Source organism: Podarcis vaucheri (assembly GCF_965113315.1).
Source record: "Podarcis vaucheri genome assembly, chromosome: 3".
In the NCBI taxonomy this organism is placed as follows: domain Eukaryota; kingdom Metazoa; phylum Chordata; class Lepidosauria; order Squamata; family Lacertidae; genus Podarcis; species Podarcis vaucheri.
In genome coordinates this window covers 110,448,065-110,584,324 of record NC_138761.1, presented here as the reverse complement: position 1 = coordinate 110,584,324, position 136,260 = coordinate 110,448,065, and the positions used below count along the sequence as shown (strand labels likewise).

Sequence of the window (136,260 nt, the reverse complement as noted above, 5' to 3'; positions counted from 1 at the left end):
TCTGTTGCTCTGCAATAACATCCACATGTCCAATGGCAGGGATGGAGAGCCTGTGGCCCTCCAGATGTTGTTGAACTGATGGGAGTTTCTGTCCATCATTATCTGGAGAGGCCCAGATTCCCCATCCCTGCTATTTGGAAATACCAACATATCTGTGTCATGATCTCTCAGCCACATGGGTACCTTCAAAACATTTTTGCAGTTTTTCATAGCAGTTTTAGGGACAGCTCCTTTAACTTACAACTTCACAATTCAAGAAGGATATTGAGAAGCTGGAACGTGTGCAGAGGAAGGCAACCAAGATGATTAAGGGTCTGGAAACCAGGCCTTATGAGGAATGGTTGAAGGAACTGGGTATGCTTAGCCTGGAAAAGAGGCGACTGAGAGGAGATATGATAGCTATCTTCAAATATCTCAATGGTTGTCACATGGGAGATGGAGCAAGCTTGTTTCCTTCTGCTCTGGTTTCCCCAGTCACATTTGGCTCTAAGACCAAAACTGTTAACATAAACGTTGGTCCTGCCAGCAACTTGATCTCAAACAGTGGATCCTTTGCTAGAGATTCTTGTTGCGCTTCTTGTCCAACGTTTTGGCACAGGTATGTGACATTGCTCAATAAATACCATTCCGATGCTGTGGTGACCATTCTAGAAATGTCCACACAAGCACCAGCCTATCTGTCTCCTTTTCAGTGCAATGCAACCATTGCAAGCGACCAGCGCCACAATGGCTGAAGGTAGGATGGGAAGTGCTTGAGGGCAGGAGGAGGGAGGTTTAATATTTCTTCCCACTAGGAAATAGTGGCAGGGGTGGTGGTTTCTTTTATCAGATATATTATGCTGTTTAGTGTTTTATGAGCCATCCTTCTGCAAACGGCTTCTACAAATGTGCTCCAAGGGGAACTAGAGCCTTGGATGAGCGCCATCTCATGTGGCTTGCCGAAGATTAAAATCTAAATGGACAAAATAAATACAGTCTTCCAGCTCTCCTTATTGCGTATGAATGAACAGCCTCATTCAGGGTTTTTTTTTTAATGCAATGCCCCCCCCCCCCAAAAAAAAAATCCATGCCAGAGAAGTTAAATGGAGAGAACGACTGCTTCCATTCTTATTTTGCTAAATGCACTGCGTATTTAGAGTGGAAGTCTGATGTCTGTGCAAAACCTTTAGGGTGAAATAATTGCTTTAAGATGAGGACAGATCTTATTGACAAGCATCTTTATAAGAGCACTTAATTGAGGGAAGGCACAGCACTTTGGCAGAGTGAATGTACGGGGAGATGGCGTTTTCAAAGCACCTTAGGGGAACAGGCTCCTGCTTTGTAAGACCAATAAGGGATAAACAAAGAGAGTAAGATCTATGGGTGTAGAGCAGGTGTAGGGAAGCTTTGGCTCTCTGCTTGTTGCTGAACTGCAGCTCCCATCATCCCAGACCCATTGGCCCAATGGGTCATCACAGACCCATTGGCTATAATCTCAGGGACTCTACAGTCATTCTGTAGACTGAGCATGGATGAGCAGCCAGTGGCTTTCCAGATGATGTTGGACTCCAACATAGCCAGTGGCCCAATATTATGAGAGTTGTAGTCCAACATCTGGAAGACTGCAGGCTCCCCGTTTCTGCTCTAGGGTAACTGACATGAACAGCCAGGCATCTGTTAAATCAGCAGCATGAGACGGGACATCTGAATGCTGAGAGGAGTCAGGCTCAGCGGATTAACAAGCGTAGAGGAAAGAGCCCAGTAAGGAGATGACCAGCAGCTAGATTCTGGGAACAGAAGATGGTGAAATGGTTGTGATGGGACAATCAAACCTAGAATCAAGGATCTGGTTACAAAGTAATACATAAGTGATAACGTTTGGGCTTCATTTCCTTCACTGTATTGGAAGTCCATTTTTTTGCATTTCGGGCAATATATAGCTACTTCTGAAGTATACCTGTTATGGACAACTGAAAGGCTTTCTGTAAGCAGGACATGTTGGTTTGACTCATAAGTAGTCCATCACACAAGCAAAGCATAAGTGATTTTCTACTACCATAATTGTCCACAGAAAACCAGCATATGGTTTATTACACACAGCACTTCTGTCCAGTATGGCAATGGGGGATGACAAATATTTGAAAACTCCAGATGTGGAACTAGGGTGGCCGCTTTTGCATTGCCAAGAAAGAGGAAAAGCATCAATGAAAAAGAGGGCATGGATTTGTATAAATTTTGGGCATGCTAATTCACGAAGAGTCAGACACGACTAAATGACTAAACAACAAAGTTAATACGTGCATATTTAGAAATAGAGAGTGGGGTTTAAATGGAAACAGGTACCTAGTGGGCAAGACTATCAGCAAGAGACCTGTGTGTCTCCTCAGCCTGCTCTCTGGGTACTCATTGTTGATGGGCAACATCTAGGCCTCCCCACTCTTATGTTTGCTTATCTTTAAACCAAACTTCAGTTGGGCAAGTACGGAGGACATATGAAAAGCATGTAAAGCAAGACATGTGGCCAACCTGTGTGGAACAAAGTTATCCTCCATACAACCCTCACCCCATTTCCGTGAGCTAATAGAGATCCACTTCTTACATCCCCAGTCTTCCAGCTGTTACCCATTTGGAACTGTTTACATTTTTACAGCACTGAACTTGTACTAAGAGGCTGGCTTCTGGCCATCATGAACGGTTGCCAAATGATCTAAACTGTTTCTTTAAAGTCAGTAAACAGAGGTATTAGCATGCTATATAAAAGAGCAGGCACACACTGGAATGCATCAGACTTCAAAATGGTTTTGGTGAACAGATTGAAGATGGGAGAATTCGCATGGCCTTCTTTTGTCCAATCAGCTGACGCCCCGCCCCACCCCGGCTGCCACTTTACAGTGGAGCAAACGTGCATCCTGATCTCCAGGCACAGGATGGATAAGCATGCCTTGTACAAAACCCAAATGCCACCTTCAAAATGCTGCAAAAGGTTTCAGGGCAGCAGAAGCAGCCGCCACCTGCATTGATTCATCTTACTTGTGTATATAAAGAGCATCAAAGTGTGATTTAATCAGTAAAAGCACATGGAGCCACAGATCAGGATTCTTTAATCCAGCCAGAAGGATCTGCCAAGTATGTACACTGTCCTTCCCCAGTCAGAAATTATTAAGAACTTTAGGTGATGGCAGTCATCTGCCCTCTGCAGGCGACTGCCATCACCTCAAGAACTATATTTCATTAACTGTTCTTTGATCCTGCAAGCCATTGGCCATGTGGCATAATGAGCAGAGACACATGGTGCTCAAATCCAAGCTCTGCCACAATTCCACTGTCTTCTTTTCTCCATCTGGCCACAGTTATCCATGCTCTGGTAACATCCTGTCTGGCTTAATGCAACGTGTTATACATAGAGCCACCTTTGAAAGGCGTTCAGAGGCATTAGATAGCCCACAATGCAGCAGCCAAAGTCTCTGCTCTCTCTCCTTGTGTATCTCACCTGTTTTGACAGAACTTCACTGGCCGTCTACTTGCTTCTGGGTCCAATTCAAAGTGCTGGTACTTACCTTTAAAGCACCAGATTGCTTGAAGGATTGACTCCTCCCATATCAGTCTGTCTGCACACTAAAATCATTGACTGATGCCCTTCTCCAAACATGGTCTCTTTTGGAAAGGTGACGCTTGTATCTCCAGGGAACAGGGCTGTTTTGGTAGTGGCACCTCAGCTACTGAATACCTCTCCCAGTAAGGTATGCCTTGGCACCAGCTGTTCTCTAGGTGCCAGGCAAAACAATGAAAAATGACAATTCAGTCAAGCATTTAAAGAACATTTTAAATACCTTAAATATGTTAAACTCTTAAAGCCCGCTTGCTACATTTGATTTGTTTCTTGCTATTTGACCTGCTTTTAATTTAATGTTTGTAGTGAAACCATTGTCTAAAATCGGATTTTGATAAATAAATGAAAATAGGCAACATGGAAGTATCAGAGACCTGCAAAACAAGGTTGTTGGAAGATGGTCCCAGCACTGACCAAGACCATATGGCAGATTATTTGGAAAGAAAAAACTTTGCCACGAAGGAGTGAGTGATGGACCCAACTGCTGTGCCTCTTTGGCTAACGGGAAGAGTGGCAGCCACAGAGTTCATAACACAGCACACATACCATTCAAATAAGACATGACTAACAAAGAGCTGAGTGGGGCCTGTGATGGACACCTCTGAGGTCAAGGCCTTCTCCTATACCTGTCCAGTTTTTTAAGATATTCATCTGAGGTCTTTCTCTGGGTGCCTCAGCCTTCCAAATATCAGGCATGTGGCAAGCAGAGAAAAGGCCCTTTCTGTGTTGCTGCCACATCTGGAACGCACCCCCCAGGATGGAACCTACATTTGTGTCATTTAAATGCCAACTTAAGGCTTTTGTGGTCTCCAGAACTATGGATGGGTTGCTATGACCTGATTTTTTAATTATTTTTTACCATTTCAGTGTTGACTGTACCATTAATCTCTGCTACTGTGCCTAACAGGAACAGCCGCTTCATTTAGGTTCTGTTTTTGTTTATTTTGTTTGTTTATAATATTTTGCTCTTAGGGTTATTTTATCATGTTGTGTTTTCAGTGGATCTTTATTATTTTATTTGTGATGAGCAGTTTTGTAATCAGAAAAATCACACATGTGCTTCACAACCAACCAACCAACAATAAACAAGTCCCATTTCCTTGACATTCATTCTTGTGGACTTGGCCTAGTCATTGGCCTCATTTGGACAAGCAAATCTCAGTTTAATAAGCAGATATATAGATTACCACAGCTCAAGGGTAGAGCATCTGCTTTGCCTGCCGAGTGCCAGGTTAAATCCTGGCATCTCCAGGAAGATTAAAATGTCCCATGTCTGAAACCCTGGAGAGCTGCTGCCAGCCAGTGTCGACAGTGCTGAGAAGGGTGGACTAATGGTCTGACTCTGAAAAAGGCAGTTTCCTGTGTTGCTCCCATATGCAGCCACTTGGTCCCACAAGCAGGAAAACAAGTCAGAAAGCGACAGCTAACCATATTTCCATTATGTTGAACTGGGAAGCTATGGTTAATGGCTTTCATACAAGCCGGTGTATAAAGACATGGTTTAAAATCTGGCTTCTGTATCATGTTTGGAAGCCATTAGCCATAGTTCCTGATTTGGATATAGCAAGATGTGATGGCTAATTGTGGCTTCCCATCTCGCATTTACCCACTCGTGTGAAGGAACAAAGTAGGCATGTGTGGATATGTGAAGCTAATTTGTATCAGTTTGTTAAGATGAGATTAGATCATCGTGAAAGGCCAGCAAAAAGGATAGATATTTCTTATTTTTAATGCCAGATAAAGGTGTATGTGGTCTTCTACCTCAGGTGCGCAGGGATGCCTGAGTGTGACATTTGCTTCTCTGTCTCAGGTATTGTAATGTCTTAGGCTGTAAATATTAACAAAGTTCTGGCTTCAGTTGTCCTTTCCTATTCCAGCAAACTCCCTGGGCACTGGCAACTCAATGCCATGTGAAGCAATTTACCCAGAATAGAGTTTGGTCACATTTTCCCACATCCAGACCAAAAATAGACCCGTCCCAACCGGGAAAGTCACAAAACTTGTTTATTTTGCCTCGCGACCAGAATGTAAAACCGTATCGTCAATTCCATTTCCCACACCTCCACTTTTTCTTTTTTCTGTGTTAGGCTTGATCAACGTTCCCGCACCCCAGAGCACAGAAGTGGGCAATGGGCATTGCCAAATCAAATTTCTATTTCAGACCATTTAGAAGGGTGGTCAATTAATTAAATGTTTGAATCATTGTGTTAAAAAAAAAGAGTCAGATTACAATAATGAATAGCTCTACTTTAATGAATGGTAGATAATACAGAAAAGAGAACATAATAAATTGAAATAAATGACAACAACCAAGTGTGTTGTTTGTTCAGAATGTAACACTGCTCTCTTTGCCTGGAATTTGCTTGGATGGGCCACATGTAGAAGCCTCATCTTTCCAATGTTTATTTTCACTACCAAATATCATCACCACTCCTCTCTCTAAAATAAAGGCCCCTTGTAGCAAGAAGTGGCTCACACTTGGAAATGGGACTTCTATTCCTGAAGGGCTAGTGCCTTGCAGAGGTGCAATGTTTATTTTCCATAGGGAGAAAGCTTTCGCCCACCCCCACAGACAAGGCCCTGTGTAAGCAAAAGGAGCAAGAAAGCAATTGCACCCTTGGCAAAAGTTACATGTCAGAACCTGGTGACTCAAAAGCTTTGGCCTGATGCAGCTTTGAAATGGTTTCTTGAACAGATCTGCTTAACATTCTGGTCGTCTGTGAGGTATTATGAAGACATGGTACAGAAGGAAGTTCTACAGAATTCAGTGGGGCTTACTCCCATGTAAGTGGGTATAGGCTTGCTGCCTAACACCATGCTGTGGTGATCACACAGGGTCCCCGGACGTTTGACGGTCTATTGATCCCTGTGCCACCACTGTGATTGCTTCCCCAGTGCCACCAACCCGTTTCTCGGGTACACACAGAGTCCACACAGTTGTTAACATTAAACCAAATAAACAAGTTTATTTTATAAGCATCAACAAGTTTATGGTTTCAGATTTTTCTTGTCCATTTCTTAATCTTAGTTTCTTCACCGGCCAATACCTTCCTAATAACTTCTAACTGATTATCCCAACTGTCTATCTGACTCCTCTTAACAGATTCTCTCACTCTCTCACATCAAACTATCCCAACCCACAGACTTATTTATCCTCCCTCTCTCTTCTCTAACACCCAACTGACTCCTTAACAACACTAAATCTAACTCTAACTCCTCCCCTTGGGGTCCCACTTGCCAATCACTTCACACTCATTTAACCCTTTCCTTATGACCCAGCATGATGTCACATGATGTCACACCCAGGATGCCACACATGCACTCATGCATTCACTTGCAGTCCCAGAGATCTTCCAAATCCCTATCCTTACTTCCTGCCCTACATCTTTGAGAGTTGGAAATCAAGGATTGATACAACGGTGGCTGTGCACTAGTGAAATGCGCAGGCACATATGTGCGCAGGCACATATCCTCCAACATTTCTCCAATGAAAATAGGGGCATCCTAGGCACCAAATTGTCCCCGGTCCTGTCTACCTACTGCAAGTCCTCTATGCCTTCTTATCCAGAGGGCAGACCTCCATGCATCAAGGACCATCTACACTGAGCTGGCAGGGAAATGATGTGTTATAAACATGAATTAAAGGGACCATTAAATTTCCTCTTCAATAGGAGTTCATTTTAAGCTTGTCTTTGCTTATGAATTATTTACAAAGAATGCTGTTTAAACTTTTGTTCTGTATGCTTTACTCATAACCTAAGGCAGATTGCCTCATGCAATTTCTATCCTGTTCCTCTTTTTTTAAAAGCTGACCTTAAGATGGCTACTAATTATTATTGTGGAAGGAAGCAAGAGGGACATCAAATTTCCAGGACAGGCACATATCCCTAATCTGATTTTTACCTATAATCAAATAACCTATGATCAATTCTGAAATATATGTTATGCTTATATTATTATTATTGTTATTGTTGTTGTTGTTGTTGTTGTTGTTGTTGTTGTTGTTGTTATTATTATTATTATTATTATTATTATTATTATTATTATTATTATTATTCCATTTATTACATGCCCTTTCCCAAATGTAATAGGGTGAATTACAACAATTAAAACTCAACATTGAATTGTTTCTGCCCTGTTTCCTTTCTACAGACACCCATTAAAGTCCTCAGGGTGCATCGCTGTATTGACACTTAGAATCATAGAATCATAGAATCATAGAGTTGGAAGAGACCACAAGGGCCATCGAGTCCAACCCCCTGCCAAGCAGGAAACACCATCAGAGCACTCCTGACATATGGTTGTCAAGCCTCTGCTTAAAGACCTCCAAAGTAGGAGACTCCACCACACTCCTTGGCAGCAAATTCCACTGTCAAACAGCTCTTACTGTCAGGAAGTTCTTCCTAATGCTTAGGTGGAATCTTCTTTCTTGTAGTTTGGATCCATTGCTCCGTGTCCGCTTCTCTGGAGCAGCAGAAAACAACCTTTCTCCCTCCTCTATGTGACATCCTTTTATATATTTGAACATGGCTATCATATCACCCCTTAACCTCCTCTTCTCCAGGCTAAACATGCCCAGCTCCCTTAGCCGTTCCTCATAAGGCATCGTTTCCAGGCCTTTGACCATTTTGGTTGCCCTCCTCTGGACACGTTCCAGTTTGTCAGTGTCCTTCTTGAACTGTGGTGCCCAGAACTGGACACAGTACTCCAGGTGAGGTCTGACCAGAGCAGAATACAGTGGCACTATTACTTCCCTTGATCTAGATGCTATACTCCTATTAATTTCATCTGTCCTTTTGGAAGACCATGACAGTCAGTTCATTCACCTAGCATCACTATTGATATCTGAAAGTGATAATAAGAAGTTACCATAGAAAGATAACTTAATACAAACCCAGCACCTGCAGGCACCATGCACCCATGAAGACTGAGCTCTCATTTAGAAAAAGTAAGTCTCTAGCCCTCCTAGGATGTTATGGGGTAAAGTGTGGAGGTACCTTTTAAGTGATTCATGTAAAATGAGTGTGGTGTGGTTCCTGGTACGTTACTGAGGAATGCTCCATGATGGTCATAGACACCAGTAGGATTAGTCATAGAGTGTATGTGAAAGAGACCTTCATAATGAGGACCATCTGGACACAGCTGATTTCCAAACTGTAAGCAAACGGTCACTTGGGGTGGTAGTCTCTCTCATTTTGGGTTCTGTCCTGCTTCCCATGGCAGCCATTTTGTGTTATGCCGCACTCTGCAGCAGCCATCTTGTGTTATGTGTGCCCCTAAGACTATCAAAATTCAAAACATGACCATTATCCAAGAAGGTTGGTGATCCCTGGGTTAACCTTTAGGATTGCTGCAAAACAATTAATTTGCAGGTCAACTTGAAAGAAGCATATGGGGTTGACCTTGACTTCAGAGAACAGTAGTATTGTTTCATCGCCTTTAAAAGCAAAGGAAGACAGACTGTTGGCACCACCAGACAAGCAAGGAATGGCTTATTGAGTTAATAAGGCATAGCATGCTTGGGACTGTGTGATTATGCACTGGGTTGTACTCAGTGTCGGAATCGGGGGGTCAAAAGGCCAGCTGGCTCAGCCCCAGCTGGTCTCCCTTCAGCCTTGCCGCTGAGGAGATCCATAGACCTCTGTTCTGACGTGCATCAGTGCCTCAAGCTTGCAGACTTGAGCACACTTTACTCAGCAGTGTAAGCTGCGCTACAGAAGAGGCTTGAGGCTGTAGACACATACTAAACTATGCATTTGTTATACCTAAATCAGGACAAAGAAAACATGGCATCTCTCCTTGCCGTCTTCTCAGAGAGACTGAAAAGCAAATGCAATACAGAGCGGAAGTTCCGCTCACGCCAGCAATCTGTGCTGGAATGTAAACAGGCACGTGGCATGTAACAAAGGGCGGAATGGAATTCCCAACATTCAGTGCTGTTTTTCTTGAAAAAGAGGTGACAGAACTCACCATGAATGCCTCCTTTCTCAATATCACCCACCTGAGAGGTGCCGGAACTGAGTTCCAGTGAGTTCTGGCTGAAAAAAGCCTTGGTTGTACTGTATGTGTTTTCTTTGGTTGGTGGTTGTAATTGAAAAAATGAATAAAGAAATGCTAAAAAAGGGAGAGGTCAGCATTATTTGACCTATAGGAGATATTAAATGTTGCACTCTCCATACTTCCTCCACCAAAATAGTTTTTGTATCATGGCAGGAACTATTAATGTTTTAGATGTTAGAATACAGAAGATTCACTCAGCATTTCCAGAAGTATGAAAAAGTAGCTGGTTTTTAAGCAGCAATTCAATCCAAATTAAAGCTAAGAGCCATATCATCTATATAAAATACAAATGTGCCGAAGGAGCAGAAGTTTGCACCAGAAGAATGTTATCAAAGTTTCATTAAAACTTACTTCGCTGAATTGGCAAGAAGAATAACTGATGACATCTAATGAGAATATGTAGAATATGGGCGTTACTGGAGGGAGTCCTATTCCAAGAAATCAGGGCTACAATCCTACTGAACTGTAGCTTGGGCAAAGTCTAGGAAAGGGTGTAGGGCACAGGGAAGACACGCAGCCAGGTATGCCTTGGAAGTTTACACTAGTTAATTTATGCCTAGGTATCTCTGTGGAGGGGACGCGGGTGGCGCTGTGGGTAAAACCACAGTGCCTAGGACTTGCTGATCGTATGGTCGGTGGTTCGAATCCCCGCGGCGGGGTGAGCTCCCATCTTTCGGTCCCAGCTCCTGCCCACCTAGCAGTTCGAAAGCACCCTTAAGTGCAAGTAGATAAATAGGTACCGCTTTATAGCGGGAAGGTAAACGGCGTTTCCGTGCGCTGCGCTGGTGCTGGCTCGCCAGAGCAGCTTCGTCACACTGGCCACGTGACCCGGAAGTGTCTGCGGATGGCGCCGGCTCCCAGCCTCTAGAGATGAGCGCACAACCCTAGAATCTGACAAGACTGGCCCGTACAGGCAGGGGTACCTTTACCTTTATCTCTGTGGAAATAGTGCATCTCTAAAATTTATATTATGCTGATACAAAATGCATCGCAGCCCAAACATGCTTTGGAGAGTTTGCTTATACAGTACTCATGTCTCAATATAATGTAAGGTATTTCTCTCAGCAGTGCTTTGGGCTACCATTCTACAAAAAGAAATGACTTGTGTAAATGTGGCATATTAAGTATTTCCTAGGGTGGCAGTTTCAGGCAACTATGCTATGCACAGGTTGAGGAACCAAACTAGAAAACAGCTCCAAGAAAGACAACCTCGCTCACCTCTCACACTGCTTTCGATGCCAAAACTGGGTGTTTAAGGATGTGGCTCCATTATACAGCTTTAAACACGAACAAGCTTTCTGCTTGCATTGCCATTAGTCATACCCTACATGGAAATATATACATTTTTCAACACATATGAAAACTTTATGGATTTCCTCAGTATGACTTTTCAGGACTAGTGAAAAGGCTAATGGCCAACTGGGAGCCAGTCATTATTGCTCTTGGCACTTGGCTGGCAGAACAAAGCAAAGATGAGATTGCAATGGATGTAGGTTTATGAGACAAGAACTCAATTCACCGTCCAGATTAATATTTTGAGTATTGTAATACTGGTGACAATTATTTCAACATGTATGCAGCTGATCAGGCATGATGAGTTTTGAAAGCTTTTAAGTCAAGGATTGTTCTGAACTCCGTGTCATGGTCAGGAATTGCCAACTTGCAGTCATCCATGTTTCTAGACAAAATGTTATTTAAATACAATAAAATCTGTAATTAATGATGCAGAGGTACTAGAAAGCAGGAGATCAAAATGGCAATCAGAGGGATACTCTCTTCTTCTTCAAGGCTCAACAAGATGTTTTAAAAGGGGCAGGGAGATAGATAACAATTAAACACCCATTACCCAAAGATGAGTCTCACTGAACTCAGTGGGATTTAGCTCAGAGAACACACATATAGCAAGTATTGCAGGGTAAATGCTTGACCTGTTGCAGCTGGCTATGACTAGTGATCGAGCAAAAGACAGACACATCTGCAATAGTGGGCCTATTTGCATCCTCAACAATCCCCTTCCTTAGCAAAGCCTTCCTTCTTTCTGGACAGCAGCAACAAAATGCAAACTAATGGCTGGAACAGAGATACTTTGACAGCACTCTATGTATCTATATTATTTCAGGGAGGGTGAATAGGGAGAGGAAGCTTTGTAGAGCTTATTTTTAAACTTCTGAGTTATAAGTTCACTCTAAAATTCAGTTAACTTCCTTGAGAGTCACAGACGTCTGCCTCTATGCAGCTCATTGTCGTTAAATGCAGTTTGAGCAATAACGGTTTTGCCAAGCTTAATGCTTTCCAGGAAAGAATTAGGTAAAAAGTCGGTGTTTCAATTTGGCTAAATTTTGCAAGCCACTTTAAGATCTCAACACACTGCAGAAGTTGGAAACTTGTAATTGTTTTACTGAATTCTGTTAAAACCAAACTGAGTGTGTGTTTTAGAGAGCAAGAGAAAACGGGGGAACACTGGGTTTTACCCATTGCTAGTAACACCTCAAAGTAGACCCATTAAAATTAATAGACACAACTTACTTAGGTAAATGAATTTCAATGGGATTGACTGAGAACTTAGCTGGATGCATCCCAGTGCATCTCAAATACATCTGAATCCAATAACTCATCCAGTGATTACTTAAGAAATCTAGGTCTGCATCTTTGCAACTTGCAAGACCGCTCTCAGAAAGAGGACATGATGTGCTTCAGGGGAAAGCTCAATCAAGCATAGTCAACCTTGTTTTAAAATATTAGCTTCCCCCTCCCGTTAATTTTTCTTTTGGATGTAACAAGAGCAGAACCATCTGGAACGTAGTTAGCGCTCTGTGATTTGTTTCTTACTTAGTTGTGAGCAAAAATGTTTCAAAATAACTCACACGAAAAAGGAGTTCGGACTGACATGACCAATATGCTGCAAGGAATCAAAATTTGATTTCCCATCACCAGTGGGCTAAGCCTATCAACACTGAACTGGTCTCAGGTTATGTCCTCTTTAATGGAAAGAAAGAAAAAAGACACAGTGTTTATAGTTTTTATTCATTAACAAAATCAAGAATTTTCCCTCTTGTTTTTAAATCACCCGATTGTATATTTGTGAGCTGGCCTCCCAAGTGTGCATGAAAGCGTTATTATAAAGTGATGACTGCAAAATGACATAGTGTTTTAGACTACACTAAGCAATTTCAAAACATAACATCTAAACATCATAAAACCAACGACAATTTGAGAGGTAAATGCATATTGGTGGAATCCCTAGCTGCTGTAGATGTCAGTATTATATTGTTCTGTAGTTTATCCAAGGCCTTGTGAAATACTGCTGTCAATTACCGCCCTGAGAAAATACTCTGCTTTTTCAAGGCATAGTAAATGGCTAGCCTTCATTTAAACTGGCTTTCTTTACTATGCAGCTGGTTTCCCTCCCATTGTGGTAATTTCCCCCACAGTCATTACACACTGGTCACAGTGAACCACCCTCAGCTTGGCTTTCTAGTGTACTGCAAACACCGACATTACAATCCTTCAGTGTGGCTCTTTGCCAGTTTTATATTTAATCCTTCCTCCTCTTGTAGGCTTTAGAGCCTGTCCTTTTTTCATGCTGAACTCCCGTGTGGCAAGAGTCAAAGGAGAGTAAATTGTGGCGTAGGAGTAGAAGCCAGGCCTAAGGGCCTTTAACTACACTGTTGTGAAAGTGAAAAGACTGCTGCTTTTTTAATTTAAAAAAAAATCAGAAAAAAGTCTGTGTGTGTGGCTGGGGCAGTGGAGATAAAGAAAGAATAGATTTGTCCCAGGATTCCAGACTGTCAATGCAGTCATAACAGCATTGGCCCAGTATACCTGAAGGAGCATCTCCACCCCCATTGTTCTGCCTGGACCTGAGGTCCAGCTCCGAGGGCCTTCTGGTGGTTCCCTCATTGCGAGAAGCCAAGCTACAGGGAACCAGGCAGAGGGCCTTCTTGGTGGTGACGCCCGCCCTGTGGAATGCCCTCCCATCAGATGTCAAAGAGATAAACAACTACCTGACATTTAGAAGACATCTGAAGGTAGCCCTGTTCAGGGAAGTTTTTAATGTGTGACATTTTAATGTATTTTTAATCTTTGTTGGAAGCGCCCAGAGTGGCTGGAGAAACCCAGCCAGATGGCCGGGGTACAAATAATAAATTACTGTATTATTATTATTATTTCATTAACAGCCATTAATATTAACACAGATCGTCTAGTGCAGTGGTTCCCAACCTTTCTTTTGCCCATGCCCTACCTAAGCATCTCTAAAATTCTGATGCACCCCCCATGACATATAATAATTATTATTATAATTCTTATAAATATCATTTTCAAATTGCCCGCCTTAAAAATCAAATTGCCGCCCTATGGGGAATGTGCCCCACGTTTGGAACCATGGGTCTAGAACTACTCCTCACTCTAGACAGAGCTCATGAGAAATGCAAGCTCATCAAACTGCAGGTGATCAAGTTGCAAGTTGATGGTGTATTCCAAAATGACGAACCCCATAAGGCATTATAATTTTAAAGCTAATGTTCCTTGCAGCACAGCATCAAGGAGCAACTCACCAGCTAGGAATACTCTGGGCAATTGTAGTCTTTCTTCTTCCAGTCAAAAGGTGTTGCATATAGCTGAAACAAGCAGGCTAGAAGAGCTGTAAAGAATACTCCCAGACCACTTGGAAGTAACTGCATTCTCTTAAAAGGTTCTCCCAAATGAATACAGTAATCTTAAAATGGGCTGAAAATAATATCAGGTCCCCTCAGACACACACCTGCATTTTCCCACAAGTAGCATACACTTATTATGCAAACCTCGAGTAAGCTCTTAACAGTAGTCTCCCTATCATTCACATGAAAGATTAATATCCATCTTAAAATTCTCTTAGCATTCTAAATTACTTCCCTTTTATAACACGCTACATTATTATTGTAGATGCAATAGCAGACAGAGCATGGCCAGGCCTTGTTAAGAAAAACCAGTTGGAAATTACGGCTCCAACCTGTCTAGTGCGTGACTAGTCTAATTGCGTGTTTGATTAACATAAATCAACAGTTTACAAGCAATTTGTATTTACATGCACTTCATCTATTGCCCTTCCTTTATAATTTCAACCAACAAGTGTGTAATTTCTCCTTGGACAATATCAGTTACCGCCGAGAGCCAAAATTACATGGTGCCAGGGACTCCAGAATTCATTTATGTTGGAATTCATTTATCTTTGATAATCCTTTCTTGTTCCTAAAATTAAAAGGCACACTCTGGGCCGATTTCTCAAGGGAAACGAAGCCAATAGCAATTTACCCAAGATGCTAGTAGGAGCAGTTTAGGTGAGGAACCCTGGCCCATTCATTAGGCTTTAGTTCACACCACACCCTCATTTGACATTCTAACAGTGGCAGTGAAATCAGCACTTGCAAGGCTTTGTCAGCAAGAATTTAGTGTTCAAATCTCATCGTGCTAATAATTCATTTTTATTTCTCAGAATGCTACACAGACCAAGCCTTTCAATCTGGATCACTTACTGCCTTTGTTGTTGTTGTTTAGTCGTTTAGTTGTGTCCAACTCTTTGTGACCCCATGGACCAGAGCATGCCAGACACTCCTGTCTTCCACTGCCTCCCGCAGTTTGGTCAAACTCATGTTGGTAGCATTGAGACCACTGTCCAACCATTTCATCCTCTGTTGTCCCCTTCTCCCTGTGCCCACAATCTTTCCAAACATCAGGGTCTTACATAAAACTAAAACATACATAAAACTAAAATCCCAGGAAAAAGTAAAAAGAGAGAAGGGGTCCCTGGAAGCCATAGCATAAACAATAACAAGACTCAGCACATTTAAAAAAAGGTAATCAAGGTAAATGACACCTGGATGGTTAAGTCCAGTCAAAGGCGACTATGGGGTGCGGTGCTCATCTCGCTTTCAGGCTGAGGAAGCTGGCGTTTATCCACATACAGTTTTGTGGGTCATGTGGCCAGCATAACTAAACCGCTTCTGGTGCAATGGGACACCGTGACAGAAACCAGAGCACACAGAAACACTGTTTACCTTTAAAAATAAGCATATATTTCCCTCTGTTATATTGTACATATAATGAAAGAAAACCAAACAATATTAATCAAATATCTACCTTGAGTTATTCCTTGATTAATATTGTTAGTTTGGCCTCTCTGTATCTTTATCAGTGTACAATATATGGAGTACAATATAGTACCTTATATTCTGGATCTTTGTAACTGTTCATGCTTTACATATACAGTCATACCTTGGGTTGCAGACGTTTCAGGTTGCGTTTTTTCGGGTTGCGGACCACCGAAACCCAGAAGTACCAGAATGGGTTAGTTCCAGGTTTTGGCGGGCGCGCATGCGCTGAGGCGCCAAATCACAACCCGTGCATGCGCAGACGCACCACTGCGGGTTGTGAACACTGCGGGTTGCGAACGTGCATCCCGAGCGTCCTTCTATAAAATGCACAATGACAAAACCTTGCTAACACTAGGTGAACTTGGTGCTATCTTCATCCATCCTCTATGTATTGAATGCAATACTTAACATGGTACCAGGGATTTTTTTCAGCTGGAACTCACCAGAACTCAGTTCTGGCACCTCTCAGGTGGGCATCATTGCCATTCTAAGAAAACGAGGGGAGCGTTCATGGTGTGTTCCGGCACCTCTTTTTCTGTAACTACATGGTACTTACTAGAAACCCATCAGATCACCTGCCACCAAATGTGCTTTGTAGACACTCAGATCATGAGATGGTAGTGCTCAGACAGAAAGTGGGTAGATTGATCAGCGGTTGCTCAGTGGAATTCAAGCCACTGGTCCTTTAAACGTGGCATTATACAAAGCTATACCATCAGTTCTCTTCAAACCTATCTTGAGACAATCCCGCATGCAAGATTATTTTGTAAATAAATGTGGAGCGTGGTGGAGATTTCTGGGAGAAATGCTCTAATTGGTCCTAAAGTGTAAAGGGGGAAATTGCACCTAATTGCACTTGGATGTAATTCAAGCACCACGCCACAGGAACAGCTTTGGCTGGCTGGCTACCCCAGGTGTGGGTAGTCAAACCCTTGGTGAGTTAGGGATTTACCCTGCATGTAAAGACAGGCTCTGTCAGACTGAGTGAACAAGACTGGCCCTGTGCGGGTTGGTAGCTGGCTGAAGAACAGAGAGCAAAGGGTAAACTGACAATTCTTACAATGGAGGGAAGCAAGCAGTAGTTTCCTATCTCCCAACCGTATGGATCTCTATTAGAAAACAGTCTCGTGAGGTTATCGCAAGAATGAACAAAAAACGGTGCTTTGTGTATTAGAAAGTTTAACAATGGAACCAATTCCCTTTTTTCAAAGGTTTGAAGAGCGATCTCTGCTGCCGGGCATCTGACTACTATGAATAAATAGTATCTGGGATCATGAGTGAGAAACAGATTGTGCTTCCTTTGTCTAGAAGCAGGAATGCTGGGGGTAAAAATTGTGAACCTGCAAACAAGATTGTGGGTTCCCCCTACCCCCTCCCGCAGGGTGAGCTTCCCAAACATTTGCTTTTCATTGTCTATGCAATCTGGTTCCAGGCTGAAACCTGACTATCATTCCCTCTCCTTGCACCTTAGGCAGGCTGCTCACTTTGAATTTCATTTTTTTTATAGTGCATTATTTTTAAATTGCGTTCCACTTCTCCTTTCATCAGGCGCCAGTGACCAACACAAAAGCCACCAATTAGCACTGTAACACAGCCCTGATTTGAGGAAGGGAAGTTAGTTGTGTGATTGACAGAAGGTTTAGCAAATCAGTGCTGTGAAAAACTGGCATCTTTTCAGACCAGACAAAAATGGTTCTCCCTATGCCTGTTTCTGGATGAGAAGATAAATGTGTGGCATTGCTGCATCGAGCCCATTTCCAGATAGGTTTAGTGCTAAAGTTTTATGCATCTAGACACACCCAAATGCAGCTATTGTGGCACAACTTGTAGTCTCCCGTGATGAAGTTTAGCAAACCAGAAGATCATGTTCAAATACGTAACTGAAATAAAAGATCAAGAGATATTTCTTACCACTGAGATTTCATGCTTTACATATCAAATAGAATGAACCTGATTAAAATCAGTTTTTAATAATGTTTCCTTTCATTTGTGAAGTTAAACAGTGATGGCACATCAATTTGCCAAGGAAAGTTGGTTGTGGGGTTAAGAATATGTTGGATGATACCAAGCAATTATTTCTAAAGGCTGCATATAACATCTTTCAACACAATATAAAAAATCTCCAATAAAATTCCCTTAGTCTATTCTGACAGCTCATCAAGTACTCAGTAAGATTGTTCTAAGCCATTATATCCCTGTAAACATGCAAACAATTAAACAGCTGAAGATCCTGAAACAATAAGAAAAATAAACTCATATCTAAGAATCAAGTATATAAAATGATGCAATATCATGAATTTTGGCTGTATAAATTCTTCAAAAGGCCACTTGTAACTCTATATTCATAACATGTAAATATAATTGCAGACATTTATATACCTTTACTACAAATTTGGAATTTAAAGAACTGACGAAGAAAGGTAGAATTAGGGTCCTCTTCATCATCAATTTAATACACTTTACATTACTTATCCAGTAATATCATGTTTATTTCTACACCATTCTCTTAAAAATATATTTAAACCAAAGAATAATATTGACTCTTCCAATAGACTTTGTTCTTATTTACATTCCAATATTCCATTATACACAAAGTAACGACTTCATGACTGTACGTTATCTTTACAGAGCCTTTCATAACATATAACAGCTTGAAGTATGCAATACTTAAGCCAAAAAAGTACCATCCACTGAATAGGGAAGAACAAAAAGTCAGGCCATAGTCACCTCCAAATTGTTTCACTGAAACCAATCACTGTTTATATATATTATATGCGAAAAGAACATGTTTAAGATACCACTGGACCCACTGAAACTATTAAATAATGTAAAGAGCATTTGGTCACTTCTGTATTCCAAGTAGCTCAGAAGCCTCTAGCTTCACAATGTGAAACAACAACATTTGCTACTACTGCACAATTTTTAACCATTTCCCCTTGGAATTTTAGGGCATTATTTTCTTATAGGCTAACCGATTAACACATAAAAATGTTTCGTAACATTAAATTATCCGTACATTATTTTCATTTGCACAACTGGGAACAGAGTTTCTATTCCACTGGGAGACAAATTCTCATATACATTCAAACAAAGAATATAAAGCTACAGCAGCACTTGTTTCAAGTTAGGGTGCACGTGGTTGCAATAAGGAGTATAAAATGAGAGTAAAATCCTCAACATCTGTTAAAACACCAAGGAGCTTAATATACATAATGGATTTGTGCTCTGCTTGCTGACCAGACAAGGAGCGGTTCAGCTTGCTGAGCTCTCCAGCCGACAGACTCCTCCTTCAATTGCCACCGACTGCCCCGCCACAGCTCCAGGGGGAAGTCTTGAAATGTGGGTCTGCAGAGAAATTGGTGAGAAATCAGGAAGCAAGAGAGAAATTGGTGAGACTTCAGGTAGATTTTAAAAAAACCACTAGACAAAAGACAAAACAATAATAGATAACAAAATTATCATTCATTAACATGAAGCCTCAGATACAGTAGTACCTTGGGTTACAAATACCGTATTTTTCGCCCTATAAGATGCACCAGACCACAAGACGCACCTAGTTTTTGGAGGAGGTAAACAAGAAAAAAAAATATTCTGAATCTCAGAAGCCAGAACAGCAAGAGGGATCACTGCGCAGTCAAAGCAGCAATCCCTCTTGCTGTTCTGGCTTCTGGGATAGCTGCACAGCCTGCATTCGCCCCATAAGATGCACACACATTTCCCCTTACTTCCCCTTACTTTCCCCTTACTGTTTAGGAGGGGGAAAAGTGAGTGAGCAAAAAATACTGTACTTTGGGTTATAAACGCTTCGGGTTACGAACTCCACTAACCCAGAAGTAATTGCTCCGGGTTGCAAACTTTGCCCCAGGATGAGAACGGAAATCAAGTGGTGGCAGCAGGAGGCCCCATTAGCAAACGCGTGCCTCAGGTTAAGAACAGTTTTGGGTTAAGAACGGACCTCCGGAATGAATTAAGTTTGTAACCTGAGGTACCACTGTAACCGAAAAATAACATGTCCAAGATACTTGATTATTAAATAAGGTACATAAACTGATTTATGCTTTAGTAAATGCTTAATTTGTACTAGAAAAATATTGTCCTATTTTAACACTCATCATTACGATGGCACAATGTGTGTGGTTGTGTTGTGTGCATACACAGATGTGCACATGCACCATGGGAATAAGTTTATTAAATATAATATGCTAACTGTGCTTTGCTATTTTAGCACAACAGTCAGTCACCCTTTACACTTTTCTTTCATGTTATGATACACTTATGTGAAGTACTAAACAACTTGATCCCTCTTCTCGCACACAGACTAGGATGCTTTTGGTTAAAAATCAGCAAACATGAAAGTTCAGGAGGTGGGATATCAGCAATAGCTCATTACTAATATATACTTTTGCACAAAGGGAATATTACTTTAAATGGATGATTCAGCGCTAATGTTTCAAAGGATGTCTTCCTATGAATGCACTCATGAATGAATCAAGATGGTTTTTTGAGAAGGCTTGTTGTGAGTTCTAAGAGTTGCTGGCATATATCAAACTGTCCACCTAACACTGTACACAAGTGGCAGCCAGTGTGATGTCAACACCCATTATCCCTAACCATTGGCCATGCTGAATGGGGTTGATGGGATGCAACATCTAGAGGAGACCATCTTGGTTACCCCTGGCACAGACCAACTTTTACAACCAGACATTCCACTTAATGTTGGAAAGGAATCTAATAATGTCTCAACACAATGAACATTTGGAAAATATATTACTCAGTTCCTGGAAAACTACAGTTTTTTTCAGTAGCATTTTTCTGGCTTCCACTTTGCTGAAAACAAGGGACTTGGAGAGAGGTGAAAATATGGGCATAAAATACACCAATGGGCTTTAGATTTATGGTCTGCTAATGGGTGAGTAAGAAGGAAAGTCACTCCAGATAATCAGAGATACAAATTATATACCACGGAAGAGATCACAGAAATAGGTCTGGATTGATTACTATGTTACACAGGTTTGGCTCTGCCTTCAAGAAAAGTCTGCTGAACTGAAGACAGGTCTGTGCTCAGCAGATATTCTCCTCAACAGATCCCTAGCTAGTCAAGCAGCCTGCTTCTGGCCAAATTCACACTATTACATCTGCACTCTTAACGTGGTTATGAGTTGCTGCCACGGACATCGTGTGTATGTGTCTTTTAAGGGACTGAATCGAGTGAAAGATTATGAGTCATGGAGGTGGGGAAAGTGCCTGTATGAATTTGACAGTGCTTAGTTTATTTTTTGGTTGCTATTTTGTTAACGCTGTTTTATAGATTACAAATGTACTTTCTGAATCCTATACTATGACTTTTATTGTAATTTTTCTGTTTTTTAAAAAAGTTTTTAAAAATATTGTTTTATAGATTGCTAACTGTTTTACTGATTATTTGTTAACTATTCGGTATGATTTGTGTTGCATTTGTGATTTTCTATTATGTTATTTATTGCTTGTAAGCAATAAATAATTTGTGATTTTCTATTATGTTATTGTTATTTATTGCTTGTAAGCCGCTTTGTGATTCATGTGAATGAAAAGTGGCATAGAAATATAATCAATCAATCAATCAAAATCAATCAAGTCTAGGACCCAAGTTCAAATTTCCACTCATCCATGAAGCTCAAGGGATGGACATGGGCCAGTCATACACACAGAAAATTGTTGTGAGAATTGGGGGAAGCAGTGGGGAGAAAAGAACCGTGTATGAGCTCCTTGGAAGAAAGTAATATATTATACAAATGTTTTCATTTTATAAAACAAGTTGATAGAATTGCGAGGAACAGTGTTGAAATGAAAATCCATTTTGCTTGCTTTAAAGCTACAATAAAACTTGTCACCGGTATGTCTCAAGGCAGTCACGATCATTTTAACAGTATAACTGGGTCACAGGGTGTATCCCAAATCTTGAAATCAAAGGAACACGTGTCTCTCCCCACCCCCCACAAAAGGACATAGGAACCTTTTAATTTTTAGACAATGAAGTTCTTCATAAATGAGTATTAGCTAATTTATGGACACCATAAATAGTTTGAAACAATATGTTCATACAGAAAGCAAGCTGTAAGAAAGGAATACTGCATGAACACATTACACAGTGGTACACGCATATTTCAGCAGTTCTCCTGCCATATGGCAGAAATGCAGACCCCCATTATGAACATTCACTTACGTTTGTTTACTACACACAGGCACTGGGCTTCAGTTATATATTTATAGCACAAGAACAAAACATTCTTGTATAAACTAATGCCAGTATGTTGCTGAGAGCTGGCACAGAGGTCTCAGAATAGAGAAAAGATTATAGTTTCTTATATTGTAGAGATCAGAAATGAATCACATTGACATATTTCACAAAACACATAAAAATACAAAAAAAAAAGGACGGAAATGTTTTTTTAAAAAAAAGCATCTTAAGAAGTCCACTGAGGAAAATGCACATATATGAACTTTTAAGGCTTGCATTTGAAGAAGCTTAAGCTATCACAGCGAAAAGAATGGCATTACTAACAGTTGTGAAAAGTATGGTTTTGCCAGTTAGCATTCTCAAACCTAAGCAGGAATAACGATTGTATCCCATTTGCACACAGACACCAGCTTGCGCAACACACTCACAGTCTCCTCTCCTCCTTGCACAGCCAGAGAAAGGGGTATTAAATGCAGTACCAGTATTAAATGATACCCCAGCCTTCACCCTTTTAACCACCATGTGTACACAGTGGCTTCAGCCCTTAATACACTTGATGGCAGCCATCAAGGGAAGGGAACCAGGAGGCGATGCAAGGCTTCATTCTGAAAATTGGAAATTACTATCTGCTGAGAGGTGGCAACAAAACACTACTGGGGCCCTGACAGATGTGGGAATTCTGCCCACATCTGGCTTCTGAATGCATACTACAGCTGCTCATTGAATTGGTCAATGATATCAGGGTGCAATGATATGAGGGTGCAAAATCCTTTTGGAGGGTGGGCGGGGGTCATCACACCAACATTCATTGAAAACACTGCAGCATACAGATTTTTGTTTGTGAGTTTGGCTTTTATTTTCCTTTGGACCAAAATTTAAATCTACCATTATTAGAAAATGGGGGGGGGGGAGAGATTTACATTTGGCAGTAAAATATAGAAGCCAGGCCTAAGGGGTGATTCAGGCTTCAAGGCACAAATTCAAAGTGTAAGGAATAGGTTTAAAATTGGCAGCTGGATTTGGAGTGTCTTCAACTGACAGAATTCAAAATTTAGACTTCATACTAGACTGACTAAAAACATAAATCACCTGAGTCTCGATTATATTCCAAATCTGAATGTATCAAAATTTCAGAGTCCTAACATCTCTGATCTCTGGAGAACATGCATTTGCAAAAGTGTTACTTGGATACCAGCCAATTAGCTACAGGTGGCAGGTGTTACTATGTCAAGAAGCTGCTGTATTCCACAGCATGATAAAATTACAGTTTCTTTTCAGAACACTTGCTCTGCATATTAAAGAAAGAAATACCTCAAACCCATAGCTTCTGACGTTTTTAGATTTTCAACAAGCACCAAGGTATTTTTTGAGGCGGGAGAAGGAAAAGGGCACTGGTACCAGTTCGACTCTTCTCATACTCATACTTTAGGGTTGCTATAAGCCCAAACCACACCACTGCTAGGTTGGCAAAGTCGTGGTAACCGCAAAATGCTTTAAAAAATCCTAAAGGGGCCAATTCATTTTCCCTCCCGAACTCTCCCACCATACAGCCCTATAATAACTTAGTAGCCTGGAATACTGAGTGAGAGATTTTAAAAACTGATAACTGGGTGGGAAGGAGAGCGAGAGTAGAGTGCTGGAAGAGGAAGATGGATATATTTAATATCTACATTGATGTCAATGGAGAGCTCTCTCCCCTCTCTGGGGAATAAAAAATAAAATAAAAGTCTTGTTGATGACAACCAGGAAATGATAGCTATATGTCATCTATATAAAAATGGAAGAGAAAGAACCACCTCAGTCTGCTTCACACAGAATATATATATTCAAGAGCAGGTTGCGCTGTGGTCTAAACCACTGAGCCTCTTGGGCTTGCCGATCAGTAGGTCAGTGGTTCAAATCTGCGCAACGGGGTAAGCTCCCAGCTTCTGCCAACCTAGCAGCTCAAAAGTACACCAGTGCAAGTAGATAAATAGGTATTGCTGCGGTGGGAAGGTAAGCAGCGTTTCCATGCACTCTGGCTTCTGTCACAGTGTCCCGTTGCGCCAGAAGTGGTTCAGTCATGCTGGCCACATGACCTGGAAAGCTGTCTGTGAAAAAACGCCGGCTCCCTCAGCCTGAAGCGTGATGAGTGCCGCACCCCACAGTCACCTTTGAAGAGGGATGCCCCTTACAAGAAAACCAGCCCAATGAGAAGTAAGCCTATTTAGTGTTCTCACAATGCTGACTATTGGGGAGATGGAGAGAAAAGTAGCGTTGGAAATATGTGGAACGGAGTGGATGGAAACCTGAACAGTAGCAGCCTACACTGCAAAAACCTTGAGGAAGCGCCCCAACTGTACTTCCTTAAAATTGTGTTTTAGAAATCTCTGATATTTCCAAACAAACAAGAGGGCTACAGTTTAAACACACATATATGCTACAGTCCTACGTAAACAAGCTTGGAAAGAAGCACTAAGGCAACAAGTGGAGCTTACTGCTCAGCAGATCAGATTGAAGGTGTTAAAGCATGGATAGGCAAACTAAGGCCCGGGGGCCGGATCCGGCCCAATCGCCTTCTAAATCTGGCCTGCGGAGGGTCCGGGAACCAGCGTGTTTTTACATGAGTAGAATGTGTGCTTTTCTTTAAAATGCATCTCTGGGTTATTTGTGGGGCATAGGAATTTGTTCATCCCCCCCCAAAAAAAATAGTCCGGCCCCCCACAAGGTCTGAGGGACAGTAGACCGGCCTCCTGCTGAAAAGGTTTGCTGACCCCTGTGTTTAAGCTTAGGTGAAGCTGAGTGAGGTCCACCATCAAGCACACAAAAAAGTACAGCGAGGGATTGCATTTCTGCTATTGGCAACTGCGTAGAGCATTTAACAAAAGGAACAAGAGCCCACCCCACAATAATAAGCACTTGCCTTCCTACCACCCATACATGAACCCACAGTGAAACTGCACCACGAACGCTTCCCTCAGGCACTCACTTATGCCTCTCTATAATCTCCAAGAAGATCTGAATCAGACTTCTCCAAATGCCTATTTCAATGCTGTTTTGAAAGAAACACAGCGCTAATTTTAGGAAGCGTTGCCCCGAAGGACAGAAATGGCACGAAAGCGAGCTGTACTGAACTGTAGCCCAAAATAACATTTCCACAGGCAAATGGGTTGCTTCCTCCCAACCAACCATTTCCCATCTTCCTCCTCAAAAGTGTATTTTAAGACAGACTAAATACAGTTGCTGGAAAAGAGTGTGGTTACAAGCTCAGAGAGCTACTATTTTTTAATCGAAACCTTGATCATTAGCCATTTACAGCCAGGCTGCTCTTGCAGTCTACTTCTATTAAGCCAACCCAAAAAGTAACCGCAGCCAATGGACAAACTGCTGGGTCTGGTGCTTCTATTGTTAGGTGGTTGGTCAAAAGAGAGAGAGAGAGCAGGCCCATGGAAAAACACCTCATGATGGCAAGTGCTACTCTTGAAGGCAAACCTCCAAATAAAAGGGAAATCCATCAACAAGATCTTGTAGCACAATCTGTTGCCTATTTTCTTAAAAACAGAAGTTCCTAGAGCTTCTTTCAGATGCACTACATCTAATGCCAAAGGCATTGCATACTAAGCAGGCAACATATAGAAAAGAACATTCTTTTAGCAAACACCAAATATTATTTTACGGTACCAGCTCTTCTTTTTTTCTCGTGTTTCGCATCTATTTTCTGCTGGCACACTCAGCACTTTTATCAATATATGAGTACCAGCACCTTGTTTTATACAAAAAAGCACTCTCTTAGTTCTACATGCCATCTTTAAGTTTGTCTCAACTCCCAAGAACACAGAAATCCATCTTTTACAAGAGCAGTTGGTTTCTTAAGCATTAGCAGTTAAGTGGTCATGACATTTGCGGTTTACTTTCTGGAAAACATTTGCAGCCATAGGCTCAAAAGAAAGAGAAGGATTAACTCTCCTAAAGGAAGGTCACAAGCATAATTTAAAAGTGAACCAAGAAGAGCAGCTGTGTCTGTCAGCCCAATCAAAATTGCCAGCTGGAGAATTTGCCAGCAGTATGATAACAATGCACACCAGATGTCCAATGGAGGTTCTGCAAGTAGGAAAAGATCTCTGGGCAAACTGAGCTATTAGCCTTGTTAGCATCAATGCCTCATAGGCTGCCTTCAAGCCACATACTACCCTAGTACTACATAAAGTTTAGGATTATAGTACTTCTAATCTAACACTGAACTTGCCTAGCAATAAAGCAGTAGTAGCACTAGCACTCCTCTCTCCCAAAATACTGACTCTCTGGGAATTAGGGAGATAAGCCATTTTTCTTGGCATAAAGACATTTGGATGCAGGAAACTGGAAACTGTGAGGTGTCATAAGGGACAAGGGCGCAGAGTGCAAGCTGAAGGATTGACATGTCTTCTTTTTCTGAATCTATATCAAGTGTCAGAAGAGCAAGTCCAGAAGAGCAAGGCATCAAAGGGGCAAATTCCTTTTGATAAGGAATATTTTTATTGTATTTTTTGTACAATGCCATAAAATATTCACATATGGCTAAATCAGCAACTGAACTGTACTAGTTTGGCTTGCAATATGACTTGTTAAAATAAAAGCTTGAAAGGAAAACCTGTCTCTTTAACTTTACTTCCTCACTGAAAACACCTGATTAAAAAGCAACCCAGACATAGTTGTGTTGCTTGTATCTAGACCATTCAATGGGCAGGCTTATTGTTCCTTAGCTTTTTCAGAGGCAGGCTTAACTTTCCACCCACCACTTCCATCTTCTTACAAGCCATTGAAACTTATTTACATTAGTTTCACTTCATCAGTGCATCTACTTTTGCTTTATTCCATAACTCTGACCCAAAAAGTATTTAGAGGTCAAAGATCTGAATGCAACTTTCAACTTGACAAAGCAGAAGGAGCAAAAGGAAATGCTCTTGCCATTTTTTTAAAAAGTGGATTTGCTGAAGAACACTATTCATTCTCTATTGCTTATAGTCACTATTTCAGGTATGCTAAGCCGGAAAGAAGCCCACTCAAGAAATCATGGCCAAGCATAATTTGGTAATTGGGAGCACCCTGTGGCCTATGGTATGAGCAACTTAGGAAAAGGGGATGGTGCATAAGCACAAATAAGCACCTGTGATCATTGAACAAATAGCATGGCCATGATATCTGAACTGGGCCAAGGCTTGGTATGGACATGGGAAGATTGAATCCAAATTCAACCAGGAAATTTACAACACTTCAGCATCCTTTATTTTTGTTTTGGTACAAGAAAATGATAGGGAGAAAACACACCCTAAGATAACCACAATTTTTTACACACTAAGTCAGGGGTCAGCAAACTTTTTCAGCAGGGGGCCAGTTCACTGTCCCTCAGACCTTGTGGAGGGCTGGACTATATTTTGGGGAAAAAAATATGAACGAATTCCTATGCCCCACAAATAACCCAGAGATGCATTTTAAAGAAAAGCACACATTCTACTCATGTAAAAACACCAGGCAGACCCCACAAATAACCCAGAGATGCATTTTAAATAAAAGGACACATTCTACTCCTGTAAAAACACGCTGAAGTTTGCCTACCCATGCGCTAAGTATTATTTGTGACTTACCTTAGCTTTGCCATCCTGTGCTGACATATACCCGACACACATGCTCTCTGTTGTATGACTCCACAGGAACTCTACTATGGGTTTAAACACAACAGTAATGCTTTACTTATTAAGTGTAAAAGATGAAGAAGACCTGCAGAAGGGACATGGAAAAGACTTAAGAGCCTCGGATAGAAGGTCACCAGGTTAATGGACTAGATGGAAGGGATAGAAAGGACTGACAAAACCCGAGACCAGGAAGAAGAGACGATGGATGAAGATTGGAAGAAAGTTTAAAAATTCATTTAGAGAATTAGTGTGAAATTAACGAGTGTTAGAAAAATGCTGGAATGAAACTATTTGGCTTTAATAGAAATACTATACGGAATTATGTATAAATAAGTTTTAAGTTTTAAGCTCTAGGGCTTTTTATGGTAAGATAAGGTTAAAATAAATTAAGGTAATTTAATGATAGAATATAGTGAAAGATGGAAATGATTTGCTGAGATAATTAATAATTAGAATACAAAAAAGGGAGGTGTGAGGAGGTCGATGAAACAAGTTAACGAAAGATAAAGGTTTGGGAATATTGGATTGTAATTTGTTGACATCCATTCATTTTTCCCCAGCTCTCACAAGCTGTAGTTAATGTAATAGATCTAAATTAAAGAACTTAAAAATAAGATATTCAGTAGGGCTTTCTTTGCACACTTACCTAGTAGAGACTGCTTATCCTGTGGAGAGTTCGACTCTGCAGAACACCGACAAGATCGAAGAACTATCACACCTCCGAGAACACCATCCTCATTGGCTAGAAAAGGTGAACCTGGGAAGAAATTTGGGGGGGAGAGAACCATGAAAACAGATTTTTTAAAAGCGCACTATATAGTACGAATTACATTAATGTCCTCAGTTCCAGAACTTCAGAACTTTTCTGGCATTTGCCTCCATATGCTTTAAAACAAGTAGCATTTTTCTGCGTATGTGAGGAATCACTTGAGTATGGGGGAAAAAAAATCTCCCTTGTCTGCTGGTGGTCCCATTTCTCTGTCCTTCACATCAAATTAGGCCCATTACATTTCTCATTAGAGGAAATGATAAAAGATACAATTCATGTTCAACCAGGAGCGTTTACTGCAAGGCGCATGCTAATGCATGTGGTCATTACCTTCCCCAAGAGGCCAACATGTGTCTCCCATATGTAGAATCAACCACCTCACTCCTGTCCAAGATTGTGCAGTGCAGGTTACTCAGTACACGTGCCAAGTTAAGAGCTTGTTTGTGTTCAGGTGTACCCTGCACCATATAGGAAAGGGAGGAAGGATCCAATTAAGCCCTATAGCAGAGGTGGGGAATCTTTTCCAGCTCAAGGGTTACATTTCCTCCTGGGCAAACTTCTGGAGGCTGCAGGCAAGTGGTGGGCGAAGCCAGAGACAAAAAGTGGGTGGAGATTCTTAACCTCTGTACACCAAGGAGTACTATATAGCACGTTCGAGCCATAGAGAAGTCAGAGGTTTCTGCACACACATCTCTCCACCCAGGCAAGCAACAGGCAGTAACACAGTTCAAATACACATTCCAGCCATCTGAGTGGGTTGCCCTAGGGCCATGGAGCAGGGCCATTGGTGGGTATGGCCTCAGACAGAGGAGTGGCCTAGACGACAAAATTAGGCCCAGGGGCTCCCTACAGAATCCCATCCCGTACTGGCAGAGGCATGGATCACTCACTCAGATTGAAGCATTTCCAGCCACTCTTCAAAGCATTTTGAAACATTCTGTTCTTGTGTTTTCAAAGAAGAATAAGCACGCTACCACTGAAGTGACAATAAACAGCAGTTCCTAAAATACTGGGACTTCTACGAGTTGCAGTACCCACTACTAAAGAAAGCTGGCCAAAGTCAGTGCTGTTTGCATCCTGTGCTTTCCGTGCTGAGAAGCCCGTCAGAAACGTTGGCAAGAGAGCAGAAAACAACTGTCTGACAAATGTTTCCTTTCAAATTCAAAACATGCTTTTTTGAAAAAAAAAGGTGCTATACCAGAAGCTGTAATTATTTTTAAATTAGCCAAATAAAACTTATGCATTCCCCTTTTGTGTGACTTGAAATTAATGTCATACGCTTTCAGAACGTGGAAAGTATTTTATGGTTTAAATATGACCTAAACATCTTAAGCCACAAGATTAAATGCAAATGTAACAAGTTAGTTAAGGCCAAAAAGTCTTTGATCACACATTTGCTAAATGTTTATTGCCCTAAATATCGAGCAACAACAGTGAAAGACAACCATTTCATTTATTTTTACTTGAGAAAAACGTACGTTTTTGACAATTTTTTTTAACCTCAGACAAAGATGTGTTCTTTTATCATAAGGTCTTTGAGTGCTTTGCACAAAGATGGTACAAAACACTGAATGTGGATCCTGTGCAAAAGCTACTGGAGGCCAAGAGGCCTTGAGCAGCAGCACTGCCTGAAACAGAGTTCAGTCTCTACACCCATCCCAAAGGAAGTGCTCAAGGATTGTGGAATCCATTCCACAGACTGTCACACTCTAGCAGAAAAGTTCCTGAGATTCCACAAATCAATTAGCAATTAGTCAAGTAACATCCTGAGCAATCTAAATATTAACACTATAATTTTTTGTGGGGTGGGGTGGGGTGAGGCTAGAAACATCAATCTAGGTGGCAGCCCAATCAAGTTGTTTAACTAGCTTGTCCCACTGGGACTTTAAGTGCAACTAACTTTACTTGCTTTATGGACCACTATCAACAGATGTCCTTCCGCTCATGGAAAGATTGCTTTACACCACACCAAAAAAGTGAAAACTTAGGGCCACACTACAAGTGAGTGTCATATGGTTAGCCTGGGAGTGCAAGCACTTGGAGGTGGGCATTAAACTTTTGCTCCCTGCTGCAACTCTAATCTGGAGCAACCCCCCCCCCCCAACCTCTGCTATTTGCATGGGCAACAGTGCTTGTACTGGAGCCAATCTCTTCACCATGCGGGAGGAATGAGAGATTTTAAACTTCAAGCCTCTAGCTAGAACAACCAAAATGTGACAAAGCACTGTTTGTTTCATGATTGCTGCAAGATATGTCTGCTAAAGCCTCAGCGCCTAGGGCTTGCCGATCGAAAGGTCGGCGGTTCGAATCCCCGCGGCGGGGTGCGCTCCCGCTGCTCGGTCCCAGCGCCTGCCAACCTAGCAGTTCGAAAGCACCCCAGGGGGCAAGTAGATAAATAGGTACCGCTTACCAGCGGGAAGGTAAACGGCGTTCCGTGTGCTGCGCTGGCTCGCCAGATGCAGCTTTGTCACGCTGGCCACGTGACCCGGAAGTGTCTCCGGACAGCGCTGGCCCCCGGCCTATAGATGTGAGATGGGCGCACAAACCCCAGAGTCTGTCAAGACTGGCCCGTTCGGGCAGGGGTACCTTTACCTTTACCTTTATGTCTGCAGTACATAGCTGGGTAGCTAAGGATATGAAGGTAACAAAACATTAATCTTAGGGATATAGTTCAATCTATTTCAGAAAGCCATGAGCTAATTACTACTCCAAGTAACATCTACAATTAGTTTCTCCAATACTGGTGCTTAACTTTTGAAGAGCACAGTAATCGAAGTCAGTTGAAGGCAAAATGTTTAAGTGATAAACTACCTTTCACAGATAAAAACTCAGCCGCTGAACAGAACCTAGGAACCAATGTGAGCCTGGCTCACAAACAGGAACTTTGAGGCCGGGCCTGACAAATAAGGAGTACTCTAGGCTCCAGGACCTTAAAAATGGGTGGGAAATATGACCTATCAAATGAACACAAAGACCCCAGGAACCCCCTAAACTTCCCAAAGAGTATCTGAGAGACCTAGGAGATTCACAGTAATAGAATCATAGAACTGTAGAGTTGGAAGTGATCCTGAGGATCATCTATGTATCCATCCCATACGGGGATTGAACCTGCAACCTTGGTGTTATCAGAACCACACTCTAACCAACTGAACTACCCAGGCATGTCTGACTTTTTCAAGGGACAATTTTTTTATGGCCAGCTTTATGACTCAATATGCCTGCCCACACCTCCTCAAAAGCCAAAGAGGGAACTTACTCTGGTTACAACAATTTCGAGAAAGGCTGCAGCAACCTGCTCATGGGCTTTCCCTTCATTCTGGATTTCTGAAGATTTAAATTTATCTAAACAGATTGCAGGTTCCGCCCAGCTTCAAAAACGTATTTTTGAATAATGCCCATCTGCCCCAGCATGACCATTGGTCAGAATGGATGGATATTGTAGTCCAACAAAGTCTAGAGGGCATCAGGTTGGGGAAAGCTTTAAATACTAAAAACAATTAGACTTCAAATACAATTTTTAATGTTAATTAACAATTCCGACATATAAATGGATAACATAACCAAGCTATCATGCTCTTTGCCATCTATCATGTTACTAGTCCTTTGTTTATGCTCCAGGCTGCAATGAATTTTCAACATGTTCTTCCCAATTCTTTTTTAAAAGCAACATTTCCCCTCCGTAACTATTTAATAACTAACATAGCGGAGTAACGTTAATTACTACGTGAATTTTATTAGGTTCATATTCAATAAAGAAATTCCTGGGTCCTAACCTCATTCTTACTTTTTCTAGTGCAATAAAGGAAACTTTGCAACATGTCATTTCCATACCAAAGCATCTTTACTGTGTAAGGGGAAAACATGTACCACGTGATGTGCGCCTACACGCATGTGAAATTACTTGAGACGCACCATCTCTTTCCTGGGAAGGAAAGGGGGGGTCAATAAAGGAAAATCCATTTGTGAAACATCTTGACACTTTCTGAATTTGGGTATTTGCTAATATAAATTGTGACTAGGAAGGTCTTGTAGCCAGGACCATCAAGTAAAAGAAATAGCAGTAGTACTATGCGGAAAGTGAACAGCAGTTCAAGAATACTTGTCACTCCATTTTTCGAATTCACTGAAGTTTTTACTAGCAGTATTTTGAGACTTTGAAGTTTGAAATATAAATATTTCTACTACATTTCAAGCTGCATAGTAACATCTAAGCCTGTTCATAAATATTTACTCAAAAATACACACACATAGTAAACAGCAACCATGATTTGCATCAACAGGGTGGTCAGAGGGGAAATGTTACCCAGATTTGTGTTGGGGGGGGCACGACGACACCCAACTCTAAACTTTTATTGAGAAGATTACATTATTTTCTGGAGGAAGGGAGGCAGTAGAGCTAGGCTCCGATCCAAAAAGGAACCTGATAAACATGGAAGGGCAAGAGTTTTTACTTTCTGTACACTTTTCATAATAGCAGCTAATGCTGCTGAAGAGATAGGCCAGTGTTCAGTTTAAATGGCAGCCACCCTCCTCAGTAGCGAGTACCACTGTTGCTTTTTGTAACTGCGAATCATCTGTGTATGCTTTCAGTCTGGGGACAGGAGAAATGACCTGGAAGAGGGAGAAGAGAAGCAAGAGATACTGATACCCACAGCATTCTCAAAATTTCTGATGTGCCCAAAGGTTCAAAAAGATGCAACATCTCTTGGGGACTCACTTGAGCCAAAAAGCAGGGTAGAAAATTGACGGCAAAAAAGCAAAACAAACCAGTAGTCCTAATGGCATCTCCAAGTCCTAAAGGAGCTCTAAAGGATAGCAGCCAAAATAATCCCCCCACCCCAATGGATCAGCACAGCTGTCGAAACAAGATCAGAATTTTGTTTCACCTGATTAGTTTCCACTTCGTATTAACAGAAAATGAGTTCTTAGGTTTGATGCTGGTCTACATGTATCAATCAGTGAACACATAAAACCAGTTAATTTATTGTACTATTTGACTCCTTGGTATCTACCATCAAGAACAGACTGCATGCCATCCCATTTAGTTTTATTATTCTCACACACAGATAAATACAGGCGTCTCCTCACTTACGCACATTTTGACTCATGTGCGACCGCCTATATGCACAGTGCTGGGAAATAAAGCAAACAAGTTAAACTGTAAAAAGGCACAAAAACGGCAAAAATGGTCCGAAAAGAGCAGGGAAACTGCAAAAATGACCCACAGCCAAGCACCAGGAAGTCTACCTCTGAATCAGAGCCAGGCCTTTCAGGGTACCAGTCTATCCCACCCTCCTTGCCGTTGTTTCCACATTGTCCTCTCCAGCGATGAGGACGATTGAGAGCCTCCATTCACACCAGTCTGGTAAGTGCTGCTGCTTTTTAAAGGGGTTTTTTCATGAGGTTCCAGGCTTTTAGAGGGTGTTTACAGGCTTTTTAGATGGTGCTCCCCACTATTTAACATATACACGCAGTACCTGGGAACGTAACCCCATGCATAAGTGGGGAGACACCTGTATTCACATACAAATTGAGTTTTCTGTCATACCTTTATGAAACATGAATGTGGATCGACATACTGCAATATTAAATTGGGTAAGTAAGAAAAAGTGTTTTTCTTCTCTGCAGTGTCTGTCGTCAGTCTTAAAGGCTATACGTTATATTGTATGTGCACAGGTGCAAATATAACATCCGCAAAGCAGTATTTGTGCTAGAAACTGTTCGAAAATGTTTTCAACAGCCTCTACAGTGTCTGTAATGCAACAAATGCCAAAAGTAAGTCTAATAAATTTATACGGATCACCAGTTTAGTTTTCATCCTACAGAACTGTGTACACAAATACTTTCTTTTAAAGAAAAATGGTTGGCTAAATGTTATCAATTATCACACAAAAATATTGCCTTTATGCAACAGCAATATTTAGTTGGGACAACGCACTGTTTAGATGGCATATGCTCAAGAGAGAAAGAGGATCATGCCAATAATTCTTTGGTACCAATCAGATTCCAAGGTTTTGTTTTGTTTGTTTTTTAGAACAGCTTTAAAACCAAGTTAGATGGAAACAATCCAAAAATTCAATAGACCTTTGGCTCCGCTTGCATGGCAACAAGCAATGGGGTACAGCAAGGAAGCTTTCAGTGGGTTTTGAGACCTACTTAACAGTACGCTTTGGCGAGGTGGGGGCTGGAACAGCCAGGTCTCCACTCAAAGGTTTTTCCTTTCCATGTTAATGATGTGAATGCATGTGTTACTGTTTCTAGGTCAGAACTGAAAACAAAGTGTACTTTTTTAACTAGACTTTATAGGGTTCTAAAGTTCCATAATCAAAAGGCTTCAAGCTAGCTAATGAGTTTCATGGAGAAAAATGATGAAGGAATTTCCATTTTCCTTTTAAAAAACAATTCGCTTGCGTGCCCATGATAATGTTGGAAAGGATGCTTGGTTCTGCATGCATGTTTCAGTACGCCTGAAGTTCCATACTTACAATTTAAAAATCATTTTGTACTTTCAGAGTATATTGAAGAAATGAAAGCATTTTCTTCAACAAAAACAAACTCACTTGTTAGCTACTGTTAATTAGGCGTCCTGCACAGAAACAAATAATAATAACTTTCCCTGCCACTGGTTAACATTTCCCCCTTTTTTATATCATCAAGGAGGTGGTACAACAAAGGAAACAGGGTGAGCACTTCAGGACAGCAGAGAAAGCCAGTAAGAAGGTTTTGATTGACAGACCTAGACTAACACCCACACCATATAGTTAAAGCAATCTTTTACCACTTTAACATTTGTAGCTTCACCCAAAGAACTGTAGGAACTTTAGCTTAAAAGTGCTGGGAACGGTAGTTCTGTGAGAGGGTGTCCTGGCTAGACGTCATCAACCAAAAGGAAAGGCTGCTACCCAAAAACTATATGGACCTTTGATAGGTCTGTTGCTCTCCTCAACGCTTCTCTAGGGCAATTTGGATTCTCCCCACACAGAATTACAGGGTGGGGCATCAACAATCAGCTAGCTGATAGGACCTCCTTCCTTCTCTTGGTTAAAAAAAAGTATATCTGAAGGACTATTTAGAACGCTTCCATCTGTCTATGCCTGATGAATGATGATACCATGGGGACAGCAAGACAGCTGTTTCATTCTGGGGTTGGGGCAGCCTTTTTTTGGCCACAGAAGCAGCCACCACAAAATGATGAAACTGCAAGGAGAAGATTCAAATAAATACTCCCTTTGCAAAACAATGCAAGCATTAAAAAAACACACACGAAAAAACACCACTATCAGGTTTCCAAAGGTTTAAAAGTACTTTACATGCAATTCTACACATATTTCCATTGTTAGCTTCCCAATCTGCCTGCCTGCAAAACAGGATAAACATTCCACAAGCTGCATTCCACAAACTTGGCTGAATTTGAAAGGACTAGACGAGTTATAAAATCCACTGTTCTTTATGAAATATGCTTATGTATACAGAATACCATTTCCACTCTGCATCAGACCATTGTGTACATCATCCTACATCTTCATTAAACTATCTGTATAATAAACAAACCAGGTATTCTACTGTTAATCATCATTTGTGTCCTCTGCAGTGCTTGCTATAAATATCAGATGACAAAAGACCATCTGCCACTAATTCTGCCCATCACCTTAAAAAAAAAAAATCCAGATGTTTAAGTCAGGTATTCCTAAGTGGGAAGAAATATTCCCAAGCCTCTGTGGATATCTGAATTATGAAAAAAAACGTTGGGGGGAGAAGGAGCATCAGAAGTGTGGTGGAAAAAAGCTGTATTCAGCTGCCCTTGAGGCCAATATTTTCAGTTCTGACTATCCTTTTCAGTTATTTCTTGCCGAGCTATTATTTCTCTAAAGATCTGTACTGTTATAGTAGACGTTTTAATGTTACCATAAAGCATGCTACTTTTAAAAAAAAAATAAAATTTGAGAACAAGTCATACTGTCATAAGAAGGCTATTAGCCTATTTTATTCACAGTTATTTCATAGGAGAGGGAAAACCTGCATCATACATTACACCTCAAGCAAACTTTTGTATCATTTAAAATCAACAGCAGGAAAGTTTTTAAGAAAAGAGCTATTCAGCATATGCCCAGTATTTTTGCATAACCTCTTAGGTGTACTTTTGCAAAAAGTTAGCTGTGCCGATTCCGAGAAACGGCAGCGTTCAGCAAACCATATGCTGGGGTTTCAGGATTCTTTGGACCCAACACTGAAATATTCTGTCTCTAAAAAGTTCCCTTTCAACATTTCAGCTAAAACACAGTAGGGCTCCCCCCACCTTCACACAAGGTTATCAGCACAGAAAGGCATGTGTTGTACTTTAAAAGGCTCTAAACATCCCTTTCATAAACATTCTTATAAAAATACAGTAGTGTTTTGTGAAGTAGTTACTGGGGAGGGAAACTATTCAGGATGTTGTTAAAATTGCATCAAGGTCTTAATCAAGTTAAAGAGCCATTCACTTTTCCATTGTTTGTTTTGGTGACTAATGTGACAGAAGATAAACTAGAGGTTAGGACTATCTTAGATTTTGCAAAGAAGGCAGTTTTCTTTTTTAGGAGCCCTCATATAAAACAAGAGCATTAATGTCCTTTTAATCATAAATAAAACACTTATTTCCAGGAATAATGAGAGCCAAGCCAAAACAAGATCATTCTAATTCAAACACTGCTACTATGACAAGAAATCTACTCACTAATCCTCATTCGGTCAATTCTTGAAAGGGCTTTTCTTGCCTAAAAACTAATGGCAAACTTTCAACAGCAAAAGTTGCCCATATTTAGCAAGCTATCCCAAATTGAAAATAGAAGTACTGGTAGTCATAATAGTTCAAATCAACGAGAAGTTGGTTGAAATGGTTTCATAGAAACATTCTTCATCTATATTTTCAACACATGCACACATCCCTTCAACATAATCCGTTACAGCTTTTGGGTAAAATTCCGTTTCTATTAAGGGCTTAGGATTTTGTTGCGAACCTCTTACACATTCAACCACCTACACATTTTCATTTTCAAACATCTGCACAACAAAGCAGGTGAGATCAAAGAATCAGAAGGATAGCACAGAAGAAAAGGTATCGAAGTAAAAAAAGTAGGAAACACAAAAGCCACCAAGATGTTCCTCAATGTTGCCTATTTATATCTCTCTTTTATACTCTGAATTATTTCATGTATGCGTTATACACACTATAACTATCAGCTTGTGTCACAAGACCCCCCTAACATACCAAAACCATTTCTGCTGCAACAGGCTTACGACAAAAACAACAGTGTCTTCTGGAACTCTGGAGTTCAACCTTCCCCCGCCCCCAATAGACTAGACTGCACTGCATTGAACAGGTATTAGTCCCCAAAAGCTAAAGCTCTAATCAATGTGTTACTCTTCCTGGTGTCACAAGCCTCATTGTTTTTTGCTGCCACAACAGAACAACATGGCTACACCTCTGGCAAGACTCACCTCACTTGATCCATAAAACATTTACTAAAAACTGCCTGTGCACAGTGAAAGGTTTAAGTGAAACTGCTTGCTCTGCAGATGTGAAGCAACACCTGTCTCCATCTAACACAGAAGGTGAGCTCCATTAATGCCAATAACCAGCACTATGAAATACTGGCTTCTTGGTGTTTAAGGGAGCATGGGGACATTCTAAGAATACCCACTTGAAGCAACGCTAGGAAGTTTGTGAAGTGGAACACTGGTACAAGTGTCACTTTGGGGAGGATCAGAAGAAAAGTAGACAGACAGCAGTTCTTAGCCTCTTCAGAGATCTGCTAACAAATCTTGTACTTACTAATAAACTTGTTTTGCATAGTTTCTAGTAGAGCCTGATGAGCATCTTCATTTTGCAAAGCACACGAACATTCTCTGGCCAATAAGGTCCGCACAAGGTGCTCCCCACAACCTACACAAAACATTAACAAGCATGGTTAACCTATATCTGTACGATTGGGGAAAGCACTAAACACAAATTTTGGGGGCAAATCATTGCAATCTTGTCTCTGCGCAAATCCCAAGAAAGATTTCGGAAAGTTAAGACATATGAACAAAGCAGGAAAATAATGCAAAGGAAAAGAAAACATTTAAAAAGTGAAGGCATCAGTTTTATTCTATATTAACTCATATTTCACAATGACTTAGGATTCTACAGCACAGTGAAGGCTGTTGTGTCAAGTACAACCCAAGAGGCTTGCTTTCAAGAAAACGCCTACTTATTTAGGCCTCAAGTGTCAACGTACAAAGTGTTTGATAATCCTTCTCTCATCCATGCCTCCCCTAACCTCAAGTTAAGACCTTTTTTTATCGATTAACTGTCAAGTCCAATTTATACAGACACTCAAGGAAGCACATAGTTGTGCATCAGTTAAAGATATACCAGTTTTAGAAATACAGAAATCCTTTTGATGTCAGAATTTTCACAGATTGGTTAGGGGGATTGGTTAAGAGCCAGTACAACTAAGTTTAAGACAACATTTCTTTTCTCACTCACCTCAACCAGATGCCAGGAAAGCCATTAACTGGAAAACCCTCCTATTCCCATTTTAAAGGGTTAAAAAGCTACACCCTAGGTCTGTACAGTGGAAACTCGGGTTTCGGATGTAATCCGTGATGGAGGCATGTCTGCAACCCGCAGTGTTCATAACCTGCAGCGCCGCGCCTGCGCGTGACGCGATTTAACACTTATGCGCATGCACGAGTGCGAAACCCGGAAGTAACCCTTTCCGGTACTTCCGGGTTTCCTGCAGTCCACAACCTGAAAAGGCATAACCCGAAGCGTTTGTAACCCGAGGTACCACTGTACTTTTAATGAAAGTAGGGCAGAACATTTTCCAGAATGGTGTCTGACTCAAGCACACCAGCAAGCACCTTTGCTTTGTCATTTCAATATATTTAGTTATGATTTCTGTGATTTTTAAGACCACAGATGCTCCTAATCAACTTTATTCCCAACCCCATTCTTAGGACAGAGGCTTCATTCTAGGTGGCAGATATTTTTCAGCATGAATGCTGGTAACAACAATGATAGCTGACTAACATAGTGCTTGTGGGGGATAACTGTGCAACAACGGGCTCAGACAGAGTAAAGGTGAACCTGTTTCTCAAACTGAATGGAACAGACAGGATCCCAGAAATTTAGTCAGCCGCAAACCTTGGATTCAGCAGTAAGAGTTTGCCAGCTGTAATACACCCAGTCCTTTTCATCTCCAAGTTTGTTGGCAGACTTCAAGGAATTCCAGAACACAGCCGGGCAGCAAAGACACACCCTCTGACTTTACCAGCCGATGGCAGATGAGCAGAAAGATATTTTATGCTGATCATTTTTGCGCATTCTATCCATAAATGTACGGCTGGTAAAAAAAACAAACCTCTGTATGCCACAGAAAACGTGTGTTATGGCTTCCTCCCTTGTAAATGCTCTACCTGAGCTATGACTAATTTATATGTTTTAAAAACAAAATAAACCTTGCATGACGACTTATTTCTACCACATATGCAACACAGGAGTGTCTCTAAATACTGGCCTCGCTCTCAGATTGCACCAAACCTGTGTCTGAACTATACCACTTCAGACTCCAAGTGCTCACGTAACAGAACTCTCTCTCCACACATAAAACTAGGGTCTAGACTTCCCGGACATCATTTTTGAATGGAGAATAATTCAGTTGTGTGAGCCGCCACCAGTACCCCAGTCTCTGCAGAACTGGATTGTCTACTTTCAATACAGTACTGCACTAATATGTTAGGAAAATATTTTTATTTGGCAAGGGACAAAAGAGAGAGAAAAGAAACACGCCTTTAAGTTAATTTGGCTCATAATATACTGGGCTAAAAGGAGAACACACACCAAGATTGTTTAATCCCCATAAATTCAGCCAAAAATTCACTGTTCCAACTGACTTCTAGCCATTAAAATGGATTCAATGTGAAGGACTTGCACAACCCCAGAGAAAGACTCTGGAAGTCCTTCCAGATATGACCATAAGGTATACATAAAGGATAAGAAACCACCAGGAGAAGTTACCCAGATTTGAAAGTGATGCTTTTGGAATGGTACCTGAATGAGATGTATTCAGGTCGCTCAAAACAGTTTATTTTTATCTGGCTTTCTTTCCTCTCCTCCCCTCTAGATTTCAAGTGCTCTGGGTTGGTTTACACCATATATTTCCTCTCACTTCAATCCTTTCAGTAAAACCTGTGAATTCAGAATTTGGCCTGCCAACTTGCCAGTGTTAGGACTGTTTGGCAAAGGCTGCAATCCTAGACACACATACCATAATGGGATTTTCTTTTAAAAAATGGTTAGGATTGTGCTGAAAGTTGCATTACCTTCAAAGAGGATGGCCATATGAAAAAGAGGACAGGCCTGCTGCATCTTTAATGGTTGTGTAGAAAAGGGAATTTCAGCAGGTGAATCATGTCATGCAGTTGCCATGTCTGTTTTCATCTGAACATCCTACCTCCAAGTAATATGGAAGGTTTTGCTTGGATTTTATTTCTCTGAATAAATGCAAATGAATAATTTTGCTGTGAGGTGTTTCTGTGCACTATGTGCAATGTCTATACCTGAAGGATTGTCTCACATAAATCCAGTTGGTCACTGCACACTGGACGCAAGGGAGGATCTTCTACAGATACCATATTGTCAGGAGATCCATTTCACACCATGTAAGGATCAGGCATTTAATATCATTGCAACTACCCTTTGGAAATTCTTCCCTTTTCAATTTTAGACAGGCACCGTTTGTTGTCTTTTCAGCACCTACTGAAGACCTTCCTCTTCTAGCAAGCCATTTAAGGCAAGACCTTTCTCAGTCTGGATCTGTACTGGAATTTTAATGATTTTACAGTCGTGCCTCGGCTCTCAAACGCCTTGGGAGTCGAACATTCCAGCTCCCGAACAGCACAAACCCAGAAGTGAGTGTTCTGGTTTTTGAACGTTCTTTTGGAAGCTGAACGTCCGGCGGGGCTTCCGATTGGCTGCAGGAGCCTCCTGCAGCCAATCAGAAGCCGCACTTTGGAAGTCGAACGTTTCGGAAGTCAAACGGACTTCCGGAACGGATTCTGTTCAACTTCCAATATACGACTGTATTTGCTTGTTATTCACTGCCCTGGGCTCCTTTGATAGGGATATAAAATTAAATTATTATTTCAGTACATAATCTATGCCGCACCAACCCAGCAAAGTATCATTGGAAAGCCCATGACACACAGCCTTAGATCAGGGCAATGCCACCTCTTCTACTATCTGCCTCTGAACTTTATTTACTTGAGGCGTCCCACGAATGCAGAACATTTTATGCTACAATTGTGTTTTTTTAATCTGTGGGATTTATTGGCCACTTTACTGTTTTTATTTTTTTATTTTAGCTGTTGCTGGTTTGACTGCTTTATCTGCTGTATTATCCGACTATTTTATGCTGTTCTAAGCTTTGTTTGTTCTTGTCACTTTTTATTGTTATTTGATAAGTTTATTCTGTCATAAGGTGCTTTGAACAGCAATTAGACACAAAAAAAGGGTAGAGGGTGTACATTTCAGAAAGCAAGTAACTATTAGGTATATTCAAACTTCCCCAGATGATTTCGTATTTCCCTCACGGGGCAAGCAGCAGATAAGAGTGTGTGTGTGTGTGTGTGTGCGCGCGCGCGCGCACACATTCAACACCTCCTCCGCCAGCCACCACTTTAATCAAACTGGCAGCCCCGTGTGGTTTCAACCCGAGGAAAGAAAACCTTGTGGATCTCCTGCATAACGTGGAGTTTGGTTCTCATTTACTCATTATAATGAGTTGCTTCCAAAGTTGGAGGAAGCATTTACAGGCACAGTGTACATTACAGTAGTCCTCAAAATGTATCTAACATCTTTTGCTTTGCCATTATTAAGCCAGGAAATCATTTATAGAGGGCACACCATTCAGTTCTGGCAGTATTTCAGGTATTTTACAATGAAACACTGAAAACATGCAAAGTTTAACTGTTAACAGTGTAACCCGCTTTATCAGTTTCCAGGACCATTTACTACCATATGTATTGTTTCTCGTTTGAGCTTGTCACAAAGCCCAGCACCTACACCATGCTTTCCCCCTAAGCAGATTTCTGCACTTTAAAGTAACCACAACAAGAGCCTTAAAAAAACCTCAGCATAGGATAAAGTAAAACATTACTTATTATTCCAGCCCTGCACCTCAGAGTCCTCTAGCAATGGAATAAAGATGGCATAGCAAAGAACTTCTGTAAAGCAAAAGGGTTTCAGAGCAGCATGTCACAGAAACGGTTTTCTGCTTCTTTTGATGGGCTTTCCTTTCAAGTCAGGAAATTAGAAGCAGGTGTGTCAGAGGGCACCCACATTCATACACCACACTGAAACACACACGTTTTCAATTTTCAAACATGAAAGCAACTCCTATTGAACGGAGGGAGAAATGAAAACCCAGGGCCCTCTTTCTGCAAGCCATATGCAAAAGGCTATGGGGGAGAAAGTCAGGCAGCATGTTAATAGCTCGTGAGCTATTGTTAGATACTCTTGCCGCAATAGCAAAACAGCTCTGGAATCTAAACAAAAACAGAACTGCACACAAAGACATTAAAATTGTTATCTGCTATGCAACACTATTAAAAAAACCAATCAGCATTGTATACTACTTCAGAGGTGGCACTCATTAGTATATCAAAGCTTGCTATGCAGTATTTTGAAAAGAGTTTCTCAACGTAGCATTTTAAGTCACAATGATAAATAGTAAATAATAAATAAATAAAACCACACACGTGTACATACTATAGTATCTCCCTATTCTCCCTGCTGTTTTCAAGGAACAATTCTTGTTAAAACTCTCTTCTCCTCTCTCTATATATATACATATGATACTGTAGATGCAAACCAATTTTGAAAAGATTTCAACATTGCTGAAAGATAATTTTTGGAATAATGCAATTAGGAACAAGCATGCTGCTTAAAAACTCTGGTAGGTAGGAAGAAACTCTGGTAGCATGATTTAGATAAATCAATTGTTATTTTACTTGGTTGTCAGGAGCTAACAGAAGGGTTATACCGATCATTATGATTTACAGTGGTGCCCCACAAGACGAATGCCTCGCAAGGCGAAAAACTCGCTAGACCAGGGGTCTGCAACCCGCGGCTCCGGAGCCGCATGTGGCTCTTTTACACCTTTGCCATGGCTCCGGGGCGGATACTAGCAAGGGGAGGAGGCGCCTTGTGCGCCCCGACACTCGCCACTGTGGCAGGCGCTGTACTGGCTGTGACATCGCATGGGGACGGTGCGTGCGTTAGTCATGCACCACCCTGACGTCACCTTCCCACCCGCCCACCCGCTACATTGTAAGGGGCATGTACGCTGGTCACTGCATTGAAAAGGGGCGTGTACGCTGGTCACTGTTTTGAAGGGGAGTGAAGAACACACACACAAAAAAAGGTAACTTGTTAATTTAACATTTATTTCTATGAGGAGGAGTAATTCTGAGGGGTCAAACAAAGAAATAATAAAAAAGTGACAAAAAAGTTATTTTTATAATGACGAGTTTTGCGGCTCCCAGGTTTTTTTCTTCGGAAACGGGTCCAAGTGGCTCTTTTTGTCTTAAAGGTTGCAGACCCCTGTGCTAGACGAAAGGGTTTTCCGTTTTTGCGTTGCTTCACTAGACGAATTTCCCTATGGGCTTGCTTTGCAAGATGAAAACGTCTTGCGCTTTTTTTAAAAAAGCCGCTTGAAGAGGCGCAGTTGCAACGGACCGTGCTTCGCAAGACGATAAACATCGCAAGACGAAAAGACTCGCGGAACGAATTCTTTTCGTCTTGTGAGGCACCACTGTATGCAACATAGAGTAGTAGGGGGAAAAGACAGGTCACTGTCTTGACAAGTTTAAACTCTACAATATGACAGTAAGGAGTGAAGAAAAGGAAGCAAGAGAGAGGCAAGATATTTAGAGTATGAGATGGTGTTACTACAGTAGTGGAAAGAAAGTACAATTTGCATTCTAACCCCCCCAACCCCCCCCCCTACTAGAACTACATTTTAAATGAAAATCTATGACTAGCCTTGTTCAGGATTCCTAACAATATAGACTGCATTCTCCCTCATATGCAAAGCAGACTGCTGCAACCTACAGGGCAGTTTCTCCTGCAAATTCCAAAGATCTCAGAAGCTCACTCTGCAGTAACTTGGAACAGGGTTTTTAGTGTGGCTGCCCCTATTCTACAGAATAGAATTCCCATCGAGATATGACAAGCACTCACCCCTTTCTTCGCATAAGTATTAATGGTTACATAAAGAATACACATTCCACGTGGCTCCTTAAAACAAGTTACGGTACTTCTCAATAGCAAGGAAGATAAAGCCAAAGTTAATTTTCCATTACAGCACCTCCAAATTTTGAAATGAGTTTATTAGGAACCATTGGTATAGTCAGTGCCTCTCCCCACTTTTTGTGTGTGTAAAATACGAGCTGTTGGTACTCATATCTTGATAAAGCCACCTTCAAACCATGGTTTCAAATTACAATTAAATCAAGGCTAACTAAATTGGGGTTCAGAAATAAGCGATATACAGAAAAGGTAAGCTTCCAATCTCCTTCTCATGGCTGCACTGAAAAAGAAGCAAAGGGGGAGCACAAAAGTCCAAGGTTTGCTCATGCAGTACTAATCATTTAGTTTTGCGTCGTTAAATGCACAGATAAATGTTTCATAACTATTTGTTCTTTAATCTGGATCAAGCATGATTTTTGCTGCATTTTGCATGTACCGTATTTTTCGCCCTATAGGACGCACTTTTTCCCCTCCAAAAATGAAGGGGAAATCTGGGTGCGTCCTATGGGGCGAATGCAGGCTTTCGCTGAAGCTTGGAGAGCGAGAGGGGTCGGTGCGCACTGACCCCTCTTACTCTCTAGGCCAGTGTTTCCCAACCGGTGTTCCGCGGCACACGAGTGTGCCGTGAGACATCGGCTGGTGTGCCGCGAGATACCTGGAGGGAGGCGGGCGAGTCGGGCGGCGAGAGGCGGGGCGGCGGCGGCGAGGAGAGGCCGCGCCTCCTGCTGCTGCCTGGCGCTCCTCCTCGCAGCCGGCAGCGCTGCCTGGGCGCCTCCGCGCGACTCTGCCTCGCTGGGTTTGGTCTCCCAGCAGAGACGGGTCACACGCGCCCCTCCCTCCCTCCCTCAGCCTGCGCGGAGGGAGAGCCAGAGAGAGGCATCGCTCCTGCGCTCCAAGGCGGATTGAGCGCAGCTGAGAGGAGCTGCCGAGGGAAAAAACTTTCACTTTTGTGCGTCCCTCCCGGCGTGACGCTGCGCGCTGACGTCACGGGGCGGGGCTTTAATGGTGGTGTGCCGCGAGATTTTTTTTCAGTAAACAGGTGTGCCGTTGCCCAAAAACGTTTGGGAAACACTGCTCTAGGCTTCAGGAAGACATCCGCAGCCTAGGCAGCCCTGCGGGAGGTCCCGCAGGGCTGTCTAGGCTGCGCATAGTAGCCTGCTTCCCGGAGCGCGGGCGCGCTGAAAGCAGAGCTCCCGGCGCTTCGGGAACACATCCGCAGCCTAGGCAGCCCTGCGGGAGGTCCCGCAGGGATGTCTAGGCTGCGGATAGCAGCCTGCTTCCCGGAGCGTCGGGCGCCCTGAAAGCAGAGCGCCCGGCGCTTCGGGAACACATCCACAGCCTAGGCAGCCCTGCGGGAGGTCCCCGCAGGGCTTCCCACGCTGCGGATAGCAGCCTGCCGCCCGGAGGGCGGGGCGCCCTGAAGCAGAGCGCCCCTCGCGCCGGGCAGACATCCGCAGCATGGGGAGCCCTGCAGGAGTTCCCCGCAGGGCTCCCCACACTGCGGATAGCAGCCTGCCGCCCGGCACGCGGAGCACCCTGGAGCAGAGCGCCCCGCCCGCTGGACAGACATCCACAGCGTGGGGAGCCCTGCAGGAGTTCCCCGCAGGGCTCCCCACACTGCGGATAGCAGCCTGCCGCCCGGCACGCGGAGCACCCTGAAGCAGAGCGCCCCGCCCGCTGGACAGACATCCACAGCGTGGGGAGCCCTGCAGGAGTTCCCCGCAGGGCTCCCCACGCTGCGGATAGCAGCCTGCCGCCCAGTGGGCGGGGCGCCCTGAAGCAGGGCGCCCCTCACGTCGGGCAGACATCGGCCGCCCCACAATCTCGGGGGACAGCAGGGAGGCGCAGCGCTGCCATCCCGCTGTTCCTCGACCTGGTTCGGTTTCCCCGACCTGCTTTGGGGGGGGGGGGGAAATAAAGGAAAAAGTTTTCCCCCCCAAAAAAACTAGGTGTGTCCTATGGGACGAAAAATACCGTATCTGTATATCAAAGTTTATCTGCACATTTATGATTATGATTACAGCATCATCTTCCCATTAACGTGAATCTGAATAAGTAAGATAATGGAAACAGTAGAATCTATTCCAGTACTTCATATAGGTTCATCCATAAGAATATACTTCAAATAGCTGTATATAGAAGGAAAATATGTTCCGGTGAAATATTTGTAAGAACAGCAAATACCTGAGGTACTCACAGCTGTAGAGTAAGGATTCTGAATTCCCAAGTTTTCAGCCCAGCAGCCACATCCGTAAAGAGCTGCCTGACAGAAGAAGAAAGAGAGAGAACTATTTGCCCCTTTACACCAAGTAAAACTTTTGGGTAAAGAATCATTTCCTTTGTTCATCTGCAAAAGGTGCCATATACCTCTATTTTGGTAAGAATTGTATAGTCAGGTCTTTCATCCATGTGATTCAAATGGATGGCCCATTTTAGATATAATGATCTCAGTCCAATGCAAGCAAGTGGTGGATGATTCTATGTTAGGTCCATAGAATACAGATGAGAACCCATTACCAAGCCTACATGGTAACAGTGGTGAAGACAGTGTATAAACCATACTTCCCTGTCATCACTGCATCTTCAGCATGCCATCTTGTGGTGCTTTTTCCAGGAAGTCTGGGGGTTTCTCCAGCTTGGCCTACATAGAAATGTGAAAGTACCCTCAAGGGCACGCTGTAACATGTTCACTAAGTACTCTGAATTCAACTTGACATGGATGCCACTAGTTTTGCACTTCCATCCAGGGAGGTATCCAGAACACTTAGCTGGCCCTTCCCTCCTCATGCAGCTAGCAGAGGGGGATTAACTAGCTGGATCCAGGCAGTGTTAGAAACTGAGATACGAAAGCTAGGAGCTAAATGGCACCTTAAACCTAGGTTATGGGAAAAACAACGGAATGTCTAGGCATGCTTTTTTATAACAAGAATACAAAGCTGAAAATGAATGAACTGCAGCTAAATTATTATTTTCACATGTTCTAGTCCTTCCCCTGCCCACCCGCCTAATTTTTAAAAGAGGGCCTCTTCTCCAGTCTTCAGAGAGTAGCTGGAAGTGGGTGCAGTACCGCGCCCAGAGCTCAGAAACTGCTCATGCTAATGAAATTCCTTGTCACAAAATGCGCCTAGAACAATGGGAATTGCGAACACTGGATCCAGGGAGTGATAAATATCTTAGAGAGAAAGAGGGTGATCCCTGGCACCCTGAAATAAGCAGTTAAGAGACCACTCCTAAAGGAGGTCTCTCCAAACTTTGAAAAATGTGATCATTGTAGGGCATCACAAACACCCTTTTTAAGCAAGATGCTCAAGCAGTTGGTCGCTGGACAGCTCCAGGAACTCTAAAAATGGTACTGATTATCTAGACCCATTTAAATGTGGTTTCAGGTGTCACACTCTGCAATAAGTCAGTTATGATTTTGCAAAATCAGAATCTGAAAATTTTGTGAATATACTCAACTATTTTTATGAAGGTTTCGGCCTACATTGTACTATTAGTATTTTAAATGTAATGAATTATAAACTGTATGAATGAGAAAGGCAAATGATTTCAAACAAAAGTGGGCTCTGCAAGAGCCAAAGAGGGGAAGTAAGTTGTAGCTGCTAATGGCGCTTCAAATAAATAGGACTTTGCCTTTAAGCAAAACAATCAGATCAAAGGAAAAGAACATTCCTTGGACGATGAAATGGCATGTTCTAGGGTGCATGTGTCCATTTGCCTAGAGGCACTCTGATCAGGCCAAAAGTTTATGACCTGTAGTTACATATCAACAAAAAGTCTTCCAGTCCAAGATAATGTCTGCAATCAAGATATCAGTCTAATGCCACATATCAAGAGACTAAGCAAAGTGTAAGAACTCTTGGCACTTGGTCACTGCTAGGATAAAAGCCTGTGAAGTAGGCTGAAGGAGCAGTGTGAAGCTTCCACCACCATCACCCAGCTGCCTTCACTTCTCTGTGCTCCTAGTCTGGACATCTAGTTAGATAAAGCAATGACCTAACACGTGGAAGATTGGGAGCCCTGGAATACTATTGCCAATAATGTGTTTAAGGTGGTTTTGCTGCTTTTTTAAAAAAAATACACAAATTGGTACAATTGCTGCTGGTCACTCTGATTTCCTATTCTGCAAGACCTGCCCCCTGCTTTGCTGGCCTATTTCCAGCTTCCTGGGCAGGTGGGGCCCTGACTTACTCTAATTACAAAAGACAATGTTGAAGGGGCCAGAGACCATCTTAACTACGTGTTCTGCTATCAGGATACTTTCCAGAAGAGGAACTCTGGGTGTTATGGTCAAGAAAGCCCTGTCCCATGTAGCTACCAACCATACTTCAGACAGCAGTGGAATGTGGAACATCTCAATCAGCAAATCAGCAGTATTTTATGTATACCCTAGACCCATACCCTCGGATTGCGGGTGGTGCTGTAGTCTAAACCACTGAGCCTAGGGCTTGCCAATCCAAAGGTCCGCAGTTCGAATCTCTGCAACAGGGTGAGCTCCCGTTGCTCGGTCCCAGCTCCTGCCAACCTAGAAGTTCGAAAGCACGTCAAAGTGCAAGTAGATAAATAGGAACCACTCCAGCGGGAAGGTAAACAGCGTTTCCGTGCGCTGCTCTGGTTTTGCCAGAAGCGGCTTAGTCATGCTGACCACATGACCCGGAAAAACTGTCTGCGGACAAACGTCAGCTCCCTCGGGCAGTAAAGTGAGATGAGTGCCGCAACCCCAAAGTCATTCGCAACTGGACTTAACTGCCAGGGGTCCTTTACCTTTTCTTTTTTTTTACATAGACCCATACCCAAAATTATGATTCTGCTTATGATATCGAGCTTTTGGCTGATTCCCACTTACAATGGTTTATCATGTAAAACACAGCTTTCTCATAAACACTACTTTTCCTAAGTTGTAAAGAATGTCACCCAGCCAGTTCTCTCTTTCACAGCAAGTTGGGAAGACAGGGTAAAATGCAACTCAACATGAAAGCCCTACTAAGACCTACCTGACCAACTCGTCCAGGGTGCTTCAAGGCTAAGCCTCCACTGGACACTGCAGCAGCGACATTTCCTTCCTGGTCAACAACAACTGCTCCAACGGTATCCAGTGTTCCTGAGTCATTCTCCTATGTGACAGGGAAACAAAGACACCGAAAACATACAGACTTGACAGTATTTTGATGCCTCCACAGATGAAGACATAACTGGTTCACAGAGCCAGCAACACAGCGTGGGACCATTTATATCTCTTCACTCAGCCTGGATCCATTCCATATCCATTCTTTAAAATCATACGCCAAGGTAATTACTATGTAGCTCTTCTATCCAAGGTATAAAAATATACAAGGGAGCAGGCTTTTTCAGCAGTGGCACCAGAGTTAGGGAATAGCTGCCTTTACATCCCTGCCCAATCGTCAAGGTCTTTGGGGGAGTCACTCCTAGTGGCAAGCCATGGCTTAGATGCAGACATTCAGCTTCTTCCCTATCGCACTTCCAGTACCTACTGAAGACTTCTTCTTTTTTCTTTCAGCAAGCATGTTAATCATAGAATCATCAAAACATAGAATCAAAGAGCTACAGAGTTGAAAGAATCATCTAGTCCAACACTCTAGAATGCAGGAGTTTCAACCAAAACATTCATGACAGATGGACTGTCACAAAGTCCTTCCTGATACTTAGTCAGCATCTCTTTTTTTACCTCTATTGTATTTATGGAGTTTGATGTACATGTCTTAGAGACAGCTAATTAAGAAGTATATAAATTGTTGAAATAAAAAAATAAAATAAGGAGGTTCACCTGGGGCTATCATTGCTATTATTTTTCTTTACCTAGGCATTAACAGGTTTTACTAATTTAAAATGAGAAAAATCTGACATTTTATTGTTCTTTTATATTTATTTTGTGCTGTATATCTTAAATATGAACGGTAGTGTAAAATGTGTAAAAAAATAAAGCAAATATCCAATAGCTGTTGTCTGTACTCAGGGGCTAAAGGAAACTTATCCATTAAAGTTATTTCCCTTTACTTGTCAACCAGACTTCCTGTCTGATCTTCCCACTGAAAGACAATGCCAAGTTGCCCATTCAAATTCATGCACAGAGAAGAGCAAGGCATACCTCCCTCACTGCTGAATAATGTTAGAGGTGGAAAGTATGTGGTTCTCCAGATGTTGTCTGGCTACAGCTCTCATCAGCCCCAGCCAGCATGGTCAATGGTCAAGGATGATGAGAGTCCAGCAACCTCCTGAGGACCAAAGGTTCCTCATCCTTGTGTTAAAGAATCAAGCAGGCAATTCCCTGGACTTGGTAGACTTTAAGTTCAGTACAACAAAAATACAGTGGTACCTCACAAGACAAATGCCTCGCAAGACCAAAAACTCGCAAGACGAAAGGGTTTTTGGTTTTTTGAGTTGCTTCGCAAGACGATTTTCCCTATGGGCTTGCTTCGCAAGACTGAAACGCCTTGCAAGTTTGTTTCCTTTTTCTTAACACCGTTAATACAGTTGCGACTTGACTTCAAGGAGCAACTCATAGAGCGCGGTGTGGTAGCCATTTTTGAGGTTTTTAAAGACTTTGGTGATTTTTGAAGCTTTTCCAAAACTTTCCCGACACCGTGCTTCGCAAGACGGAAAAAATCGCAAGACGACAAAACTCGCGGAACGAATTAATTTCGTCTTGCGAGGCACCACTGTACTCCAAAAGGGCTCACCACAGTTCTTCCTTTGATCTGAATGACATTAATGCTAAGTGAGAATAAAAACCAGTAAAACTAAGCTGTTCTATTTTGCCAGAGGGAGGCTCAAACTGGTTTTTAAAAGTTAGAAGGTTTATTACAAAAACATTTGAGAACCATTAACTGAGATTAAAGCTCTTGTAGCTTGTGGGCATAATCGCATTCCATTCAAAAGAATACACCCATTGCCAATTAATTAACCCTAATCACCCACAAGCTCTGTCTTCACAATCAATAGCAAAAAAGTCAGGATCACACACTCACTCACCTTTATTGCACTGAAAGCATGGAGAGAGGAGGTCTCTCCTTTTAGAATTCTTTAATCACACAGACTTGCATAATTTTCAGAATGTGCCCAAAGCAGTAATTGTTACTAAACGTTATTCAGCCTCTCTATTAAAGCTAATGAGGCTAATGGAGGAGTCTTTAGATCAACTCTACAGATGGCTAATCTAGTGTATGCCAAAACAGAGCAAAAGACACACTCTTGAACATCAAACTTATCTCTCTCCCACACAGGAAGTAAAAATAATAATAATGGGTTAGATAACAAGGTGCCTAGCATGAGTGGAAGGGGGCCTGGATTTCAGTGGCAACTCCATTTGCCCATGCCTGCAATGGTCCCAGTTTGCCCCAACTCTCAGGAGCTGCTTTTTTTTGGGGGGGGAGGCACAGAGAGGAGGGCTAAGAAAGTCCTATTACACAAACAGAATTTTGTTAACAGTTGTTAAGATGTGGGTTAAACCACAGAACCTAGGGCTTGCCGATCGGAAAGTCGGCGGTTCAAATCCCCACGACGGGGTGAGCTCCCATTGCTCGGTCCCTGCTCCTGCCAACCTAGCAGTTTCAAAGCACGTCGAAGTGCAAGTAGATAAATAGATACAGCTCCTTCAGCAAGGTAAACGGTGTTTCCGTGCGCTGCTCTGGTTTTACCAGAAGTGGCTTAGTCATGATGGCCACATGACCCAGAAGCTGTACGCCGGCTCCCTTGGCCAATAAAGCGAGATGAGCGCCGCAACCCCAGTCGTCCGCGACTGGACCTAATGGTCAGGGGTGCCTTTACCTTTAAGATAATATAACGTTTCCATTTTAATATAACAAAGATAGGAAATGCAACACAACTTTATAATTTTATTATTAATTGATTGATTATGTATACCACCCTTCTTTGCCTGAAGATCCTTGGGGACTTCACAGCAGAAAATCAAGCTACAGTAATCAAGCAAAACAATCTTACCTTCACCCTTAAAAGTCAAATAAAAGAGGCAGATTTAAAAGGCAAACTACCATGCTCCCCCCCATCAGCTATTTCACATGCATGACCACCTCTCTCATTCTTGTCATGTGAACAAAGCATACAAAATACTGTGGCTTGAATTCTGAGTTCTCATGAGCTGAATACCATTCATGGGACACTTCCAGTGAAGTAAGGGGGGGGGGGCAAGAGACTTTACTGATTTGTCATCGCCTCTGCAGCCCACCCACTCCACTCCGCACCCTGGAAACCTGCTCTGGAGGGTAAAGGTAAAGGTACCCCTGCCCGTACAGGCCAGTCTTGACAGACTCTAGGGTTGTGCGCTCATCTCACTCTAGAGGCCGGGAGCCAGCGCTGTCTGCAGACACTTCCGGGTCACATGGCCAGCGTGACAAGCTGCCTCTGGCGAGCCAGCGCAGCACACGGAACGCCGTTTACCTTCCCGCTGGTAAGCGGTCCCTATTTATCTACTTGCACCCGGAGGTGCTTTTGAACTGCTAGGTTGGCAGGCGCTGGGACCGAGTGACGGGAGCGCACCCTGCCGCGCGGATTTGAACCGCCGACCATGCGATCGGCAAGTCCTAGGCGCTGAGGTTTTACCCACAGCGCCACCCGTGTCCCTCTGGAGGGTAGGGGGACCCAACAGAACAGGAAGGAACGTGGCATACTTGACTACAAAGAGAAATATCCTTTCCTTCCCCAACTGGCAGCCTCTACCGGATTATAGTTCCTTCTGTGAACAGAAGGAGTCATTCCATTTGCAGAAGAGTAACTGTGGATCAAATCCTGCACCAGTGTCATAAGGCAGGGGGAGAGGAAGGGGAAATTCCATTGGTCAAAGAAATCTCAAATATTTAAAAAGACAATGTAAGTCTAACACAATAATTAAACAATTCATTTTTTAAAAAATGAACTGTTCAGTCTGTTAACAAAAGACATTTGGAATCCAGTTACTTATTTATTCAATTATCTAAATAACAGCTTGTGTTAGAGTACATATACTACTATGGAGTTCACAAGGCGATTTTAAAACCTGGCTTCAATTTCCAAATTATAACTGGAACATAATTATCTCACTATGTAAAAATGAATTTACGTACACTAAAAATTATTAAGCACTAAAGAAGCTATAGTACAATGCAACAGAAGTTATTTCATGCTCTGCTAGAAACTGGTCCCATTTGCATGTAATGGTAAGCCAAGACTCACCCAGAAAATTTCAAGTGGTCAGTGGGGACAGGGCCACGGGTTTGGAACTGCTGCCTTAAAGTATTGTCAAAAAACCCTCCAAATCTCAAATAGCAGGTTGGTAAGTCCATGTACTGGCATATGTAAGCATTGACTTGACCTTTAATATATAAATTGTACTGAAATCCCTCTTTCCTTAATTTTATGTTTTCAAGGCTCCTAGTCTTTTTGGATATAAAACGTAAGCAATACTCCAAAGACATGAATTTTTACATATGCTACTGTAGCTTGAATAGTTTTTTGTTTTGTTTGCTTTTGTTTCTCCATAAAGGGAGAAACAGAGCAAGAAGTTCTACAGTACACCTCAGTTTTCCTTTTTAATTACTGACAGCAAAACTATATTCAAAATATAGTTGGCAGCAGGTAAAAACTACAGTGCTCAAATGACCACTTAGTAAAGAAAAAAACCCAGCTATGTTTTTTCTATAGAGGACCATTCTGCGCCAGGTCAATGCTGGGTAAATGTCCAGACATGTTTACCTACCTGGTATTACAGATTTCATCCCCTTCCAGATCCACAGAAAATGCTTTAAAGTGAGAAACGTTCACCAAAATCTTAAACTGGAGAAAATTTTTCAACAGATATTTATCTTTTCATGTTTGTATTTGTCATGCACATTCTGAAAAAGTGAAAATGAATAGTAAAATATATAAACAAATCATAATGGTAAGGCACACTTATTTGTTCTGCAAACAATAGTAGATTCCTTTGATAGTTCTGTTTTCATATTCCCCTAAGACGAGGGGGGGGGAAATTACTTATGACATATTGGCTATGAGTACAAGTGGTTTATCCCTTGTACACAGGTTATGTTCACACAGAGATACACCATAAAGCTGCTCCCAAAGGCCATGGAACTCTCCAGAGCAGCCTTCAATGAGCCAGAAGGGGAAACTGCTGGAAGGACAAATCAAATACAAGCAAGCATGTCTGCATGCACACCTCTGTTTCCATTAAAATATAATGATAAATAATACTGCAACATAGTGTTGACTATCAATTCACAATAGCAACAAGAACTCCCAGAAACTTCAGTCCTTGTCACTGTAGTGATTTAAGGTTGACCAATAGTTTTCTGAACAGATACCAACCTTTTCACTTGATTGTCTTCTTTTCTTCAACTGAAAAATATCGGTTTCCACCTTTTCCGCCAATTCCAGTTTCCTCTTGTTCCTCTTAAAAGCTGCTAAACTAAGTCCTATAAAATATTTAATGGCATTTTAATTACTTAAGAATTAAACCAGGGACACCTTCTTTAAACACTACACTTTGGTACTGGCAACAATAGCCCCTACTCAGATCTATGTACAGATTATATTTCATCATGTCCACTGAATAAGCATGGATTTATGAATATCAAAAACACAAATTACTCAAAACTTGGCCTAGCTGGCATGTTGCACTAAACCACAGCTTATTTTAAACTAAGGTTTAAAGCAAATGAGCAGGGTGCACACTGCTCTGAACTCCCTGCTTCGCTCTTCCCTCTGCTCATCATTTGCTGCAACAGGGAAAACTAGAGACTAGCCTCATGTTATGTGCAAAACCAGTGTTTTTAGTTTGCTTCTTGGCTTCTCAATCATGGTTTGTGTAGGGAAAACAAATCACAAGTGCTGGATCCCACATAACCCAAAGCCAGTCCAATTCCTCCCCAGTGTGAACAAAGGTTAGCAGGGGGAGCAGTGAAGTAGGAACTGTGGAACAGCATGAACTAGCGTGCTGCTCATTCACATTAAATCACAGTGAAAATGTGTAAACTAGGTCATTGATGAAATGCATATAAAAGCATTCACTAATTTTATTCTCAAGGAGCCCAGGCTTGCTATCTTGCCATGTTGCTGGCTTCCTGCATAAGGCCAGAGTAGCTGGTGTCGAGTACCTCAGCTTGCCTACTAGGTTCAACCTCACTATTGTTGTTGTTGTTTAGTCGTTTAGTCGTGTCCGACTCTTCGTGACCCCATGGACCAGAGCATGCCAGACACTTCTGTCTTCCATTGCCTCCCGCAGTTTGGTCAAACTCATGCTGGTAGCTTTGAGAACACTATCCAATCATCTCGTCCTCTGTCGTCCCCTTCTCCTTGTGCCCTCCATCTTTCCCAACATCAGGGTCTTTTCCAGGGAGCCTTCTCTTCTCATGAGGTGGCCAAAGTATTGGAGCCTCAGCTTCACGATCTGTCCTTCCAGTGAGTACTCAGGGCTGATTTCCTTCAGAATGGTTTGATCTTCTTGCAGTCCATGGGACTCTCAAGAGTCTCCTCCAGCACCATAATTCAAAAGCATCAATTCTTCGGCGATCAGCCTTCTTTATGGTCCAGCTCTCACTTCCATACATCACTACTGGGAATACCATAGCTTTTCGTATACAGACCTAAACTTACCCAAAGTAAACCACTTCCTCTATTGGAAGTATTGAGCAACATGGCTCTCCTTAAAATGTGATCAACTCTAAAATTTGTGTTGAATATAATTGTTCTTAATTTCTCTATCTCTGCAATACAGGCAACTCCCCGTTTGCACAGGTGTTGCATTCCGGGTCATTTCGCGCTTGTGTGAATTTGGAAACTTGTTGAAAAAGCCTGCAAGCACCCCATTCGACTCTCACTGCCCCACATCCGTTCTGCACTTTTAGTGACATTTCAGTGAAATTTTTATGATACTTCCGGGTCACTTCCAGGGGCAGCACTGTGAGCATGTGCATGACCGTGCACATACCGTTTCCGCCTAAAACGGGAGTTGCCTGTATAAAAAGAATGCTAGCCAATATAGAGGGCAAGGGTCTGCAAAACTGCTCTGCTTTGCACAGAGGATTCACAGACAAAAATCTCAAGAGGATTCAAGCAGTCACTCCTACATTTATGTATCTAGCTTACTTATTTCATTTCTTTATTTCATAATGGAACTCACAGAAACATACAGGTCTCCCATCAAGATACTGACCAGGCCCCTGCCTTGCTAGCTTCATCATGTGCCTTCAGAACATGCACTGGGATCATGGCTGTGGCCTTGCATTAAAAGGAAAGGTTGCCACCTTTCAAACTCTTCTAATCATCTTCATCAGTTGGGTAGCCAAAATAGTGCCCTCCGGGTGCTATAGGATTACAACTCGCATCATCCCTGACCATTGGGATTGATGGGAGGTAGTCAACAGCTGGAGGGTACTGCATTGGCCATCTATGGCATTTTGACCTTTTATCTCAACACAAACTCAACTTTATTCTAACAAAAGTGGGGGCCAACAATCATGGTTACACTGTCTAAAGATGATTAAAAGACTCTTAGATGGAATTCCCACTCACAGGGAATTTAAACATTATGTAAATGAATACACACTTGTTTATTTTAAATTATTTTTTACCCTGCCTTCCTTGCAGATAATCAAAGCAACTTACAGCCTATCAACATTTGCAGCAGCATTAATAAAATGTACATGCATGAAACAGGGAAAACTTCAAAGGATGCTGAGGATATTTCTCCCCGTGAGCAATGGGATGTCACTCCATCTTCAAAGGAATGCTTTTCTTGATAACAGACCTGTTTGAAGTTAGGTGTTGACTGGCTGCTTTGTGGACACACACTGCTTGTGATGACATTTGCCAAGATCGGGAGGGCAATCCTTTTGCTCTCTACGATGGACAGGGTGCCTATCAATTCTCTATTAGTATGTCACCCTAATCTATGGGACTTAATGTTTATGTGAAAGAAACATTATAAGACTGAACACTCCTTTTGTGTTTCCTTTGATAAGCTTGAAACTGTTAGCTCCTCTAAAGAAATCTCTTTGGTTCAATTGTTCTTTGTCTCCAAATGGTTCAGATCTGTCAGATTCATCACTTGATAGCTGGTATCTGCTGCAGATCACGTAACACAGGGCAGAAGTAGACGGTGGAAAAGCTTACCTACATAGTGCATGTACACTCATGTGAGCTGTATCCTGACCTTTGTGAATAGTCAGGAATCAGCTACCTGTCTGGATACCTGTGGAGGGAGAATGGCAACTACCAGCAGCAGGCCCTGAAGTGTAAGCTGGCTGGCCTGTGTGTCAATCACAGATATTATAAATTCTTCCCATGAGGGGTCTGAAGAAATAAAGCACAGGGAGTCACACAGAGTATATCTGTGCATTTAAAACAATTATATTTGTTTTAAATAATCCGAATATTTTTCTGAACTAGATGAGCAAAATTTATTGATGCACAATGATGGTCACTGGTTTGTTCCAATGACTTATTTTATATCTAAAAATCAGTATGCTTCTGCTTGTTTGAACTTTTTTTAAAAAAGACTTATCTTCAATTAATGTATCAATGGAAAATAACCCATACTTTTTTTAAGAGGAAGATTTTTTGGCCACCTGTTGGAGACATGGTCTTTTCAACTGGTGATTATGCAAGTTTGGTGAAATTACCCTCTCAAATTCAGATTGGTCAAAAATTTATTATTAAGTCAATTCCCCACCACCACCACCACCCTCAGCCATGTACAGTGGTACCTCAGGTTAAGTACTTAATTCATTCTGGAGGTCTGTTCTTAACCTGAAATTGTTCTTAACCTGAAGCACCACTTTAGCTAATGGGGCCTCCCGCTGCCGCCATTCTGCCACTGCACGATTTCTGTTCTCATCCTGAAGCAAAGTTCTTAACCCGAGGTAATACTTCTGGGTTAGTGGAGTCTGTAACCTGAAGCGTATGTAACCTGAAGTGTATGTAACCCGAGGTACTACTGTATTCAGTTTAATTATACTCTAAATTTTCAGAAACATTATTCAGATTCATTCTAATTGCAGTGAACTGAAATTAAGCAGGATAGGCTTCACTAGATGTCCAACAATTTCACAGGCCTTGAGCAATCACCATGTCTATTTCACCACCAGCATTAAAGCAACAATATTGTCTGGAATCACCAAAACAAATTTAGAAACATGATAAGCCCTAGAAATAGTTTTAAGTGCAATCACAGCAACAACAAAAGAGTATGTTCCTAATCCTCAGAAAAGCAATCTGACTCTGGCCAATCATACAGCACCCTCTAGCAGTCATTTAATGGAGTGTACCAAAAATGCACTGAAGTGGCTGAAGCGGTACTGCAGCTTCCCTTCTGAAGCTGGCTGGGGGTAAAATGATTGGCAAAGGAAAGATTACAAAGCACAATTACTAGAGAGTCAGCGAGAGTAAGCTTGTTTAGCAAAGCTTTTAGGTCAGCAGCTTATAAACTGCGTAACCAAGGAGAGGCAGAGATGAAAATAATTAAGAGTAAGTATCTGAAAGTGAGACTGACAATATACTGAAGCTGCTGAAACTCTTCAAATGCTACACCACCAATTACACTATTTAAAGGTAGGTAGCCGTGTTGGTCTGCCATAGTCAAAATAAAAATATTCCTTCCAGTAGCACCTTAAAGACCAACTAAGTTAGTTTTTGGTATGAGCTTTCGTGTGCGTGGTATCTGAAGAAGTGTGCATGCACACGAAAGCTCATACCAAGAACTAACTTAGTTGGTCTTTAAGGTGCTACTGGAAGGAATTTTTTTATTTACACTATTTAAAACCTCCTTAGCTCCAGAGATGATATTTTGGCTGTTATGCAGATAAAAATCCAGTGTGACTACGATTCTTTAATCTGAACAGTATCCAAATGTTTAGCGGCCTAGATCCCACTGATTTGATTGTTTTCTTGATTGTGTGCCTTAAGCTTCTCAGAAGAAGAATTCCTAGGAACAGTTTACTCACTTGTTGCCATGACACCTGGAGGGCAGGCAGGTATGCCGTGATCCACTGCCCATCTGAAAGCTCCTTCGCCAACTAAAAAACTAGCAATGAGGAAAACAAAAGGGGTGGGGAAGACAAACTGTGACTAGGGATGTACTTCAGGTAAGGTTAGCTGCAGCTTAATGACAAGGTTTCTGTTTATCATGTCAGGAAACTTCACAAACGTAATTCAATTTACAGGTTTAAATGAAGTGAATAACCCCATACGTGATTACTCAGAACTCTGCCCCTCTAACCTCATTGAGGCTTACTCTCTAATAATACAGCCTTCCCCAGGCTGGTGTCTTCCTGCTGATGCCAAACCCTCATCACCAGCACCTAGCCAGCATAGCCAGGGGTCAAGAATGATGGGAGTTATAGTCCAACAACATCTGGAGAAAAGCAGGCTGGGGAAAGCTAGTCTAATGTTTTGGGTCACAGCCTAATCCACCTCTTCAAGTTAAGAGGCGCTGGTCTTTAGCCTTTATTTCTGGAACGTTTAAAACGAGGTGGAAACTAGGAATTAACAGTAAAAAAATGAACACAGAATTATTATGAGAACTTCTGTTGTTACAACAGGCATAACACAGTCCGAAGTAATGAAACAATGAGACGTTCCATCCACCCCCCACCACACATATTCAGATCAGTTGCTCGCTACAAGTTGCTGCATTTCTTATTTTTGTAAAATGAAACAGCAACAGTTGTCCTCCTGTTTGTTATTGACTGCACAAGGCTCCAAAGATGGGTGCTGTGATTCTTGTTCGCATGGCTAGCAACAACGAATAGGTAGCCAATTATTTAGGCCAGCTACTATTGCAACTTGGTTAATCATTGGTTATTAACACAGCACACAAAAATGTATCCTGTTTATCTTAAAACCTGCCACATACCAATTACCCTGCAAAAGCCCAGATTTTTGTATTCTGAGAAAAAGTAAAAACCATTTCATAATACCCCCTGCATCATTTTGCCACTTGGTTGTTGCCTCTTCAAGAGAGAAAAACCCAACTATTTCTAGCCCTCTGTGAAGAGAAGTATGACTGAACATGATCCCTGTTGAAAATAGCATTGGGATATGACATTGTTTTACCCCTAAGGGTCAGGGGCTTCAAGCACTTTAGGCTCTATACTCTATCATGTCCTGTCTGCTAAGATGAAAAGAACTTCTCCTTTGTCAACATTCTATATAGACTGTTGAAAAACTTATTTCAACCTGATTTCTCTGGCAAGATTTTTCACCTATTTTTACATTTATAGGTGTATAATATAGCATGTAAGCTAATCAGCTTGAACAGGATATTCAGACCATAGTTAGGCTATTATTATTATTAAAAAATTATAATAAACTTCCTTATTCTTTCACACTTGAAAATTATTACAATTGTAACGAATGTGAATAATTATAGTTCACCTTCAAATCTATACAAAAATTAAATCAATGTTAACCATTTTCTCCTCAACAAAAATGAGAGCATATGCTGAAAGTTTAAAACTCTGGAAGCAAAAGGAGAGCACAAATGTAACATTTCACAACAACAAGCTATGTTTAGCTTTGAGGTCTGATTTATTGGATTTTTAATATTCTGAACCCGAAACATCAGAAATAAAAGCTTAGCAGTGTAAATATCTGCATAAACAACCACAGAGGAAGAAGTTCAGACTTACAACAGAATATTAAAGATAAAAGGCAAAGTTATGCTATTTACAGCTGTAATAAGCGTGCAAGATGTTCCAAGATCAACAACAAAGCCAGTCCCCATCTTAAAAGCACGCTATTACTGATGCACACTAAAAAGCATCAGCCTTCTTTTAATAAGAGTAACTTTCAAATATTGTATGCATTACTGCCCCAAATAAGAAACAAACAGAACAAAGTAATTACCAAGGTGGAATTCTGCCAGCAGACAGCTTTCCTTTCTGCCCTTCACACAACAATCTATTTGCCACGGAAACAGGATTTTTGATTCCTAGGAACAGGAAGAAAAGACATTTAAGGAAATGGTCATGCAGTACTCCAGATAGTTTTAATTACCTTGTATTTAAACAAGTTATTCAGGGGGGGAAAGTTCATTTATTCCTTGGCTTTGCAATTAACATCTCAAAAATAAGCCTTATTTTAGCACCCCAAACACCAGAGATGTCAAATTAAAAACAGAACAGAGACTGGATAGATGAAGGCAAAAACCTTAAACTAATAACACAGAAAGGGTGAAAACAAAACATGGCTAATAGCCATCAAACGATTATTTTGCACAATGCCTAAAAACATATGGTGCTTGCTCTTCGTCACATGCAATACTATCCATGTAATAGGATTTGAAGTAACATTATGCACCATGTTTATAGCGTATTAGGGCTCCAACTACATACTCAAATATCTTTTTGAATCTAAACATTCCGTCTTCTAGAGCTTGCTCAACATACCACTGAGAGCGCCAACTGCTCCAAAATTGAGTGATTTTCCATCCATGATACTGGCATCACATTCTATTTCACCCAAAAGGTTTAGGTTAGACCCCATTCCTGCATTAGTAAAGGGTGAATCCTGTAAAGAAATGTAAAGAAAGAATGCATGAAGGCAAACCATCCATAATTATGCAGATTATCAAAGGAGTTAAATGATGAGTACTGGGGCCAATTGGCCTCCCAGCACATGCTGTTCATTCCATCAGCTGAAACTCAAGTTTCCTTACAGGAGAGAAGGCAATGAAGGGTGCAGAGTGAAGAGGAAGATGCAAAGAATTGGCAGGTGGAGAAAAAAAGCAACTGTGCTTTCTGCCTTAAAGAGGGCTAGGATGGGAAGTATTTGAGACACTTTCTGCAACAACTGAATTATGAGACCAGAGAAATAATTTCAATGGATTCCAAACATGAAAATTGGCAGAGCATACGAAGAGTGTGAACTTGGGGGGGGGGGAGGGAGAGAGAGAGAGAGAGAGAGAGAGAGAGAGAGAGAGAGACTCTGGTAACAAATGCTAAAATCGCATCATTATTTTAGTGTCAGACTTCATCCAATATACTGGAAGTAGTTCTAACATCCCTGCATTATCCACCAGAGATTTCGTCTCTCTCTCCGGGCAACAGTATGCCAAATATAACCTAAATAAATATGGGAAACAAAATGTGTCTGTACCTGTGCCTGTAGAGAAAGACAAAGATAACCATGTATAGGCAACTCCGTTAACATGCACTGTGACCCAGAACGCAACCCCCGTGCAAACGGGGAGTTGCCAGTGTACAGTTTACCATAGATAAAAATAATTTGATTGTTCCAGCTAAAAATGAAGAAAAAGACAACTGCTTCTCAGTATAGCAAGAATAAGTCTTGTTCAGGCAGTTTCATTTAGACTTTTATGAATAAATTTAAGCTTTACATATATGCATGGAAAGTAATATGGGACCTCACACACCGTGCAAACATGTGAAGCACGTTAGAAAAGAGGCTCCAAAGTAAACTGTCTATATATAGTTGTGCAACCAGAAAACCAAGGATGTAGCCAGAAATTAGCCAAATCTGTGCATATTGTCCAGGATCCTAACTGTTGCATTTATAGTGGGGGCTTCTCAGCCACTACTCTTCCAGTAGGAGGAGGTAGTTGGGGGTTAATAAAGCTGCCACCACAAGGAAATTTGCAATTATGGACATTTTGCATCATGGTGAAGAGATACGGCCACCAGATATGAATTGCCTAGAAGAATTTGAATAAGGGTCAGTAAGGTACACAGCTGAATGCAGGGCTGTGTGAAACATTTGGGGACTTGCAAGCTGGATGATAAAGTTATGCGCTTAATACCTCTAAAATAAAGGATAAAGTGGTTTCTCCCAACTCCACAAATTTGCAACCCTATTGTTTTCTTTCTTAACTAGCCATTTTATTATCACATTTACACATCTTATAAAGGCGGTGTGGCTTAAGAAACAAGTCTGTCAAACTACTCATATGGAAGAAATTCTCATTTCCCCAAAACTACAAAGCAAGTAACATCTTTGAAGTGTGGAAATAAAGAGTATTTGTCATCATAACCCTTACGTAGGCCAGCAGGAATCAGATAATCCACAGCTATGATTAAAGTACTTTGGGTTAGATCCAGAGCAAGTTAGTCGAACTCTGTCCCTATTGAAATCAGTTGGACTTCTCTTAGCCATGCCTAACTTTTCACACATATTTCAGTGGAACCTTATTGCAACAAACTTAACTGGTATCCCTTTTACTAGAAAATAAACCATATAACACAGAACAGTCAGAGGATGTTAATTATTCCAGCTACAAACATTCAGTTCCATAAAAGACCAAACAAAGCCTTGAAAGCAATGCCATTTTTAAGATGAGGCCATTAATCTGCCCAAGTTGCACTGTCATTTCTCCTCCTCCTTCCATCCCAGCCTCCAAATTAGGGAGTAACATTTAAGGACACAATTGATTTCATTTCTTAAAAAAAAACCACTCAACAACTTTGCATTCCCTAAGCAGTATGCAGAACACACACAATCCTCCCAAACAGAATGATCATGGGTTTGTTCTGGTGTATAAGCAAGATCAACCCATCACAATGAGAGAATAAAGATTAAAAACATCAGCCAAAGCATTTGTCAACCAAGCCTTCAGAGCTTAAGGCATAGCTTATCACACTGAAAATGAGAATTATGTCATCACTGACTTATTCCCATAACAACTGCAGTTGATAATTCTAATCATATAGTGTCAAAATAAATTTCCCTCGTCACATGTACTATCACTTACATTTCTTCAATATTTTCTATCCAATATTTATTTGCAAATATATCGGCAGTTTCATAACTGGGCTCAGTGCTGTAACACCTCAAGAAGTTTCTGAATTCTGAGATTCCAGCACAGCTTTTCTTTGCGTGTACGTATCATGGTAAGACATAGCTAATTGTTGACTGGGGACATGGGGCTTCCCTTCCCTTGTGCAACTGGAAGTAACCATCAACAATCCCTAGCTTAGTGTTCTGTCTAAACTGGAGATATTGGTTTGGTTTGCTTCAAACAAACTACAAAGAGTAGGCAAGGCTTGTTCCTGCCTTCATGTTGTGGTTTGTTTGGAGCAAAACAAAACCACAATCCATGGTGCAGACAGAACGCTAAGCCACAGATCATCGATGCTCCCACATGCACTACGGAAGGAACGAAGCAGCAGCAGCAGCAGCAATCTCCACACTCACAGAACCATTAACTAGGTTTACTATGACATGGAAACTGGGCCACTATGTGCTAAACGTTGTTTCAGTGGCCAGTTTGATTAACACCTGCTTGCTCATGCACAGAGCTAATATTACATACACTGCCTAAAGACCAATCATTAAATAATTACAGTTATCTATCTCTCTATGAACTGTCAAAAACAAAATCTCAGGCCTCTGGGACATATGAAGTTGTTGGTTTTAGATATATTTACATACATTCATACAGAGAGAGAGCTTCTGCGAAAACAAATCCTTACTGTTGCATTTATGAGACTGTGTACAAACCTATTGTAATCACAGTAATAGCTAGCTAGCAGTGTCCACTGAGCACTTCAGCCTCCTTCAGGAAAGACAAAGCTATAAAAGGCTCTAGAATACAACCTACTACATTCCCAAACACCTAATAGTGTGGCTGAACTAGGATCCAGAGGCACTTTGTGGTACAATACAGAGATTCTATCACTATAAGCAAGCACTCTCTCATTTCTCACATTTACTTATTGTCAGCTCTTTCTCAAGCACTCAACTGGCTACTTACAATTATATGAAAAGAAGCCAAAGTGGGGCAGAGATCAATAAACTGTATTTGTTTTGGAAGTATATATAAATACTAACTTTTTAAAATGTGGTTACGTAATTGGTCTCCCCAGTTTGGAGAACATGTGACAGTATGAATACCTATTTCCTAAAAGTGTCAATAGGCAATGATCATTAAGACCTTCAGCATTAATCTTCAAAAGTTGTCAAGTGTCAATGGAAGGAAATGACAACTAAAAGGAGAGTTTCTGCGAGCAAAACAGACAAGAGGAATGCGATGACAGAGATAATGAAAGCACATGAATAAAAGCATAGATGTTGTGGAGAAGACTTATGTTAAGATACTGAAAATATAAGAATTCTGTGTACAATGACTACTTGTTTTAGATATTATTTTCCATAAGCAAATATATATTTATGTTTTAACTGTCTATGATCTGGTCTAGCTGGATTCCAAGGTGAATGTATCTCACTCCATGTGTCTTGCGTAGATGTACTAGAGGAAGAATACAAAGAGAGAGACCTACTGCTGTCAGTACATGATGGCAGACAGTACTTTAAGGAAAGTCTGGACTCAGCAGAGCAGCTGAGGGACTGACCTGGAAACATCACAGGATTGTAGAGTTGGAAGGGACCACAAGGGCCATCTAGTCCAACCCCCTGCAATGCAATAATCTTTTTGCCCAACATGGGGCTCAAACTCACAATCCTAAGATTAAGAGCCTCTTGCTCTACTGACTGAGCTATCCCACAACATCAGTAAATTACAGCACCATATGAATTTCTGTTACAACTTTTATTTATCACTCTACTCTTGCTAGAAGTGAAACATTCCTCAAAACCAAACTGCAGGTGGTATTTTACATCTGTGAAGAAACACTGAAATGGTTCAATAAATTAAAGTTACACAAATAACTGGCAACTAATTAACAAGCAAAATAAGCAGATCAGATCAAAGGTCTGTGGCCAATGCAACGAGGCAACTTCTTAAATTAGCACATTTCCTCAGCTGTTCCAAAAAAACAAAGATATTCTTTTTATGAAGATCAGTATGGAAGCCTTGATCACAGTGCTGGAAACAAACTCATAATGGCAATTCAAAGACTCAGTGGGTTACAATATGCCATGATTAATGGTATACTGGATTGAGCTGGAGGAGTGTCTCTGGTAAGGGATATATTCTCTGTCCCAGAAATATCTCTGTATTGTTTGAATTAAGTCTTTGAATAAATTATGGCATTGATGTAAAACAATTTTCAGAAATCTTCCCTTCCCTTCCCTTACCAAAAAAAAAAAAAAAAAAAACCTTGTAAATTCACATGGGTTAAAAACATCAGTTAACTGAACTGTGGAAGATTGTAAGTTATTTGGAAGATAACTCAGTTCATACAAAAGCAACCTCTGCAAGAGGGTACCACCCTGCTTGTTGATGTAAGCTCATGTCAAAGTGTTGTCAGTACAAATCACAGGTGCATTCCTTAAAGAACAAAAAAGGCACCCAAAGCCTGTTTAACTGTGGTCCCGCTTGATGAGGTGGTAAATGTAGGACTCACCAAGGGTAAAATCAACATTAGCTGCTTATCTCTGGGAAGACAATAATATCACTTGGTGGGGTAAATGCAAGACCTACTGCAATTGCCACTGAGGAGTGAAGGAGTTCATTTTCATGATAATGGTGGTCTTCCTTGATGGAGTAATGCAGGACCCTGCCAGATCCACCAAGCAATAAGGGTGCTCAGTGTCCAACAGTGATAGTCCTGCTTGATGTAGTAATGTGGGACTCACTAGGAGGCCAAAAAGGAACCAGGAGAAAATGACTAGGGAAACCACCACCACCCCGGGAAGTAAAAACAAACAAAGGCAACACACAAGGTGTGGATGGGTGTTTGTGGGGAAACACAAAAATAAAAAACCAAGAAGTAAACAACAAACCTGACAAACACAGCAAGGGAAGAGGAGGAAATAGAAGGAATGAACTCACAGCAAACATAGAGGGGGAAAGGGAATTTTTGCCAGATAGGCAAAAGACCCGTCCTATTCCATCTAAGGCAGGAAGGTCTGGAAGGCATGACGACTCCTCCCTGCTGGAATAGGAGGCATAAGGAGAATGTCCTCCAACACAACAGAAATTCACAGTAAATAACATTTTTGTACAAACACACAGCGTGCTCCTACTTCCTCTTTTCCCTGATAACAAGCAGGGGCAACAAACCAGGATTCTTAGATTAACATTACATTCAAATGAGGAATCATGGTCTGTTTCACTTCAAACAAGCCATCCTCTGAAGCCAAGGCTCACTGCTTCTGGTTTGAGAAAAGCACAGCACAATCCCCAAGTGTGTTTCTAAGCCTTTGATTGTGGTGCATCAAAGTTGATCTCCATGTTCACAGTGAACCATTAACCATGCCTTACTAGGATGAGTGAATGTAGTCTATGTCACATAACTGGGCACTTAAGTTATTATTATTTGAATTTATTAGATGCCGTCTCTTGCCATGGGCACCTCAAGCTATCCTGTCTTGATCATGTCCACAAAAGTTGCCAGTCTTCCCACTAGTCCATACATCATCATAGTGACTGACTCTTTCCAGTACTTTTTTCTGAGAGTACACAGGGGTATGCATATCCCTAAACATTTTGTGCATCTTTGTACTTTTGTCCATTTACTGTATTTATTTTTCCCAATTTGAACTATAAAATGGTGATTTTCTTGAGTCAAAATGAGAGTACCCTTAAACATTTTTTAAGAAAAAAATCACTGACCCTTTCTATTGATAGTCACCACAGGACAAGCAACTTGGGGGAAAGAGTAGATGCCTTACTAGAAAGGGTCCTTGTTGGAAAATGGGAGTGGCAAACCGATGAAATTCAACAAAAAAGAATCTTTTGGTATGTTAAATTTTAGGCTATGCTTTGAAGCCACTGTGTTTTAATCACAGATAAAATGTTAGGGCATCATAGGAAAAACGTCACACTCACACCGCCCAAAATAGTCAGAAAAAGAATAACGCTTAAGGAAAATGGTCTTTTCTCTACACTTTGTCAATTACTATCAGAAGAATGAACTCAAATATATCATTTAAATACCAATGGTATTAGCCCAGTGATGTAAGACTATCTATGCTTGTAAAAGAAGGGAGGGAATGATTTGAAAATCTCATTTTATGAGCTGCAATCATTAAAATAAAGTCACATTTAAAATGTGAAAGATCTGCTAGGAATTTTTATCACTCTTTTATAGCAGCAATGCATGTCACTGCCATCTCTAGTGTTCTTCAGCTTAGACTTTCCAGTTCTCCAAAACATGTCAATACCATATTCATCTGTTAAGAAAACAGATAAGAGTTCTCTTTCACTCGGAAAAAGGAGCGAGAAAAAGCTAAGAGAAATGGCCACCCACCCACAAAGTTCAGCACAAAACATTTTTCAAATAAAATTAAAAAATAAAAAGTAGGCTAAGCAACGACCAAAGCAACACACTCTGCAATAGAGCAGGCGTAAAAAAAAAAATCAAAAGTACTCCAATAGAGAAACTGTCTCAGCACTACTTTCTTGAAAGATAATAGCATGCACTTGACTTGATCTATATTTTATTTCAACTGAAATTATTCACAAGTCCTCCCTTTATTTCTACAACAAGAACAATCTTGTTGTGTTTAAGCAACAACAGATAACTGCAGAACAGTGATCAAATTTATCTTCTCTGACCAATCTACAAAATATCATGAGCAAGGTATCTGAAGAAGTGTGCATGCACACGAAAGCTCATACCAAGAACTAACTTAGTTGGTCTTTAAGGTGCTACTGGAAGAAATTTTTTTATTTTGACTATGGCAGACCAACACGGCTACCTATCTGTAAGGCAAAACTTTGTATGTGATGTCTCTGGGAATGCCAAGAAAACTGACCAATTATGCAGGCTGTCCTAGGCATTCCAACTCCAGAAACAATACAGAGAAATTCACATCTGATTAAGGTCCACATAAAAGGGGGGTGGCTTTTCAGTTTCTCAGGCCAGATCCTTATTAAGATTGGCCTTGTGGGTCAAATTTGACAGATGGGCCAGGTCACTCACTTATATACCACACAGCATTATGACATCATATGATTGACAGGTGGTTGGAGCCACCCACCTGTTAAATACGCAGCTGTGCAAGTCTTCCACATCCCTTTTAAAACTCCTGATCTCAGAAGTTAAAGAGGGGAGTGCAGAGAGACTTGCACATGCTATAAGACAAACCCCATGCTTCTATTTCAGCCTGAATTATGAACACAGGGGCTGTCTTAAAGCCTTTTGCAGAAGTGCTGTTGGAAGTAGTCACCCCCTTTCCTTTTAAATGGAGAGGAGAGCTGCTTCAAACTGCGTTTTTGAGACGTGCTTTAAGGAAGCCCCTGTTATCCCATTTCAGCTGAAACAAGAGCAGCAGGGCTGCTTTACATCACTTCTCAAAAATGCTGCTTGAAATTTCTCCTGTGAGCAGGCAGCAGCAGCAGCTGCCACCCACCCACCCTCCCTCCCTGTTACAGGAGAAGTGCACAAGGTGCTTCAAGCATGCTTTGAGAAGCACCTTACTCCCCGCAGAGAACAGGCATGTAGCCAGTACAGGATTAAGCTCTGTCCTCCTGCCTGGCTGACATCACCAGACACATCAGCTGATGCACGGGTGAGTGTGGTTTGCGGGAAATGGCCTCGCAGGCCACAACTGGCCCATGGACCTTCCCCACACCTGACATAGGTCTAATAGCTAATACTTCCATTTCATCTTAACTAGAATTAAACCCTTACTTACTGCCCAGTACTGAGGAACTTTCCTGGGGAACAATCTAGAAAAATAATAATCAGAGAATGAGTGTGTATGTGTGCTGCGGAGGGTGTGCATCCTTAAGGAACCTCCTTAGGAAAGAAAGCATGTTCCAGTCCTCCATTTACCCAAATATCTGGAACTCTGGATTTGCACATTGGTCGGGATGCAGGGGGGTTCCCACCCACAGCATTAATATTTGCAGCTTGTGCAGTCCGTTAAGTACCCATCGCTGATGTTCTAGATTCCTTCGTGCTATATTTACAAATATTCTTCACACTTTCTGCTCGCACTGAAGGAATGTAAAAATACTTAATTATGTCCTCATCTGGCAAGCACCTGCAAACAACATCAGCCACCTTAATATTAGGAAATACAGCGGTCACTGACAACTAAATCACAGCAGATTATCTTCTCAACATGCAAACTGCTATGTCCAATTCACTGAGTAGCTGGCTGCATTTCTGTGAAGTCACATCGTCTGGCGCAAGGAGCTTGCGTTCTTTCTGCACAGAAAGTGAGCAAAAATCAGCCAGCATACCACAAGCAAACTGTCTACTAGCTCATAAAAGATCAATAGAAACTCCTGCTCCTTGACAAGTCTTTGAAGTGATGCCTCTTGGACTGGCTGGAATCCTGTGTAATCGACAATATGTAAACTCAGCAGAACTGAGTGGGGAGCAGATGGGAGGAGACAACTGCCTGAAAAGGCACATCATCTTTCCCCCTCTTTCTCACATTCAAACAAAATCAGATGATTTGTAGTCTACTCTGTAGAAGTCTCTGTAAAAAAAGGGTGTAAAAATAAAAAAGGTAACCTCAGTCAGGAGCTCCTTATGCATTCCACTACATTCAGAGACTTTCCTATCAATATTACAGGTACTGGTAGCAACATTGATAAAGGCCCTGATCTGCTATCGAGGGAAAGTTCCTTCCCAATTCAACTCCATTAAGAGCTCATATGTTTTCCTCCTACCAGTTGTAAACCCTTGTTTATTCACAGTTTCCAAGATCCCCTTGAAACAGAGAAATAAAGACGAACTATCAAGAACTGAAAGAACTCAAGCCAGATCTTTCCAAATATGTTTTTCCCCCAGCAATATCTGGAAGGGCCAAAGGTTCCCCACAGCTGGACTAAAGGGCAAGGTGGGGCACCGTGCATATTCCAACTGATACATTTCAGCATCCAATTAAGCTTTAAAAGGGAGAGAAAGACATGCAGGGGGGGAAAGGTAACCAAGTTAAAGGAAGTGGATTCTATGGGGAAGTTGTGGCAAAGCCATTCTCACAGTAATGCTTATTGCTAGGTCTACAAAGACTTAAGATTGCTTCCCACCATTGCCAACATGATCACAGGGGTGGACTACCACTGAATAAGACCAAAGGGAAGGAAGAGTATATAGAAAACAACAGGTAAGGTGAAGCAGAACCACCAAGGGACAGAGAGAGGGAAGAAGCAGAGACCAAGGAAAAGAATATGCCAACAAAGCTGGCTCAGAAAGGAAAGCTGTGTGTGGCATTCACCCATCTATTCAGAAATAACCCATCTCATCTGCAGTATCAATTTCCATGCACATGCCAACCATTTGATGGCATATTCATAATAATAGCTAAAGGTTTAAAGCTTAATATTTCAAATCATAGTTAAGAGACAGTGAAGTACCTATACCTCCTACAAAACCAAAGCTGAGTGGCCAAGAGCTGATATCAGAAATCATTCGATTAGGAGCTAATTCACTCTATGTAATTACCCTGCACAACCGCAGGGACTCAGAACATTTTCACTTTCAAACACAATAACCTGACCTGTAATTCCAGTACTGTTATTCATTTAGTTATTCATGCTTTTTAAGTTCCTCAGAAATACCAAATGATATTCTACTGCACTTTTTAAATTTAACTAAAAAAAATGTTTGTTTAAATCATACCACATATTTAGGGTAGTTGTTCAAGGTCTTACCTAGGGAATTAATGTGTTGTTTTGTTATGGCATTGTCCCTCATCTTATGAAAACAGATGCATGTCTTTATTGAAAGCACATTAGGAATTACTAGTTGCTCCCCACAACGATTAAAGCAGACATTAAGGAAGCAAACCCTAACTGCCAAAGAAAAAACAACAAAAAGCTGAAATGCACCCAGAGTGATAAGCTCAGCCACCTTCCTTTCCACAAAAGGAATGACACCTGCAGCAATAAAAAGCAGAAGCAGACAGAAAAATGAGGAGGGAAATCATAATTATATTAAAATTGCCCTTTTACATATGAAAGACTTCTAGCATTGGTTGCAAAGTTAATGCATTTAATATAGGGCAGCTGAACAGAAAAATGTGGTCAACAAACTGGAACCAAAAGAGTGAATGCCTGAATAAAGAGAAGTACCTCTAGTTCAACTAGCGCTGCAGTCACTGCATCTGTTACAAGAGCCCCAGCCTGTAGCTTTTCAATTGCCTAGAAGACAGAATTTTTAGGATATAAAGTTTTGCCTCTTATTTTTTACATACTAAATCTTCTATACAGAAAAGGCCAAAGAGTCACTTGGTCCTGAGACAGACATTACAAAACATAATTATAATCAAGAAGGATGCAGGGCAGGGATAGAGAACCTGTGGTCCTCCAAAGTTGCTAGACTTCATCAGCACCAGCCAGCTTGGCCAATGGTCTGGGAATATGGGAGCTGCAAACCACTAGCATCTAGGGGTTCCCCATTCCTGGTGTATGGAGTACTCTGAGAGGGGAAATAAAGGATCTAAACACTTATTTCACTATTATTAAATTAAGGCACCACATAATACCAGTAACTCTGACTACATTGTACTTCACATATTAAGATAACACTAGGACATTAAAATACCAACATTACCATTTACACAGATAAAAATGGAATCCCCCCCCCCAGTTTCACTGCATGAAATAGGAAACAAACCAGTCAATAATGAGAAAATAATTTTCAAATTATGGATTTGTAAAGAAAGCATACTTCTGTTCTGAAACAGATTTCCACCACACACACACTGCATTAACCTAATGCCACACTGTGGGTGAAAAAGATGTTATAAGGCTTGCTTTCAGATTAGACATTTGTTGGTTTTCTGTCCAGAAAGTAGAGTGAAGTGAAATGCCAAACACAGCAACTAAAAGCAACCCAAATATCTGATGGACTGGGAAGGGGAGAGGATCTACAGGGAACATCTTCCATTGATGTTCTAACATTTGCACTGGCTTACTACAGTCATACCTCGGGTTGAATGTGCTTCGGGATGAGCACGTTCGAGTTGCGCTCCGCGGCAACCCAGAAGTAACGGAGCATGTTACTTCCGGGTTTCACTGCTTGCACATGCGCAGACGCTCAAAATGACGTCCAACACATGCGCAGAAGCAGTGAAAAGCGACGCGCCCGTGCACAGACGTGCCGTCGCTGGTTACGTTTGCTTCTAGATGCAAACAGGGGTCCGGAACGGATCCCGTTCGCATCTAGAGGTACCACTGTATAACATTGAAGACACATCTGAAGATTTTTTATCCAACAGGGCTCCAATTGACAGAGATTACCTCTGGGCCTTCCTCACTTCCTATCATGATTTCTACAGGCTGTTAAGCTTGGGTTCCTAACAATGACACAAGGAGATATTCCCAATTGTTATTCCCCAATTTGAGAATCCCTTCCCTCCAAGGGGTTCAAGAAAGCCCAAGTGAGAAGCAATACAAAATCCCACTTCAACTCAGAAAAATATTTTTATGGTTTTTTCTAAGCAAGTTCTAAATATGTAACTATATAAATAAGGTTGAGATTTTAAAACTCTCAAAACATATTAAATAGTGATAAAGCTGAAGTTAAAATACAAGAGGCAAGGAAGCTGGTTACTCTTTAGTCAGTGCAACGCCATCTAGGTCAGATACTATACCAAGCGTAGTAAGAGAAAAAATGGAAATAAAATAGTTAACAGTGCAACCATATGCATGGCTACTCAGAAGTAAGTCTCACTGACTTCAACAGGACTTACTCCTATGTACATATGTATAAGATTACAGCCTATGTAGAGCTAATAAAAAGACAATTTGTGAAGATCCAAAGTTCATCAAAAGCATCTTGCAAAATGAGAAAATTAAGAAGAGCAGAAAGACCAAGGCATTTCAAGTTGTTGAAGCAGCTGAAACACTACACAAGTAACATAAGCATTCCATTTTTTTCCTTGCACAAGATGATGACTTTCTCAAGTATTGTGCAGAAAACTCAATTAAATTTAAAAATTAATTTTAAACGTTCAAAGTTGCTATCAGGCAGATGACATTTTTGAATTTATAAGTTATATATTTATGGGAGGGGACATCCTTGTGTATACATGGAGAAAAGAGTAACATTTCAATTCTGTACTTCATGAAGAAATACAGCAACATGTTCCAAAAGATTAAACACTTGCTCCAAAACTAGCAAACTCTTACCTTCCTACATGCTCTTTTGCACACATGCTTATATTCTTTGGCTTTGGATTCAGAATGATACCCTGCACCTAATATCAAGGAAGATTTGAAGGGAAGAGGGGAGAGAAGGGATTAATTCAATTAGTTAGACCCTCCCACTTTATCTAAAATTAACGGAACTAACCTTTTCTCACCAATATAAAATACAGCCCAGCTGCTTCCTAAAGCTAACAAGCATCCATCCCATTGAAAGTTCATTCATACACACTGCCATCAGTGGGGGAACTGCCTCCACCTAGTGCAATCCAGCAGTATAAGGACATGCATGTGCACAGTGCAACCTCAAGAACAGGGACTGAACATGTAGGTCTTCAGCACTCAGTCAGCACCCGGCCTCCTAGCAGAGTGCCAGCTGCATCAGAAATACCCACACACACACCCCTAACGCTAAAGTGTGAAACTGCACCACCAGGCAGAAGCAGCTCCCACACTGGGCCACAAATGTAAAAGGGGCCCAATACAGTTTTTGTTTTCAAATGAGAAAGTGCAGAAGAATATGACGTTAAACATAAAATGAGATGTCTCCAGCTCAAATGAGAAGTGCAAAGAGATATGCATCGTACTTCCTATCTTAAATGAGATGAAGCATAGCCCTGAATGAGAGCAAATTCCTGCATATCAATTTCTTCTCTACCCCCCATCTTCCCCCAAAATATTATACACAAATTTCCTATAGGACACTGCACATGCCTTCACCTGCATGAACAAGTACAAATCCCACTCGTCTCCCTTTCTGAGCTTGCTTTGCTTCGTGTTCTTTCACCATCTCCCCTACTGCAGCGGTGTGTGAAGATCTGGAGGGTAGAACTTCTACTGAGCTTATCCCCTTTTCCATGCTCATACTTCAAGGTTACCATCTTCTGTGGAGAACAGCATACTTCCATCCAAGAGAAAACACAGCTGAGGACTCTCCCTGAAAACAAATGAATAAGCATACAGTATAGCATTTTTCTGTCCATGGGAGATTTCATGCAGTATATTTTTGTGAAGGTACTACCATTCCATGTAGGATGACCACCCCTCTCACTACAAAAACAATTATAGGAAACACCAGATAGTAGCCTACATATGTGGCAACGCAGTATAATACAGTCGCATCACATATCTGACTTTTCTATTGTGCTAATAGGCTGGCCTTTAAATAAAAACAGAAACAAATATAGAGAGCAGTTAGGTTTTTAAAACTGCCACAGAAAACTTTTAGGTGCCTTTTTAGTTTGATAATTCTAATGGGAATGTTTTACAAATGGAACACCACGATTCTCTCAAATAAAAAACTCAGGTGACCTATCAATTTGAAAATAAAACTGAGGCACCCCAAAATAAGGGGCTCCCTTCCCCTTCTGAAACTCCACCTCTGCCACAAAACCCGAGTATTAGAATGTTAACTATTTCAGCATGTCCTTTTAGGATCTCAAAACCTACCACCACATTTTGTCAGCGAAGTGCAGCAGAACATTATTAATGCAAAAATCATAGCATATTTTATTGAATAGAATCATAGAATTAGAGAGTTGGAAGGGACCTCAGAGGTCATCTACGCAGGAATCTCAGTCTCCCATCCAATTCGAAACCATACCAGAGCCTGCTTAGCTTTGCAAATGTAGCGGTAGCTTTCTTGCTGGACCACACATATATTCCTTTTTACATTAAGCCTCCCCTCTCTCTCGCACACACTGGGGAAAGGCTGGGAATAAACGCAGCACCATCCCCATCTCATCACACCCAGAGGCGACTTCAACACAGGCCAGCAAACCTTCTCAAGCAACTTGGTCTTACTTCAGCTCAGGAGAGCTGCAGGGCGCAGCTGGGCTCTAAGCAACCAACAGAGACGAAGGTGGTGATGGATGGTCCACATGAATGGCCACAAATCCGGGGGGGGGGGCTGGGAAGTTCCTCAGTCACATGGCAGGAGAAATGTCAACCGCCATCTCTACTCTGAGAGGGGTGTAGCGGGAAAGGGCTCATCCACGCGTCGCTATGGCAACGGGAGCCCCTGCCTGGGACCCGAAGGGAGCAGCAGCAGCGCCAGGACACGGGGCGAAGAGTGGCGGCTTCGGCGCCTCACGTCCCCCAGGAGAGGACCCGGTGAGGCCCTGAGTTCAAGGCGCTCGGCTCGAAGGCTCCAGCCTCGCTTCCACCCCTCAGGCACCGCGGACGAGGTTCCCGCGCAGCCCCGGGGCCCGGCCCGCCCTGCTAAGCTCCGCCCTCCAGCTCCCCAAGCGCTGCCCTCCTCCGTCAGCGTCTGGAGACTGGGGAGCGAGCGACCCAGCCGCCGGCGCGACGAGGCCGGGCTGGACCTAGCGTCGCTCGCTCGCTCGCGGCCTTGCGTCGGCGCGTGGCGGGAACGACGGTGGCGCTGCCTGAGGCAGCGTTGGGAACACTCACTCACTCACCCGCCCGCCCGTTAGCGCGGGCTTGCGGTTCTCTCCCCGGCGCGCGCATGCGCACCCGCGCCGCCGCATGTTTGTCGTCAGCCGGGCGCTTGTGCCTCGGCGAGGAGGGGGAACGCTAAGAGATGCGGCGGTTGGAGGTTGGAAGAGAAAGCCCGGCAAGCAAGGTTTTTTTCGGGCGTCGCCGTGACTTCCGGTTGCTGCTGCAGTGCCTCCACCATATGCGGGGCCAAGAGTGGCGGAAGTGCTGCTGGAGAGAAATCGACGTTAGTTTAACAAGATGGTAGTGAGCATCTTGTTATATGTATATTTATTTATATCTCGCCTCCCCCCTCCGACAGGACTCAAGGCTGCTTGCAAATGAAAACAAGAATCATTCTTTTTTAAAGGAAAAAAATCCCACGGTTTAAAAACAATACAAAACTATACACATACTGTTGTGAATTAACAAAATAAATCCTCCTGGCAAACTGGGAATATCTCCTCACTCACCCAAGTTTAAGCTGAGTTTCTTTTTCTTTGAGAAAATAAGTGGCTCACGTAAATGTAAATTTAAGTTTTAATCATATGCCCTTTTAAAATGTGGGGTTTTATGGGGGGGGGGCGTTATTAGGTTGTTTTTCATTTTGATTATATATTTTGTGGTTTTATATTTTGATTTTGTTCTGTGAACCTCCATCAAACCTTCAGGTATACGACGGTATATAAATTCAATTAATAATATAAATAATGAAGAAAACTGAGAAAATAACATAATTGGAGAAATTAAATACAATAACATGAGGCACGTCTGAGGCAAGAAGCAAGAGGAGGCAGTTGGTCCCTCTTAAATGACATTCTCAAATGAACAGAACACAACAGAACACACACTGAAGGGAGAGGCCGATTCCGGGGCAAAACACACAAGTCCCACCCACCAAATATCAAACGTTCTATTCAAATTAGGCCCCAGTGTTTTCCTTACACATACTGTATAAAATCTGTTTTAAAACATACAAATAATTACCGTTAAAAAAGCAGCCAGTTCCCCAAAACCTGTTGGAACTCTGGAGTTCCAGAGTCTGGGAGCAGCCACCACTGAGAAGGCCCTGTCCCTCATCCGCACAAAGCATGCCTGTGTGAGAGCAGCAGGCCCTTCCTGAATATATACATTTTTGAGCAGGCTCTGGAACAAACATTCCTTCCTTTTCCTTTTTTTATTATTTATGATTTTCAGTTATATACATTTCAATAGTTTTACAATCATTTTAACATTTCAAAACTCGACTTCCTCCTCTTTCTGTGGTTCCTTAAATTTAGTTTTTATCATTTCCTGCATATTCTAAATTACCTTAACTTATGCTTTTATTCATCTACTTTAATTATATACTCTTATGAAACTGCAGGTTATTACAATAATCCGGCCAATGTCCTTATCTGTTTACAATTTGTTTATAAATATTCAATAAACCATTTCCATTCTTTTATATAAAAAAACTTTGTTATCTTGATTTCTTATTCTTCTGGCAAGTTTCGCCATTTCTGCATAGTCCATAAGTCTTTGTATCCATTCTTCTCTCGTCGGGACTTCTTTCCATTTTGGGGCAAATAACATTCTTGCCGCTGTAGTCACATACATGAATAAATTTCTATATTGTTTAGGTAATTCTTCCCCTATAATTCCCAAAGGAAAGCTTCTGGGTTGTTGTTTTTTACAAATGTTATTTTAAACATCTTTTTCAATTCATTATATATCATTATATATCATCATTATATAACTGGCTGACTGCCCGAACCCAAAGGGTGCTCATCAATGGTTCCTCTTCATCCTGGAGAAGAGTGACTAGTGGGGTGCCACAGGGTTCTGTCTTGGGCCCGGTCTTATTCAACATCTTTATCAACGACTTGGATGATGGACTCAAGGGCATCCTGATCAAATTTGCAGATGACACCAAACTGGGAGGGGTGGCTAACACCCCAGAGGACAGGATCACACTTCAAAACGACCTTGACAGATTAGAGAACTGGGCCAAAACAAACAAGATGAACTTTAACAGGGAGAAATGTAAAGTATTGCACTTGGGCAAAAAAAATGAGAGGCACAAATACAAGATGGGTGACACCTGGCTTGAGAGTAGTACATGTGAAAAGGATCTAGGAGTCTTGGTTGACCACAAACTTGACATGAGCCAACAGTGTGACGCGGCAGCTAAAAAAGCCAATGCAATTCTGGGCTGCATCAATAGGAGTATAGCATCTAGATCAAGGGAAGTAATAGTGCCACTGTATTCTGCTCTGGTCAGACCACACCTGGAGTACTGTGTCCAGTTCTGGGCACCACAATTCAAGAAGGACACTGACAAACTGGAACGTGTCCAGAGGAGGGCAACCAAAATGGTCAAAGGCCTGGAAATGATGCCTTATGAGGAACGGCTAAGGGAGCTGGGCATGTTTAGCCTGGAGAAGAGGAGGTTAAGGGGTGATATGATAGCCATGTTCAAATATATAAAAGGATGTCACATAGAGGAGGGAGAAAGGTTGTTTTCTGCTGCTCCAGAGAAGCGGACACGGAGCAATGGATCCAAACTACAAGAAAGAAGATTCCACCTAAACATTCGGAAGAACTTCCTGACAGTAAGAGCTGTTCGACAGTGGAATTTGCTGCCAAGGAGTGTGGTGGAGTCTCCTACTTTGGAGGTCTTTAAGCAGAGGCTTGACAACCATATGTCAGGAGTGCTCTGATGGTGTTTCCTGCTTGGCAGGGGGTTGGACTCGATGGCCCTTGTGGTCTCTTCCAACTCTATGATTCTATGATTCTATGATCTCCCAGTAAGTTTTAACTTTACAAGACCACCACATGTGATAGAAAGTACCTTCTTTCTCTTTGCATTTCCAACACTTATTTGATTTTGATTTATACATTTTTGCCAATTACTCATTCCTTTTTCAAAAGAGCGGAAAGGGGACTTTCCTTCACTGGATAAACTTGTCGTACCATCCAACAACGTTCCTCAGATGAAAATAGGGACATTTCTCACTCCCTGCCCCACACTCAACTGACCCTCCTCAACCTCCAGCATGGTGATAACAGCAGTAGAGAGCAGTGCAAGTTTGTTTTATGCTTCTCTCTCAGCCACAGCCTAACACCCAATAATGCTATATGGATATAATACCACTAGGCAGGACTGGAGAGAGAGAGAGAGAGAATCTCAAGCCAATGTGAGGGTAGGTGAAGTCATTTATTCTTACAGCATTATCTCCTTTGACTATTTCTTGCTTTAACTGCACACACAACATACATTTAAAGCACATCCCACCCTAAGGATTCCTAGGAACCATGGTTTACCCAACACAGAGCTTCAGTTCCAGGAACCCTTATCAAATACAGCTTATCAAGATCACCCTCAGCATTTGGTCAATGAAGTGACAGTATGGCTCCATAGTGTCTTATTTTAGGGTCTTTCTTTAATTTTATTTTAACATTAATTACCGGGGGCTTCATTACCAATTTATTACATTTATTTCCCACCCTGGCAATGATTCTAAGAAGAAAATTTGAAATATACTCGGAGTCGAGAGTGGATTTCATGCTCTCTATTCAGCTCATAGTGGTGAGGAGGAATGAAAGTTCCCCCCAGAATGTCTGCTTTATATACATTATTTACACAAAGGGCCCCACATGATTGGCTAATTCCGGAATTCTCCTGTAGGCCAATCAGGTTGTGGATTCACTTCCACCTGGAGCTGGATTGGGTGGCTCCTGTGGACCAATCAAACTGCTGCATTCTGGGTCCTGTTGTTCTAGGACCAATCAGACTGCTGCATTCTGAATCCTATTGTTCTAGGACCAATCAGACTGCTGCATTTTGGATCCTATTCAACTCAGTACATCACAAAATTATTCCCATCAATTTTTCTTCTTTGCTCTGGAATACATTACTACAGCTATTGTCTTGACCATAGTACTTGTAAGAGGTGGAATCAAATGACTGTATCAAAAAAATGGTTGTGTACAGTTGCCATGTTCTGAAGAGGACACATTTTCTGACTTCTACTTTTAACCATGAAGCGCTATGACGACTCTACCCATGAAAAAGAGGATGCATCCTGGAAAAAGAGGACATAATGTCTGCCTGCTGCTTGCATGTCAGAGAGAGAAAGAGAGGTACGGTATGTCCTTGCTACAACCCCCACTTCATCTCAAGACCTATTTGTGATATGCACTGTATTTCTGGGTTCCTTTGCAGAGCGATTAAGGTCAGTTGCCTTTCTCTAATGCAAACTTTCCACAGTTGCCCTCTCAAATGTTTGGACAGGCTCTATGAAGGGCATTGCTGCATCAGCTCATTAAGTCTTTTGCTCACAAGTAGCTACGACAATGTGGTGCTCTAAGCAGCACAGCTGTCTACGATGGCCATATGTCCTACTTAACAGAAGACAGACCTCTGTTTGAAGAACTGCCAGGTCCAAGTCTAGTGGAAAGATAAGCAAGTAGAGCAGAAGCCTTGAAGTTGCCCATCAACAGCAGACTGAGCTGGCGTATGCGGCTGAGTTTTTAAAGAGTCCACATGACATTATCCAAAATGTGTGTGTATCCTTTTGTTACAATATACCACTGTCCGATGCATTGTTTCTCAAACTAGCTTCACACAGACTGTACAGTGGGACCTCGGGTTAAGTACTTAATTCGTTCCGGAGGTCCGTTCTTAACCTGAAACTGTTCTTAACCTGAAGCACCACTTTAGCTAATGGGGCCTCCTGCTGCCGCCGTGCTGCCAGAGCACGATTTCTGTTCTCATCTGAAGCAAAGTTCTTCACCCGAGGTACTATTTCTGGGTTAGCGGAGTCTGTAACCTGAAGCGTATGTAACCCGAGGTACCACTGTAGTTCCTAATTTGTCCTTAGCCACATGGCCTTTGCATGGGGTTGAGATAATCCCTGTCAGGTCAACACCCTCTGCTGTGTGCACAAACCAAAATGAATTGAATCTGGTCAGATGTGAACAGCTGGAGGGAATAGAAATAACTCCATACAAAAACTTGTTCTTCCATACAAAAACATAATCTCACCTTGGGAAACTACCTCTGAAAGAGACAGGTTCTAGCCCTTCCCTCTCCTTGGCATGCTTGTTGCCTATGCGTAAAGGATTAATTTCTTATATTTCTGTGGAGGAGCACTAACTCCTGTAAGCCTCCATCTTCAGTTCAAAGATGCTATGACCCAGACACAGCTCCATCACCTCCCTGCATATACAGGATGTTGGAAGATAGCAGCGCTACCTCAAACAATGAGAAATAACACAAGGGGGGCTGGTGTGGCCATATTTGGTTGGCCTTGGGATGAGTGTGAGGTTCATGTGTTTTTGTTAAACATCTGGTTTAGCTCCCTCAAATTTTGTTGGATACTTTTTGCATTAATTTTAAATTGGAACTCACTGGAGACAGGGCAGGCTAGAAAGACAATGAAATGAAGAGAGCAAAACCAGCAGTGGGGGCAGGCAGAGTCCCTCACTTGTTACCAAAAGCAAAAAATTTGATCCTTTCCAGCAGCTTTAAAAGGCCTGGAGGACATGTCTGTTCGGAGCTGCTCCTTCTCTACATGAAAGGGTCCCTTGCCTGATATCCTGCCAGCACAAAATGCTTTCTTCAGCTAGTCGCCTTCTCAACATGACCAAAACGTTTCAGCCTGCTTCCCTGGATCAGCCAGAATCGCATTCTTTACAGTTCCCAGTTGTCTTAACACCCACTCGCTAGTCCTTCCAGTGCACGAACCGCAGCATGGCAATGTAAAATGTGATCTTGCTCTGCCCCTTGCTTTCGCAACTCTAGCTCTGTACTAGGGCCAAGCCAGAAAAAAAGGGGGGGGGGGAGGAGAGAGATGAAAATGCTTGAGGCTGGAGTTCTCCTTTATTTCCACCCACTGACATTAGCAAGAACGGCTGCATGTATGAAACATCTAACCGCAGGACGTCTGACAGTCCAGCGCTCAATTTTCATGCTACTATATTTGTTGCTGAGAATGCCCCCACAAATCACCTCCCCTCAAGGGAGCTGCGGTGAGGGAAGGATTTGTGGTCTCATGCCTCAGATACAGGTACGCCAAGCCGCCCTCTGATTCTCAGCATGCCCACAAGATGATTCTTGGTTTGGGGAATGTGTAGGAGTAGGAAGGGAGATGCTGTGACTAGCCCTTGCAACAGGGATGGGGAACTTGTGGCTCTCCAGATGTTGCTGGCCTCCGTTGATCACCCATGGCCATTGGCTATGCTCACTGGGGCTGATGGGAGTTGGAGTCCCAAAACGTTTGGAAGACTGCACATTTTCAACTCCTGCTGTATACCCTGCTCATTGCATACAGATAGTGTTATGTACTGAGTTGAATAGGATCCAAAATGCAGCAGTCTGATTGGTCCTAGAACAATAGGATTCAGAATGCAGCAGTCTGATTGGTCTGCAGGAGCCACCCAATCCAACTCCAGATGGAAGTGAATCCACAACCTGATTGGCCTACAGGAGAATTCTGGAATTAGCCAATCACGTGCAGCCCATTGTGTAAATAATGTATATAAAGCAGATACTTTGGGGGAACTTTCATTCCTCCTCACCACTATGAGCTGAATAAAGTTCATGAAATCCACTCTCGACTCTGAGTATATTTCAGATAACATATGAAATGGATATACCAGCACAATTCCTGAAGGAAAAGCAAAAATCAATGGAGGGCTTGGGGGCATTCTGCCTTCTACAGTACAATAGTTTGGGGGCAAAGTTTTGGGGGACTATTATATTCTTCTCCTGGCTCAGTCAAAGCACAAGAAGGAAGAGGCCAAAGACGCAGCTCATATCTTTCCTGATAATGGATGGTACTTAGTAGACTAACTTCTGTACAGTGGTACCTCGGGTTAAGAACTTAATTCATTCTGGAGGTCCGTTCTTAACCTGAAACTGTTCTTAAAGTGAGGTACCATTTTAGGTAATGGGGCCTCCCGCTGCCGCCGCATGATATCTGTTCTCATCCTGAAGCAAAGTTCTTAACCCGAGGTACTATTTCTGGGTTAGCGGAGTCTGTAACCTGAAGCGTCTGTAACCTGAGGTACCACAGTAGGGAAATCGACCTCACATGGGGCCCACCTACGTGATGCCCCTGCACAGATCACTTTGCCAGATTCCCATCCCCTTTTGTGCCTGTAGTCTATTTATTTATTTATTTGCATTTATATCCTGCCTCTTTCTCGAAGGAGCTCAAGATGGCCTGCCTGGTTCTCTAGCTCTTCATTTCTTCCCCAAAACGACCCTGTGAGGTACGTCAGGCTGAGAAGCCCAGGCTCACCCATTGAGCTTCATAGCCAAGTAGGGATTTGAACCCTGTTCTCCCAAGTCCTAGTCCAACACTCTAATCACTGCACCACACTGGGTCTCTGTACAGATGCCATTGGCTGCACACACATCAGGGCAACAGCATTCACTGAATGAATGTACGGTTTTTCTGAAGAGGCCCATAGTATTCATTCTCTTGTCACAGCATGAAAAGCAGCTTGGAAAGAACCAAGAGGATTCAGAGATACATGACCCAGTACCCCAGCTGTGCAAATTATTAAGAAATCTTAATTATATTCCATCAACAAAGCGACAACTACATGTATGGTTGGTATCTGTCCATTGACAAATTTCTCCTACGGTCTTGTGGCTTCATAGGGAAACATCAACATACAAGAGTTTACTAGGACAAAAGGTTTAAGTTCAACTTACCATATTATCAAACCTTTTGAAAACCATTTGGCTGTTATAGTAGGGATTCTGATTACAATCACAGTTATATAACAAGCATTAAATAATAATAATCAAATGAAGTGTGAACACTTAAAGTGAACATAAAACACAATTATTGTAATTTAAAGTAAAACTATAATATAACTAAAGATAAAATTCAGGTTGACAGGTACTGTAACATTTTCAGCTGCTCGTTTTCTTGTTTTGTTTTTTAAAGAAAAAATCTTCAATAGCACTGTTTATTTAAACTATGTGTCAGCATGGCTTAGCTATGTTATTTTTGGAGGCTACAGGAATATGAAAGGGAATAAAAACCAACTGTCGCTGTTGATTGGAAATAATAAATTTAATTCTGGAGGGCAGAAATAATAAAAAACATGCATGCCTGTTTATCTCTGCTCGTCTGATCTTTTTCTTTGTGTTATTAAATAAATCAAAACCTCTTGTGGTTCCAACCTGTAACATAAGATCTTTAAGTGCCTGACTTACACATTCAGCAATCACCACTATTGCAGCCAACCTTGGAAATGGCTTGATACTAATTCACCTTTTAAATGCGTGCACGCACAGGGTTACTTTTTACTGAGCTTTAAACAAATTCATTAATAGAGTTATGTAGCCACTACTTTTCTCTGTTTCCTGACTTAACAAAGAAACAAGAATCTGCCTCTTTATGGTTGGGGATGAAGGTCTGTGTGGGGGTACATGTTCAATAAAATGTTACCTACCATGCTGAATCTTTGCTGACCTGATGGCCACAATTCTCATCTAAGTCTTGTGTGTGTGTGTTTCTTTGTGACTGATTAGCTGCTCTCCCTGTGCAAAGGTCAGATGGGGTAGGGTTTCTGTTGAGGCAGGTGATTAGCTGTGGGAGGAGCTTATCAGAGCTTGCAGGGCAGCGGCGCGCGCCTAGTGGCGCACGCAGTTTGACCCATCTTTTAGATTTAGGGGAGCTAGTCTCAAACGTTTGTTTGGGGAGACCTAGGTTTTTTTGTGGGGGGAGTTATTTGTCCTGTCTTCATGCTTTTTATGATGGAGGACCGCTGTAGCCACCCCCAACAACACGTTCTCAAGATGAAGGGGGAGGGAACAGCTGCAGTCGCCTGCGGTTCCTGCGCAATGTTTGCCATCTTGCCAAAGGTTGCAGGCAGCTTTACCTGCAGCAATTGCATATTGATTGCCCTCTTAAAAGACAAAGTCCAGCAACTGGAGGAACGTGTAGCTACACTCCAAAGAATTAGAGAGCTGGAGCTCTTCTTGGAAGCAACAGAGCACACCGTCTCCACCAAGGAGGAGACAGGGGACTCCCCTGAGAAGGAGGCTAGTTCACCAACACAGGAGCCAGATATATGGAGAAATGTGACTCAAAGAAGTAGGAGGCCCAGGGTTCGCTCTGATTGTTTAGAAATACACAATCGCTTTGAGGTCCTCTCCCCTAGCATGGAAGACGAAGAGCAGACTCCATTTGAGGATCTCTCCCTCATTACAGTCAATCAGGTATATGAAGACGAGCAGCAAAGTCAGTCCTCAGGGAATGTGCAGGCAACCTTGGAACGGACAGCTCACAGAAGAACCCCGACCAAACCTAAAAGGAGGCGTGTAGTGGTGATAGGGGATTCCCTACTGAAGGGAACAGAAGCAGTGATCTGTGGGCCTGACAAGATGTCTCGGGAAGTGTGCTGTCTCCCCGGGGCTAAGATCCAAGATGTAACTGAATGACTACAAGGAATCATAGAACCCACTGACAAATACCCCTTCCTCTTGGTTCATGTGGGAACCAATGACACTGCAAGCAATAGCCTCCAGAAGATCAAAAGGGACTACGAGGCTCTGGGCAGGAAATTGAAGCAATTAAATGCACAAATTGTCATCTCATCTGTCCTCCCAGTTGAACGACGTGGCCCAGGGAGAGAGGGAAAAATTGTGGAAGTGAACAGCTGGCTTCGCAAATGGTGTAAACAGGAACGGTTTGGATTCTTAGATCACGGACTGCAGTTTCTTGAAAATGGACTTCTGGCAAGCGATGGGCTGCACCTCACAACGGTTGGGAGAAATGTTTTTGCCAAAAATCTCAGAAACCTCATCAGGAGGGCTTTAAACTGACTAATGTGGGGGAGGGAGACAGTGCTCCTGAAGGTAGGAGTCTATCAATTGATGAAGATGATCATCCAAATGTCATAGACCAAATGGAGCAAACAGCACGCAGACCTAGTGGTGGGAGGAAAAAATCCTTAAATAAGAGACACGGGGGAATGATTAATGGACTTCAATGTCTGTACACTAATGCGCAAAGCATGGGAAATAAACAAGATGAGCTTGAGCTCTTGGTACAGCAAACTAAATATGACATAATAGGCATCACTGAAACCTGGTGAGATAAGTCCCACGATTGGAATGTAATAATGGAGGGATACAATCTATTTCAGAGAAACAGACCAGACAAGAAAGGAGGAGGAGTGGCGTTATATGTCAGGGATGTGTATACCTGTGAAGAGATCCAAGATTTAGAACCTCAAAGCCAAAGTGAGAGCATTTGGGTCAAAATTAAGGGAGAGAAGAATAACAGTGACCTCATTGTGGGAGTTTACTATAGATCCCCAAGCCAAACGGAGGACATAGATGATGCCTTCCTGGAACAGATGGCCAAGCATGCAAAAGGAAGGGAGATAGTAGTAATGGGGGACTTCAATTACCCGGATATTTGTTGGATGTCAAACTCAGCCAAGAGCATAAGGTCAAACAGATTCCTCACTGGCCTTGCAGACAACTTCATTGTCCAGAAAGTGGGAGAAGCAACAAGAGGAACAGCCATTTTAGATCTGCTCCTAACCAATGTTGATGACCTGGTTAGTGGGGTAGAAGTGGAAGGATCATTAGGTGTGAGTGATCATGCTCTTCTGAAGTTTACTATACAGCGGAAAGGAGCAGCCAAGCATACTAGGACTCAATTTCTTGACTTTAAGAAAGCCGACTTCATAAAACTTAGGGAAGTGCTGGGTGAGATCTCATGGACAGTAATATCAAAAGGAAAGGGAGTTAATGATGGCTGGGAGTTTGTTAAGAGGGAGATACTAAAAGCACAACGTCAGGCAATACCAATGAGACGGAAACATGGAAGGTGCCTAAAGAAGCCAGGGTGGCTATCTAAAGAACTTTTAACTGAGTTAAGATTTAAAAAGGATGTGTACAAAAAATGTAAAAGGGGGGAAACCACCAAAGAGGAATTCAAACAAATAGCCAGCACGTGTAGACACAAAGTCAGAAAAGCTAAAGCACAGAATGAACTCAGGCTTGCTAGAGAGGTTAAAAGCAACAAAAAAGGCTTTTATGGGTATGTTCATAGCAAAAGGAAGAACAAAGAAACAGTGGGGTCACTCAGAGGAGAAGATGGTGAAATGCAAACAGGGGACACAGAAAGGGCTGAACTCCTCAATGCCTTCTTTGCCTCAGTCTTCTCCGATAAAGAAAACAATGCCCGACCTGAAGAATTTGGAGCAAACGATTCAGCAGAGGAAACACAGCCCAGAATAACTAAGGAGATAGTACAAGAATACTTGGCTAGTTTAGATGTATTCAAGTCTCCAGGGCCAGATGAACTGCATCCAAGAGTATTAAAAGAACTGGCAGATGTGATCTCAGAACCACTGGCAGTCATCTTTGAGAATTCCTGGAGAACAGGCGAAGTCCCGGCAGACTGGAGGAGGGCAAATGTTGTCCCTATTTTCAAAAAGGGGAAAAGAGAGGACCCAAATAATTACCGCCCAGTCAGTCTGACATCAATACCAGGGAAGATTCTGGAGCAGATCATTAAGCAAACAGTCTGTGAGCACCTAGAAAGGAATGCTGTGATCACCAATAGTCAGCATGGATTTCTGAAAAATAAGTCATGACAGACTAACCTGATCTCGTTTTTTGACAGAATTACAAGCCTGGTAGATGAAGGGAACGCAGTGGATGTAGCCTACCTTGATTTCAGGAAGGCATTTGACAAGGTGCCCCATGATATTCTTGTAAAGAAGCTGGTCAAATGCGGTCTTGACTATGCTACCACTCAGTGGATTTGTAACTGGCTGACTGACCGAACCCAAAGGGTGCTCATCAATGGTTCCTCTTCATCCTGGAGAAGAGTGACTAGTGGGGTGCCACAGGGTTCTGTCTTGGGCCCGGTCTTATTCAACATCTTTATCAACGACTTGGATGATGGACTCAAGGGCATCCTGATCAAATTTGCAGATGACACCAAACTGGGAGGGGTGGCTAACACCCCAGAGGACAGGATCACACTTCAAAACGACCTTGACAGATTAGAGAACTGGGCCAAAACAAACAAGATGAACTTTAACAGGGAGAAATGTAAAGTATTGCACTTGGGCAAAAAAAACTGAGAGGCACAAATACAAGATGGGTGACACCTGGCTTGAGAGTAGTACATGTGAAAAGGATCTAGGAGTCTTGGTTGACCACAAACTTGACATGAGCCAACAGTGTGACGCGGCAGCTAAAAAAGCCAATGCAATTCTGGGCTGCATCAATGGGAGTATAGCATCTAGATCAAGGGAAGTAATAGTGCCACTGTATTCTGCTCTGGTCAGACCTCACCTGGAGTACTGTGTCCAGTTCTGGGCACCACAGTTCAAGAAGGACACTGACAAACTGGAACGTGTCCAGAGGAGGGCAACCAAAATGGTCAAAGGCCTGGAAACGATGCCTTAGGAGGAACAGCTAAGGGAGCTGGGCATGTTTAGCCTGGAGAAGAGGAGGTTAAGGGGTGATATGATAGCCATGTTCAAATATATAAAAGGATGTCACATAGAGGAGGGAGAAAGGTTGTTTTCTGCTGCTCCAGAGAAGCGGACACGGAGCAATGGATCCAAACTACAAGAAAGAAGATTCCACCTAAACATTAGGAAGAACTTCCTGACAGTAAGAGCTGTTTGACAGTGGAATTTGCTGCCAAGGAGTGTGGTGGAGTCTCCTTCTTCAGAGGTCTTTAAGCAGAGGCTTGACAACCATATGTCAGGAGTGCTCTGATGGTGTTTCCTGCTTGGCAGGGGGTTGGACTCGATGGCCCTTGTGGTCTCTTCCAACTCTATGATTCTATGATTCTCAGTCAGGGTTGATAGGACTTTGAGGCTGTAAACATAGCTCCTGAAGAATAACAAGGAATCTGAAGAACAGCAGATCTCCCACCTATGGAAGACAACAGTTCCCGAGCCCAAATGGCCTAAGAACCACTTTCCTTCTCACCTGCTACTTGGTCTCCTTGCACTTAATCAGACCTCCTTGGATGCTGTTTGATGTGTTACATCACAATGGGTGTATCCATACTGCAAACTTACATCACAATGGATGTATTCATACTGCAAACTGACATTAGATCATTGTGATGTAAGACACATGTGATATGCTGAGATATCTTTAGAGAGCATTAAACCCAACAAGATCCCTTGCTTTGGGCCTCTGGGGAGAGGGGAGGAAGAGACTGTCATGTAGATACAACCCAAGAATCTATTCAGTTGGCTACATGTGAGCAAACACAGAACTTATAAACAAATACAAGCTGTCCATATAAAGTGAGGATAGAATAAGCACGCACAGAGAATGAAAGTTGGCTGAATTTTGGAATGATTTAAAATAATACCAAAACCCCCCCACATCCACATACCTAGGGGGATTAATTAACAGGCCCAGTACACAGAGAAGCAGAAGTAGAGAGAGAGGTAGCACGTCATCCTTCTCCCAAACTTTATTTCCCCTGTGACAGTTCAAAGCACAACTGGCAACTTTTGATTTTCTGTTGGATTAAGCATATGAATACCAGACTAACAATAACAGGGCAATTTTTAAACCAATTTGCTGCTTCTTTGTGCTAGACAGTTCTCTTCCAAATCTATCTAATTTATTTACTACAGGGATGAAGATGCTCTTTAAAGTGGGTGAACCAAATTTGAACAGCCCCCCCCCCCAATAATGTTGATACGAGGATCCTTAACCTCAGTGAAGTGAACCCCAAACCCAACATACTAAAGGCAAAGGACCCCTGACAGTTAAGTTCAATTGCGAACGACTCTGGAGTTGCGGCGCTCATCTCGCTTTACTGGCCGAGGGAGCCAACATTTGTCCCCAGTTTTTCCGGGCCATGTGGCCAGCATGACTAAGCTGCTTCTGGCGAAACCAGAGCAGCGCACGGGAACACCGTTTACCTTCCCGCCGGAGCAGTGCCTATTTATCTACTTGCACTTCATGCTTTTGAACTGCTAGGTTGGCAGGAGCTGGGACTGAGCAACAGAAGCTCACCCCATCGTGGGGATTTAAACCGCCGACCTTCTGATCAGCAAGCCCTAGGCTCAGTGGTTCAGACCACAGCGCCACCCATGTCCCCCAAACCCAACATAAAGGTAAAGGTAAAGGTACCCCTGCCCGAACGGGCCAGTCTTGACAGACTCTGGGGTTTGTGCGCCCATCTTACATCTATTGGCCGGGGGCCAGCGCTGTCCGCAGACACTTCCGGGTCACGTGGCCAGCGTGACAACGCTGCTCTGGCGAGCCAGAGCCGCACACGGAACGCCGTTTACCTTCCCGCTGGTAAGCGGTACCTATTTATCTACTTGCCCCCGGGGGTGCTTTCGAACTGCTAGGTGGGCAGGCGCTGGGACCGAGCAGCGGGAGCGCACCCCGCCGCGGGGATTCGAACCGCCGACCTTTCGATCGGCAAGCCCTAGGCGCTGAGGCTTTAGCCCACAGCGCCACCCGCGTCCCTAAACCCAACATACCTGCCTTCAATTTGAAGGAATCAAATCCCCAAATACACACAAAAACAATAACCAGTCCAAAATAGGCTGCTCACAAGTCCTCCAGCTCTAGAGATGAGCAAAACTGCTGTAGACTGCCTCTTGCAGTGATTTGACACCAGGTTATAAACTTTTACTAATTTCTCCTGATCTCCTTTAAGGTTTGTTGTCGTTTAGTTGTGTCCGACTCTTCATGACCCCATGTTAATAGAGGCTAAACACAAAACAAAGACAACCACCCAGCTAGCATTTTGAAAGATGAGAAAGTTGCCGGTTTTGACCTCCAAAGCCCCAAATGGCCTGGGAGCAGAATATTTCAATAACCACTTCGCCTAGCTGAGGATGCCAAAGAATTTCACTCCCATCTCGGAGACTCTTTTCTAGCATCCGGCTGTAGTGTGTGGGGTGGGGGCCTGTGTCTGAGAGGCATGTTATGCCTGCAATAAAAACTCCCCTCTCTGGGTGTGGCTCCTTCTATAGCTCAGTAGGAACTAGTTGAAACCTTAGCATTACCTATGTTAGCAAATCCTAGCTGCTTTGCGAAGTTCTTGATTGGTTGTTCGCAAATGACGTTTTCCTGACTCCTGCTGCTTCCTGGTATTATTGCAAAGTTTCCTCAGAGTGTATAGGCTTCTGAAATCCACCTGATAACTATACCTGCCATCAGAAATATCAGTTGTCAAACTTTTTGAAATCTTCAGAGTGCACTGTGGGTGCTATAACAAAATGGTTACTATGAAGGGAGCATTCATGACTGCTATTTGGTGGATGAGTACTAAAGATTAAGCATTTGGGGTTGTTTTATCCAAAATATAGAACACCTAAGCCTGGCCCAATCACTGTTCACTAGTAAAGCAAAGATGGCTTTATTTTAGCAGGTCTTTCAATAATATTGCTTTTCTTAACTCCTGCTGTGTAGTAAATTGTTACAGATCATTTGAACTCTTATTCTATTGTTGATTGCTTTATTCTTTTAAAACCACCTCAACTATATGTGTAAAGCAGAAAAAAGAAGAGAGAAGTGGCAAAAACCAATAGTGAAAGGCAGCTTGAGCTCTTCAAATTCCCATGAGGACAAGGACTTTTTACGGTGCATGGAATGTAAATCAAGTGTGTTTTATGCATTTCCTCAGAATAAAGTTTCTTCCGATAGCTTTGCCATGAAAATGTTCCAAATAAATTCTAAGTTAGCCAAGTCCAAATATCTGTGGCTGCTCCAACATGCTCGTATTTCAGATACAAATGATTAAACCTTGCCCAGGAGTTTCCATAAGCCAATGCTTTTTAAAATGAAATCTTCCAAGCACTCCACTGTGAGCTGTAAAAGGTGTGATTTCAGAGCACACTTGAAACCAAATCATGTCATATATGGCTATTTGCCCTGCCTACACCCCCCCCCCACCATTCCGAACATGCCAAAAGAGACAGAAGATTCAGCTCCAGTTGGGATGTCCAACTGGGAAATGTTAGTACAAGAAGTTAGGTAATGAAGAAAACATGAGTGCTAGTAACTCTGCCATTTTTCATTAATAATAATGCAGCACAGCAGCTTACCTGTACATACATGAGCAGTAGTCCTGGAAGTGTGAGCTGGGCCTCTGTAGGAAAGCAAGGATAATGGCTCTTTTCTACCTGGTAGCATCACTAAGGGCAGGAGAATGAGGCTCTGCCCCTTTCATTCTTTCTAAATGCAAATTATTCCTAACCACAAATTGCTTTGAAGCATTCTCTGCTACACACCTTCACTTTCCCTTTGACACTTGTAGCCTGAGGATAAGAACAAGCATTGCCATTCCAGTAAAGGAAAAAGTTGGGAGGAACTTGTGCTCTCCAAAATCTGCTCGGGATGAGCACCAAGAATGAACTCCTGAAAATCTGCTAACAGATTCCTTCCTGGGTACCATCCTAAATAAATAAATAATCTAGCTTGGTCCTAAGCACTGTACGGAACTGAACCCTTACGTATTGTTTCGGAGAAGATCCAGGGGAAAAAACAAATCTGGGGGGCGGGGGCGGAATTCAGCCTTATTAACTAAATGGTTGTGTGGCTCCATTACAAGAGCACTCTCCTATGATGACCGTGGCATGATTCGGGTGAGAGAACATTGCAGCAATGGAGACCTGTCATGACCCAAGAATGGCAGCTGCCATTTATTTGAAGAGGTGAAAGTAGCAAGCAGAATAGTCAGGAGAGTAGTAGGGCCTGCATCTTTGGGCTGGCTGCCAAGCCTGCTAAGGGGGTTAGGGGGAATCAATTAGATGTTCCAATTTCACCAATGGATTCATTGCTCAATTACATGCAGTAAGAAAATGAAGTCTCTTCAGTGGAGATGAGCACCTGGTGATTTCAAGCAAAGGGAACATATAATGGTCTAAGCGCAGAAGGGGTATTCTTTTTATTTCATACTGTGTCATGACACAGTCACGTACCCCTGTAGAATTGCACGGCAGCACCTGCCCTGCAGATCTGTATATTGAAAGGAGATGGCCTTCCCTGAATGCCAAATCCTTCTATTCTCATACAGTTATCTGGCACTACCATGGCATTAAAGGTCTTTAAATTGCTTAAAAAAAAAACAAAACTGAATCAAAATGTGTCAAAGCACGTATTTCCCCAATTTTAGCCTAAGTTTCATGTTTACAAACATAAAAAATGACATAGCACTATAAATTTTGCAACTATCGTGAATCTTTAAGAACAGACGAGCACAAGCGTTATTAAAACGAACCAATAATCGTGTTTTTATTTACAGTTGTACAAATCATACATTCAAGGCAGTCATACCATGATTTCAGTTAATCCATTTTGCTAACAAGTTTGCAACTGCAAAATATTCAGTACACCATTATTGGGGGGGAGGGGGGAGGGGAACCCTTGTCTAACAAGGATGAGGAACCATTTGGTTGCTGAACTACATCTAACTCCCATCAGCCCATGCAAGCATGGCCAATGGCCAGGAGTGGTGGGACTTGCAGTTCAGCAACATAAGTAGGGCCAAAGGCTCCCCATACTGGGCTTATACCACCTCTCAAACACCAGTTACCAGCTGCATATTATAAAAGTGGCAAAGACTTGAGTCCTATCGGGAGAATTCTGTCTGAATGCACGACAAACAATCACATGAAAGAGAGCAGGAGTACACTGCCAAGCCCTCCCACCATGTCGCTGTCTTCTGATGGCAAGTTGGAGAGTGACTTAAAACCTTGCTCTCCCTTGCATCTATGGACAGAATTAAAGGTCTGGGGTTTTTTTATGAAACCAAATTGTCTGAACTATATTTGGCTATGTTACATGTATATTTTAAGGTTACCTTGTCCGAAAATCATTTGGCAGATATTTTTGCTAGAATTTAAACTTGAATTAGCAGAAAAGTTTGGTCTTCACCTGTAAATTAACATCAACTCTGATTTCTTCAGAAGTCCAGTTTCCACCTGCTTATTTCACTTTCTGTTTCTTCCTTGCTTGAAACTGTTCTGTTTTATTCTTGACGGACTTGATTAGCATTGACAATGCAGGATCTATGGATTTCTTGGCCGCAGGCTCTGCCATACTGTTCCCTCCCCCAGCTGCCTCAGCAAAACCTTGCTCTCTTCGACGAGCTTTCTCCTCCAAAATCTTTTCCACTGCTTTTGTTTTCTTAAAGTTTGGATCCGAAGGATCCAAATTATACAAATGAGAGGTATACATGGCTTGGAATCTGGCATCAGCAACATTAACCTGCGAAGAGCAAGAGAGGATGCTTTAACAGCACTAGCTAAAAAAAGTAGGAGAAAAGTGTGCCCTGCAGGATAGTTCTTAATCAAGAATCTAGATCTTAAGGAAATGTGAAAATGCAACAGCCTGTTTTAAATATTAATTTTGACCCATACAAAAATAGGTTTATTTCATTCCAGGAAGGTGGCCTTATTTGGGCATCAAGAAAGTCCTTGGAATTTTTTTTCTAGATAGCATATCTGCAACCCCCCCCCCCATAAACACAAAAAAGGATGTAAAACTTTTTTGATTTCTGACACCAAGCTCAAGATCTGCAACTCAATCCTTTAAGTGTCCCTTTGGATACAATGATATAAAATGTGTTTTTGCATAAATCGTAATGTAGTTATTGATCTACTTTAACACAAAATGACTAGCACTGTTATTAGACTTCAATAGGGGAAAGCCCGTAGTGTTACCTGGAAGTCATCTGTCAGCAGTTCCTTCTTTTTCACCAATAGTTTCTTTTTCTTTTTGCTCAGGTTCTGCTGCTCCACTATCTTGTCATAATTGAAGTGTCTCCTTTCATCTTCCTCATCATCCATCACCAGCAGAGCCATTTCAGCCTGTTACAATCAAAACAGATAGGATCTGTTTGCACAACATTTCACCGAATATGGGCTGCAGATGTTTCTGTGCCTCATCTAAAGGTTTGGGTTGCTAATGCATAATAGCAAGAGCTGTAATTGCCTCATCGGTGCCTGAATGACAGCCTACCAGCAACCCCCCCTGTAAGATACTCTGATCTTTCTAACGGAATACCAATATATAAGCATCATTAATAAATGTGAACAATAAAAGAAAAACTTCAAAACGAGAGTATCCATCTCATGGTTTGTTTTTGCAACTCATTACTTTTTGCAGTTATTACCATGTAGTTTCCATTTTTAAGGTAAATACAACATATCATTCCGTCACCCAATGCAACTTTGTAGTAATGTTAACACTCCTAACCCCAGGACTTCATTCCGATGTCTAATCTTAATACTACTTCAGCATGTAAATCTACTACCTTCTGCTTTTCCATGTCATCTTCATTTTCTTGGGCATTTTCTTCTTTCTTGGACTTCTTATTTGAACCTAATTATAAGCACAACACAAATAAAAAGCAAGTTTTTAAATATCCAAGCGTAACCAGATTGGCGACACTGCAAGAATGTATGCTCACTCTCCTGAATGCCCGCTGCAGAAGACAGTTACATTTCTTTGAGGAACGTCAGCTGGAAATCAACACGAAGATGCCCACAGAAAATGGCCAGAGCCTTTTCCAGCTATGAGCAAGTAGAGGGAGTTTAACAACCTGGTGCCTACAGGCACCATGGGGCCTGTGAAGGTTTTCAGAGGTGCCCCTGTGCAGGTGCTCCAGATCCGAGCTTTCATTTTTTAAAGAAGTAAGTCTCTAGCCCTCTTAGAAAGAAAGTTATAGGGAGAAATGTGCAGGTACCTTCAAAGGGATTTCTTTGCAACGAGAGTGGTGTAGCTACCTTTTATATTTTTCTTGGTATTGAGGAATGTTCCCTGTTGTTAGTAGGCAGCAACAGCATCAGTGTGTGTGATCTTCATAGTCAGGGACAGCAGGACATTCCCAAGGGTGGTTCTCTCTCTTATTTTGTGTTCTTCCACCCTCCCCATGACAGCCATTTTGTGTTATGCCATGCCTCACAGCAGCCATATCAGGACCAGGACCTCCAGCATTTCCTCAAAACTGAAAATGTGTTAACAAGTCCAAAAATCTGCATTGATTTATTTCTAAAATCTAAATTCAAAATCCATCTTCAAAAGGATGTATTGTTTTACAGGTTCCCAATAGGTGCTTGTTAGGGGAAAGGAAAGAGTTTCCTTCTGAAAGAATCAAGCTTTTAAAATATGAAGTTAAGTGTGTGCCACATACAAGCTGCATTCACACAGCAATAAGTGAAACTTTCTGGCTTAATGTGGTTTATCTGAAACAAGCAGCGTGCATGCTGCCTGATTGTTCCAGTTTCTCTCCTCCCCTAGTGCGAGCAGGATAAACAATAAAGCTACAAGTTTTAAGAAACCCTGGCTCCCTGTTATCTCTGAACCAAGCAATGGGGTTTACTGTTCCCTAGCAAGTCATGATTACCAAGTCCACAACAAAGTATGGTTTCAGGTTGGCTAGTGATCATGCTTTGTTAGGGAGTAACAACACATCCATCATCCTTTAATCAGGCAGAACAGGAATCACTCATGCCAGGTAAAGTGAGAGTGACTGGGCAGTGAGCACAAGGCAGTAAGCACAAGGAAGTCTGACTAATTGTTACAGGTGAACACACATCATACGATGAAGAAGAACCCAAATCATGCTCCAGGCAGCATATGAAAGGGGCACCCCTCTAAAATTATGTGCAGTATACATTACGTAAAAGCTGTTCTTTTTCTGCCCCATGTACAGAACTCATTCTAACCAATTCCCCAAAGAAATATGTTTTTCTGTTGAAGTGCAAAATTGCCTATGGCATGAGACATTTTGAAACAAGCAAACCACAATGCTGCATGTGTCTCCAGACTTGGTTTCCAGGAATCAAAAGAGAACAACAATCAAATCAATCATCTTATAAAAAACTGTTCAGGTATGATAAAACACAGAATATATTATGTGTTCGTAACAGTAACAATCCCCTGCAGTTTGAACTTTGTTTTATAGGCCAATCAGGCCCAATTGCTCTCAATTTGTTTTCCATCATCGGCCAGTAGGAAATATGCATTTTGTCTCTTGCTGAAAAAATAAATTCACTACTGAAAAGTTAATAATCAGGTTGGAACAGTCATGAAAGTATTTTATAGCAATGCCTTGGAGCCAGGCTCAGTTGTAGCAATTTGCTATTTTACTTGATGTTCCACAGCCAGCAGATTGCTTTTTCAAACCTTAAAACACATTTGAACATTAAATGAAACCTTTAAAACATTGTTAGAGAGAAACACAAAATGCATTACTTGAATTACTACCTGAATATATGTGCTCAAATTCCAGCTACAACACTTAGTTTCATAAAACTCAATGGGTGTTGGTTAGGGCATTTAAGAACCTACTAAGGAAAAGATCTGTGGTTGCCCCAAAACTTTCAGCGACAATCTGGAGAGCTGTCTGAGTTAACTTGGCTGTTTAATAGGGATTCGACTTGTTTTAAATTGTAAGCCATCCCCTGGGAAAACTGCTTTAGAACCTTGGGGGCATTTTCCAAAGAAGCTTATGGAAGCAGCATGGAGGAATGCTTTTCAAAAGGAATTTATAAATCTTGCTAGGGACTCCAGAAATAGCTATTTGAAATATGGTGGCTTTCATTGTCAGGAACTATTTCAGTAAGGATCAGTTCTACAATGGTTACTTTAATGTAACATAGTACAACCACCTATCAACTGCAGAAGGGTATATATAGTTTATATTTCTCAACGTTGAAGGAACATAAGAATTTACTTAGCTGTGAATTCTCCTCCTGTTTTATTTCCCTAGACGGTGGTCTAGAATTCAGGGGTGGACTAGGAGGTATTTCCCATATTGCCATTATATCATGCGCTATTTTTACAAAGCAGAAGTCAAAATCCCATAACCCAGCTCGCTTGACAGAAGACACATAAGTAGGCTAACAGGTGGGAGCTGATCAAATCATAAAGGAAACTCAAGCAACACAATTTAGCCGTGGGCGTGGGGGAGAGAAGCCATTTCACTCACTAAGGAAAATTATACTGAATTTTGATGCTAGGGTGGGAGAAATATTGGGGCTCTCCTTGTGTGATGTTTTAGCTTCCTAAAAATAGTATTTTATCAGTTTGCCAGATGACCTGGAGGCTACATTCTTCCCTAACATCTCCCCTTCAAAAGAACTAAAATTCTCCCACTATTGGCAAATGACAACTACTCAGTGTTCCTGCTCCTCCCATCCTGGTGACATTCCTTCTCTCATGCTTCACTGGGCAGCCACTCTAGCAGGACACATTACAAAGGAAGTAGCTTCTAAGTATTATTTTTGTTTGTACCTGTCCTACTAATGCTGCCTGACTCTCAAGGATTTCCTCTGCCTAGTTTCTCTAGCTCTTCTCAGTTTAGAATTTCCTATAAATGCCTCGATTTCTTAACCACCACCTAAGCAAAAATACAACCCATCCACTGATCGTTTTAGTTGCTCTTTCCTATAACTTTTTCTGTTTTCAATATTCTTTCTGACACCAAAAGTGTGGCAAAAACTTATTATATAGTGGTACGTCTGGTTAAGAACTTAATTCGTTCTGGAGGTCTGTTCTTAACCTGAAACTGTTCTTAACCTGAAACTGTTCTTAACTTTAGCTAATGGGGCCTCCCACTGCTGCTGCGCCGCCGGCATGCGATTTCTGTTCTCATCCTGAAGCAAAGTTCTTAACCCGAGGTACTATTTCTGGGTTAGTGGAGTCTGTAACCTGACGCGTCTGTAACCTGAAGCATCTGTAACCCGAGGTACCACAGTACTGGAAAATGCATTTGTCACTTTTTCCCCATGACATGCTGAACTGACATTCTAAAATGAACCAAAAGTATTCTGCTGCATAGTTGCAATCCATTTAGAGCCTCATCAGCAAGCATGGTTAGATTCCTAAGGGTTCATCATCACATCTTATGACTGAAGGATCTTTAGGAGCCTTTGGAAAGGGAATTTGTCAACATTTCTATGAAAATCTTAGTACGTGATATCTACTTGACCACCTTTCACAATAAATGACATCTAACCTGCTTTCCCAAGTTCCTCAGCAAAGTATGGGTCGTTCAAATCAACATCAGATGGGCATTCATCTTCCGTTAGCGTTTCGTCAGCAGCTGCCTGAAACAAAACACATTGCATTTCAGTTACTAAACACCAGCAGTGCATTAGTAATACAAGTAAATATAATATACAAACACAAAGTTTCCAAATAAAAGTTTCAAGGAGTAACCTCAGGGTGGATATTTGCAACACAGGAGGAAAGTGATTTAAGATGGCTGCTTTCACCGAAATCAAAGCCACTATAGGGCTGTAGGCATCAATATGGGCTTCATTAACGATTACATGAACACATACACAAATTTCAATGCTTTATTAACTTTTGGGTGATTGGTATCATGGAGAATAGCTCTTTCTCCCTTCCTCAGAACCCTTCAACAGTGAGCAGCTGCCGTGCAGTAGACAAGCAACTACAGTGGTACCTCTGGTTACGTACTTAATTCGTTCCGGAGGTCCGTTCTTAACCTGAAACTGTTCTTAACCTGAAGACCACTTTAGCTAATGGGGCCTCCCGCTGCTGCCGCGCAATTTCTGTTCTCATCCTGAAGCAAAGTTCTTAACCTGAGGTACTACAGTGGTGCCCCGCAAGACAAATGCCTCGCAAGACGAAAAACTCGCTAGACGAAAGAGTTTTCCGTTTTGGAGGTGCTTCGCAAAACGAATCTCCTATGGGTTTGCTTCGCAAGATGAAAATGTCTTGCGAGTTCCTGCGGGTTTTTTTTTCCTTTCCCCCCCTTTTTCTAAGCCGCTAATCAGCTGATCCGATCAGCAGATAAGCCTCTAAAAGCAGCTAATAGCGCTAATCCGCTAATCCGTCAATGGGCTTGCTTCGCAAGACGAAAAAACCACTAGACGAAGAGAATCACAGAACGGATTCTTTTCGTCTTGCGAGGCACCACTGTATTTCTGGGTTAGCAGAGTCTGTAACCTGAAGCAGATGTAACCTGAAGCATATGAAACCCGAGGTACCACTGTAATGTGTTTGCAAGAACACATCTATCTTTCAGCTGTCTCATACAAGAGGTACCATTTGTTACTAACCTTCTCCTAGTGATCAACAATTGTTCCTAAACAAATAGCACCCGCTGTACCTTTCTGTATAGAAGCCACTGCTAGCTGGATAGAGCTGGAAGGTAAGTATTACCAAAGCCGGGACCTTCAGCAATAGTTTCCCTGCAGAAAGCATTTGTAGCAGAAGTCTTCTTTGCAGCATGTGTGGGGAACCTTTGGCCCTCCAGATGTTGCTGAACTACAACTCCAAACAGCCCAGCAAGCATGGCTAATAGTTCAGCAACATCTGGAAGGCCAAAGATTCCCAGACCACTCTTTAGAGAGTAGCTGGAGACATACATCATTTGACTTACGTTTAGGATAATTACGAAGAGAATATATGGAAGAGTAAAGCAATACAGTACAGTGGGTGTGTTATCAAGTGTAGATATGAGAAATTCGGGTGCAATTTCACACTTGATCTTAAAGATCAATGTGTGGGCTAAAAAGGAAATCACAACCTCTTAGCCTAACCTCTCTTCCAAGATAAGTTATGGGGATAATATGATGCAATCTCTCTATAATGCCTTGTTCTTCCTTGCAGGAAGTGCAGGTTATTAATGCGATAAAGCAAATAATTAGGATTCAATGAGGCAAACAAGAAAAAGAATCAATGAACCAATCAATGAATCAATGAATAAAGACATTGAACCCAAGGTCATAACCATGTGAGCAATGTCTTGGGCATTTTCAACAATCGCTGATCCAACACAGAAACATCTTACCAAAAAATAACCTATTAGAATTGTGAGGTGAGCATCTCCAGAATAAATGTACTCCGAAGCACAGTTGTCTGTTCAACAGAATTCCTTGGCTGACATATTCAGAAATAATGGACATCCATATGGAGTCAACACTCTCAGAGTAATAAAAGGCCAGTCTCAAAATTAAGCAATGTCTGGCACCCCTCTTGTTTACTTTAGAGGAACAATGAAGAAAAGTCTATCTTCATGGGGACACTGCCATTAGTTTTCCAAAAGAAACCCAAAATGTATATTTCTTTGAAGACTTTCCCAGCGTTAGAGATACGCTTTTAAAATTCTGCAGGCAAAATTTGCTCACCACTTAAGACTTTGGACAAAGCTACAATTCTCATCCAAGGCTTGGCAGCTCCAACATGACATTTCAGCAAGAATGACCATTCCCTTTAGCAATGCAGAACTTATCAAGGACACAGGATCAAAGGAGGATTTTCTGGATAGACTAATACACTTATTTTCCTTTAATCACAACTTAAAAAAAAATAAAATCCCATGGCTGCCAAAGGCAATGAAAAGCGCTCAGGCCTGTTATGACTTAGTGCTACCTTGATCAATCACTTGCTTACTCTCAAGCTTTCTGTTAAAGCACTTTGAAAATAATGTATCTAAGAGGAATAGAACACAAGTTGTAAAGCTGTGTTCCAGGGAACTCATGGTTCCTTTGAGACTTTTATCAGGGGTTCCTCAGCAACAGTGGGAAAGATTCCACATGAACCTGCCAGTACAGCAAGACAGCACCAGACGCTCTCCTCAACATGCCTGCCTCCGCTAGCTGAGATGTAGTGAATGGCAACGGAGCCGAGCCTTTTCAGCGATGCCAACTTGCTTGTGAAATGCCCTCTCTGGGAGGCTCACACTGAGTTGAACTGGCATATAAGTTTGCTTTTTAAGCTGCTGCTTTTACTTTTGTTATTTTATAACATTAGTTTTTGCTGTAAAATGTCTGCAGCTGCTCTGGAAATCATTTTTTGAAGGGTATGATAGAAAAGTTATAAATTAATTAATATCAAATTTCTCTGAAGATAACATTGCATCCACTGTTACTAATCTCCTCTTGCCATGAGCAGCCCCAAGGGTGTGCTGGCTTTCCAAGCTATATTTGCAGGCATTCCTTGACAGATGAGTCACCCTGGAAAAGGGTTCCCCTAAAGAAAGTAAATTTGTAGGACACTTGATTAAAGTCTTTACTACCTTCTGCTTTTTCTTCAGTTTCCTTTTCTCTTTCTTCTTATCCAGAAACTGTTCCCATGGTGTCAGTGCATCCTTCCCTTCCAACTTGTTTCTTACCATTTCTTCAGCGCTTTCTTTAAGTCCTGAGGTCAACCAGAAAAATACATGTAGCCAAGTTAGCTCAATACCTGTATCTGAAAATCTGGATGCAGATAAACATCACACCCGCATGAAGCTACTGTCCGAATAGCAAATCAGAAAATACTACTGGTGAACCAACTGAGGGATTAGAGAGAAGGGGCTTCATTCTTACTTAGCGGCAATGTCTCAGTGGGAAGTGACAAGCAACATTTCTCTGTCTCTCCAGGACGTTCCTTTGTGGAATTCTGCAAAATGCCATCTCAGCACCTTATCTATTCTAGCTTTCTGTCTAGATATATATATGTGTGTGTGGTGCCATTATGAAAGGCTGGAGTCTCTAATATGGAGTTAACACCTAGTGTGCACACTTTCTCCCTCCCCCAGTTCTAGCAGTTTTTGTACTGTAGAAAAATGGACAATGAATATGGCAAGGACAGGGGCATCCCTAACAACTGAAATGGAGCTTTTCTTGTCCTCCATCAATAGTCTTGAAGTGCTCCTGGATGTGCAGTTGAATCTGGAAGCTCCAACTGCAACTGTAGCCAAGATTGGCCTTCCTCTACTCCAGCTGGGAAGATCTGCAATCCTTTTTGCTTGTTCGAGATCTAGAAATTGTGATTCACATTATATTTCATTTCAAGGCCAGCTGGTTGGCTCTACTTGGGGCTTTGCTCAGAAACTGTGGAAGCCCACTTCTGATTTGCTTGGCAAAAATGCAAGTGCTCTAGATAAGAGTCTAACAACTTGAAAAATACAGTTAGGTAAAAACAGCAAAAAATCCACATAAGGGTGGATGGCACCCTTCATAAGGGTGGCATAAGGGTGATGATAGTGCTCCATACTAATTTTTTTCTTGAAAAATGCTCTGCCACCCAAAAAGTTTGAGAAACCATGGCTCTGGAGACTGCACTGATGGACACCTACCCCTTGTCATCCAGGCACAAATTAAAGAGGTGCTCTTGACAGTTAACAACAGATCTATATGCAGGCTGCTAAAATTATTTAATCTGCTTTGTTGTTTTTAATTTATCCATTTGCTTGATGGTGCTTTAGTATGCATTTATCACACTTTGAAGGTTAGGTCTATTTGTTTATTATACTTTTACAGTTACTTGGGCTAGACTGGACAATAGATAAATGAGAGACAGAAGGCTTCTGGTATAACAGGAAATCCAAGATTCAAAGCACTAATTCAGTTATTTAAGAATTAGTTTAGAAAAATCAGAGAAATTTAAATAAAGTGGCTATTACTAAAATCAAGTGCAAATTAGTCAGAATAAATAGGCAGACAAAATTTATCAAGTTCTTCTTATATTAATTTTCATTAGCAGCTGCAAGAACAGAAAGATCAAAAGAAGATGATGTTGCTATCGTCTACCAGTGTATACTCCCAGAGGGAGCTGAAATCATCAGCCCACTAACTTAAGATTGTCATCCCTCTAGTTCCCTTTCATCATCTTTGTGCACAAGAAGAAATCTTTAAGGGTAGCATTCCCAGACCTGTCAACAGCTAGAAAAAGTTGCATATCATATTGAAATGTTTGATTGAAAGAAACATCCTCCTCTCCCAGCCCCATCCAATGATGACTTCATAAGGCCAAAAAACCAAAAAAACCCACATCCCATGGGAAAGCATACTACTTGAGTTACAAGAGACTAGAAAAGAGCATAAATCAATTTCTTCTAAAATTCAAGTTACCTATCATTAAATGTATTATCTTCTACACACACTCTTGGGCTTTCTTGTCCAGCTTCCTGCAAGCCCCTTGTACCCCTGAGAATCTGCTCCCGAAGGCTGAGCACCTCCAAAATGGAGAGCTGAAGCTGGTAGTGTGTAGCAACTTTCAATCCAAGAGTGCACTATTTTACATTTACACACATGCACACTCTGCTTGGACATAATGCCAAACCATGGTTTGATACTAAACATAGTTTAGTGCAAACCAGTTTGCTGTTACACCTGAACTGACAAACTATGGTTTGCAATGACCCGGCAAACCAAGACTTCAAACCAGCACGGTTTGGTGTTACATATGAACCAACACACACAGTTCTTTATAATGGCCATTAAACAGAGGGCCAGATCTCCATTTCTAAGGTTTAGCTTAGAAACAAGTAATTTTTTTTAAATGTTAAAAGAGGTTCGAAGAGATCATTTACCCATAAATGATGGAACTGCATGCACAGCCAAAACTTTCTTTTCCAGGTTTAACTGCTACAGCTACAATTCCTGTTTTTCTAAACAGAACCTTAAACGCGGCGTGTCGTGATGTGCTAGCAGTGTAATGCTTTTTCCAGCACAGGGAAAAATAATAATTCTGTCATCCAGGAGGACACACTGCCTTTTCACCTAAGACCAAAACTATCATGTCCCTTTAATTATATTTTTTACTGAATGGACATGATGGGAGAAAGAGCTCCGTTGAGATCATGTACTATCCCTATATAAGACATATTCTGGCAACTGCAAATATACTAAAATATTATTGTTGTTATTATTATTAGCAGTACTAATGTTATTAGTAGTAATAATATTTCCCACCCTTCATCATATGGTCCCACAGAAGGTTACCACCATTTTTTAAATGCAATATCAAAATCAGCTAAAAGGAATGACAGCCAAGAGAATGAAGTGGCTCCCATAAGAAGATATCCGAGATGTCAAAGGCCGGGGGAAAGATAGCTGTTAATAATTTTGGAAACAGTCTGATATGTTTGTTCATGTGAGATATATGCAAATAGTGGTTTTTTAAAAATGTACTATTGTGATCTTTATCACCTTGCTGTGGTTGTTTTATTGAGTGACTACTACCCAGAATGAGATCGATGGATTGACGTACAGATATAAATACTTCAAATGAAAATAAACTGAATGAGTTTTCCAGATTTCTTAATCAACTGCCTAGAAAATGAAATCAATTGCTCCATCTGGAAAAGTTTGAGTGGAAGGAACAGCCTTTTCATGAAACCAGAAAGGGGTTGAACTTCCTCCACAGATTAGATTGTCTTAGAAACAGCCAGCCAAATAACTTTCCAAGAACAAATGTGATTGTCTAAGGGGTGACAATATACAAAGCGTAAGCAATAAAATGAGCTGTTTAGAGCAAACAGAACATATACTTAGAGGCTGAAGGAGGCACAATATATCCCTACGTTCATCAATTTAAAAATGCACACATACAGTCACAAAACTTTCTTATTTAACACTTAATACTGAAAATTCAGTGGAACTGTTGAAGATAATGAACTGCAGAGCCTCCCCACGGCAAACCACCACTGCAGAGAAGCACACTGTGGACCATGTTTTCATGGTTTGTGAGCCACTGCAAAGACAGAAATACCTTTGATGAAGGGTAAGATATAAATCTCTTAATAAATAAACAAGAACAGAACCCAGACATGGAGTGTGGAGAACTAACAGGCACTGTTCATTCCCCTTCCTTCTTTTTCTCCATATGAGACTGGCTGTGAAAGTCCTTGTGTTAAGATGTTCCCAACTCACATGGAAACTGCCCTTGTCTAAAAACCGGTTTCGACAGATGCCACAGAGTGGCTGCTTCATAATGCAAGCCATTTATTGCATTAGCATCCCATAGGATTTGGAGACTGGAGAGGACAGACCGGGGGGGGGGGGGGGAGAGCAGAGCAGGCGGGGAGAACAAGGAGATTTTATTCACCCTGTTGCAAACTTTCTGCCTGGAGGTTTGCAGAGGGACCTTTCTTCATTTCAATTTGCAGCGTAAGAACACCGTACTTTTTAGAAGCAACAGTCAAAAGAGAGCAGCTGAAAGTGACCTGTGCATGGTTTTCAATCAGAAGACATGGATTAACATTGGGTGTGCATGCTACACTCAGGACTCAACTCCTACCTTCAACAGGGGTGGAGTGACGAATACTAAGGACGTAGAAGAAGCAAAGGGCTGCATTTGTATGTGGAGACATTTGGCAGCTGCCATTTTGAAAAATGAAACACCATCGTGCCTCCATGGCAACTCTCTCCTATTTGCATATTAAAGGCACAAAGCCCCACTTTGGGTCATAGCTGGCAACTCCATCTTTCTTGTGGGGTGGGAAAAACCTCAAGGCCACAAATATAATAGTCAAGGAGTATTTTTCAGCAGCTCACCAACCCCTAATATTATTTCCCCTAAACAGTGGTTCGAAGCTCAACCAAAAATAAGCCCCAAAAGACGGAGAAAAAGAGTGAAAGAAATGTTAGCTTTGAAAAAATATTTCAGTACCTTTTGAAAGAGTAACTTGGAACTTACATATTTCTATTGCTGAATTTAAGCTGGTCAGTATTAAAAAAGAGAAAGGGGATTAAAGAACACTGCAAATAGTATAAGCCATCTACCTGGAACCCATTTGATTTCCATTTCCATATCAGTTTCTTGATGTTTCTTTTCTTTTTCCTGGATACTCCTAAGTAGTTCTCTGTACTTTGCTATTTGCTCTTCATCATCTCTGGAGTGTTGCTTATGTTTATCGCTGTCTGTTGTGTGCTTTACACCAAAATCTTTAAAAGAAAAGAGAAAAAGAGGAACTTCCAATAAATAGGTATAGAAGTCTAAAAAGGAGAGATGGCTCATCTTAAGCATAATACACCAGGGATGTGGAATCTGAGGCCTTCCAGATGTTGTTGGACTCCAATTTCCATCAACCCCAGCCAGAATGGTCAGGGATGATAGATGATGTAGTTCGTCGACATCTGGAGAGCCACAGGTTCCCCAGCCATAGTCTGTACTGACAGAATGGCTCTTCCGGATTTTATACTGGGACTTTTTGCACGCAGAGCATACCATATCACTGAGCTACTGTCAATTATCCTGAATTTAAATAAGTATTGTATTTGGAAATGAATAGTAGTCAGAAACACTTTTCACCAGCTCCACCTTGTGGAAAGCTAACACAGATTTTCCTCAATAATTGCATTCTTAAATTTAATCAAAATTCAGTTTATCCTTTGGGGAAAAAATATTTATAAAGCACAGCAAACCAAGATGAAATGGAATGACTGCATAAACATTTTAATAAATATATAGAAGAAAGTAAGAAGCACAGAATATTCTTCTCATCTGATCAAACTTTTTACATTTCTATTCTAACCAGCTGAAATTCATTTCCCCCCGTTTGTGCTTAATGCCACAATAAACACACTGGCTAGAATTCTGTCATGTACCCAGTAAATCAATGAATAAAACATCAGGATCATGTTAAGGAAATGGCTGTGTATTTTTCTATTAAAAGCTTCTTTCTGAAAACATAATTAAATTCAAGAACTTTCCAAACTGGAAATACACCAAAAAGTCTTTGGTCTGGTGACACAGCTTAAACCACCTTTTTTAACTACAGTGTACTTTCATGTAGCCTGGAGATCACGATGAATACATAATGCAATAAAAATAAGACATTTTCTGGAGCAATAATCAACAATAGTAGATTAAAAGTATTCTTTCTGCATTGTGATGCAGCTGTGATAAATTGTACGGAATAAATAGAAAACGGAAGTATTGCTGGCTTATATGTTCACTGAGTAACTGGGATGTTACTCTATCAGTTTCCAAGTGATATCCCATTTGCTTGTTTATTTCATGCGTGCACACACTCCACATAATACAATTAGTTCCCTCTGTATACCATATAGATCAGTACATCAAAAACTCACTGAAACAACTGGGGGGAAAATATATGGGAATATCAAAGTCCCATTACAATGCTTAAAAAAGTTATATGGGCAATCAAACTAAGTACCTTTCAGCTATATTTTGGGTTTCGCTGTATTAAAAATCAAAGTGACAGCCCTTTGGTGTAATGGTGTGTGCCACTGTGAAATTTTTACATGCCTGACTTCCACAGATCGTGGCATCAGTATAGATGACATAACTGGATATAAAAAGAGAACCCCATTATGGGGTACTAGTCCTTATCCTAATGTGACCTGGAAGTTATAAGTAAATATTCTGCTCTCCTAACACTTAATGTAAAGATCAGAACACTAGTTATTTGTTACCAGCAAAGATTAATTATCACCTCCTGTAGGAAAGAAGGGTTTCTACATAGACAACAGAATCTTCCTTTGAAGGTAAACTTAGGGTTCAGGAAGCATGCAAGATAACCGAATTTAGTCATTTATCCCTAGGGCCATGCTTTTTGAACAGCAAACTAGGCAAGGTAAACAAACAGCAAACAGACAGGAACTTGTAGGAAATAAACAGTGGCACACAGGAATGAAGGTGTTAAAATCACCTCTTCCCCATAAGCATATATTAGCTTAGTACGTAAAAACGCCAGCTTTTCAATGGCCAGGTAGCTCAAAAGCTCAACAGGGACCCTCTTTTCACTCCACACTCTCAAATATAAGCCCTATCCTTCATGGGTCCCCAGACCAAGGAATCGGTGAGAGAGACATTGGAGCCTTCCTGGTACAGGATATTGATGGGGAAAGCAGAACTGTCACAGCCCTCTGATTCCATGACTTGGGTTCCACGCTCTCCAGGGCAAGTATACCCTTCCCCGCCTTTACTTTTCATGTGGGCACTGTGGCAAATTGTCACACTCACTATCTCTAGGCTGTTGATAGGGATCCTGTTACTCTTGTGTGATTTGCTGCCCACTTTTATCTGTAACTTCGCTGTTTGAAGACAGCATCCATGTACGCTTGTCACTTTTATTCCAAGTAATAAATCTATCCTTATTTATTTCCTACTGCATGAACTTCTTCTAGGCATTTGGTTAAGGTTAGAAATGCATATTCATAATGGATGCATGTTTTAACTGCAGCAAAAGTCCCTAAATCTATTGGGAGTGTGCACAAGAGTACATGTGAGTGCTGGATACACATGTGAGTTCAGACACACACTTTGTAAAAATGGCAGAAGATTTAAAGTTCTCACCACACTTTCTCTATCACCCCTGAGGAAGTAGAGAAAGATGGATCACTAATGCACCAGTAAAGGGCTCAAGCCTGTAAGATGCATACCAAATGTTATCCACAAATGCACACATCAGCTGGCAAGGCTCAGTCTTCACAACCCACAGAATATTAAGTTTCTCTACAACTGCACGATTTCAGGAACCCAATTCCAAGAAATAGAAACATTTCCATGAACGGTAACACTAGCCAGAGCTGCAGCAATTCAATTGTTCCCAAGGATCAAAGAAAACATATTCCAACCACACACAAAACTCCAAAGCCTTGTTTACAGAATGATGGTTAATACAAATTGTTCGGTCTCAGCCACCTGTCAAATTTGCCCCTCCAGGGGTGGGGAAATAAGGATCTGGTTCCCTATCCATGCTTAACTTGCTTGGTTCCCAGTACGTTTCTGAGCACAATTCAAAGTGTTGGTGCTGACCTTTAAAGCCCTAAACAGCCTTGGCCCAGTATACCTTAAGGCGTGTTTCCACCCCCATCGTTCAGCCCGGACACTGAAGTCCAGCTCCGAGGCCTTCTGGTGGTTCCCCCTCACTGCGAGAAGCAAAGTTACAGGGAACCAGGCAGAGGGCCTTCTTGGTAGTGGCTCCTGCCCTGTGGAAAGCCCTCCGATCAGATGTCAAAGGAATAAACAACTATGTGACGTTTAGAATACATCTGAAGGCAGCCCTGTTTAGGGAAGTTTTTTAATGACTGATGTTTTAATGTCTTTTTAATCTCCTGTTGGAAGCCGCCCAGAGTGGCTGGGTATAAGTAATATAATAATAATAATAATAATAATAATAATAATAATAATAATAATTATTATTATTATTATTAACACTGAACCTTCACAAATGCAAGTACCTTGCTGTTCTTCCTCCTCTTCCTCACTTGATGAAGCCAAGTATGCTTGGAAGTCCATGTCCAGAAGTTCATCTTTTTTAAATGTTCGGCTGAGGGAAGTCACTCTCTCATGATCTGTCTCATCCCACGTGATGTCTACCTTAAGACGGAAAAAATATTGTGCTTTACCTTCAAGTCGCACACGTGTATGCATATACATATAAAGACTGGCTTAAAACAAACTCAATCCTCACGCTAGACCACAACAAAGAATCAACCTTCATATTTAGAATTAAAATTTATGGCTGTCAGCATTTCTTCCTGCACTCTGAAGGGATTTCAGAACAGCCCCATTCCCCAGTATGTCCATGATTTTACACAAGTGAAAAGCGGCAGTGACGAGACTGGGGAGAAAAGAAAATATGTAAAGACAAATGAGCAAGGGCTGGAGAGAAACCCCCAGAAATTTAGTTCCAACTGCAAATGAAATATTAAAAACTGAAGAGCTAGTGGTTTCTAAGTGTTGTTTTATGACCTGGTCAGCACTCTGTGCATGGATTAAGTGTTTACTGCCTTGCCAAAGAAACTTACTTTGAAAGAAAGAAGAAGTAATTTGAATTCTAAAAATATATTTTATTCTTGGATATTGTCCTGATTGGCAGTAGTGGTGGACACTATCATTATCACCACCATCCTGTCCTACGGTTTTAGCAGGGTGTAGAGTAGGGCTCAGTTTACTACTTTTGCATTTATTCACATGGTTCCTGCTAGAGTGTCTAAATTCCTGACACAGTCCTGTTTAAATTCGGAGACCGTCTATGCTATTCTTTTCATGTATTGCATTTGAAGTCCTTTATGCCAGTACCAGAACTTATTATGTTGATATATTGGTATTTTTTGTTTGACATGTTCCCTGTTCAGAGTTAAGAGTTACTTATGTTTTTGTTCAATTATACTGGAATGCAGTGGTTTATGGAAATACACAGCAAATACCATAAACCACAGGAGACGGGGTGAAAACGGGGTCATAAAACATGAAATGGGTATATCAGAGGTGAAGCAAAAGATGTATTCTCATGCTATTTGGTATATGTAAAATGAAGTTTAGAAGTGGGATTTCTCTCCTAGAATGTTCTGGTTGATTGTGAAACAAAACAGATCACTTTTAAGTCAACACAGAATCCATAAGGCTCTGTGATTTTAGCAACAGCCAATGTGGCAACAGGGTTAGAGCACTGGACTTAAGATTCTGAGTTCCTAACCCTAAGCTCCTAACATACAAATGCAATTGTATTCAGAACATGCTTTGCAACAAGCATCAGCTATGTGTCACCTTTGTTCCAGGATTTACATAATTTCAAATGCAAACTTTCCAGCAATGAAAGGTATTTTTTTCCACTTGTACTACACACACAATTTAAAATATATACATGTGGAGACTGATGTGTGCAACAAATGATTGGTTACAAAGAGAGAAAAATAGAGTGCTTAGAAAAAATGACTCTGTAAACAAATTTACACAAATTCTTTGAAAAAAAATGTCTGTATCCATCTTTTTCCTGAAGTGGAACATGTTAATCAGATGTTTAAAAGATGTGACTAACATGTTTAGAGTAATACAAATTCAACAGGCACATTAAAAACAGCTAGCACAAGAGAAAAAAAGGCCATACAGAATGTATTTTAAACTTTTTTAAAAAGAAAACTCCCAATCAACACTGCCAAAAGCACACACACACACCAAGCAAGGTCATGAACCCACAGAAATCCAGTGCACAAGTCCCCAGGAAGATAATACATGAGAACTCCGCGTTTGATAACTGCATCAACACAATATGGATCATTCCTGCCTTTCTATCTACAGTGTGATCACTGCTGTATTTACAATCTTTACAAATTAAGAACTCGGAAAACTAAACAAGTTCCAAAGGGCTACAAAAACACTGTTAAGGTACCTTTGAAGTCGACACAGCAGCAGATGTGAAGTACTTTGGTTTATAAGAGTCCACTTCTGAGGCCACATCCTTTGGCTCGTCATCAAATGTCACATCATCTGGAATGAATCTTAAAAGCCGAAAAGAAAAGGAATTGTTATTAAAACAGATACAAGGAGGCTTCAAAGGAACAAATGTTGATAGGCCCAGCCTCTCTCTTAATTAGTATTAGCTGTTATTAGATATATTAGAAAACAGTTGTTGTTCAGTCCATGGTTTGGGTGAAGAGGTCAGACAAAAGTGTTACATTTCACTCAGCACAGGGAATGTCTGGTCAGCTCCAGTTTAACCCCACTGAAAAAATGGTGACACCCCAATTACTGTTGCTGAAGGGGAGGAACCTGTAACTCACAAGGCCTCGAAGGGTAGGAAGCCAGCAAAGAGGCAATAGCTTAGTGGAAGAGCACGGATGTTGGATGTGAAAAATCCCAAATTCAATACCGGGACCTCCAGAATCTTGGGAAGCAGAGCTGGAAAAGACCTGTCAATGAGACCCTGGAGGCACACGGCCAGACAGAATAGCAGACTATACAGTGGTGCCCCGCAAGACGAATGCCTCGCAAGACGGAAAACCCGCTAGACGAAAGGGTTTTCCGTTTTTCAGCTGCTTCGCAAGACGATTTTCCCTATGGGCTTGCTTTGCAAGATGAAAACGTCTTGCAAGTGTTCCGATCTTTTTTCGCTCCCCCCGTTTTTCTAAGCCGCTAAGCCGCTAATAGCCTTTTAGCCGCTAATCCGCTAATCCTTTAATAGCTGCTAAGCCTTTAATAGCCGCTAAACCGCTAATAGGGTTGCTTCGCAAGACGAAAAAGCCGCTAGACAAAGAGACTCGCGGAACGGATTAATTTCGTCTTGCGAGGCACCACTGTACTGAGTTACAACAGACCATTGGTGTGACTCTTTTTAAAAGGTAGCTAAGTATGTTTAAGGTGAAGTTCAGTTTATTTTATTTATTAGTTAACTTTATATATCACCCTTCATCCAAGGATCACAGGGTGGTAGCTGTATTGCTGGTTAAATGTTTAATGATTATTGTATTTGTTTAAAAACCAATTAAAATTTGTATTTAAAAAAGGATCACAGGGTAGTTTACAGTATAAAAACTACAAAAATACCTAAAATAACAAACAAAACCATAGCTCCACCTCTCTGCAGTTGTCACAGAAAGGACCAGTTATCATCATCAGCACTGAGAGTTGTGAATTAACCATCCTCTGGTCAAACTGTTCAGCATTTCAGTCGCTTTCAAAGCAATTACTCTCCCCGATATCCAGTAAAACATCACCAACTCCAGTGATGAGTGTGAGAAACTTAGGAGGTACATACTTCATGGCTCTCTGCTTATAGCATTGACACTGACAGTGAAGGAGCATGACCACTCTAAAAAAGTAAATTCAATTTTGTATGCAACATTAAAACACAATTTTAACTGTGTTAAAAAGCACCCTAATATTCAAAAGATGCAAGCCACAGTCTGCTGTGGGAAAGGTAGCTTCAGTGCTTTAAAACAAGATATAAGGGAGCCAGAGTGTGTCAGGCATTTGAATGTTTCAGGTGAAATTGAGAAATCTGAGTTCAGATTCAGCTTGGCCATAAACTACTGGGATGCTAGGGAAAAGTTAACAACTTCTGTCTCAGGAACCCTCTCTCAAAAAGAATAACAACAATTAACCATCTTCACGAAGCTGTCGCAGGAGGAAAAGAAAACCCCCCACAATACCTCAGGTCCACGAAAGAACAACTGCTTTCAAATTCCAATCCATCACATTCTTCATAAATTTTGTTGGCTGTTTCGGGAGTGTCACACTCTACAACCGCATAGAAATACTTCAGTCGCTTGAACTGATAGTCTCTCAGTTTTTCCTTATAAATGCTTTAAAGGAGAGAGAGAGAGAAATCAAGTAAGGCTAAAAAAATGAAGGAACAATGAAGCAATTATACTGCAATCCAGTTCTCACAGCTGTGTGGCATAAGAGTATACAACAACATATGAAACTCTTCATGGTTATGACCAAATATCAGACACTAGTGCCACAATGCTGGACTCAGTGAGGACTCTAAGAATATGTTCTGATGTACTTTAGAATCCGAGTTCCTTCACAACTATGGATACTCCAGAGCAGCCTTCACCAGCCTGGTGACTCCTGATATTGTTGGACTCCCACCAGTCCCAGCCAGCATGGAAAATGGTCAGGGATGATGGGAATTAGAATTCAATAATATCTGGGGGGCACCAGGCTAGGCAAGGTTACTCGAGAGCAGGCTTCCTCGAACTCGGCCCTCCAGATGTTTTGAGACTACAATTCCATCATCCCTGACCACTGGTCCTGCTAGCTAGGGATCATGGGAGTTGCAGGCCAAAAACATCTGGAGGGCCGAGTTTGAGGAAGCTTGCTCTAGAGTCATGTGCCAGGATATAAAGAGTTACTTTTGCTGTACCCAAGGGATTGCATTCACACATAAATGGTTGTTGTTACATTTTTTCCTTTGAACAGCAGCTCTCATGCTATATCTCTTGAAACTCCCTTGATTTGCAAAAGCATCTTGCTTTGTGGCATCAGGAGCTTTCGTTTGAGACAAAGAAGTTCAAAGGTACTCTGAACACAGCGAACTATTGGTGAAAAACTTTGAATCCCGTCCCCCGTTTGCCAATCCCTCCTAATGAATAGTTACCCAAACCATGGTACGAAATCAATGCATGAGTGGCCCTATGCAGAAGTGAGCATGATCTTAAATTCATCGGCTGGTCAGGAACTTAGCGCTAATACAGCCTTCTTCAGCCTTGGATCCCTGGATATTGCTGAACTACAACTCTCATTAATCTCTGATGGCTAGGCTGGATGGGAATGATGGAAGTTGTTAAGTCCAGCAACATCTGAGGAACCAAGACTGAAGCCTTCTGGGCTAAATGAACTGAAAAAGAAAAATCAACATGCAATAGTTTAGGTCTCCCCATACAATTCTACCGGCCACTGTTTACAGAGAAAGCCAGATATGTCTCTGCTTTAAGAAACATATGCATTTATATCCCCTAACTTTCCCCAATTACTTATCAGCATTATTATAATATCACCGTATATCTATCTACATGGCACTTGTTCCAAGGGCCCTACGGTCTGAGAACAGAAAGCAATGAATGAACAAAAGTGGCCATGCTGTTTGTGTTCTCTGAAGCACCAAATGTGTTGAAAATGCTAAACAAAGGTAAAGATGCATTATGGTAACACTTAAACTAGCATTTTTTTTCCTTTTCAGACTTTTAGAACTGATGGCATGTTTATAGAAGAAAACTGGCAGTGTTCACCCAGAGGGAGAAAGGTTCCATCTAGTGGTGGAAATTCATTGTGCAGTATCATGTCAATACTTGTCACTTCGATACCTCAGGGTCATTCTGCTCATCATCCACCATCACAAATGCAACATGCAGCTGTAGTGTTCAAGTTGCTCAACTCGTCAGCCCTGCCTGCCTCCACAAGAAGCAAACAATGAGGCTTAGTGTTACCTGCAAACCAGAACTTGTGTTTGTTTCTCTATACAAACCATGAGTGGAAGCCAAGGAGCAAAACAAACTTTCGAGTGCTGATTCACACGTAGCACCAAGCTCAGCCTCTTGGCTTGTTTCTCCCAGATGTAAGCAAGATGTAGCAGAGTAGGAACAACTGGGCAGTATGCACAGTGAACCATGGTTTATACCCAACCATTGCTTACTGTTACATGTGAACCAAACTAATGTTAGGTCCACTACATCCCAAATGCTTTGATGTGAAGACAAAGTTTTTGGAATGAGATACCAATAGAAAAAAAGTATGTTAAACTAGAACCATTATGATATTGATTACTAACTTTAATTCTTCCTAGGATTTCAAAGGGGTTTATTTATTATTTAGTATATTTATTAAAAGTATATACTGCCCTTCATTTGAGGATCACAGGGCGGTTTAAAATATAAAAACACAGTACATAATACAAAAACAATAACCCTTCCCAATTTATTGGATTTCAATAGCAAAATTTTATATATATATGGGAATTATTGTATGTCAGGGTTAAACACCTGTCATTCTCTGTGACATCTTCAGGAAGGCTTAATAGCTCAGTTGGACCATTCACTTCCTCCTCTTTCATTCTCTCTTTCCCAAACTCTGAAGGATAGATCTAGAAACAATAAAAAGGGTGCGTGACATAGTATTAAGTGGCTTGAGAACAGCTTGGGCTTAGATTTTAAATAATAAATTTCCCCATCTTTCCCTTCCGCCTTAACTATGATTTATACAATGAAATCCACTACTCACATTGCGCTATGAATAGGTCTTTATGCATGAGGCTCAACTGACACGGACAGAAGTTCATGGTAGACTGCTTTAACAGCAGAAATGTCTTAACCTTTGGTGTTCTGTTTTCATGCCTCACCAGTATACATTTTCCACAGAGTTCTATACTAAAGGATTCCTTATGGATTCCAGAGGGGGGGGGGGGATTGCATTTACTGTCCAGTTAAAAGAGCATTCAGTGAACCTAACTGTGCTGCAGAATTGTAATCTTACTCTAATATAGGAGTGGCAAACTTATAGACCTCCTGGTGTGGTTGGAATTCAAAGTCCCATCAGCCTCAGCCAACATGGGCAGTAGTGAGAGATAATAGGAGTTGTAGTCTAGTAACATACGGAGGGCCACAGTTTTGACACCTCTTCCCACACCTTCAGCGCAAGTCTAACCAAGTATTTCAACTGAAACACCACAATTTACAATTTCTCCAGCACAACCCATGCTAGTCTCACAGTTGCAACTATTTGCAAAAAGATGGGTGGATTCCTTCGCACTTCCCCAAATATGCATTATTTGCACGCTGCTGTTGAAAACAAGTGCTTACCTTTACAGAAAAGATAAAACCACCTTTAGGTGTAAATGAATTAAGTAAAGCCAGTAGGTCCTTAGCTTTCAGTCGATCCCAGTCCATGTTGCAAACTGCCAATCTACGTGTGATCTGTGTGTAAGAAAATAATTTCACAACAGCTGCCTAGACCTTTAAGGTAACACAACAGACTGCATATATCACCCTAAGTAAACAAAAATGCAGTTATGAAATTAGATTTGTGCACAAAGAGGACTCACAGTAAAGTATGAGCACGGCTACAGAGCTTTCTGCCTTGGAGAAGAACCAGAAAATGTGATCAACAAATTACATATTGACTTTCCTCCTCCAGTAAAGATCATATACCTTTGGCTGGCTGTTTCTTCTTCATATACATACATATACACATCAGGCCAGACAGACAGTTAACCATTCTTGCTTAATCCAAGGAAGGATAAGAACCCAGGACAGCAAGGATAAACTGCTAAATCCACAAAGACAAAACTAAGGGCAGAAGATACAGAACCAGAATTTCAACAGAGGTTCTGCAACTATTTTGAGTGGCTCCTGCTTTAGTTTTAACCTGGTTGACAGTTGCAAAAACTGCTGCTAGAAGCACTGAAATTTTAAATGTGTTATATAGAAATACTAGAAAAACTCTTGTTCCATATATGTTAGGCCTTCCCTCCACCCCTAATGAAAAAGTGAGCTGTAAACTTGCTGGAAGTGTGGGAGGCTGCAATCCTATAAATCACTTACTTATGGACTTGCTTTTTATGAGGACTGGCCTTGAAGGAAGGCAAGAAACGAAAAACACTCTATAGAAAGAGCTACTTAAAAGATAATTATGTAGTTAGGTCTTTCAAGATTCCTTGAGCCTTACCGCATCTGCACGAGGGGCATCTTTAGCCAATTCTCCCCATCCATGTTCAACTTCAGGCTCCTTTGGATATATCTCAGCCAAATCCTCCTCCTCTTCATCATCATCAGAGCTGGTTTCTATATTGCCTTTCCCCCTTGCCAAATCCGGCCCACTGTCGCTTTCATCAATCTCACTTTCATTTCCTGTTTCTTCTTCATCTTCTGAACCACTTTCTTCTCTCATTTCTCCCTCCTCTCCCAAGGCGCTTTCCTCTTCCAGATCCCCGCTATCCTCTGACTCACTTTCTTCTTCAGTCTTTTCACTACCTTCCAATTCATCAAGATCAAAGTGCTCCACATTTTCACAAGTTTCCTTTTGCAAGCAATGTTCATTAATGTGCTTGCTGAAAGAATTATCTTCCTTTCCTAAATGAAGGAAAAGCAATACTTTTAAACATACATATGTACAATATAGTATTTTCCAAATCTGAATTACGTCCAGTTATCCCTCAAAAAAAGATGGCACCTCAGACATGCAGAGTGTGAAGGAGAATGGTATATTGTTAAGATTTTCAGTGGTGATTGAGATGTTCGTTGACCAAATTGTAGCTTACAATAGCATGCAGCTAACTATCTGGGAAACCAAATGTACAAGACTACCTGTCAAGTGGCAAAAATAATTTTCTATCACACATGAAAGTGGACAAATTCAGTAAGAAACTGTTTTTTAAAATGTAAATGTTTTTGATATCACATTTAGGGAGGAAAATAAACTACTCACTTTGGTGAAAATAGTTTTCATAACACTGTGTTTTCACGGTTTCTATTTAAAAGAGAGATTCCGGGGGGGGGGGGTGTCCATGGATGGGTTTAGGCCGGGAAACTAGGCAAGTGCACACACAAATGTGTGTGAGCACACACACAAACCCAACACAATAAAATAAATTCTAAGCAGAAAGCTTGTGTGTTTATGTGCATTTTTCCCTGGAGGGGGTTCATAGCTTTCATCAGATTTTCAAAGGGGTCTGTCACCCAAGAAGGGTTAAGTGCCACTGCTCTAAGTCACAGGTAAGAAACCACGACATGCTGTCCTCAGCCCTTGACCTAAATTCTTGTGAGTGATGAGGGGGGAAACTGGGTAGCAAAAAGATAGAAATGGCAGTGGCAGGAGAGACAGAAAAGGTGGCAGCCACTAATATGAAACCCCTGGCATAGTACCTCCCCACTGGGATGGCAGCCACTCATAATGAAGGGTTCTCTGCAACTCACTTTAGGGCTCCCAAAGCCAGCCTTTTGTCCTTGTACTGGGAGCCAAAAGTCTGGGGGACATGCAGGCTCCTGGAAGGCATAAAATGAGGTATAAGCATGATGGCATAGGATCCTGTTTATAGGGATAGGCTAACCATGATGCTGTGGTACTCTGGTGGTGGAGAGATTCCAACTCTTTGCAAAAGACTGCACTACAACCAGTTCCACTGACACTTGGCACAGCCCTAATCCCCAACTAGATTCCGCCATCTATTTCAGGAGTTGAGAATCTGAGGCCCTATAATTCCTATTAGTCCCAGCCAGCATGGCCAATCATCAGGAATACTGCAAGCTGTAGTCTAGCAACATCGAGAAGATGACAGATTCCCCATCCCAACCAATTTAAAGTACAGCTCTAGGACAGTTTTCCTCCTCAAGTTTAACATATTTTACCTCCACAGAGTTTACCACTAAGTGCACTTCTTTCTAAATCATGTTCGGAAAACTTACTGATCTTCTGCGACACCACAAAAGCCATTATTGTGCTAGTTTTGGCAAAAGTAAGCCGTCTCCAATAAAAGTGTTGCATGCAGAAAAAAGAGGCATAGAGAATTATTATTCATTTAGGCTATGCTTCTATGCACTTACTTGGAAGTTCCATTGAAACCCACATAGGGGTTTGGATGAGCAAATCTCGGTATATTAAACCAGGAAACACGAGCCTTTTTTTGCTCCTCCCTTCATGGCAAGGCATTTTATGTAAATTGGGAAACTGCAGGTACCAGTTTCAACACAAGCCAGGGTCTTAAAGTACATTTCAAACCATGGTTTAGGACAATGGCTTGTTTCAAAGCTGATGACCATAACTTCCCAGTTCAAATGAAATGGAAAGGGGTTCATTAGCTACTTCCTAGTTTCACTGCTGCACCCCACAAAGGGTAAATCAAGGGGGCTTGTGTGCATAAGCAAAAGACTCATGATTATCTCAGTTTGATAAACTGAGGTAGGATTATCCAAACTGGCTAATAAAATATTACATCCAAGAAAAGCTGAGTAAGATTGAGAGACAGGTGACAAATTTCAATTAATTACATTCAACCAACCTAATTCATTTCTCTTATGGTTTACATAATTGTCTATGCTGCTATTCTTCACTGCTTTTTCTTTTACAGTCTTCAGGTTCTCAGGATACTTTCTGCCTTGCTTGTTCTGCTTCTTTGGTGTAAGTTCCTTTACTTGTTGCAATTCAATCACTTGTGTGCCTTTTACAGTCTTTTTGGACTTTAACGATTTGCTTTTCTGGCCTTCATTTTTTAAAATACCCAGTTTTGACAATGAGGAACTTTTATCTGTCCCTTTGCTTTCTTTCCCAGAGTTACTCTCAACAGGAGACTTCTCAGATACTCTCTTTTCTTTAGTCTTGGCCTTCTCTCCCTGCGATTTCTTCTTAGTTAATTTTTGGTCAGACTCTGAAAGATCCGAATCTGAATCGGAAAGGTCATAAAAGCGTCTCAGGTCCTCTGTAGAGCTGTGTTGAACAGGCCGCCCTCGCTTATCCACAGTTCAACTTGAATTTTTTATCATGAAACATGGCCTGAAATCTTTTATCAATTTTGATTTTGCGATCTTTTTCTGGCATTTCCCAAAATCTTGGGTCTTTTGTAATGCGGGAAAACCGCTGGTCACTAATGAGCTCCTTTTTAGACTCCATTTTCACACTTTTAAAAAAGCCAAACTTGAACTACTAAAAAAAGAAAGAAAGAAAGGTTACATCCATAAAGCAATTCTATCACAATGCATCACTCTGAAATTACTGACAGTTTTTATTAAGGAGCAAGACAGCACCAAGCATTACAGCAGTTTCACAAGACTTACAGATTAGTAAAGTAGGAGTAGCAAACATAGTGCCTTCCAGACGTTGTTGAACTCCAACTCCCATCATTCCCAGCTAGTGGTCATGCTGGTTGCAGTTCATGGGAGTCCAACAGCATCTGCATGACATGGTGTTGGCTACCCCTAAGCAAAGGAAGAAAGTTATACACCAAAATAAGCATATGGCACAATCTGGACAAACAGTGAGACCTATGCAACCTTCTTCCTCACTTTTCAAGTTCCATTAAATGTAGTCTGATCTGGATAGGATCACGGCTTTTGTGAATCTAGTGGCCTGCTCTATCTTCCCCAGAAAAAGGTGCAACTGGAGCACCAGCTATAGCTGGTGGAATCCCATCCAAAGCAGGAGGTATGTATCTCTAACCTCATCAGCTTTTTTTAGTGGCTCAAAGTACTTCTGCCTTGTCTGGATCTAGTGACAGTCTGTTTGTACACAACCTGTTCATCACTGTTTTCAGGCATCAGTTCAGGACTTCCACTGCCTTCCTGGAATCTGATGCAAAAGACAGCTGAGTGCAATATTATCAGCATACTGTTGATACTCTTTTCTGGAGATTTCGAGTATCTTACCCACAGGTTTCATGTAGAGGTGAAACAACATAGGAAACAAGCCAATGACGAAGCATAACAGTCATTCCTGGACACTATCTTCTGATATTTGCCCTCCAGGTTCAACTGGAACCAGTGCAAAATATGTTTTCTCAGAATGTCAAGAAGTACAGTGGTGCCCCGCAAGACAAATGCCTCGCTAGACGAAAAACTCGCTAGACGAAAGGGTTTTGCGGTTTTTGAGCTGCTTCGCAAGACGAATTTCCCTATGGGCTTGCTTCGCAAGACGAAAATGTCTTGCGTTTTTTGCAAGTTTGTTTCCTTTTTCTTAACACTGTTAATACAGTTGCGACTTGACTTCGAGGAGCAACTCATAGAACGCGGTGTGGTAGCCTTTTTTGAGGTTTTTGGCGATTTATGAAGCTTTTCCAAAACTTTTCCGACACCGTGCTTCGCAAGACGAAAAATTTGCTAGATGAAAAAACTCGCGGAACGAATTAATTTCGTCTTGCGAGGCACCACTGTATAGGCAAGGCACTGTGAGGTTCAGCAGAACCAACAGAAATGCACCCCACCCCAGTTCCCAACACAGGTTATCAATGAGGAAAATCAATCCCAAAACCAGGTGAGAAGCCAAACTGGGAAGAATCAAGATAATCAGCATCATCCAGGAATTACTGGATATGAGAAAACAGCACATACATGAACTCTGCCTAGAAATGTTTGATACATACTGTAGTAAAGTTAGTGTTTGTTTAGAAGCTATTCCTTGGTCAAGCAACGAGAGTGAGGCCTTGTGGGTAGCCAACAAGCCACAAGGACCATGGGAAATAAGTTCTGTCCCTTTAACCCCAGACTAACAGGCACCCAGGGTGTGAAAGGTTTATTATGGGAAAGGAAACCCCTAATTTAATGGAAGGTTTGACACCTGGGTCAAGTTATGTGCATTCCCTCAGTGATGTTATCTGGCCTTGATTGCCTGGGAATGTGTATCTGCATAAACTCCAAGGAAGGGAGGAACCCCTTTGATTTAGGCCCTGGGTTCTTAATTGGCCCAGCTGCCAGAAGTTAGATTGATTAGCCCGCAAGCCGGTCATTGGAGAATTTAAAAATAATCAGGAGTTATGATTGGTTTTGGGGGTTCCAACGCCACGTGCAAATCGGGGATAAAAGATCTGGGAAATGGCTGAGAAAGCACGCTCTGCAATCCGCAAATCGCCCAGCTGCTGATGTTCCATCTAAGTAGCTGTCCTTACGTCCTTTGTGATGGAGAATTGCGAAAGCCTCTGAATGCGGAACTTTGAAAGGACTCTAACTATTCTCTCTTTGCTTTATCTGTGGGTATGTAAGTTAGTTAGATTTTACAATGCTCTTATTTTTTCTTGCCTGTAACTTACTAAAGACGTGCCTGCTATGTTAGCATGTTTTCTTATGTTCTTTTAAAATAAATTTTAAAAACAGAAACTGTTATTGGTTTGTGTGCCTTTCCGGGGGAAAAGCTAATTCCTAGCCTTATGCTTGGTTGCGCTCTACTGTAGAATTTCTGTCTGCAGGTCTGTGGATACAGCTTGTGGAGGGGGGATAACCAGCAATAACGGGGCACAGCCTTCTCCCTGGGTTGTGGCTCTGGGTTCCCCGGGATAAAGGGAGTGGTGGCAGCCTTACCGGTGTTATTTTGTCCTGTTCTGTATAACGTAAACTTGCCTGCCAGCCCTGCTCAAGAAACCTGGTCTGGCCGGGGAGCAAAGACAGGTGAGGGAGGAGCGAGTGGCTGGGGGCGAAAGTTTACCACACATACAATTATACTGAATAGCAGTGACAAAGGAGGGTTTCTTACAACAGCTTTTTCCAGGGCAGCTGGCATATTGCCATTCTTTGAAAGGAGAACTTATTATAATCTGCTCCATTCACGAGACATTCCTCTCTGACTATATTAATCAACCATAGCATGCAAGGATTTAGAAGGCGGGTAGTAGCAGTGGACAACTTCACAGTTCCAGGGATCCCATTAACATCTCAAGATAAACAGGACAAGCAGGTGCCATGGGCATATCAACACAACATGTAAATCCAGGTCAGACTTGAGGGAAAAGACCCTAAGATCTTCTTCAGATACTTTAGTCTAGGAGCCCCTAGCAAATAAGGCTGGACAGATGGCTACCAGAGGGAGGATCTTTACAGTGGTGGCATCCCAGGAGCAGAATGCTCTTGCCAGAATGGCTTGTCTGGTGCCAACACTGAAATCTTTCCAGCACCAGATGATTACTTTTTTTATTTTTGAAAAGCTTCCATCTTTCTTGCTTTTTATTTAAAAAAAGTATGTTTTAGATCATTTGCAGTGTTTCCATATTCTGCCACTGGATTTCTTTTGCTCTTGATTTCATTTAAATGTTATGTTTTATATTCTATTTTATACCTTATGATCTTTACTTAAAAACTGCTCAGACAATTTTAGCTGCAGTTGTAGCGACTGCACCCTGGGTACAACAGAGTACAAAACATGCATGTATGCTTTGAAATGAAATACAGTGGTACCTCGGTTTAAGAACAGTCCAGTTTAAGAATGATGTGGTTTACAAACTTCATAAAACCGGAAATATTGTCTTGGTTTGAGAACTTTGCCTCGGTCTAAGAACAGAATCTGAACGGTGGAAGAGCACCGGTGGCAGGAGGCCTCATTTGGGAAAGCGCACCTCGGTTTAAGAACAGTTTCAGTTTAAGAACAGACTTCCAGAACGGATGAAGTTCATAAACCAAGGTACCACTGTATTTCCCCGACTGAAAAGTGCAGAAACCAATGGCTTCAAGTTGCAAGAAAGGAGATTCCGACTCAACATCAGGAAGAACCTTCTGACATTAAGATTTTTGTCTGACAGTAAAACAGGCTTCCTCGGAAAGTGGTGAACTCTGCTTTTCTGGAGGTTTTTAAGCATCTGCCATGTATGATCTAGCTGAGATTCCTGCATTCCGAGGGGCTGGGCTAGATGACCCTCGGAGTCCCCTTTCCAACTCTACGATTCTATGAAGGGAGGTATACAAATTTAATAATAATAAAATAATAATAATAATAATAATAATAATAATATGCAACAATAATAAACCCTCTCCTGAGGAGGCAACAGTTGTTAACCCTGGCTAGCTAACACGGAGCAGAAAAGCGTGGTATACGCACAGGGGGAAAGAACAGCAGCAGTGAAATAAAGCCGAGAAAAGCGCCTCCTACGAACATTTACGAAGAAGGTGCCGCTGCCTCCCTCATAAGAGGCGCAACCGCTCCAGGGGGCCCACGACACCCGCGTGCTCCCCATACTCACCGCAGCTTCTCCTCAGGATACTCAGGCGCGAGGAACTTCCGGTCTCGGCGGGAGGAGAGGGGGGGGGAAAGCACGCAACCCGTCGTCACTTCCGAAAGACTCCGCGCCACTGCGCATGCGCACCGAGCGCTTCCTGGTTTAGGCCGGCCTCCGGCGACTTCCAATTGGACGGCGCGGTCAGCTGAGCGGGACGACGGTTAAGCTTCCCAGCGAATGCGAATATAAACTGAAACAGAAGCAATCCGTGGAGAGTGCGGCGCGCGGGTTCGAGGCAGGAGCGCATGCGCATCGCTTTCTCGGCGATGGGCGTGAGGGCGCTGCTGAGGGGGCCGCCCCGCCGCCTCCTCTTCCTCCTGGGCGGCAGTTCGGGGCGCCGCTCCGCCGCGGGCCCCGGCGCCCTCAGCCCCTTCGACCGGCAGCTGAAGAGGAAGCAGAAGGAGTGGGCGGCGGCGCGGCCGGAGATGCAGCGCTGCGAGTACCTGAGGGAAGAGGTGAGCGCCGCTGGGGAGGCGAGGGCGGAGAGCCCCCGGGCCGGGTTCCTGGATGCGGCCCCCTCGGCCCCCGCCAAGGGACCCTTTTCGTGTACAGTGTTCGGGCCAGCAGCTTCAGCGTCCGGTTTTGCGCACTGGGATCCACGAAGGTTGACTAGGTCTCAATGTCATTCGGATAGAGTAGCTGAGGATCATTCGACCCACCAAAGGTGGTTGGAGGGGCGGGGCATAACAATTCAAACCAAGTAAATAAATAATCCTGCCTCCAGGAAAATAATAATAATAATAAATAATGCCTTATTTATCTGCTGCTAACCACACTGCCAGCCTTCCAGCAATATGAGTCCAAGTGCATGTGGCTGATCGCTAGCAAATGGGAAAACGTCAGTATAAAAATATATAGTCCCAGATTTACTTTGTCGTTCCTGTTCTCTTTTTTGCTGCCTGGATTCAGACAACACCTAGCGTGAACCATGGTTTGGCTGTTGGGCACACCTGCACTCTTCCCTCTGTGCCTTTGACATTGAGACTATGGCTAGTGCAAACCCTGCAAACTTTACAAATATGTTTCGGACTACAGTGGTGCATCGCAAGACGAAATTAATCCGTTCCGCGAGTCTCTTCATCTTGCGGTTTTTTCGTCTTGCGAAGAATGGCTATTAACAGCTTAGCGGCTATTAACGGCTTAGCGGCTTTAAGAAAAAGGAAACAAACTCGCAAGACGTTTCGTCTTGCGAAGCAAGCCCATAGGGAAATTCGTCTCGTGGAACGACTAAAAAAACGGAAAACTCTTTCGTCTAGCGAGTTTTTCGTCTTGCGAGGCATTCGTCTTGTGGGGCACCACTGTATCAGGTCAAAGTGAGTTCTGTGTCTGGTACGAAAATAGGGTTGTATTCAACTGAGTTTTACACAGAGGTGATCTTTTGAAATTAATGACCATGAGTAACTGCTCCAGTCGTTTCAATGGCTCTGTTGAGTAAAGGTTAGCTGGTTGCAATCCATAACTTAACCAGCCTTACTGTACATTGTGCCTTGATTTGGGGAGGCAGGGGAGAAAATTTGCTGTTCTGCACCAGCAAATGTCTTACAACAGTTCCAGGAAGGGAGGGAGAGTAATAGCCTGCAGGAGCTTTCATGATCACCAAATAATGGTTTGACATTCTGTCTGAATTAAGCCACTGATTGAGCATCACTTTTCAGTTAAATGTGGAAAAAGTTAAGTTTTTCCTAAGATCAAAATTGGTAGTGATACTAGTTAATCTGTAGTGGGGTTAATTTATTCTCTGGAAGTGCTGAACCCATATAGTGAGAACCAACTGTTCCTTCTTCTGTTTCACAGGTTGGTGGTAGGATAGCTGACCGTGTGTTTGACATAACTAGGTAAGATATTAGCCTATCCAATTTGTATGTCTAGCTGTTTTCACAAAATCCATGCTATTTCAACTATACTGTAAAGTTTAAAGAAAGTTGGGTATGGGGAATTATAAAAGCTTCCTGGTATCATTGACAGTAAATTCAAGTAGGTAGCCGTGTTGGTCTGACGCAGGGTTAAACCACAGAGCCTAGGACTTGCCGATCAGAAGGTCGGCGGTTCAAATCCCCACGACGGAGTGAACTCCCGTTGCTCGATCCCTGCTCCTGCCAACCTAGCAGTTCGAAAGCACGTCAAAGTGCAAGCAGATAAATAGGTACCGCTCCGGCGGGAAGGTAAACGGTGTTTCTGTGCACTGCTCTGATTCGCCAGAAGCGGCTTAATCATGCTGGCCACATGACATGGAAGCTGTACGCTGGCTCCCTCGGCCAATAAAGCAAGATGAGTGCTGCAACCCCAGAGTCCTCCACGACTGGACCTAATGGTCAGGGGTCCTTTTATCTAAGGTGTTACTGGACAATTTTTTAATTTTTTTTTTAGACATTAAAATGGTAATGTTTCCATTCAGTGGAAGGTGTGTAATTGGGAGTTGGATTTGGATCAAAACAAATATTGTACTGTTTTGTTTCTTGAAAGTTTCATTCTTTGTTTTTGCTTTAAAAACTTTTAAAAATTATATTTCCCCAATATGAATTATAACGATAACAAACAGAAATGTATTGCATAGAAAATACAGCATGTCACATAAGAGAAGTTTAAGAGGTTTACACTGGTATAATTTAATAACATCTCTTAAAAGAGAGAAATCTAGTAACCAAGATTTGAGAGCATACATTACCTGGCTGTGGGTCAGTGATAAAGAAGAAAACGTAAATTGAGATATTTTGAGGTAACAGAAGGAAGACTGATAGTTATTCACATGCCTGTTTAAAGGTATAGTTAAGAACAAGAGACCAAAATTGGCAGCCATAAATGACACTGAATCTAGATTTGTGCATAAGCTGAATGAACCAAATGTCCATGCGCTTATACATTTGTATATGAAATAAAGTAAAATGACTTTGGGAGTACAGTGTTGTGTGCTGCTGTAACAGCAACTTGTGTAACTAAGCAACACCTTGTAAAATATGATTAATGAGAAATAGCAGCAGACATAATAGCAAAAATTGAACATGTGCCTAAATGTAATCACGTTTAGAAATAGTGGTTTTTAGTGAAACTTTAAGTGAGGTACATAGGGTTGCAGTATTCTTTCCACAGATCTGACATCATAATGAAACTTGTCAGAGAAACCTTCCCATCAACCAATTGCAAGTGGAGGTTGCATACATTTTGCATGTTTTAACTTACAAAATTTTGAGGTGACATCTTTGAAGACATGAACTCATGGGTATAATAAAGAAAGCCTTTGGAATTACTATTAAGACATTTGCTCTCCTGGCTGAAGCTGTTATGTTAACGGCATTGAACACGAAGGGACTAACTTATGAGTAAATTTATGAGTAAACATGCAAAGAATTGTACTTCAGGTAAAATGAAAGGGCACAGCCCTTCAGAGGAAGAGACTTGATCAGATCAGGCCTATACATCAAGCCAGATATTCTCTCTAAGTGCCACTTAGTTCAGAGGGACTTACTCTCAAGTAAGTGTACACAACATTGCAGCCTGTGTCTAACTTAGAGAGTAAGAATTGCACCAAAGCATTATATATTAGGAGTCTTACTGAGCTGCATCTTTGCAAATAATTTGCATTTATTTTTCCTAAAGGACTTTCCCCCTTGCATTGGATCTTGGCTGTGGACGAAGCTACATAGCTCAGCATTTAAATAAGGTATGATTTCCTCTGGATCTTTGGCTTAGATTTGAATTACACAGAGAGAACTGAACAGTAGATCTACCTTGGGCTTTTCTCTTATGCATAATAAAAATAGATCTAGCCACAGTGGGTTGGATCCAGACTTGCCAATGTCAAATCTGTTTTGAGTCTGTTGTCAGCAAAATTCTGAGTGCTGTCACAGACAGTGCCATATTAATAGCTTAACCCTGTGATTGATAACTTGGATGTAAATCACATTGGCCTCTGATAGGATTTACACCCACGTGGATAGGATTGCACTTTATGGTGTACATTACACAATATTGTCTCCCTGCAGAATAAAGCTTTTAGATACGGACCAGGATATTCTTCTTTTTGTCTGTCTTCACCCAAGCTAACTCTCCCATCTCACTCACCCCTAGATAAAATCGGGTAAACGGTTGGAGACAATTTATGGTCATTTTTGTTTCAGGATGTCATTGAACAGCTTTTTCAAGCAGATATTGCAGAAAACGCTTTGGTAGGTAGCTGTCTTGTACTTGCTAGCTGTTTAATCCATGATATTGAAAAGTAAAGCACCTTAACTACAGTCCTAAGCCATTTCTATTCTAATCTAATTTAGAAAAACGCAATAGAATCTGAAATACCCAGAGTCAGTGTTATAGCTGATGAAGAGTTCCTTCCTTTCAAGGAGAATACATTTGATCTTGTTGTCAGTGGATTGAGGTAATTAATAAGTGAACTAAAGGTAAACAAAATAGTTTCTGGTGATTGTGGCTTGGCTCTGAAAAGGCTTGTGGGTGTGAATTAAAGCATTTCCATGCATGGGGTGAGGTTGAGGAAGAGCTATCTTTCTTCAAAATTCAGTCCCTAGCACTGTAACAGTTGCTTCTTTGGCGGTGGGGCTTCTGAGCTACCAAGATCTACAAATTATTGTTATGTGAAGGGGAAGGGGGCTGAAAAGCTCTAAAGCACAAATAGAACACTGCATATGTTCCTTTGGATCCTGGCCTCTGTATCTTAAAAACACGTGGAAGCTAACACTTCTGTTGGATACCAAGCCATTACACACTCACCTGGAAATAAGTCCTATTGAACTCAATGGGGCCTACTTCTAAGTAGATATGTATGGTAGTACAAAGTTGGTCTCCAAAACCAGTATGTGGTGCTTTTACCATTAAGGCTTTCTGGCTGGTTTCAGAAATTATTTCATCCAAACTGGGAGTGGTTGTTACCACTAACTACAACTAGTTTCAAAAGCAAGCCAACATCAAACCATGGCTTATGAGGCTGTCATAGCTCAAGCAGAATGACAAGCTGAGTTTAATACTGCTGATCATCCAAACACACGAAATGAGGTGGTGGGTGGTGGTGGGTGGAACAAAAGAATCCATGGCTTAACTTGGTTCCCTCCAGATGTTGGACTTCAACTCCCAACAGCATGACCAACAGTCAGGGATGAGTAGTGTTGTAGTCCAAAAGGTCTATAGGGCACCAGGTTGAGGAAGGGTGTACTAAGCCATAGTTCTGTGTTGCACATATGCATGGCTGCATTTGGATGCATCTGGATTGTTTAGCAGCAAATACAACAGCAGCCTGCTTTAACGTAGCAAGATTCCCAGTGTATTTGAAAACCTCAGCCAGTTTAAATCCTAGACCTGTAGAGTTGGAATGGACCCTGAGGATCATCTAGTCCAACCCCCTGCAATATTGGACTATATAGCTGTCCCATACAGGGATTAAACCTGCAACCTTGGCATTATCAGCACCACGCTCTAAGCAACTGAACTGGATATTTGGAGTTGTGTAGAAAATAAGATTCCAAGGCTGCAGTCCTATGCATGCTTACCAAGAAGTAAGCCCCACTGAACTCACTGGGACCTATTTCTGAGTAACTATGCATAGGATTGCACAGCAAGTGTGGCTCATAGCTCTTGTCTTAGCCTTTTCTTACTCTGTCATATTTTATATCCAATACAGTTACCTTTGTGCCAGTAATCCACAACCTGTGCTGCCTGAAACTTGCATTGCTGAGAGAGCTCTATACCTTTTATTAATCAATTTTTCATTTAATTGTTTTTTTAGCTTGCATTGGGTAAATGATCTTCCCAAAACATTGCATGAGGTAAGTACAAGTATTACGGTTCCTGTAAAGTTGATAGATAGGAATTTGGCTGAGTGTAACTACTGGTGAGAGTAATATTTAATCATAGAGTTTTTCCAATATTGTGCTGGCCATGTCTTTACATTTTCCAGTTGGAAACTGGGAACTATCTCTCCCCCCCTCTCTCTACACACACACACACACACACACACACACACACATATTGAGGGGGTGTCTTTTTAATTGTTACCCCTCCAAAAAAAACCACTGTTAAAACATTCAGGTACTGGAAATGTGAATATATATCTTAATCAGATGCTTTGTTTATGTTCTCCAGTCAACCTATATTCTAAATCATTTATCCTTGTGCCATTAATTATGTACCTTGTAAAAGTAGGAGGTATTGGCATGCACAGAGTAGTATAAAAATACTGGGATGAGGATGATCAGGGACCCTGAAAATAGACCAATGAGGACTGAGCACTCCTAGTGAGCAAAGAATGCTGACTTGGGAGGAGGAACACAGGGGAGGGAATGGTATGGCTGGGGGTGGGGTGGTATATTGTGGTTTACTGCAATGGGAAGTGTTCTTGTGCATGCTACCTGATCACTCATGCTTCCCTCCTCACCTGACGCAAGTGGGGGAAGCAAACAAGGAAGCCACAGTGAAAACTTGGCTGTGCTGTCCAAACCAGGGATTGTGGTTTGTTTCTCCCGAACAAGCTTTAATAAACCATAGTTGGTTTGGCTTGTTTTGGGAGCGGAGTTTGAACTATACATATCACCACAAAACAACTTTTGTTCATGCATTACTTAATTGCAGTGACTTGTTTCAGATACATCGAATCCTTAAACCAGATGGAGTATTTATTGGTGCCATGTTTGGGGGAGACACGCTCTATGAGCTTCGTTGCTCTTTACAGCTGGCCGAACTGGAAAGGGAAGGTGGATTTTCCCCACACGTATCTCCATTTACTGCTGTCAGTGACTTAGGACATCTACTGGGAGGAGCTGGCTTCAACACATTGACTGTGGTAATTATCAGTTACAAGAAAGGAAGCCCTGAAAACAGTTGGTTATTGAAAATATCTGAATAAAGTTGTGTGCTTTTGTTTCTCTATATTCATACCTCAATTCTTCTTGGCCAGTCTTTCTTAAGAAGCTTCCCATTCTGTTGGCTGGCCCTGTTCTCTTCCTTTTTCCTTCAAAGGCTCTGCCTCTTGGTCATCTTACTAATTAGGTTTCTAATTATCACCTACTCCGTTTTCTCATTTCTCTATTTGCTGTAAGTGGCACAAAGCTTTCCTGTTGCTGGCTTGGTGTAACGTTCTTTATCTTACCAAACTCCTCCTCTTCTATTGTGTATGGAATCAAGTTTAATTTATACAAAAGAGCTGTGTTTAGTCTTGCTTGTGTCCCACTATTGGGCCTTTTTGAAGTGCATTATTTTGAATATGTTTAAAAACCTAAACCTTCCTATTTTTAGGATACTGATGAAATCCAAGTTAATTATCCAGGGATGTTTGAGATTATGGATGATCTGCAAGGCAAGTCTACTTTTTCTCATTAGCAAATTAGCAGTATTGCATACTATTCTGTATATCATGGTTAAATGCCCTAGGCTTTGTAGAGGGGCATTCCAGGTAGCTAATCCATGACACCTATGTACCCTGTACGTCTATTCTATGGGTGGCACGGGGATCCTGTGTGGTCCCCCAGATGTTGTTGAGCTACAGCTTCCATCATCACTGACCATCGGCCATGCTGGCTGGTGCTGATGATAGCTGATGATGGGAGCCCAGGATCCCTATCCCAGTCCTACAGATTGGTTAAACAGAGTAGGGTTGTTGTTGTTTTTTTGTTTTGTTTTGTTTTTCTGCAATTGAGGCTGATGTTTGAACAAGAAAACATTGTCTGCTAGCCTTTGAAGGTAAGGGGGAGCACTAATGTTTGTTACTAGTAGCGTGCATCTTGAGTAGGTAGCGTGCCACCTCTGATCGGTTGTGACTCTCCAGTCTAATTTTAGATCAAGCTGAATAGCCATTTCTATTCTTGCCTTAATGCAAAAAAATAAAGGAACCACTTGTACAACTGGGGCAGGTAGATATTGCTGTCAAAGGGCAAAATACTTGTTTCAAATCATCCTTGACTAAATTTTACCACAAAAAATGGAGCTACAGTCCTACACACACTTACCTGGAAGTAAATCCTATTGTATTCGATGGTGCTTGCTTCTGAGTAAACATAATATTGTGTTTTAGAAAACAGTACTTCTGGAAAGTTTTCCTCATGCTGTTTAGAAGATGTTTCCATCTAAAGTGGTTAAACCACCTATCTGTAATAGTCTGCATTACTATATACTGCTTTGTAAGGTGTCTCTAGGATTTGTTACCATGACTGCAGTCCTATGCACACTTCTCTGAGTGGAAGTTTCTTTGAACACTGAACACCTCTAAGTAAATATGTATATGATCAGTTGGCAGATAGGATTTTTGAATTGCATATCTCGTCCCATATTGTCATATTATTGATCTGAAATGCAGAGTGTGAAACTCATCGTGTGTGCTGTATCTTCTTTTAAAGCCTGAAAACTATTTTTAGGTATGGGAGAAAGCAATTGCTCTTGGAGCAGAAAACCTATGCTACACAGGGCAACCATGTTGGCGGCGGCAGCTGTGTACAGAGGTGAGTTTGGTGTTTGAACTGGAATGTCTTAACTTGATGGGATGGGTACCTTTGATAGACCTGCATTGGCTTAAATAGATTAAATTTTACTATATGGTGAAAAGTGGAGCCATAGCTGTCTCTGAATAGGTTTGTGCCATATCGTTTCACCAGCCTTCCCTGCAAACAAGTGTTTTCAAGGCTGGTTGCCCATCCCTTTCTGTTTTCTCACATCTTCCTCCTCCCCACCAGAACGCACACAGCTTTCCAATGCTGGAACATATTTTGGTTCCCTTAATGCCAAGAAAGAGTGGGAGCTCACAGCTGCTTCATTTAGCTGGGCAAAGAACCATGATATGAAAGTTGTCATTCTTTGCTCTCTTCTGCCAAAAGGACCAGCAGAAGTGGAGGTTCATTCAATCACTATAGCAAAAGAAAAGCCGCGCACTAGCATAACAGTTGGATGACTGTTCTTTTCCCTAGTCCTTAAAGAATTTAAAGGGCAGAAGCTGGCCAGAAAGGCTTCTGGTACAGAAAGTGGGTGGATAGTTGGCTGCCTGGATTCCTGACTAGCACTGCTCATCTTAGTCAAGTGGCTCATTTCATGCCTGAGTTGCGCATCCAATGACTTAAGTAGCTCCTCAGTATCTAAAAATAATATAAAAATAAATATTTATATATTATGCAAATAAAATTATGACTACAGTGGTGCCTCGCAAGACGAAAAGAATCCGTTCTGTGATTCTCTTCGTCTAGCGGTTTTTTCATCTTGCGAAGCAAGCCCATTGACAGATTAGCGCTATTAGTGGCTTATCTGCTGATCGGATCAGCTGATAAGCGGCTTAGCAGCTTAGAAAAAGGGGGGGAGGAAAAAAAACCAGCAGGAACTCACAAGACATTGTCGTCTTGCGAAGCAAGCCCATAGGAGATTCGTTTTGCGAAGCAGCTCAAAAACGGAAAACCCTTTCGTCTAGCGGGTTTTCCATCTTGCGAGGCATTCGTCTTGCGGGGCACCACTGTACCTGCTTAGGCAATTAGGTCTGTGTCCTATTCTGCAGTATTTCTCTGGCATTATGTATAATACATGTTTCTTCCATAGAAATGTATGGAAATGATGATGGGACCGTACCTGCAACATTTCAGATATATTACATGATAGGTTGGAAATTCCATGAAACCCAGGTAACGTGCATCCCTTTGATTACAACTAGAGTGTCTAAATAAGCATATATTTACATATATTGTGTTAAGCTTTTTCAGTGGAATTCCTTTACCAGCTTTTATTTAATTTTATTAAATTCCATGCTCTTCATACATAACATGATTCCTTCTGTCTTCTTTTCAGGCTAGACCAGCACAGAGAGGTTCTGCAACGGCGTCATTTGGCGATCTGAGAAAAATTAATGAGCTAATTCCAGGAGGGAAAAAGCTTTGAGATGTGGTGGTGTTGGTGGACTTTTCCACTGTGGATATTCACACTGCCATGTGCTTTTTAAAACTGACGTGCCACTGACATTATTTATGTATGTAAATAGAAACAGCATAGGTGTATGGATTTTTATTGTATAATGCCAAATAAAATCATGGTATTTCATGTTTCTGTATAGAATTCAACTGACAAAACATGAGAGAATGTAACAGAAAAGGTCCGTATATATTAGGACTAGGGTAAGGTCTAAAGCAGGGGGTGGTTAAGGATCAGGCCCCCAGCAACTTTTTTTGGACCCCCAAGGCCCCATTAAGTTTGGCAGTGCTCAGCACCTGCTGAGGCTGCAGCTTGTCTCCTCTTCACTCATTAGATTGAGTGGAAGGGAACAGTAGCCCTTGGTCCAAAAAACAACCACCAAGTTTAGGCACCCCTAGTCTAAATCCATATGAGACGTCCACTTTGCTGAAGCCGAGCAAATGTGGGTCTGGTCACTATCTAGATAGATACTAAGTAGGGCTTTATTTCAACTTTCAAAGCTGTCAGCCTTCAAATCACCACTTGACTCCTGGATCGGTCTTGCTACCCCTTTCCTTCTCTATTCTGTGAT

At 41.8% G+C, this 136,260-nt stretch overlaps 3 protein-coding genes and 1 long non-coding RNA gene across 11 annotated transcripts; 1 reads left to right on the top strand and 3 right to left on the bottom strand.

The window, feature by feature from the left end:
- Nucleotides 1–9,352: 9,352 nt before the first annotated feature.
- Nucleotides 9,353–15,956, bottom strand: LOC309528294. Of its 2 annotated transcripts, none has more exons than XR_014217616.1 (3): nt 12,514–13,503; nt 10,868–10,973; nt 9,353–9,462 (listed from the first exon to the last, which is right to left on the bottom strand). It is a non-coding gene; the product is annotated as an uncharacterized lncRNA (long non-coding RNA). The 2 variants fall into 2 exon arrangements; XR_014217615.1 differs by lacking the exon at nt 9,353–9,462 and adding an exon at nt 14,206–15,956 and having other exon boundaries at nt 10,588–10,973; nt 12,514–12,627.
- A 1,775-nt stretch (nt 15,957–17,731) lies between these two features.
- TASP1 (taspase 1) lies at nt 17,732–85,667 on the bottom strand. Of its 6 annotated transcripts, none has more exons than XM_082215594.1 (14): nt 85,618–85,667; nt 75,445–75,661; nt 74,710–74,777; nt 72,649–72,717; nt 62,147–62,267; nt 61,605–61,689; nt 59,702–59,781; nt 55,068–55,174; nt 49,745–49,864; nt 46,935–47,013; nt 38,229–38,339; nt 28,295–28,405; nt 27,601–27,674; nt 17,732–19,125 (listed from the first exon to the last, which is right to left on the bottom strand). In XM_082215594.1, the coding sequence occupies exons 2-14, from the start codon at nt 75,587–75,589 to the stop codon at nt 19,033–19,035; spliced, it is 1,263 nt and encodes a 420-aa protein (XP_082071720.1). In that variant the 5' UTR covers nt 75,590–75,661; nt 85,618–85,667; the 3' UTR covers nt 17,732–19,032. The 6 variants fall into 6 exon arrangements, with proteins under 6 accessions (XP_082071720.1, XP_082071719.1, XP_082071721.1 ...); XM_082215593.1 differs by lacking the exon at nt 85,618–85,667 and adding an exon at nt 77,145–77,299; XM_082215595.1 differs by lacking the exon at nt 85,618–85,667 and adding an exon at nt 76,528–77,057 and having other exon boundaries at nt 27,601–27,671.
- Nucleotides 85,668–94,395: 8,728 nt separating this feature from the next.
- On the bottom strand, nt 94,396–121,762 carry ESF1 (ESF1 nucleolar pre-rRNA processing protein homolog). The gene is given in 14 exon segments (XM_082215516.1): nt 94,396–95,398; nt 95,854–96,000; nt 96,447–96,514; nt 100,155–100,245; nt 103,188–103,309; nt 107,662–107,823; nt 111,088–111,226; nt 113,022–113,130; nt 114,781–114,933; nt 117,115–117,215; nt 117,931–118,044; nt 118,796–119,199; nt 121,125–121,582; nt 121,584–121,762. Coding segments are annotated over 14 exon segments (2,499 nt in total). The 5' UTR covers nt 121,733–121,762; the 3' UTR covers nt 94,396–95,116.
- A 4,185-nt stretch (nt 121,763–125,947) lies between these two features.
- On the top strand, nt 125,948–135,818 carry NDUFAF5 (NADH:ubiquinone oxidoreductase complex assembly factor 5). 2 transcript variants are annotated; one of them, XM_082215623.1, is made up of 11 exons: nt 125,963–126,268; nt 127,608–127,648; nt 129,408–129,471; nt 129,929–129,976; nt 130,079–130,182; nt 131,542–131,581; nt 132,397–132,594; nt 133,047–133,107; nt 134,162–134,245; nt 135,324–135,406; nt 135,570–135,818. In XM_082215623.1, the coding sequence occupies exons 1-11, from the start codon at nt 126,059–126,061 to the stop codon at nt 135,657–135,659; spliced, it is 1,023 nt and encodes a 340-aa protein (XP_082071749.1). In that variant the 5' UTR covers nt 125,963–126,058; the 3' UTR covers nt 135,660–135,818. The 2 variants fall into 2 exon arrangements, with proteins under 2 accessions (XP_082071750.1, XP_082071749.1); XM_082215624.1 differs by lacking the exon at nt 133,047–133,107 and having other exon boundaries at nt 125,948–126,268.
- Nucleotides 135,819–136,260: the final 442 nt, after the last annotated feature.

Bases quoted from the DNA above. Each gene is read 5' to 3' on its own strand.
- TASP1 (XM_082215594.1), bottom strand. From the start codon at position 75,589: ATGAGCATGGAAAAGGGGATAAGCTCAGTAGAAGTTCTACCCTCCAGA. The intron at 72,718-74,709 runs GTAAGAGTTTGC...TCTGTCTTCTAG, and splicing joins GCAAAAGAGCATGTAGGAAG to GCAATTGAAAAGCTACAGGC. The intron at 55,175-59,701 runs GTGAGTAAACTG...AATATTTTATAG, and splicing joins TCCAGGTGTCATGGCAACAA to GACTTAGTTTAGCAGCTTTT.
- NDUFAF5 (XM_082215623.1), top strand. From the start codon at position 126,059: ATGCGCATCGCTTTCTCGGCGATGGGCGTGAGGGCGCTGCTGAGGGGG. The intron at 133,108-134,161 runs GCAAGTCTACTT...AACTATTTTTAG, and splicing joins GATTATGGATGATCTGCAAG to GTATGGGAGAAAGCAATTGC. The intron at 134,246-135,323 runs GTGAGTTTGGTG...TTTCTTCCATAG, and splicing joins GGCGGCAGCTGTGTACAGAG to AAATGTATGGAAATGATGAT.